Here is a 134796-nt window from a genome sequence, read left to right as displayed (position 1 = left end):
CACCTCCAGCCCCTGCTCACCTCCAGCCCCTGCTCACCTCCAGCCCCTGCTCACCTCCAGCCCCTGCTCACCTCCAGCCTCTGCTCACCTCCAGCCCCTGCTCACCTCCAGCCTCTGCTCACCTCCAGCCCCTGCTCACCTCCAGCCCCTGCTCACCTCCAGCCTCTGCTCACCTCCAGCCCCTGCTCACCTCCAGCCCCTGCTCACCTCCAGCCCCTGCTCACCTCCAGCCCCTGCTCACCTCCAGCTTCTGCTCACCTCCAGCTTCTGCTCACCTCTAACCTCTGCTCACCTCCAGCCTCTGCTCACCTCCAGCCTCTGCTCACCTTCAACCTCTGCTCACCTTCAACCTCTGCTCACCTCTAGCTTCTGCTCACCTCCAGCCTCTGCTCACCTCTCCCTTCTGCTCACCTCTCCCTTCTGCTCACCTCTCCCTTCTGCTCACCTCTCCCTTCTGCTCACCTCTCCCTTCTGCTCACCTCTCCCTTCTGCTCACCTCTCCCTTCTGCTCACCTCTCCCTTCTGCTCACCTCTCCCTTCTGCTCACCTCTCCCTTCTGCTCACCTCTCTCTACAAGCCCCCAGGGTGGTGGTGGTGCTGCTGGTGCTGCTGCTGCTGGGGTGAGCCTGCCTGGGTGGTGCTGCTTAACCCCTGCAGGCTTTTGGCCCTTTGCTGCAGCCATGAGCAAATCTCTCTCTGTTTGGGGGTTGGGATTTTTTTTATCTCTCTCTCTATATTTTCCCCCCTCCCCCTTTTTTTTTTATCATGGAAATGTTGCAACTGCTCAAGTGAAAAGTGGCAATATGATGATAAGCTTGTTTGAGTTGGGTCATGTTGACCTGATTCCCCAGGAATTTTGTAGCCCTCCTCCCTCCCACTCCCCTCTCTGGTTTTGTAGCATCACTTTTCCTCTGTCTCTCCCATGTCTGTGTGTGTATATATATATATATATATATATAAACCAACAAATCACTCCCCTGCCAGGTGCAAAACCCCACAGTGAACTCAGCTCTCTTTTCTTTCTTGCTGGATGATGCCAAACCTGCAGTAGAAACCCTGCAGTGCAGCCCCCCCCCAGCCCCCAGGATGCAGAGGTCAGTGGGGATTGCCTGCAGCAAGCTGCAGTGTGGTGGTAGGCAGTGGGGTAGGCTCCTGGGGGTCTCTTGAGGGGCCTGGGGAGGGGTTGGTAGGTGTTGGATGGCTGCTGGGGGTCTCTTCAGGGGCCTGGGGAGGGGTTGGTAGGTGTTGGATGGCTGCTGGGGGTCTCTTGAGGGGTCTGTGGAAGGGTTGGTAGGTGTTGGATAGCTGCTGGGGGTCTCTGAGTGCCCTGGGGAGAGGTAGGTAGGAGTTGGATGGCTGCTGGGGGTCTCTGAGTGCCCTGGGGAGGGGTTGGTAGGAGTTGGATGGCTGCTGGGGGTCTCTGAGTGCCCTGGGGAGGGGTAGGTAGGAGTTGGATGGCTGCTGGGGGTCTCTGAGTGCCCTGGGGAGGGGTAGGTAGGAGTTGGATGGCTGCTGGGGGTCTCTGAGTGCCCTGGGGAGGGGTAGGTAGGAGTTGGATGGCTGCTGGGGGTCTCTGAGTGCCCTGTGGAGGGGTAGGTAGGTGTTGGATGGCTGCTGGGGGTCTCTTGAGGGGTCTGTGGAGGGGTTGGTAGGTGTTGGATGGCTGCTGGGGGTCTCTGAGTGCCCTGGGGAGGGGTAGGTAGGAGTTGGATGGCTGCTGGGGGTCTCTGAGGGGCCTGTGGTGGTGTGGAGGAGGTGAGGTTGATGCTGTTGGGCAGCTCCTGGCAGCCTCTCACGTTGTAGAGGAGCAGCAAGGTCAGAGCCCAGCCTGAAGTCTCCAGAGGTCCTTTGCCTTCCTTTCTCCATCTCATCACCTTCCTCCCTGTGGTAGACTCTCTAGGGGCTGGTTGAATGCTCTGCTGAAGGTCTCCTCCCCTCTCCCCTTCTCTCCTCCCCTCCCCCCCACCTCTGTACAGGTTTTTGGTTGGTTTTTGGGGGGTTTCTTTGGTTTGTTTTGTGGCTGTTTGGGGGTTTGGTTGTTTTTATTTGGTGTGTCCCTCTCCAGAGCATGGATGGATTTGGTGTACTCTAGGAAGGTCTTCAGGATGTGGTAGTAGTTTGCATTTTTTAAAATAAAAGGAAAAAAAAAAAAAGACCAAAAAAAAATCAAACAAAAAAAAAAAACCCAAACAAAAAAAAAGGAAAAAAAAAGAGGAAAATATTAAAAAAAAAAAAAAAAGGAAGGAAAAAAAAAAAAAGAGAGAACCAAAATTTGACTTCTTCTAACCATGAGGGTTTGGGGTTGGTTTTTTTTAGCTCAGTGACCTGCCCTAAGTGGTCCTGGGTTTGATGAGCCCAGGGGGAGGGGTTCTGCCCATTGGAGGGGTCCTGCCTATGGGAAGGATCCTGCCCATGGGAGTGGTTCTACTCGTGGGAGAGCTTCTGCTCATGGGAGGGGTCCTGCCCATTGGAAGGGTCCTGCCCTTAGGAGGGGTTCTACTCATGGGAAGGGTCCTGCCCGTTGGAAGGGTCCTGCCTGTTGGAGGGGTCCTGCCCATGGGAAGGGTCCTGCCTATGGGAAGGATCCTGCCCACGGGAGGGGTTCTACTCGTGGGAGAGGTCCTGCCCATGGGAGGGGTCCTGCCCATGGGAGGGGTCCTGCCTATGGGAAGGATCCTGCCCATGGGAGGGGTTCTACTCGTGGGAGAGGTTCTGCTCATGGGAGGGGTCCTGCCTGTGGGAAGGGTCCTGCCTGTGGGAGGGATCCTGCCCATTGGAGGGGTCCTGCCCGTTGGAGGGGTCCTGCCCATGGGAGGTATCCTGCCCATGGGAGGGGTCCTGCCCATGAGGGAGGTCTTGCCCATTGGAAGGGTCCTGCCTATGGGAAGGATCTTGTCCATGGGAGGGGTCCTACTCGTGGGAGAGGTTCTACTCATGGGAGGGGTCCTGCCCATTGGAAGGGTCCTGCCTGTGGGAGGGATCCTGCCCATTGGAGGGGTCCTGCCCGTTGGAGGGGTCCTGCCCATGGGAGGTATCCTGCCCATGGGAGGGGTCCTGCCCATGAGGGAGGTCTTGCCCATTGGAAGGGTCCTGCCTATGGGAAGGATCTTGTCCATGGGAGGGGTCCTACTCGTGGGAGAGGTTCTAGTCATGGGAGGGGTCCTGCCCATTGGAAGGGTCCTGCCTGTTGGAGGGGTCCTGCCCGTTGGAGGGGTCCTGCCTGTTGGAGGGGTCCTGCCCATTGGAAGGGTCCTGCCCATGGGAGAAGTCCTGCCTATGGGAAGGATCCTGCCCATGGGAGGGGTCCTACTCGTGGGAGAAGTTCTGCTCATGGGAGGGGTCCTGCCCATTGGAAGGGTCCTGCCCATTGAAGGGTTTCTGCCCATTGGAAGGGTCCTGCCTGTTGGAGGGATCCTCCTTGTTGGAGGGATCCTGCCCACTGGAGGGATCCTGCCTATGGGAGGGATCCTGCCTATGGGAGGGATCCTGCCCATGGGAGGGATCCTGCCCACTGGAGGGATCCTGCCTATGGGAGGGATCCTGCCCACTGGAGGGATCCTGCCCACTGGAGGGATCCTGCCTATGGGAGGGATCCTGCCCACTGGAGGGATCCTGCCCACTGGAGGGATCCTGCCTATGGGAGGGATCCTGCCCATGGGAGGGATCCTGCCCACTGGAGGGGTCCTGCCCACTGGAGGGATCCTGCCTATGGGAGGGATCCTGCCCATGGGAGGGATCCTGCCCACTGGAGGGGTCCTGCCCGTGGCATCAGGAGGGTCGGAGCTGGTCCTGGAGGTCCCTTCCAACCCTGCCTCTTCTGTGATGCTTTCAGCTCTGTCCCCTGCCAGGCTGAAGGCTCTGGGAGCTGCTCTGGGTGGAGTGCTGGAGCCTGAGCTCTGCAGGCAGCTTTTTGCTTGGGCTGTGCAGTGAAGGGAGGAAGAGGAGGAAGGGGTCACAGGAGGAGGTTGCTGTTGGGCTCAGCCTGCATCTTCAGGCAGCTTTGGGGCTTGGGTGACTGCCAGTAGCTGTTGAATGGAGAAGGAAAAACCAAGCCAGAGCCTGGCTGGCTCCAGGACTGCAGCTGAGGACCACTGCACAGAGAGGGCACCACAGCCTGGCCACGCTGGGGGCTGGTTCACCACGCAGTGGTTGGTGGCCACCAGCTGCTGCTTCTCCTGCTGGTGCTAGCAGCAGTCAGCAAAGGGCTTGAGGCAGCCACCCAGAAGCAGTTGAGGGTTTGGGGTTCTTGTTGTCAGCTCTTGGAATGTCTTTTGATGGTCAGGGAGGTTTGAGGCTCCCTGGCAGCAGAGACCTGAGGCACTTTGGGCTCTGCAGGTTTCAGCCATCTCCTTGGCCAGTGCACTGGAGCAGGGTTGGGATGCTGGCAGGAGGGAGCTCTGCTAGCCCAGGGGTGTCAGAGCTGTGGGCAACCCTTGGGCACTTCAGATGAGAGGAGGAGGTGTGGGGAAGGTTGGAGCTGGATGATCCTTGAGGTCCCTTCTACCCCAACCCATGGGTGAACCTCTGACTGTTCTTCCTCCAGCTGCCTGCTGTGTTGCTTTAGACAACCACTCAGCACCTTGGAGGAGGTCTGCTCTAGTGGGAGGTGGAGAGGGCTTGGAACTGGATGATCTTTGAGGTCCCTTCCACCCCAACTCATTGATGCCTCTCTGAGTGTTCCTCTTCCAGGTACCTGCTGTGTGGATGCTCTGCACACCCCTTGAGCACCTTGGGTGAGAGGAGAGGGTCTGCTCTGGTGGGAGGGGTCCCTGCCCTATGGCAGGAGGGGTGGACTGGATGATCTTTAAGGTCCTTTCCAATCCATCCCAACCCCTTGATGACTTTCTGAGTCATCCTTCTCCAGCTGCTTGCTGTGTTGCTTCAGGCAACCCCTGAGCACCTTGGAGAGGAGGAGGAGGAGGTCTGGGAGTGGAACTGGATGATAAAAGATCCAACCCAAGCCCTTGCTGAACCTGAGTGTCCCTCCTCTGGCTGTCTGCTGTGTTGCTTCAGGCAACCCCTGAGCACCTTGGAGAGGAGGAGGAGATCTGGGGGTGGGAACTGGCTGCTCTTTAAGATCCCTTCTACCCCAAGCCCTTGGTGAACCTCTTGAGTGTTCCTCCTCCAGGTGCCTGCTGTGTTGCTCCTTCAGACAACCCCTGAGCACCTTGCATGAGAGGAGGAGGAGGTCAGAAGTGGCTGCTCTTTAAGATCCCTTCTACCCCAACCCCTCAGTGTCCCTCTAGGTGCCTGCTGTGTTGCTTCAGGCAACCCCTGAGCACCTTGGATAGGAGGAGGAGATGTCTGGAGGGGGCTGGAACTGGCTGCTCTTTAAGATCTCTTCTACCCCAAGCCCTTGGTGAACCTCTTGAGTGTTCCAGCTCCAGGTGCCTGCTGCAGTTGCTGCTTTAGACAAGCCCTCAGCACCTTTCTTTTACTGAGTATTAATCCTTAACAAACCCAAACCTGTTGGTGTTGCTTTCCTGGGGGGAGGAAGAAGAAGGGGTAGGGGAGGAAGAAAAAGAGGAAAGGGGGGGGGGGGGAAGGAAGAAAAAGAGGAAGGGGTAGAGGAAGAAGAAAGGGTAGGGGGGAAGGAAGAAAAAGAGGAAGGGGTAGGGGTGGAGGAAGAAGAAGAAGAAGAAGGGGTAGAGGAAGGAAAAGAAGGGGTAGGGGAAGAAGAAAGGGTAGGGGGGGAAGAAAAAGAGGAAGGGGTAGAGGAAGAAAAAGGAAGGGGTAAGGGGGGGAGGAAGGAAAAGAGGAAGAGGTAAGGGGGGGAGGAAGGAAAAGAAGGGGTAGGGGAAGAAGAAAGAAGAAAGGGTAAGGGGGGGAAGGAAGAAAAAGAGGAAGGGGTAGGAGTGGAGGAAGAAAAAGAGGAAGGGGTAAGAGGGGAGGAAGGAAAAGAAGGGGTAGGGGAAGAAGAAAGGTTAAGGGGGGAAGGAAGGAAAAGAGGAAGGGGTAGGGGTTGAGGAAGGAAAAGAAGGGGTAGGAGAGGAAGAAAGAAGAAAGGGTAGTGGGGGAAGAAAAAGAAGGGGTAGAGGAAGGAAAAGAGGAAGGGGTAGGGGTGGAGGAAGGAAAAGAAGGGGTAGGGGAAGAAGAAAGGGTAGGGGGGGAAGAAAAAGAGGAAGGGGTAGGGGTGGAGGAAGAAGAAGAGGAAGGGCTAAGGGGGGGAGGAAGAAAAAGAAGGACTAGGGGAGGTGTTTAAGGCCAGGTTGGCTGAAGCCTTGAGCAGCCTGCTCTAGTGGGAGCTGTCCTTGCTTACAGCGGGGGGGGGTTTGGAGCTGACTGATCCTTGAGGTCCCTTCCAACCTAAACCATTCTTAGAAGGGGTTAGGGGAGGAAGAGGAGGGAGGGGTTGGGCACAAAAGGAGCCATCAAAGGAAACAAAAACAAACAACAAACTGAACCAAGATGAGTTTGCACTCCTGAAAAGAGGAAGAATTAAGTAAAGTACTTCACTTTCTAACTGCTTTTTTCCCCCCCCCTTCCCTCCCTTCCCCTCTCTTATCTCTCTGTGTGTGTTTGTCTCTCTGCCTAGAGCCTGAGGTATTAAATACCTCCTAGGCTTGAGGATTGTAACAAAGTTGTGTTGGGATCAGGAATGGGTTTTTTTTTCCCCCCCCTTTCCATTCAGCTGTGGTTAAAAGGGGGGGGGGGGGAAAAAAAGAAAACAAACCCAAAAGCTTCCAACTGGTCCCAAGACTTTAAAAACATCCAAGGGGAAAAAAAAATAATGAAAACTACAGCAAAGGAAAAAAAAAATCATCTTTGTAATAGACAAAAAAAATCCAATCCCAGGATTGTTTGTCCTGAATTTTAAAGCCTTTTTTTTTTTTTTTGTGCTGCCTTTTTTTTTTGGGGGGAGGGGAGGGGAGGGGGGGGGGGGGGAAGGGAGTTGAAAATTTGTGGAACTTTGGAGGAAATTTTCTAGGAAAATGAGGAAAAAAAAAAAGTGAAATAAAGATGGAAAAGTAAAAATTTCAAATGGGTTTGGGGTTGGTTTTTTTTTTTGCCTTTTCCTCTTTTCTTTCCTCCTTTTTGAGTTGCTTTGTGTTGCTTCTCCACAGGGAGCAGAAAGGATTTTTCCCCCCCCCCTTCAAGAAGGAGCTTTGGGGTTCTGCCAGGAGCATGCAGGAAGGAAAAGCAAAAGGGTTAAAAAAGGAGTTGGGATTTGGGTTGAGGTTTTTTTTCCCCCCCCCCTCAGGAATTGCTTCACTTTTGCCTTTTAGAGGGCAAGAAAAATTGTGGGGAGGGCTTAGAGCAGCCTCAGAGGGCTGAGAGGTGGAGAGGGACTTGTGACAAGGGTTAGGAGTGACAGGATGAAAAGACAATGGTTTGGATGTGGGAGAGGGGAGATGGAGAGTGGAGGGGAGGAAGAAGTTGTTGCCAGGGAGGGTGGTGAGAGACTGGCACAGGTTGAGGGGGGTGAGAGACTGGCACAGGTTGAGGGGGGTAAGACACTGGCACAGGTTGGAGGTGGTAAGACACTGGCACAGGTTGAGGGTGGTGAGACCCTGGCACAGGTTGAGGGTGGTGAGACCCTGGCACAGGTTGCCCAGGGAGGTTGTGGAGCACAGAAGCACCCAATGTGATCAAAGATCACATTGGGTGCTTCTGTGCTCCACAACCTCCCTGGAGGTGTTCAAGGCTAGGCTAGATGAGGCCCTGAGCAACCTTTCCCTGCCCATGGCAAGGGTTTGGCAGTGAATGATCTTGAAGGTCCCTTCCAACCCAACCCATTCTATGGCTCTGATGCTCACAGAGTTGCCTCCCCCTCTGCTAACAGAAGTGAACCTTTCTGCTTTCCCCTGGCCCCTGGCTTCAGCTCCAAGTCACTCAAGCAGGACTCCTTGAAACATTGGGACACAAACTGCAGAGTTTTATTCAGCATTTCCTGGCCCCTAGAGACCTTCCAGCTCCACACAGCTCAGAGCACAAACATGGGCAGCAGCCCAGCAGCACTTAGCAGGGAGCTTTGGCCTCCCTCCAGGTGCTGAGGCCACTCCTGCAAGAGGAATTTCACTCAGCCCTGGGCAGAAAGGAGGTTTTCAGCTTGAAGCCTCCCCAAAGTGCCCAGCTCCAGGTACTGCTGCTGCCCAGCACTGTGAGGGTTCAACAGCAAACAGTGCTGGAGGGGCAGCACTGCCCTGACCTTGCACTGTTGATGCCTCCACGCCCCCCACCAGCTCTGCTCCTCTTCTTTTGCCTCTGAGAGGCACTGCTCAGAATCAAGGGGTGCAGCTGTTTGTTGCATTGGAGGAAATGACCTCAAGTTGTCCCAGCAGAGGTTTAGGTTGGACATCAGAAGAAACTTCTTCACTGCAAAGGTTCCATAAACCTGGCCCAGGCAGGTGGCTGAATCCCTACCTCTGGAGGAGTTGAAATGCTGCAGAGCTGTGGTGCTGAGGGCCATGGCTTAGCCCCAGCCTTGGCAGAGGCAGAGAATGGTTGGACTGGAGGATCTTGAAGGTCTTCTCCACCCACAGTGGATCTGTGATGCTGACTTTTCACACTCATGGTTCCTAGTTTCAACCAAGCCATTTTTAGAAGCAAAATCCTTCAGGATGAAAGGATCCCTGCAGGCTTTGGACCTTGTAGAACCATTTAGGAGAGACCTTCAAGAGCTCCCAGCACTGGAGAAGGCTGCCCTCTGTGTCCTGCCTTCAGTGCAAAGGAGCTTTGCATCTGCTGGAGGAGTTGATCAGAGACCTCCAGAAGCAGCCTTCGAGCTCCTGAGTTCCTACCACATCTCCTCTCTCTACAAGCACAGCTACAGAGCTTCAATCAAGCCAAACCTCACCACTCTGGAGAGCTCCACAACACTTCCCTGGAGCTCCAGGACACTTCCCTGGAGCTCCAGGACACTCCCCTGGAGCTCCAGGACACTCCCCTGGAGCTCCAGGACACTTCCCAGCCACCATTTCTATGGCTGTTAGACTACAGCCAGACCACAGCCAAATAAAACAATCTCTGTGTGGAAAAACCCTTCTCAGAAGACAGGCCAGGTGGATGCTGGTTGGACACCACCAGTGATGGCTTCAGAGTAACTCCAAAAAGCAGCTAAACCAGACCCAAAAATATTGCACAAAGCCAGCAAGGATGAGGCTCCACACAACCCCCCCCCGAGCCAGGGCGTGCACAGGCACTGAGGAGTTGTCCTCTTGGAGACAGTCTGGGGGTTCCAGAGACTCAGAAGAACTCTGATGTCACCAGCATGCAGCTGAACATGCACTCGAGGGCAGGGTGGGGGTGGAAGAACACCTCTGGAACATGACCTCTGTTCCTCTTCCCTCTGGAGGGAGCTGCAGCTGCTGATTGCTTCTTACATTCGGCTCAGGAGAGTTTTAAATTAAACCAAACCACCAACACCCAACAAACTTTGGTTCAGAACAGAAGAGGTAAAGATGGTATGAGGGAAAAAAAAAAAAAAAGCCACCAAAAACAAACCCTGAAAGGCCAAAAGCCACCAAGGGCAGAGACAGAGAGGAACATCTCAGGACACGGAGAGCACAGACACGGTCACCACGCTGCAGGACGAGGGCCACACTATGGCCAGGTTAGGGGAAGTGGGGAGGGGAGATGCTGCTGCCCAAAGCCTCCATTTATTTCAGGAGAACCCAGAAGACTTCTTCTCCTTCCTGTAGGGAGCCTTGGTGACAGCAGGGACATTGTCCTCCAGGCCACAGGGCTACTGCTGCAGCGGGCTCTGCGCGGCCACCTCCTGCTCGCTGTAGAACTGAGCGATTTGGTCTCTGTACTTGTGAGCCACCACAGCTCTCCTCAGCTTCATGGTGGGGCCTGTGGAGGGGAAGGGCAGCAGAAGGTTTTGTAGCAGCACAGAATGGCAGCTGGGAACAAGCTGCCACTGGAATGAGCTGCCCAGGGAGGTGGTGGAGTCCCCAAGCCTGGAGGTGGTTGAAGGGTGGTTTGGATGTGGTGCTTAGGGAGATGGTTTAAGGGGAACGTTAGAGTAGGGCTCTAGGTTGGACTGCTCATGAGGAGGAAGTTGTTGAGCAGGAGAGTGGTGAGAGCTTGGCAGGGGTTGCCCAGGGAGGTGGTGGAGTCCCCAAGCCTGGAGGTGGTTGAATGGTGGTTTGGATGCGGTGCTTAGGGAGATGGTTTAAGGGGAATGTTAGAGTAAGGCTCTAGGTTGGACTGCTCATAGAATCAATCAGGTTGGAAGAGAGCTCCAAGCTCATCCAGTCCAACCTATCCCCCAGCCCTATCCAGTCAACCAGACCATGGCACTGAGTGCCTCATCCAGGCTTTTCTTGAAGACCCCCAGGGACGGTGCCTCCACCACCTCCCTGGGCAGCCCATTCCAATGCCAATCACTCTCTCTGGGAAGAACTTCTTCCTAACATCCAGCCTAGACCTACCCTGGCACAACTTGAGACTGTGTCCCCTTGTTCTATTGCTGGTTGCCTGGGAGAAGAGGCCACCCCCCACCTGGCTACAATGCCCCTTCAGGTAGTTGTAGACAGTAATAAGATCACCCCTGAGCCTCCTCTTCTCCAGGCTAAACAACCCCAGCTCCCTCAGCCTCTCCTCATAGGGCTGTGCTCCAGGCCCCTCACCAGCTTTGTTGCCCTTCTCTGGACACCTTCCAGCACCTCAACATCTTTCTTGAATTGAGGGGCCCAGAACTGGACACAGCACTCAAGGTGTGGCCTGACCAGTGCTGAGCACAGGGGCAGAATAACCTCCCTTGTCCTACTGGCCACACTGCTCCTGATGCAGGCCAGGATGCCATTGGCTCTCTTGGCCATCTGGAAGTTGAGCATGAGAGTGGTTGAGAGCTTGGCAGGGGTTGCCCAGGGAGGTGGTTGAGGCCCCATGGCTGGAGGTGTTTAAGGCCAGGCTGGCTGAGCCTGCTCTAGGGTAGGGTGTCCCTGGGCATGGCAGGGGGGTTGGAACTGGCTGCTCCTTGTGGTCCCTCCCAACCCTGACTGATTCTATGACTTGGTGATGCCTGAGGGGCTTTGCCAGCCTGCATGTTTCTGGGATTCTCTGAAGGGACCTCGAGGATCATCTGGGTCCAATCTTGAGGTAATAGAATCAGAATGGTCTGGGTTGGGAGGGAGCTCTCTGAAGTCCAACCCCTCCCCCCCTGCAGTCCAGTCATGGCAGAGTTTCAAACCATTGCCCCTCATCCTGTCACCCCAACCCCACCTCACACAGCACCTTCCCTAGCCCCACCTCACATAGGCCTTGCCCCCAGCCCCTCCTGTAGGTTCTCTTCAGATTCTGAATCCTAGACTGGCTCAGGCTGCACTTCAGAGATCTACTCCAACCTCTCCACCAAGGGCAGGGACACCTCTCAACTAGACTCAGCAGCTCAAGGCCTCACTTGCTGCTCTAAAGTCTCCTCAGAGCCTTCTCTCCAGGCTGAACAGCCTCAACTCTCCCAGCCTCTCCCCACAGCAGAGGTGCTGCAGCCCTTGGATCATCTTTGTGGCCTTGGCTGGAGCTCTGGGGCCACCAACACAAGAGGTGCATGGACATGGTGCTGCAGGTGGGGGTCTCACCAGAGCAAAGCCTCTGAGGGCCCTGGTTCAGTATCCAAGGGAGGGGTGCCAAGGCAACCCCCAGTCCCTCCCTACCCAGCACTCACCAAGCTCTCCACCAAAGAGAGAGAAATCCTTCTCCAGCAGGACCCACTTCTGGACCTTCTGGGCATTGGAGACAGCTCTCTCATTGACAGCAGAGATGCCCTTCTGGATGGCTCCATAGATGGCTTTGTCTCTGCTGCTGAGGACCTCAGAGACTTTGGTGGCCTTGCTGCCCAGCTTCTGGCAGTACTCGATGGCTTCTGGGGTGAGGTCATCTCCTGGCTCCCCTGTTTCTGTGTCCACATTGCACTGCAAGGCAAACCCAAACAGGTCACTTCAAGCTGCTTCACTCCAAGGAGCCTCAGCAGCCCCAGGAAGCCACTGCAGCTCCTTCCCACCCCAGTGCCAATTGTCCATGGAACCAACCACTGCAGTGTTCAGCCACTTGGTGCCAGCCACCACTCCACACCTCAGCTTCATGCAGCTGGAAGCTCCTTCAGCTCTCTCAATGCCAAGGAGCAAGCTGGCTCCAGAGCTCATCTCCCAGATCTCTCCTTTGCTATCCCAAGTGGATCCTTTCTTTTTCAATGCCCCTCCCTGGGCAACCTGTGTCAGTCTCTCCCCACCCCCACTAGCAACAACAACCTCCTCCTCTCCACTCTCACTCTCCCCTCTCCCAGCTCACAGCCATTGTCCCTCATCCTGGCACTCCCAGCCCTTGCCACAAGTCCCTCCCCAGCTCTCCTGGAGCCCTTTCAGGTAGTGAAAGACTGCTCTAAGGTCTGCCTGGAGCCCTCTCTTCTCCAGGCTGTCCTCATAGCAGAGGTGCTCCAGGCCTCTGATCATCCTCACGGCCCTTCAGTGCTCCTAGTTCTGTCCAGTTCCAACTCAGCTACAGCAGCTCCTACTCTAAAGTCTTTCTGGAGCCCTTTCTTCCCCAGGCTGAGCAGCCCCAACTCTCCCAGCCTGTCCCCATAGCAGAGGTGCTCCAGGCCTCTGATCATCCTCATGGCCCTTCAATGCTCCTAGTTCTGTCCAGTTCCAACTCAGCTACAGCAGCTCCTACTCCACACTGCCTCTAGGAGACCCTGGAACTGTGTGGAATCCAAACCCTTCAGCACCACAGGTGGACTCCCATCCTCTTTACCTTCAATGTTAGCAGCATAGCAAGGAATTTTGCTTTGTCTCCCACCAGCATGGCATTGCTGATGATGGGCACAGCATCCTTCACAGCATCCTCGATGGGGACAGGGGGAACGTTCTCACCTCCAGCAGTGATGATCAGCTCTGGAATAGAGTCAGATCTTGGTTAACACTTGAGAGCTTTACTCCTGCCCCTTCACAGTCTGAAAGCACTTCAGAGCTCCTTGGTGTCTGCCAGGTCAAATGGTGAATCTGTACCTCAACATCTGGAGTGCCTCTCTGGGGACAGGCTACAAAGGTCAGGGCTGCTCAGCCTGGAGAGAGAAGGCTGAAGGACCTCCAGAGGTCACATCCAACTTCCACCCATGCTGGGACTGGGTGGTTTTGTGAAGGACCAACTTGGCTGAAGCAAAGCCAAGCTCTTAACATCACCCAGCACAGAGAACCTGCCTCTCCCAGCTGGCTTTCAGAGACCTCCTCCAGCAGCTCCTTTGCCTGACCTTTTAATCTCTTTCTGACGGTTGAAGTCTTGCACTAAGCTGGATTTGTTTTGGGGTTGGTCAAAGTGGTGTCCCAAGAACGAGGTTGCTGCAAGCCCTTCCCACAACAGTACTAAGCTGCTCTTTTCTCTCACAGGTTCACCAAAGCAGCTGCCTGAAACTGGAGGGACCTGGGGCAGGATGCCCTGGGCAGGTCCAGCACCATCAAACAGCCAACAAAGCTTTAGGTGCTGCTTCTGAAATCAGAGGCTGCAAACAGAGGTTTCAGAGGTCAGGTCCTATCACACACACAGTGGCAGGACACCCTGCAGCCACATTCACACTGGAATGTTCTTCTGGGTCTGAAGGCAACGTGTCCCAGTGCTGTGCAACCTCAGGACAGCAAACCCAGGAGATTTCATTACTGAATACCTTTAATCCTGCCTGTGATGTAGAGGAATCCATCCTTGTCATGCCTGCCAAGGTCTCCTGAGTGCAGCCAGCCATCTTCATCAATTGCCTCCCTGGTTTTCTCCTCCATGTTCAGGTAGCCCATGAAGATGTGCCTCCCTGAGAAGCAGATCTCCCCAGTGCCATCTCTGTCTGGTTTGTTGATCAGAGTCCTGCAGCCTGTCACTTCCTTTCCACAGCTTCAAGAGAGCAGAAGCACAAGCCCAGGGCACTCAAAAAACCCAAACCTCTCCACAAGCTGAGGAAAAGATGAGGTTCATAGAAGCAAGCAGGGTGGAAGAGAGCTCCCAGCCCTGGCCAGTCACCAGACCATGGCACTCAGTGCCCCAGCCAGGCTTGGCTTCAACACCTCCAGCCACAGCCACTCCACCACCTCCCTGAGCAGCCCATTCCAGTGCCAATCACTCTCTCTGACAGCAACTTCCTCCTCACATCCAGCCCAGACCTCCCCTGGCACAACCTAAGACTGTGTCCCCTTGTTCTGTTACAGCAGAAGCTGCCATGCCCAGGGACACCCTACCCTAGAGCAGGCTGCACACAGCCTCAGCCAGCCTGGCCTCAAAATACCTCCAGCCATGGGGCCTCAACCACCTCCCTGGGCAACCCCTGCCAGGCTCTCACCACTCTCATGCTCAACAACTTCCTCCTCCCCTCCAGCCTCACTCTCCCCACCTCCAGCTCTGCTCCATTCCCCCCACTCCTGCCACTCCCTCACAGCCTCCAAAGTCCCTCCCCAGCTTTTTTGCAGCCCCCTTCAGACCCTGGCAGGCCACCAGAAGGTCACCTGGGAGCCTCCTCTGCTCCAGCCTGCACAGCCCCAACTCTTTCAGGCTGTGCTCACAGCAGAGCTGCTGCAGCCTCTGAGCATCCTCCTGGCCCTGCTCTGGACACTCTCCAGCACCTCCACAGCCCTCTTGGCCCAGGGCTCCAGAGCTGGATGCAGGACTGCAGGTTTACCTGGTTAGCTTGAAGGCGTGAGGCAGGGAGATGGTGTGAGGCCCAGAGCTCTCACTCATGCCATAGAGCTCAAAGAGAGGAATGTTGAGGCTCAGGAAGAACTCCAGGGTCTCTCTGGTGATGGGAGCAGCTCCTGTGTAGCACTTTGTGCACCTCTCCAGCCCCAGAGCCTTCCGCACCTTCCTGTACACCAAGTGCCTGGCCAGGCGGAAGTTCATGGGCACTTCGGACGAGCTGCAGGGCAGGAAGGGTCTCAGTCACTTCTCAGGACTTGCCTCCCTTCTTCCCAGTACTGTTGACCAAGGTTAGGTTATTCCAGAAGCAGAGGGATTGCTGGGATGGGTGGGTGAACCCCCAGTCCCTGGAGGAGTTGAGACGCCACAGAGATGCGGTGCTGAGGGCTATGGTTTAGCATCAGGCTTGAGAGAGGGAGAGAATGGTTGGACTGGGTGGGCACTGCCAGGGCACCACCAAACCGTGGCCCTCAGCACCACATCTCCAGGGCTTTCATAGGATCAAGGAGGTTGGAAGAGAGCTCCAAGCTCAGCCAGTCCAACCTATCCCCCAGCCCTAGCCAATCACCTCAACCATGGCACTAAGTGCCCCATCCAGTCTTCCAGTGCCCCAGGGACAGCAATTCCACCACCTCCCTGGGCAGCCCATTCTGATGCCAATCACTCTCTCTGCCAACAACTCCCTCCTAACATCCAGCCTAGACCTCCCCCAGCACAACTTGAGCCTGTGTCCCCTTGTTCTGGTGCTGGGTTGCCTGGGAGAAGAGATCAACCCCTACCTGGCTACAGCCTCCCTGCAGGTAGTTGTAACCCCTCCAGGAATGGGGACTCCACCACTGCCCTGGGCTGCCTGGGCCAAGGCTTGGCAACCCTTTGGAGGAGGAAATTGTTCCTCATGGCCAACCTGAAAGCTCTGGGGAGCAGCCTTCCAGCACCTGAAGGGAGCTACAGGAGAGCTGGGGAGGGAATTGCCACAAGGGCTGGGAGTGCCAGGATGAGGGACAATGGTTTTGAGCTGGGACAGGGGACACTGAGAATGGAGATGAGGAAGAAACTGTTGACAGTGAGGGGAGGGAGACAGTGGAACAGGCTGCCCAGGGAGGTTGGGGATTCCCCCTCTCTGGAGGTGTTCAAGGCCAGGTTGGATGAGGCCTTGAGCATCCTGGACTGGTGACAGGGGAGTTGGAATCAGGTGAGATAGAATGGTTTAGGTTGGAAGGGACCTCAAGGATTATCCAACTCCAACCCTCCCACTAGAACAGGTCACTCAAGGCCTCACCCAACCTGGACTCTTGGAAGAGATCTTTAAGGTCCCTTCCAACCCAACCCATTCTGGGAACCTTAAAGGTCTTTTCCAAGCCAAACAATTCTGTGGTTCTATTTCCACCACCCCCAGCCCTTGCTGCTCACCCTCTGGTTCAACCCCATCTGGCTTTGACCGTCCATAAGCAGTCAGGAGATGCAACCCCTGAGCTGCCAGTGAAGTTCTGACATCCCTAACACCCCTCACCTTCACACCTACCCATTCATCCACTTCAGGTTTGTCTGCAGCCCAACTCCCTTGGCCCAGGTCGCCACTTTCCTTCGGAGCGTTGAGGACTTTGCCCCTATGGATTTCATCTTCTCCTCCATCTTCTCCCAGACCCGAGGAACTCCCAAGAAAGCAGTTGGCCTCACCTCCCTCAGCGTGTCCACCAAGCTGCCCTGAGTGCAGAAGGAAACAGCTTTCAGGAGTGCTTCACTGGAGGCTTCAGTGAAGACCTAAGGCTTGGGCATCAGTCGTGAGGAGCTGCTCATTGTCAGCTGCAGAGCCAAGCACCACTGCTGCCAAGCTGCAGCAAAGCAGCACTGGATGATACCAGCATCACAGAATCAACCAGGTTGAAAGAGACCTCCAAGCTCATCCAGTCCAACCTAGCACCCAGCCCTATCCAGTCAACCAAGCTAGGAGCAGGGGTTGATCTGTTGGAAAGTAGCAGAGCCCTGCAGAGGGACCTGGCCAGGCTGCATGGGTGGGCAGAGGCCAAGGGATGAGACTGAACAAGGCCAAGGGCAGGTTCTGCACTTTGGCCACAACAACCCCAAGCAGCACTACAGGCTGGGGCCAGAGTGGCTGAGAGCAGCCAGGAGGAAAGGGACCTGGGGGTACTGACAGATAGTAGGCTGAAGAGGAGGCAGCAGTGCCCAGGTGGGCAGCAGAGCCAATGGCATCCTGGGCTGGCTCAGGAGCAGTGTGGGCAGCAGGACAAGGGAGGTTCTTGTGCCCCTGTGCTCAGCACTGCTCAGGCCAGCCCTGGAGTTGTGTGTCCAGTTCTGGGCCCCTCAATTCAAGAGAGATGTTGAGGTGCTGGAAGGTGTTTGGAGAAGGGCAGCAAGGCTGGGGAGGGGCCTGGAGCACAGCCCTGTGAGGAGAGGCTGAGGGAGCTGGGGGGGTGCAGCCTGCAGCAGAGGAGGCTCAGGGCAGAGCTGATTGCTGCCTGCAGCTGCCTGCAGGGAGGCTGTAGCCAGGTGGGGTTGGGCTCTGCTGCCAGGCAGCCAGCAACAGAAGAAGGGGACCCAGGCTGAAGCTGTGGCAGTGCAGGTTGAGGCTGGATGTGAGGAGGAAGTTGTTGGCAGAGAGAGTGATTGGCACTGGAATGGGCTGCCCAGGGAGGTGGTGGAGTGGCTGTGGCTGGAGGTGTTGAAGCCAAGCCTGGCTGGGGCACTGAGTGCCATGGGCTGGTGGCTGGGCAGGGCTGGGTGCTGGGTTGTGCTGTCTGAGCTTGGAGCTCTCTTCCAACCTGCCTGATTCTATGAAACCAGCCCCACCACGGAGGGTGCCGCAGCCAGGTCAGGCCCCACCAGGGGGCGCCGCAGCCCGGCCGGAGCCTTCGAAGCACCCCCAGGCCCCCCAGCAGCCCCCAGCCGGGCGCAGGATCTGCTCCTCCGCGGTACCTTCAGCGCATCCGGCTGAGCGAAGAAGATCTGCGCGCCGAAGGTCATGGCAGACCAAATGTCGCACATCTGCGCGGCGATGTGGCTGAGGGGCAGGTAGCTGACCACAGCCTCCTGCCGCTCCGGCGCCTCCGTCAGCATGAGGAACGCTCCTGCCGCCGCTGCCGTCCAGGTCAGCTGCCGGAGGAAGCCACAGCAGCGCTCAGCGGCAGCGCCCGGGAGCGGCACAGCTCGCACAGAGAGACGGCAGCGTCCCGAGCCCTTCACCCCGGGCACAGAACTGCTTTGGGTGGAAGAGACCTTTAAGATCCTCGAGTCCTCAGCCAGGGCAGCACCAAGCCGCAGCCCTCAGCCAGACAGAGAGGGATCTGGGGGTGCTGATTGATACCTGCCTGAGCATGAGGCAGCAGTGTGCCCAGGTGGCCAAGAGAGCCAGTGGCATCCTGGCCTGCATCAGCAATGGTGTGGCCAGCAGGAGCAGGGAGGTCATTCTGCCCCTGTGCTCTGCACTGGTTAGACCTCACCTTGAGTGCTGTGTTCAGTTCTGGGCCCCCCAGTTTAGGAGGGACATTGAGATGCTTGAGCGTGTCCAGAGAAGGGCAACGAGGCTGGGGAGAGGCCTTGAGCACAGCCCTACGAGGAGAGGCTGAGGGAGCTGGGATTGGTTAGCCTGGAGAAGAGGAGGCTCAGGGGAGACCTCATTGCTGTCTACAACTACCTGAGGGGAGGTTGTGGCCAGGAGGAGGTTGCTCTCTTCTCTCAGGTGGCCAGCACCAGAACGAGAGGACACAGCCTCAGGCTGTGCCAGGGGAGATTTAGGCTGGAGGTGAGGAGAAAGTTCTTCCCTGAGAGAGTCATTGGACACTGGAATGGGCTGCCCGGGGAGGTGGTGGAGTCGCCGTCCCTGGAGCTGTTCAAGGCAGGACTGGACGTGGCACTTGGTGCCATGGTCTGGCCTTGAGCTCTGTGCTAAAGGGTTGGATGATCTGTGAGGTCTCTTCCAACCCTGATGATACTGTGACACTGTGAAATCCACCTCCTGCCACCTCTCCGTGCCCTCCCTCGGCCCCCACCCGATGCCAGCAAGGGGACAGCTGCCCACAGAGGGACTCACATTGTCATGGCTGAGCATCACTCCCTTGGGCTGCCCTGTGGTCCCCGAGGTGTAGATGAGTGTGCAGCACTGGTTCGGCTTCTGCGAGGCGATGACCTCCTGGAGCTGAGCATCTGCAACGTCCTTGCCCAGCTCCATGAACTCACTCCACTGGGCACAGAAGAAGACCTCAGTCACTTTGTGGAGCATCACTCAGGTGTGAAACTCAACCCTTTGCTACAGCTGAAGAGAAGGAAAACTGCATCCTGCACCCAGCCCCCTGGGCAGCATCTAGAAGGGGTTTGCACCATCAGCCTCATGCTCTTCTCACCGTGGCAGCCAGAGGAGAGGAGCAGGATCCAGCCCAAGGAAGGGCTGTTGCAACCACTGGGATTGCCAAACTGGAGCCCAAGGCTGCCCTGCAGAGGTCAGCAATGCTAACACCCTCCCTTGCAACAGGGATTAGCAAGGTCTGAAGAACATCTGCTGCCCCAGTGAGGCAAGGCAAGGACTCAGTAATGCCAACAGGACAGCCCCATGGATGGTCACTTGCAAGCCACCAGCTGACAGAGGTCAGGCAGGCAGGGCAAGGACTCAGTAATGCCAACAGGACAGCCCTGTGGGGGCTGATGGTCACTTGCAAGCCACCAGCTGACAGAGGTCAGGCAGGCAAGGCAAGGACTCAGTAATGCCAACAGGACAGCCCTGTGGGGGCTGATGGTCACTTGCAAGCCACCAGCTGACAGAGGTCAGGCAGGCAAGGCAAGGCCTCAGTAATGCCAACAGGACAGCCCTGTGGGGGCTGATGGTCACTTGCAAGCCACCAGCTGACAGAGGTCAGGCAGGCAAGGCAAGGCCTCAGTAATGCCAACAGGACAGCCCCATGGAGGCTGATGGTCACTTGCAAGCCACCAGAGGTCAGGCCCTTGAGGTGCCCAGGACTTACAGAGTAGAGGTTGGGTCTCCTCTCTTTCAGCTCTTCTCCATACTGGACAATGGCCTTCAGATGAGGTAGCTTGTGCTGAATCTGTGTTGGAAGTGGAGATGTGAGGAGAGGACAACCCTGCTTGGCCCTCTTCAGACTATGAATCCCACCAGTGCCATGTGCTGCTGCTTGCCTGGACAATCCCATTTGCCTTACTGGGAAGGGAGAAGCCTCACCAGGCACAGCAACCATTTGGACTGGGATGCTGCCAGACAACCATGGGGATGCTCAGCTCTTCATCTTGGCTTTCAGGCTGTGCTGGGGAACCACCACTGAGCACCAGTGACTCTCCATAGAATCAGTCAGGGTTGGGGCCACAAGGAGCAGGCAGTGCCAACTCCCCTGCCATGGGCAGGGACACCCTACCCTAGAGCAGGCTGCACACAGCCTCAGCCAGCCTGGCCTTAAACACCTCCAGGAATGAGGCTGCCACCACCCTCTTGGGCAACCCCTGCCAGTCTCTCACCACCCTCATGCTGAACAACTTCTTCCTAACATCCACTTTCAATCTCCCCTCTGCCACTCCAAACCCATTCATCCTCTCCCTCTCATTCCAAGCCCTTGTCAATAGTCCCTCCCCAGCCCTCCTGGAGCCCCCTTCAGATCCTGCAAGGCCACTCCAAGGTCTCCTCCAAGCCTTCTCCAGAGCCCCAACTCTCTCAGCCTGTGCTCAGAGCAGAGCTGCTGCAGCCCTCTCAGCATCTTTGTAGCCCCTCTCTGCACTGGCTCCAACACTTCCATGTCCTGCTTGTGCTGGGGGCTCCAGAACTGCACCCAGGACCCCAGGAGGGGCCTGAGGAGAGCAGAGCCAAGGGGCAGAATCCCCTCCCTGGCCCTGCTGCCCACACTGCTCTGGCTGCAGCCCAGCACAGGGTTGTGTCTGGGCTGCACTCACCCTGCAGGCTCCTGTGGAGCTTTTCCTCACCCCAGACCCCCAGGGCCTGTTCCTCAGGGCTGCTCTCAGCCATTCCCCACCCAGCCTGGAGCTGTGCTTGGGATTGTGCCCAGCCAGCTGCAGGACCTTACACTTGGCCTTGTTGAATGTCATGAGCTTGGCCTTGAAGACCTCTTTGTTCACCCTGAAGCATTACCTTGAGGACTTTCCCTCCCCCAGCTGCCTGTGGGATGCTCTAACCCCAAGCCATTAAGCAATGTATTTACTTCCAAGATCTTCTGCAGCTGTTTATGGTTTTCCACCACCAGGACGTTGGCACTGCAGTTGTCTGCTACATAGTGACAGGCCTCAGGAGAGTTTGTGGTGTAGATGCCAACAGCAAATCCACTGCAAAAGGGACAAAAAAAAAACCCCAAACAACCCAAAACAAAAGCAAAAGTCACAGAATTAGAGGATAAGCAAAGCCACTGGGGAAAAAAAAATCAGGCACTTCAGGTGTTCAACCTGGGGAAGGAACAGATTCACAGGTGGCAATGGCTTGGAAGGGACCCCCAAAGGGCATCTTGGCATTCAGCAAGGACACCTCCAACTAGATCTGGCTGCCCAAGGGCACAGTGAGTCTGAAAACACCCAGGAAATGAGTGGAGGTTCTGTGCTGGGCTTGGGAAGTGCCAGCTTGGTGTGAGGGGACATGGAAGGAAGCTATCAAAATCCAGTGCTGGCAGAGCTAAAGGGTGGGGGGCAAGAAGATGGGACCAGACTCTTCCCAGTGATGCTCAAAGTGATTCCCTGAGAGCATTCTTTGTATCAGCAAGGAAGGACCTTTGGGGCTATGAGAATGATTTAGGGACAAGAACACCTTTGAGGAGCTAAGGCTGAGCCCTGGGGCTGTGGAGCCTACAGAGGAGCAGCCCCAGAAGGGACCTGAGCAATCCCCAGCAAGAGCTAAAGGAGCTGTGGGGGGGCAAGAGGCTGGGGCCAGACTCCTCTCAGTGATGTGCAGGGGCAGGCCAAGGGGCAATGGGCACAAACTGGCACCCAGGAGGTTCCAGCTGAGCAGGAGGAGAAACTCCTTTGGTGTGAGGGTGCTGGAGGCCTGCAGCAGGCTGCCCAGAGAGGTTGTGGAGTCTCCTTCTGTGCAGAGCTTCCAACCCCCCCTGGGCATTGTGCTCCTGGGCAAGCTGCTGTGGGTGCCCTGCTGGAGCAGGGAGGTTGGACTGGAGGAGCTTCAGAACTACACTGCTCTATGATCTGTGTCATTACTCCTGCTCCAACACTCCACAGGTCCCTTCCAACCCCTCTGCTCTATGATCTGTGTCATTACTCCTGCTCCAACACTCCAGAGGTCCCTTCCAACCCCACTGCTCTGTGATCTGTGTCATTACTCCTGCTCCAACACTCCAGAGGTCCCTTCCAACCCCTCTGCTCTATGATCTGTGTCATTACTCCTGCTCCAACACTCCAGAGGTCCCTTCCAACCCCACTGCTCTATGATCTGTGTCATTACTCCTGCTTCAACACTCCACACGTCCCTTCCAACCCCACTGCTCTATGATCTGTGTCATCATTGCTCCTGCTCCAACACTCCAGAGATCCAACCCCTCCACACTGGAATTCTCTGGCATTTCCCATCATATCTTCACAGAATCGAGCAGGTTGGAAGAGACTTCCAAGCTCATCCAGTCCAACCAGCCCTGTCCCATCAACTAGACCATGGCACTAAGTGCCTCACCCAATTGTTTCTTGAGCACCTCAATCAGTGTGGTTTAGTTTGCTTCAGGGACTCACCCACTTGACTTTGCCAGAAGAATGTGGGGTAAAAAAAAAAAAGCCCTAAAATGATGATTTTTTAGCTCATTAACTCCCAATGGAGAGTTCAGGCTCTCATTACCTTCCTTAGATTCAGACACAAGCAGGTTTGAGTTCATTCTGAGCAGCTTTTGAGGTTCAGTTTCTTGTGTGGGTTTGGGTTGGTTTTAAACACTAAACTGCTTCTGCCACGAGGACTGAAATGCTGAGGTGCAAAAAGGCACAGTGAGAGCCAGCAGCCAACTCTTACCCTGCCAGGATAGCTGCAATGTCAGCAATGAACCACTCTGCAGAGTTGAATCCCAAGATGCAGACTCCATGGAAACGCTCCAGGCCCAGCTGTAAACAAGAGAGGAGGTTACAGCAACCTTCAGAGCATCCTGGAATGGGTTAGGTTGGAAGGGAGCTCAAAGCTCAGCCAGTTCCAACCCTCCCCTGCCATAGGCAGGGACAGCTCCCACTAGAACAGGTTGCTCAAAGCCTTATCCAACCTGGTCTTTAACTCCTCCAGGGAGGTTGTGGAGCACAGAAGCACCCAATGGGATCAAAGATCCCATTGGGTGCTTCTGTGCTCCATAACCTCCCTGAGCAACCTGTGTCAGGGTCTCACCACCCTCACTGCAAACAACTTCCTAACATCCACTTTCAGTCTCTCCTCTGCCACTTCAAACCCATTCCTCCTCCTCTCATCCCAAGCCCTTATCAATAGTCCCTTCCCAGCCCTCCTGCAGCCCACTTCAGATCCTGCAAGGCCACTCCAAGGTCTCCTCCAAGCTTTCTCCTCTCCAGGCTGCAGAACCCCAACTCTCTCAGCCTTGTCCTCAGAGCAGAGCTGCTGCAGCCCTCTCAGCATCTTGGTGGCCTCCTCTGGACTGGCTTTTGGCTATAAATCCAGCAGTCAGGAGCAGTGAAGAGCTGGAGTGAGTCACCTCCAGCTTCTTCCTGAGCTACTGCTGCCTTCCTAAGTGGACTTGGAAGTCCTTTCCCAGCTGTGCTGAATTTTGCTCTGCAAACAACCTTCTTTGCCTGCTGGAAGTGAAGCTTCAGACAGTGGAGAGAAGCAAAAGTAAAAAGGGTTTTGCCATCTTGGTGGCCTCCTCTGGACTGGCTCCAACAGTTCCATGCCCTGCTTGTGTTGAGGGCTCCAGAACTGCACACAGGACTCCAGGTGGGGTCTCCTCTGGAGGCTTTCAAGTCCCATCTGGATGTGTTCCTGTGTGACCTGCCCTGGGTGCCCCTACTTTGGACTCCAGAAGGTACTTCCAACCCCTCCCTGGATTCTACCCTTCAGCCACCTCACCTCAACCATTCCCTTATGCACTTGGTTCACTGAATCACAGAAACACCCAGGTTGGAATAAGCCTCTCAGAATCACCAAACCCAACCTGTAACCCTGCTCTAGAAGAACTCAACAAGATCTCACCTTCAGAAAGCTTTTTGCTGCCTTCCAGCACTCCTCATAGTACATCTTGTAGGTGAGTTTTCTCCACTGGCCACCTTTTTTGGAGGCAAGGGCATAGTAGTCCCCATATTTCCTAACAGCTTCCTGCAGCAGCTGATGAACAGTCTTTGGTGCCTCACTGCCTATGCCCTGCTCCTCCATTCTCAGCTTGACTTCTCCATCTCTTTGTGTTGTCCACAGGCTGGAGGTAGGTGGTGAGGAGGCTGGTGGGAAAGAGAGAAGTGTTGAGGAGTTTTAAGAGATGGCTTCCAGCCATCACACAGCTCTGAAGCAAACATCACACCTCAGAGCCAACCTTGATCTGCCTCCTCCCACCTCCCTTTTTGACCTTCTGTTCTTGGCAGCTTTGCCAAATGGCTTCCCAGTCTCTTGGAGCAGCTCTCAGAGATGAAAGCTCTACAAGCACTTTCCAAATGCTGTTGAGCATCTTCCACTTGTCCCAGAATCCCAACAGGGTGAGGGTTGGAAGGGACCTCTGGAAATGATCCAGGGGCACTCATAGCAGCATCACAATGTCCCTCTGAGTTGGCAGCACAGCCTGGCAGGCTGTCAGCCACTCCTGCCAGCTTGGTAGCAGCAGCAAACTGGCTGAGGGTCCACTCTGCCCCTCACCCAGGTCAGCAAAGGTGTTGGATAAGGCCTAGGTTGGAAGGCAGCTCAGAGCTCATCTACTCCAGCCCTACTGCCAGGGGCAGGGACACCTCTCAACTAGACTCAGCTGCTCAAGGTCTCACCCAACCTGCCCTTGAACACCTCTAAGGAGAAGGCAGCCACAGCCTCCCTGGGCAGCCTGGGCCAGACTCTCAGCACCTTCACCTTGAAGAGCTTCCTCAGCTCCACTCTCACCCTGCTCTGCCTCAGCTCCAAACCATTCCCCCTTGGCCTGGCTCAGACCCCCTCAGCAAAAGTCTCTCTGCAACCTTCCAGCAGGATCCCTGGCAGCAGCTCTGAGGTCCCCCTGGAGCCTTCTCCTCTGCAGGCTGCACACCCCCAGCTCCCTCAGCCTGTGCTCCAACCCTTAGACATTTTTGTGGCCTCCTCTGGCCTTCAGCCAGTTCTGGACCCACCTCCAATCTGCTTTGCTGCCTCCCAATTTGTTGCCCAGGTGCCAGCTTCCTTCAACAACCACAACCCCTGAGCTGTGTTTTTCCTTAAGGAGGTCTGAGAGCAGGATGGCACCACCTGGTCCACAGGCATTGGCCAGTGCCACCCCCTTGAAGCTTGTCCATGAAGCACATCTAATGCTGTCAAGTCCAAGTCACCTCTGGTCAGGCCACCCTGCAAGTTGAGTTTCTTCTTCCACTGTTCTGGTTTGGTCAGGTCCTTTCTCTCCCCCTTCAACAATCATTTTCATGTCCACCACTTACCTTTGCAACCAGGTGTGGCCACCTGACACCCCTTGGGCTTTGTATCTTCATCTGCCTCAACGCTGTGGACCTCAGCAGTTCTGCAAGACAAAACCAATTAGCCCTGGATGAGGCTGAAGAACATCCCAGGCTGGCTCCATCACTTGTAGTCATCCTTGGATCTCAAAGTGGATCCTGAAAAAATCAAGGAATTCATTTTCCCACCCTGCATGGTCACAGCAGTGGAGCTGCTCCCCCTCAGAGCCTGCACAGGCTTTGCCTGGGCTGCTTTTAAGCACATATGGAGAGCCATGGAAGCCTTCTGCCTGGAAAAGACCTTCAAGATCCTGGAGTCCAAGCCTTAGCCCAGCACTGCCAGGGCAGCAGCAAGCCATGGCCCTCAGCACCACATCTCCAGGGCTTTGTAACCCCTCCAGGGATGGGGACTCCACCACTGCCCAGGGTAGCCTGGGCCAGGCCTTGGCAACCTTTTTGAGGAAGAAAATTGTTCCTCATGTCCAATCTCAACCTCCCCTGAGGCAATTTGAGGCTGTTTCTCTTGTCTTATCTCTTACTCTTTGGGAGAAGAGCCCAAGCTCCATCTGGCCCCAGCTTCCTCTCAAGGAGCTGCAGGCAGCAATGAGGTCTCCCTCAGCCTCCTCCAGGCTGCACACCCCCAGCCCTGTTCTCCAGACCCTTCCCCAGCTTCATTGCTCTTCTCTGGACCTGCTCCAGCTCCTCAATGTCCTTCTGGAAGTGTGGGACCCAAAACTGAACCCAGCACTCAAAGTTTGGCCTCAGCAGTGCCCTGCTGGCCTCACTGCAGCTACCATTTCAGGAGAGCTGCAGAGGGTCCACAACCATCACCCAGAAAACAACAAGTGAAGTCCAGAGCTCTGCTCCAGCTGCTTGAAACAGAGCCTACAGTGGTGAGGAGGAGGAGGAGGGAGGCAAGAAGGGACACTGGGATCTGGTGCTTATCTCTTCTCTCCAGTACTAATGAAGGGGAAAGGCACAAATCCTACAGCAGTGACCCTGTGGGGACATCTGAAGTGATGTCCTGCAGAACCCCCTGCAGGAGGTCAGGCCAGCTGAGGAGCAGGAAGCTGATTTAACAGGCAATGTTGTCCTTGGAGGTTCCCACAGGAGCCAGCACCTCAGGCTCCCACTGAAGGCTTCTGAGGAGAGGGAGAACCAGGACATAATCTGCTCCAGCCACACTCCTCCCCAGGAGCCTGCCCTGCAGTGCCAGCTGCAAGTTGCCCCTTTTGACCTGGTAGGAAATGGTTAGAGCCACCCACAGCTGTAGAGCAGAGCTCTTCCTCCATCCCTCTCCAAGAGACCCTCTCATAGCCCTGAGTGATGAAGAGGAGGAGGAACACTCAAGCCCACTACAGACCCTGGGAGATTTGGCAGCCAAGCCCCATGCCACCCTGCCCCCTTGCTCTGGGCAATGCCCCACTTGGATCACTGCTCCAGGTTTTAGCCAAGCCAAGGCTTGTATGGCAGAGAACCAAAGAGTTTCCATCTTGCCTTGCCCAGCAGCCCCCCTGGGGCCCTGTGCTGCAGGCCATCACCAAGGGCTTTGCTCTTCAGGCCAGTGCCAGGTCTTGACCCTTCCCCACAGCTGTGTTTGGTGGAAAAACCTGTCCCTAGCACCAACCTCCTGCTCTTCTAGAAGGGCTGCAGGACTCTGACATCACAACAGCCCCAACCCTCTACAGGGGCAGCTCTGGGACAAAGCTCAGCCTCAAGAGCTAAGCCTGTCAGGACCAGACCACTCCTGCACACAGGAGGGAGATCCTGGAGGTCCCACAGATGCCACTCAGCTCCTGGGAGGGGATCATGGAAGCCATTCAGCCTAACCCAGGCAGGGTGCATCCACCCCCAGCCTCATGTTTCCTCCCTTTCCAGCAAAGAGGAGCCAAGGCAGCACATGAAGGGGTTAAGTGGCTTCCTTTTGGTTGATGTTCTCAGTTTCTAGGGACTTTCAACTCTTGCCTCTTTGAGCAGATGAAGGTTTAAAGCACAGAGAAGATCCTGCTTGGGCAGGAAGGTTGCACTCAATGAGGTCAGGGTTGCACTCAATGAGGTCCTTTCCAACCTCTAAGGGTCTGTGATCTGCTGTGACCATTGCCCTGGCACTGTCCAGAAGCAGAAGTGCTGCTCTGACCTGGGCAGAAAGCAGAGGGCAGCTCCAGGCTCCTTTTTCTTGCTTCCTCTCTCCCAGGGATTACAAAATGTTCCCCACCACACATTTCCTCCTGATGATGGAGAACATTTCCCAGCACCAATCAATCCTCAGCTGCAACAGCTCTGCACCATTTCTCCACCTGCTTTTATGATCAAAGCAGGCAAATGGCCCAGGAACAGCAGAAATCATCCCCCCCCCCCCCCCCCCCCCCAGCAACTCCCCTTCCTGTGGCCTGACTCATCTTTTCCTTCCTCTTATGACACAGAATTCAAATGCAGCTTACAAAACAAATGAGGTAAGCAGTTGTGTGGCTGTGCTGCCCCAGCACGAGGTGGTGGCACAAAGACCCTTGGAGCATTGATCTGCTCTTCAGCAAGAGGCTGCTGGGACTAAGAGGGAGAACCCCAGGGGGGTGTGAAGCTGACACACAAAGTGGCCTCCCTGGAGATGTGATTCTCTGACCACAGCAATGCTGCAGAGAGGGTTGGAGCAGGAGCAATGATGACACAGATCATAGAGCAGTGAGGTTGAGAAGGGACCTCTGGAGCTCCCCCAGTCCAACCTCCCTGCTCCAGCAGGGCACCCACAGCAGCTTGCCCAGGGTGGGGTTGGAAGCTCTGCACAGAAGGAGACTCCACAACCTCTCTGGGCAGCCTGCTGCAGGCCTCCAGCACCCTCACACCAAACCAGTTTCTCCTCCTGCTCAGTTGGAACCTTCTGGGTGCCAGTTTGTGCCCACTGCCCCTCAGCCTGTCCCTGGGTATCACTGAGAGGAGTCTGGCCCCAGCCTCTTGCCCCCCCACAGCTCCTTTAGCTCTTGCTGGGGATTGCTCAGGTCCCCTCTGGGGCTGCTCTTCTGCAGGCTCCACAGCCCCAGGGCTCAGCCTTAGCTCCTCTTGTCCCTAAATCATTCTCATAGCCACAAAGGTCCTTCCTTGCTGATACAAAGGATGTTATCAGGGAATCACTTTGGCTGAAAAAGACCTCAAAGATCATCAGGGCCAAGCAGCAACCCAATCCCCCTGAACCATGTCCCAAAGTGCCACATCCACAGGTTTATTGAGCACCTCCAGGGATGGTGACTCCAGCACCTCCCTGAGCAGCCTGTTCCTAAGGCTTTGCATTTAGATCACCCACACAGTCCAAGCTCCATCCACTGTGTGGGAGCAACAACTGGTAGCAGAAACAGGAGCAGCCAATTTCCTTCTGCTCCTCTTCTTTTCAGAGGGTGACAGTGGAGCTTTTGGGTGGGCACAAAGAGTTAACATTTGGTAATGGAGAGCTGGAGAAACTCCCCTGTGAGGACAGGATGGGAGAGTTGGGGCTGGTCAGGCTGGAGAGAAGGCTCCAGGGAGACCTCAGAGCAGCCTTCCAGCACCTGAAAAGGCTCCAGGAGAGCTGGAGAAGGACTTGTTCAAAGGGAATGGCTTTGAGCTGGGAGAGGGGAGATGGAGACTGGGGAAGAGGAAGAAATTGTTACCAGTGAGGGTGGGTAGACACTGGCACAGGTTGCCCAGGGAGGGGCATTAAATAAAAGAAGGGACCCATTTGGGATAGCAAAGGGGAGAGGTTTGGGAGATGAGCTCTGGAGCCAGCTTGCTGTTCATGGAATAGCAGCTGGGAGAGGGCAGATTGAGGCTGGAGAGGAGGAAGGAGCTGTTGACAGTGAGGGTGAGGAGACATGGCACAGGTTGCCCAGGGAGGCTGTGGATGTTTCCTCCCTGGAGGTGTTCAAGGCCAGGCTGGATGAGCCTTGGGCTGCTGGGAGGTGTCCCTGCCCATGGCAGTGGGGTTAGAACTGGATGATCTTGAAGGTCCCTTCCAATCTCGACCCATTTCATGAATCCACGTTAGGAATTTCACCCAAGCCCAAAAGCATCTGAAGTAACCATGGCAACACAACCCACAGCCTGCCTGCAGAGAGGTCAGAGGAGAAAAGCAAAGCTGAAAGCAGACAGACCTGGCTGGAGATCCAAGCAGCACATCCTCCAGTGCCACCTCCCCCTGCTTGCCTTCGGGAGCTGAAGAGAAGTAAGCCGCGGGGACAGGTTCCACCAGCGCCATCCCTGCGTCCTCCTCGCCCAGCCCTGGGAGAAGAGAGGTTCAACATCCAGAGCCAAGCAGACACCAGCAACGAATCCACCTTCCAGCTGCCGATGGAGCTCTGGAGCGAGGCACGACCTCAGGCTGCTGCATTTCGCATCGAACCTGGCCAGTTCCGAGCCGGGCTCAGCCCAAACAGCTCAGCAGCTGCAGCAGCTAAATCCATTCCCACCGCCCAAAAAACAGCCACATCCCTCCCCCCCCCAGACAAAAACCATTTTACCTTCTTTCCCCCTTCCCTCCCCCTCCCAAAATGCTCCCCCTCAGCTCTCAGACCTTCTCCCCCTCCCAAAATGCTCCCCCTCAGCTCTCAGACCTTCTCCCCCTCCCAAAATGCTCCCTCTCAGCTCTCAGACCTTCTCCCCCTCCCCAAATGCTCCCCCTCAGCTCTCAGACCTTCTCCCCCTCCCCAAATGCTCCCCCTCAGCTCTCAGACCTTCTCCCCCTCCTAAAATGCTCCCACTCAGCTCTCAGACCTTCTCCCCCTTCCCAAATGCTCCCCCTCAGCTCTCAGACCTTCTCCCCCTCCCCAAATGCTCCCCCTCAGCTCTCAGACCTTCTCCCCCTTCCCAAATGCTCCCCCTCAGCTCTCAGACCTTCTCCCCCTCCCCAAATGCTCCCCCTCAGCTCTCAGACCTTCTCCCCCTTCCCAAATGCTCCCCCTCAGCTCTCAGACCTTCTCCCCCTCCCCAAATGCTCCCACTCAGCTCTCAGACCTTCTCCCCCTTCCCAAATGCTCCCACTCAGCTCTGACCACCTTCTCCCCCTCCCAAAATGCTCCCACTCATCTCTCAGACCTTCTCCCCCTCCCCAAATGCTCCCAACACAGCTCTCAGACCTTCTCCCCTTCCCAAAATGCTCCCACTCAGCTCTCAGATCACCTTCTCCCCCTCCCCAAATGCTCCCACTCAGCTCTCAGACCTTCTCCCCCTCCCCAAATGCTCCCCCTCAGCTCTCAGACCACCTTCTCCCCCTCCCCAAATGCTCCCAACTCAGCTCTCAGACCTTCTCCCCTTCCCAAAATGCTCCCACTCAGCTCTCAGACCTTCTCCCCTTCCCAAAATGCTCCCACTCAGCTCTCACACCACCTTCTCCCCCTCCCCAAACGCTCCCTCTCAGCTCTCACACCACCTTCTCCCCCTCCCCAAACGCTCCCCCTCAGCTCTCACACCACCTTCTCCCCCTCCCCTGCAACCCACCGCTGAGGGCTGCAGGAGCAGCCTCTGCCCTCATCCCCCGCCGGCTGCAGCGGCTCCAGCTCAGCCCCGATCTCTACAGCCCTTCAGTTTTAAACTAGCGCCCAGGAGGCAGATCTGGAGCATCTTATGTCATGTGCTGCTGCCTCGCAATTGGAAGCAGCTCCTCACCCCACACACCGCCTCTTAAGGAAGCCCTGGCCCCACGCCTGACTCTGACACGTCACAGCTTTGGGGGTAGGCAGCTGGGGAAAGACACAAACGCAGAGAGCCACGAGGGTGGGGGCTGCATCCCCCCTAAGGGATTTTGTCACCTAAGCCAAGAGTGATTGTTTTATCTCGGGTGTTTTGGTACCCGGGACTTGGCCAAGACTGAGCTTTAAATTGCTCCCCAAGGGTCTGGTTGATTGGATAGGGCTGGGGGGGGGGGGAGGGGATTAGGATGGACTGGATGAGCTTGGAGGTCTCTTTCAACCTGCTTGATTCTATGAGGGATGCTGGAAGCTTGGGTGTGAGCCTTTCGGGAGGTGGAGTTTTCAGGGGCTGATTTTTCCACCTGGCATCATCATCATCATCATCATCACAGACGTAACTTGAAGCAGGCAACGCGAAACCCCCGTGGCTGGCTGACGGCAGGCAGGAGCTAAAGAAAGCAGCCCTTTCATCCTGTGACTCCATCCCTGCTGGCTCCGAGGGGTGGGGAAAAGCCACGACCAGCCCCAGCGGACAGCAGCAGCTCAGGAGATCATCATCCCTAACCCCCCCCCGCCACTGACTCATCCACACCTCCTGCTCACCCCACGCAGCAAAGAGTTAACATTGCTCTCCCCACGCAGCAAAGAGTTAACTCTGCTCACCCCACGCAGCAAAGAGTTAACTCTGCTCACCCCACGCAGCAAAGAGTTAACTCTGCTCACCCCACGCAGCAGAGTTAACTCCGCTCACCCCACGCAGCAAAGAGTTAACTCTGCTCTCCCCACGCAGCAAAGAGTTAACTCTGCTCACCCCACGCAGCAAAGAGTTAACTCCGCTCACCCCACGCAGCAAAGAGTTAACTCTGCTCTCCCCACGCAGCAAAGAGTTAACTCTGCTCACCCCACGCAGCAAAGAGTTAACTCTGCTCACCCCACGCAGCAAAGAGTTAACTCTGCTCACCCCACGCAGCAAAGAGTTAACATTGCTCACCCCACGCAGCAAAGAGTTAACTCTGCTCACCCCACGCAGCAAAGAGTTAACTCTGCTCTCCCCACGCAGCAAAGAGTTAACTCTGCTCTCCCCACGCAGCAAAGAGTTAACTCTGCTCTCCCCACGCAGCAAAGAGTTAACTCTGCTCACCCCACGCAGCAAAGAGTTAACTCTGCTCACCCCACGCAGCAAAGAGTTAACTCTGCTCACCCCACGCAGCAAAGAGTTAACTCTGCTCTCCCCACGCAGCAAAGAGTTAACTCTGCTCTCCCCACGCAGCAAAGAGTTAACTCTGCTCTCCCCACGCAGCAAAGAGTTAACTCTGCTCACCCCACGCAGCAAAGAGCTAACTCTGCTCTCCCCACGCAGCAAAGAGTTAGCATTGCTCACCCCACGCAGCAAAGAGTTAACTCTGCTCTCCCCACGCAGCAAAGAGCTAACTCTGCTCTCCCCACGCAGCAAAGAGTTAACATTGCTCACCCCACGCAGCAAAGAGTTAACTCCGCTCACCCCACGCAGCAAAGAGTTAACTCTGCTCTCCCCACGCAGCAAAGAGTTAACTCTGCTCACCCCACGCAGCAAAGAGTTAACATTGCTCACCCCACGCAGCAAAGAGTTAACTCCGCTCACCCCACGCAGCAAAGAGTTAACTCTGCTCTCCCCACGCAGCAAAGAGTTAACTCTGCTCACCCCACGCAGCAAAGAGTTAACTCTGCTCTCCCCACGCAGCAAAGAGTTAACATTGCTCACCCCACGCAGCAAAGAGTTAACTCTGCTCTCCCCACGCAGCAAAGAGTTAACTCTGCTCACCCCACGCAGCAAAGAGCTAACTCTGCTCTCCCCACGCAGCAAAGAGTTAACTCTGCTCTCCCCACGCAGCAAAGAGCTAACTCTGCTCTCCCCACGCAGCAAAGAGCTAACTCTGCTCTCCCCACGCAGCAAAGAGTTAACTCTGCTCTCCCCACGCAGCAAAGAGTTAACTCTGCTCACCCCACGCAGCAAAGAGCTAACTCTGCTCTCCCCACGCAGCAAAGAGTTAACTCTGCTCTCCCCACGCAGCAAAGAGTTAACTCTGCTCTCCCCACGCAGCAAAGAGTTAACTCTGCTCTCCCCACGCAGCAAAGAGTTAACTCGGGAGCAGGTGAGAAAGGGATGGCTGCAGAGTTGCCACCCCTGGAGCTCCGAGGGGACCTGGCAGCCCTTGCCCAGCAGCCCAGGCTGGGCTGCACCACCGCAGGGGTTGGTGCTGGGCTTGGGTTTTGAAGGAGGCAGGGGAGGAAACGGAAGGAGTTCTCCTCCCACTCTGCTCTGCTGAGGTCACCTCTGCAGTGCTGGGTCTGGTGTTGGGCTCCTCAGTTCAGGAGAGAGAAGGAAATGCTGAGGAGAGTCCAGAGGAGGCTGCAAGGCTGCTGAGGAGCCTGGAGCAGCTCTGGGAGGAGCAAAGGCTGAGAGCCTGCAGAAGAGCAGCCCCAGAGGGGAGCTGAGCAATCCCCAGCAAGAGCTAAAGGAGCTGTGGGGGGGGGGCAAGAGGCTGGGGCCAGACTCCTCTCAGTGGTGCCCAGGGACAAGCCAAGGGGGCAGTGGGCACAAACTGGCACCCAGGAGGTTCCATCCGAGCAGGAGGAGAAACTCCTTTGGTGTGAGGGTGCTGGAGGCATGGAGCAGGCTGCCCAGAGAGGCTGTGGAGTCTCCTCCTCTGCAGAGCTTCCAACCCCACCACCCCCCTGGGGCATTGTGCTCCTGGGCAAGCTGCTGTGGGTGCCCTGCTGGAGCTGAGCTCTGTGGTAAAGGGTTGGACTTGATGATCTGTGAGGTCTCTTCCAACCTTGGTGATGCTGTGACACTGTGAATGAGCTCCAGAGGTCCCCTCCCACCCCCACCATGCTGGGAGTCTATGAAAGGGACATTATCGGTGCAGAGAAGCCCAGTGCTAGGAGCAACCCCCCCAGACCTGGGAGCCTTGGGTTCGGTTCCCTCCCCAGCCTGGGGGCACTCGAACCCACATCCAGAGGCACGCACAGGGCACCAGACCGCCTGGTGCCTGCCGGGGGTGGCAGCAGCACCTCTCTTGCTCAAGGACAGTCCAAGGCTCTAGGTGAGGAGGGACTCACTGCAGCAGCTGCCGTCAGGCCTCAGCCCCTTCTGCAATCCTCCACCCTCCATCCTCCCAACAAGGGGCTGAAGGCTCCTCTGAGTCCCTGCTCGACCCTTGCACTAATTAGAGCACTTCTGCTGCCTCCTGCTCTTTAATGCAGCAAGGAAGTCTCCAGACAAAGGCTGGAGGTGGCCTCATGACAGCTCTAAGAAAGATGGGGACAGATTTCGTGGCACACTCAGAGCCAGGCTTACCCTCCTGGTAGATCGCTGGAGACAAAGAGGATCCCTAAAGATCCCCTCCTGCCCTGCACTGTCTCTAGAGGAGTCAGCAGGCTGAGGAGCAGCGCAGACCTTCAGGAGCATCAAGAACACACCCGAACAAAAGCTGCCGAGGGGAACCTCCCTCTAATTAAAGCTGTGGAACAGCTGAAGTCATTTAAATACAAAGTGTCTGCTGCTCTGAGGGAGCAGAACTGGAAGGTGCTGGAACAATTTGACTGAAACAGCTGCAGAGCTTCACCAACAAAGCAAAGGACAAGTCTGAGAAGGGGCAGGCTGCTGACAGCCCACGGGACGTGGGTGGGCTCTGAACACACCTTCACCTGAAGGCCACAGAGAGCTCCACAAGCGTCACAGAATGAAGCAGGCTCCAAACTCAAACAGCCCAACCTAGCACCCAGCCCTGCCCAACCAACCAGACCATGGCACTCAGTGCCCCAGCCAGGCTTGGCTTCAACACCTCCAGCCACAGCCACTCCACCACCTCCCTGGGCAGCCCATTCCAGTGCCAATCACTCTCTCTGCCAACAACTTCCTCCTCACATCCAGCCTCAACCTGCCCTGCCACAGCTTCAGCCTGGGGCCCCTTCTTCTGTCACTGGCTGCCTGGCAGCAGAGCCCAACCCCACCTGGCTACAGCCTCCCTGCAGGCAGCTGCAGGCAGCAATGAGCTCTGCCCTGAGCCTCCTCTGCTGCAGGCTGCACCCCCCCAGCTCCCTCAGCCTCTCCTCACAGGGCTCTGCTCCAGGCCCCTCCCCAGCCTTGCTGCCCTGCTCCAAACACCTTCCAGCACCTCAACAGCTCTCTGCAATGGAGGAGCCCAGAACTGGACACAGCACTGCAGGGGTGTCCTGAGCAGTGCTGAGCACAGGGGCACAAGAACCTCCCTTGTGCTGCTGCCCACACTGCTCCTGAGCCAGCCCAGGATGCCATTGGCTCTGCTGCCCACCTGGACATCTCATGGACCGGAGACCTTGCAGGTGGACATTGGTCTGCACTGCAGTCAGAGCTGAAGCTGGACTGAGCAGAGCTGCCCGCAGGGCATCACTTTGTCATGCAGGCCAAGGGCTTCCACAGCTCCCAGAGCCAGAGGCACCAAGACACTGCGAGCTGAAGGCATCAGCACCCTGAGCCTCCTGCAGATTGCTGTTGCAGGACACAGGGCTGGCTTGGGTGACTTCCCCAGCTCATGACTTCCTCTTCCCAGCTCTGCTTTCACCACACATCTCCACTCTGCGCACGGGTGGGAATCCCTTCCTGCAGGGCACCAGAACTTAGGCTCTCACCAGAGGGAGAGGGCACGGCCAGAGTCTCCCACGGGGGGACACACGGAGTGACACGGCATGGACATAAGTCTCCCACGGGGGACACCCATAGGGACAGGGCACGGACCGAGTCCCCCACGGGAGACACCTGGAGGGACAAGGCACGGACACAGCCTCCCACGGTGGGACACCCGGAGGAACTCAGTACGGACAGAGTGTCCTAAGGGGGTCACCCGCAGGGACAGAGCACGGACGCAGCCTCCCACGGAACGACACCCGAAGGTATAGGCACGGACAGCGCCTCCCACGGGAGACACCGGGAGGGCTGCGCGGCGGACAGAGCCAGGCTGAGGCGCACGGCCTGCTGTGAGCCCCCGGCACGCACGCACGCAGCCCGGGGCCTGTCACGACTCGCGTGGCCAGCGGCGGCTTTCCCGCGCCGCCAGCCGCCGCCGAACCGGAGCCCTACCCCCGTTCCCGCCACCCCCTGCCCCGTTCCCGCCACCCCCGCGGCAGAGGGGCGGGGCCGGGCGCGCGGGACGCGCACGCGCCGTTACCTCGGAGCGCGGCGGGCGCGCGGCAGCCACTCCCCCCCCCCCCACCGGCGGCGCGAGCAGCAGCTGCCGCGCGCGGCCACGCGGCCGCCCTTTAGAGCGCTCCTGGCGGAGGGGGCGGGGCCGCCTCCCTCGGCCCCACCCCACGGGCTCGCGCGGCTACGCCATTGGCCGAGGCGGCCGTCGGAAGGCGGCCAGGCCACGCCCGCCGCTCCGCCCCCGCCACAGCGGAGGGTACCTGCGGTCATTGCCCTGCCGAGCGTGGCCGAGCCGCGGGCAGCGCTGCTGACTCGCAGCCGAGCGAGCCCTCGGCCAAGCCCCGGCCGTGGTTTGCTCATCAGCTAAGGGAGCTGAGCTGTACTTTCCCCACCCTGAGTGGCAGCGAAGAGCTCGGAGTGGGGGGAATTAAAGGAGAGAAGAATTTGCCGGGGGAAAACCCAGCGGCAGGGCCGGGAAGTCGTTGGTGTGCGCAAGGGAGCAGCAGCGCTGCCAGGGGCCGGATGCAGCTGTTCTGCTCAGGGGATAAACACAGCTCTGGGCCTTCCGCAGCTGTGTCTGCTCCAAACAAGTGAGAACAGTGAGGGGCTCGACTTGACTGGGGCCTCCAGAGGTTAAGAAAGACCCAAGGAATCAAAGAATCGAGGAGGTTGGAAGAGAGCTCCAAGCTCAAACAGCCCAACCCAGCCCCCAGCCCTGCCCAGGCACCAGACCATGGCACTCAGTGCCCCAGCCAGGCTTGGCTTCAACACCTCCAGCCACAGCCACTCCACCGCCTCCCTGGGCAGCCCATTCCAGTGCCAATCACTCTCTCTGACAGGAACTTCCTCCTCACATCCAGCCTCAACCTGCCCTGCCACAGCTTCAGCCTGGGTCCCCTTCTTCTGGCCCTGGCTGCCTGGCAGCAGAGCCCAACCCCACCTGGCTACAGCCTCCCTGCAGGCAGCTGCAGGCAGCAATCAGCTCTGCCCTGAGCCTCCTCTGCTGCAGGCTGCACCCCCCCAGCTCCCTCAGCCTCTCCTCACAGGGCTGTGCTCCAGGCCCCTCCCCAGCCTTGCTGCCCTTCTCCAAACACCTTCCAGCACCTCAACAGCTCTCTGCAATTCAGGAGCCCAGAACTGGACACAGCACTCAAGCTGTGGCCTGAGCAGTGCTAAGCACAGGGGCACAAGAACCTCCCTTGTCCTGCTGCCCACACTGCTCCTGAGCCAGCCCAGGCTGCCATTGGCTCTGCTGCCCACCTGGGCACTGCTGCCTCCTCTGCAGCTCCTCTCTGCCAGCACCCCCAGCTCCCTCTCTGCCTGGCTGCTCTCAGCCACTCTGGCCCCAGCCTGCAGTGCTGCTTGGGGTTGTTGTGGCCAGAGTGTAGAACCTGCCCTTGGGCTGAACACAGAATCCCAGACTGGGTTGAAGGCAGCTTTAAAGCTCATCCAGTCCAACCAGCCTGCAGTCAGCAGGGACACCCCCAGCTAGAGCACCTTGCTTAGAGCCCCCAGACAACCTGACATGGAATGGTGCCAGGAATAGGCATCTCCCAGCTCTCTGGGCAACCTGGACCATGCCTCATCATGAAATTTCTTCCTTCTCTCCACTCTGAATCTCATTCTTTTAGTTTCAAACCATCACCTCTTGTCCTGGCCCAACAGGCTTTGCTCAAAAGTCTATCCCCAACTGAGGCTGCTGAGAGAGCTGAGGTTGTTCAGCCTGGAGGAAAGGAGGCTGAAAGGAGACCTGGATCTCTACATGTTCCTGAAAGGAGGCTGCAGTAGGCTGGAGTTTTGGTCTCTTCTCCCCCAGTATCAAGTGATAGAAGGAGAAGAAACAGCCTGAAATTGTGCCAGGGGAGGGTTAAGTCAGAGATGATGAAAGATCTCTTTGCTGCAAGAGTGGTCAGGGATTGGCACAGGCTGCCCAGGGAGGTGGTGGAGTCCCCAGCCCTGGAAGTGTTCTAGAAACCTGTGGCCATGGCACTTGGGGCCATGGTTTGATGGCCATGGTGGGGTTGGGTTGCTGGTTGGGCTGGATGAACTTGGGGGACTTCTCCAACCCAAACAGTTTGGTGGTTCTGTGCCACCAAGAGCAGCCAGGAGGGTGGTGAGCTCTGTAAGCTCAGCAGAGCACTCACCCCTCTCCCTCTGGCCATGCCCTGCTCATTGGCTGGGTCCTGCTCTGCTGACAAGGGAGATTCTCAGAGAACTAAGAAAAGATTCCATGGCTCATCCCAAAGGTTAACTGAAGTCACTCCCCAAGGTTAACTGAAGTGGCAGCAGCCACCAGTTCTATTTCTGGCCATGTTCTGAGCCAACAAATTACTTTGGCCAAGCTGCTTTTTTTCTGTCCTTGTCTATCAAACTCAGGTTGCATCACTACCAAGACAGAAGCCAAAGCTGTTGCTAAACCCCCACCAGCTCTGGGACCAAAGGAGACCACCTGGGTGGTGATGCACCACTTAAGAGCAAAAAGTAAGTGCAAGGTGGTTCTCAGGCAGCTCTGCTCTGGGGATGAGAGGGCCTTTTCTCCCTGCCTGCAGGGCTCAGCTCATACCTTGGTGTACCAGGAACCCTTCTTATTGATTGTGATAGCACAGCCCAGCCCTTGCTAAACAAACTGGAGCTCTTCAGCTTCAGTCAACAAATACACCACAGGGACCAGGCCCTTTGTCAAGGGTTGGCTTTGCTTGTGTTTGTAATCACAGAGTCGTTTTTGGTTGCAAGAGACCTTTAAGCTCATTGAGTCCAACCATTAACCCAGCACTGTCAGGTCACCACTAACCCGTGGCCCTCAGCAACACATCTGACAGCAGGATAGGAGCATCTTGGCTGGCTGTGCCTGGGTTGTTGCAGCTTGTTGATTGCTGGGATATGAATCACCTTTTCCTGGGTATAGGCACACTCCTGGAGAGGTTTTAAAGCTGTGTCTAATCATTAATCACCCCCCAGTCTGTATTGATGATGAGGAGAGGAAAGGTGAGGACGGACATGGAGGTTCTCCACAGCCTGTCCATCAAAACTTGGAAGGACTCAGCTGCACCTTCCTTAAATACAGCTGAAGCTGTTTGCTGCAATCCTTCCTCTAGAAGGCCACTGGCACAGAGACCTTCCAGCCCTTCCCACCTCCCAGGAGTGCCATGAGGTAGCTTTAAGCAGCAGATCCCAGCACTGTCAGGTCCAGCAGATGAAAACTGAAGCTCTCATCCCAAAGCTCTCACATAGAATCATAGAATGAAGCAGGTTGGAAGAGAGCTCCAAGCTCATCCAGCACAACCTAGCACCCAGCCCTGGCCAAGCACCAGACCATGGCACTCAGTGCCCCAGCCAGGCTTGGCTTCAACACCTCCAGGGATGGTGACTCCACCACCTCCCTGGGCAGCCCATTCCAGTGCCAATCACTCTCTCTGCCAACAACTTCCTCCTCACATCCAGCCTCAACCTGCCCTGACACAGCTTCAGCCTGGGTCCCCTTCTCCTGGCCCTGGGAGCCTGGCAGCAGAGCCCAACCCCACCTGGCTACAGCCTCCCTGCAGGCAGCTGCAGGCAGCAATCAGCTCTGCCCTGAGCCTCTTCTGCTGCAGGCTGCACACCCCCAGCTCCCTCAGCCTCTGTCATCCCAAAGCTCTCATCCCAAGCTGCCACCCAAACCTGTTGGTTATCATCCCTGGAGATTTGCTCTTGCACAAATGTTTGCTAGCTCCTTGCAGGCAAGGAGCAGCTGATCTGGCTTCAAATCCTGTCAGTAAGGTGTCCAAATCAGGGTGGCTGATTTTTGCCCAACAGCAATTGCAATTGTCATCATCATCGTCATCAGCTCCCAGAGATCATTTCTCAACCTCACTGCTGGCAGTGTTCATCTTCAACTGCACAGAAGAAGGTGGTGCCAAGTTAGGGCTGTGATCCTGTGATCTTCCACCTCTCTGTGTCTGGGAGGCCAACAGCCCCAGTGTGTCCACTCCAGGTGGTGTGAGCTCCTAACTGGTTGTGCATGGCTGCAGACTGGGCAGTGGGCACACAGGCTGCTGTGCCAGGAGTCAGGTGTCAAGAGGATGGTGTCAGACTCCATATCCTGTGTTCAAAGCTCACCCTGGGTTGGAAAGGACCCTCCAAGGGCATCTTGTCCAACCCCCTTGCACTCAGCAGAGACACCTCCAGCTAGAGCAGGCTGCCCAGGGACACATTGAGGCTGATCTTGAACTGTCTCCAGGGCTGGGCCATCAACCACCTCCCTGGGCAGCCTGTGCCAGTCTCTCCTCAGTCTCATAGTGCAGAACTTCCTCCTGATGTCCAACCTAAACCTGCCCTGCTCCAGTTCCAAACCATTGCTCCTCATCCTAGCCTCACAGGCCCCTCTGAACAGTCCCTCCCTAACCTGCCTGTAGGTCCACTTCAACTATTGAAGTGGAGACTGAACCTGCCCTGCCACAGCTTCAGCCTGGGTCCCCTTCTGCTGTCCCTGGCTGCCTGGCAGCAGAGCCCAACCCCACCTGGCTGCAGCCTCCCTGCAGGCAGCTGCAGGCAGCAATCAGCTCTGCCCTGAGCCTCCTCTGCTGCAGGCTGCACCCCCCCAGCTCCCTCAGCCTCTCCTCACACGGCTGTGCTCCAGGCCCCTCCCCAGCCTTGCTGCCCTTCTCCAAACACCTTCCAGCTCCCTCTCTGCCTGGCTGCTCTCAGCCACTCTGGCCCCAGCCTGCAGTGCTGCTTGGGGTTGTTGTGGCCAAAGTGCAGAACCTGCCCTTGGCCTTGTTCAGTCTCATCCCCTTGGCCTCTGCCCACCCATCCAGCCTGGCCAGGTCCCTCTGCAGGGCTCTCCTCCCCTCCAACAGCTCCACAGCTGCTCCTAGCTTGGTGTCATCTGCAACCTTACTGCTGCTGGACTCAATCCCCTGCTCCAGATCATCAATAAAGATGTTGAACAGGACTGTGCCCAGCACTGATCCTTGGGGCACACCACTGGTGCCAGCTGCCAGCTGGCTGTGGCACCATTCACCACCACTCTCTGGGCTCAGCCTTGTCTCTCTTGCGTTGGGAACTCCAGGACTGGACACAGCACTGCAGGGGAGATCTCACCAGAGCAGAGCAGAGGGGCAGAATGTTCTATGACCTATATCCTATGTCCTACATCCTATATTCTATCCACCACAGCTCACAGCTGGGATCCTTCAGCAGTGAAATGCAGCATGGAGAGGAGGAGGAACCTGCCCCAGAGAGCTTTCAGGTAGGAAGGTGCTGTTGGTACCTCTCTAAAACCAGACTCTCAACACATTAAACCTGGCTGAGCACAAGCAAACCATTATCTTTGAAGCCAAAACCCCCAAAACATCTCCAAACCTCCCCCTCAAACCAACCCAGTTCCAAAGGTTCCAATTTTGTTTGTTTGTGTTTCAATCCTCTGGGAATTTTATCATGTTTCCCAGCAAAGCAATTCAAGGGAAGAGCTTCCTTGGAGGTTTATCTCAGCAGCCATCAACCCAACAGCATTTTCCCTGGCCAAATAGTGACGTTTCAGAGGCTCCCCCCCCCAGCCCTGCTGCCTGTGCAGCTTGTTGGCTTCCATCAATGGACTGGGAGGGCTTCTGGGGGCAGGGGAGGGGTTGTGTGTTTCAAACCCCCCCTCCTTATAATGAATCAAAGCAAAAGGGGATGAGATTGGAGCTGAATTGCAGTTTGTGTGTGGAACCTGCCCTCCTGTGGGTGTCTGCTACAGCTGCAGGAAGCCTGCAGCTTCTCAGCTCCAATCCTGCCTCCAGTGCTGCTGTCCCCAGCATGAGGAGGACAAAAGAGATGTTGGAGTAAGTCCAGAGGAGGCCACAAAGATGCTCCAAGGGTTGGACCAGCTCTGCTGTGAGGAGAGGCTGAGGGAGCTGGGGGGGTGCAGCCTGCAGCAGAGGAGGCTGAGGGCAGAGCTGATTGCTGCCTGCAGCTGCCTGCAGGGAGGCTGTAGCCAGGTGGGGTTGGGCTCTGCTGCCAGGACCCCAGGGACAGAACAAGGGGACACAGCCTCAAGTTGTGGCAGGGCAGGTTGATGCTGGATGTGAGGAGGAAGTTCCTGGCAGAGAGAGTGATTGGCACTGGAATGGGCTGCCCAGGGAGGTGGTGGAGTCACCATCCCTGGAGGTGTTGCAGCCAAGCCTGGCTGGGGCACTGAGTGCCATGGTCTGGTGCTTGGGCAGGGCTGGGTGCTAGGTTGGGCTGTTTGAGCTTGGAGCTCTCTTCCAACCTGCTTCATTCTATGATTCTATAGTTCTAACAACCCTGAGGGAACTTGGGTTGCTCAGTCTGGAGAAGAAGAAGCTGAAGGGAGACCTCATTGCTCTCTACAAGTCCCTGAAAGGAGGTTGGAGTGAGGTGGGGTTGATCTCTTCTCCCAAGGAACAAGCAATAGGACAAGAGGAAACAGCCTCTGGTTGCCCCAGGCGAGGTTTAGATTGGACACGAGGAACAATTTCTTCCCCATAAGGTTTGTCGAGGCCTGGCCCAGGCTGCCCAAGGGCAGTGGTGGAGTCCCAGTCCCTGGAGGGGTTTAAAGCCGTGGAGATGTGGTGCTGAGGGCCATGCTTTGGTGGTGCTGGGCTGACTGCTGGACCCTTAAGCTCTCTCCTAAGCCAAACAATTCTGTGACTCCAGGATTTGTAAGACCTGCACTTAACCAGGACCTTTGGCCCCTGTCTCCACCAGCTGCCATTCATGCCCCACCTTTAGCGGCTAAGCCTTCAGAGCCGGTCTCTATGGAAACCATTTGATGTCACGGCAGAACTGGGAGCTCAGGTAGGGGAGGAACCAGCAGCAGCTGGGACAAACCCCGAGCCCGCCGGTGTCCGGGTCGGATCGGTGCCACTTCTCGGGAGCCGGTGGGGAGTTTCGAAAGGAAAGAAAGGAAAAGAATCCACCCTTTTGGGTGGATTTAAAGCAGGATCCTCGCTCCGCGCCCATCGCTCTCCGTGGCACCTCCGCGGCCCCGCCTCTACCTGTGGCCCCGCCTCTACCCATGGCCCCGCCTCTACCCGTGGCCCCGCCCCTACCCATGCCCCCGCCTCTACCCATGGCCCCGCTTCTACCCATGGCCCCGCCTCTACCCGTGGCCCCGCCTCTACCCATGGCCCCGCCTCCTCCCGCCATGCCCCCGCCCCCTGCAGCAGCCCCTCCCTCTCCGCGCCTGGCTCCTCCCCTCCTATAGACCCCGCCCCCTCCCGGTGCCTCCCCACCCCCACGCTCTTCTCTCCCCCCCCCCCCCCGCCGCTTTCTTCCCCCGCCCCTCGCTAGAGGCGCCAAAGGCCGCGCCAACTCTTCGCCCCGCCCCTTCCCCGCCGCCACTGGTCCCGCCTCGCCTCGTCCCGCCTCCGCGATGACAGACAGCTCTTGAACCAATGGCTGGCGGCGCCGTGCGGGGCACGCCCAACCCGGTGGCGGCGGAGGGGGCGGGCCCGGGCGGTGACGTGAGGGGAGAGGGTAGCAACAGTTGCCTCGAGACCCGGCGCCAGGCGCCATAGTGACCGTAGCCCTGGAGACTGTTACTTGCCAACGGGAGCAACGCGCGGCCCCGGCGGCCGGAGCCCAGCGCAGCCCGCGGTGCCCGGCGGGGAGTGCAGGTGAGCGGAGAAGGGGAGGGCAACGGCTCCAGCCAGTTGAGTGGGGTCCGACACGTTGAGAGGGGGTCTCGTCCGCTGAGACGGGTCCGGGACGGTACCGGGAATCCGGGACGCTGAGGGGAATGCGGGACACCGAGAGGTTCCGGCCCGCCGAGGGGGTCCGGCCAGCTTAGGAGGGAGCGGTCCGCCGAGGGAGGTCCGGTCCTTTTAGGGGGTTCCCGTCCTCCGAGCGGCTCCGGCCCGCTGAGGGGAGTCCCACCTGCTGAGAGAGCCCGCGGCAGGGAGGATGAAGGGAGGGGGTCGGTGGTATGGAGGCGGCAGCGAACACAGCGACCCCCTGTCTCCTCCCGTCCCCGTTGCTCCGCTCCGTCCCGGCCGTAGAAGCGTTTCCCCGGAACCCGTCGGCTTTCGCTACCGCCCGGAGCTAAGGGCACTTCCCCCGCGCTGCCCACGGAAAGTTGGGAGCGGCGTCGGGCCCGGGCGGAGCGGGAGAAGGGACACCCTCCCCCCTCCTCCTGCCCGCCCCGTCCGGTGCCGCTGCCCGAGGGCACCGCCCGGTACGCGCCCGGCCCCGCTCCGCGCCCCGCCCGAGGAAGGGGAACGCAAAGCTCCTGCCCGCCTCCGGCGTGGCCCCGGCGGGGGCCAGCATCCTTCCTCCTGCGGTAACCAACTTCTCCCCGGCTCGCTGCGTTGTTTCCTTTAACTCTGTGCTCCGCGCGTCGGGTTTGGTTCGGAGCAAGGAACCAACCTGCGCTGCCGCGGAGCCCGGCGCGCCCCTGCCTACCCTCCCCCGAGCTTGGTGAGAGTCGGCAGAAGGGCGCCCAGGGCCAGCAGTCCCTCTGCCTTCTCCCGGAGGAGCTGGCATCCCGCTTGCGCTGTCTCCGTCTTCCCCCGGGCACTCCTCCCAGTCGCTCCGGGGGCGGAGGGGAGGTGATTTCAACTCCAGCTCATCCCCGGAGTTTGCCAGAGCTCTGAAATCCCAGCGCTTGCTTACTTGTTAGTCTTAGAGACCAGCAAAAATTGGAGTAAGACCTATTTTTAAGCCTCCGCCGCCTATTCTCGCCTTGGTTTCTCCTGTTTGTTTGGAGTAAAGCACGTTGTGAAACGAGGCTCTTCTCCTGTTAAAGCAGGGTTTTGTCCCGGTGCCTATTTCAAGCGTGAGTTCCTGCAGCCTGATTAAATCTTTCCATTCTTTTTCCTTAGATACGACTCTGAAGTCATTTCTTTTTTGTTTGATTGGTTTGCTGCTTCGAAAGATCTAACTCAAGAGTAAAAGGGGAATAAATAATGTTTGTATTAGATCTACACCGAGGGCTTGGTGTAAGCTTAAAGTGACCATGCTCTCCTTTTAGATCTCTTTGTTACCCAAAAAGCTTTTTTTTTCCCCTGCCTAAACTTTTCAGCTCTTTAACTCTGTTGCAAATCGTTTGAGAAGGGAGACTAACTGCTGGCTTAAAGGGGGAATTAAAATCGGCCTCAAAACATAAACCTGAAGCTCCCAAACTGAGATTTTCTTTTTGCCTCAGCTTAAGGCAAATAAAAAACCCCAATTCAGTCTCAAGACATAAACCTGAAGCTCCCAGACTAAGATTTTCTCTTTGCCTCAATTTAAGGGGAGAAAAAAATCAGTCTCAAGATATAAATCTGAAACTCCCAGACTAAGATTTTTTCTTTGCCTCAATTTAAGGGGGAAAAAATCAGTCTCAAGATATAAATCTGAAGCTCCTAAACTGAGATTTTCTTTTTGCCTCAGCTTAAGGCAAATAAAAAAACCCAATTCAGTCTCAAGATATAAATCTGAAGCTCCCAAACTGAGATCTTCTTTTTGCTTCAGCTTAAGGCAAAATAAAACCCCAACCCAGTCTCAAGTTATAAACCTGAAGCTCCCAAACTGAGATTTTCTTTTTGCCTCAACTTAAGGGAGAAAAAAATCAGTCTCAAGATATAAACCTGAAGCTCCCAGACTAAGATTTTCTCTCTGCCTCAGCTTAAGGCAAAAAAAAAAAACCCCAACCCAGTCTCAAGATGTGAACCTGAAGCTCCCAGACTAAGATTTTCTCTTTGCCTCAATTTAAGGGGACGAAAAATCAGTCTCAAGATATAAACCTGAAGATCCTAAACTGAGATTTTCTTTTTGCCTCATCTTAAGGCAAATAAAAAAACTCAATTCAGTCTCAAGATATAAACCTGAAGCTCCCAGACTGAGATTTTCTCTTTGCCTCAATTTAAGGGGAGAAAAAAATCAGTCTCAAGATATAAATCTGAAGCTCCTAAACTGAGATTTTCTTTTTGCCTCAGCTTGAGGCAAATAAAAAAACCCAATTCAGTCTCAAGATATAAACCTGAAGCTCCCAAACTGAGATTTTCTTTTTGCCTCAACTTAAGGGAGGAAAAAATCAGTCTCAAGATATAAACCTGAAACTCCCAGACTAAGATTTTCTCTTTGCCTCAATTTAAGGGGACAAAAAATCAGTCTCAAGATATAAACCTGAAACTCCCAGACTAAGATTTTCTCTTTGCCTCAGCTTAAGGCAAATAAAAGCATCAGCCTCAAAACATAAACCTGAAGCTCCCAGACTGAGATTCTCTCTTTACCTCTGCTGGGTGACTTTTTGGTGTCAGCTTGCTTCAGTTTCATTTGCATTCAGACTTGTCTCAGGTTTTACAGCTCCACATCTAGTGGGAGGTGGGCATGGAAGGGAAGGTGTCTTGGAAGCCCTTCTCTGTGCTCAGCTACTTCAGGCTGGCTTCAGTGAGCCTCCAAATCGATCCTTTGGTGTTGAGGGAGTCGAGGATGAGCGAAGTTTGACTTCTGCCACAGGTGTAGGACCAAGATGTGTGGCTCTGTGACACCAGCAGGGACGTGGTGGCTCCAGCACCTCATTGTTTCATTTTGCAACTCTTGGTCCCCCTTTCAACCAGTCCAACACATCCAGCTGCTTCTCACCTCTTGGTTTTGCTGTCCCAAGGGATGGGAAATCTCTTTGGAGCGTTAGGAGAAGGTGTTTTGCATTTGCCTTTCGGCGTGTGCAGACTTGGGCATGCTCTGGTTTCCTCTTGTCAGCCTTTAGAGTTCATCTTCTCAAAGCTCTTCCTCTGAGCTTTGGAAATATTCATCTTTTTAAACCGAATCTGAGTTTTCTCAGGTAGCTGCAGGATCTTGGCCTTAAAGGTGGAAGCCAACACAAAAGCAAACGAGGGCTTGACAGGTGGAATTTCTTTGTCCCTGCTTCCTCCCTGCCAAACTGGAACCATCCCCAGTGCCTTCGTGGATGGTGACAACAGCAGCAGCCACCAGAGAGGAATGCAGCAGTCAGGTCCCTCAGACTTCACAGGGGACTCCCACAGACAGTCCCTGCTTTGCATTTCCCTGCTGTGCCATTTACATCTCATGAATTCCTCTCCTAGCACCGTGTCCCTGTCCTGGGGCCCCTCCTGCCAGCTCTGTTTGCTGTGCCAGGGTCCAAGCCAGCGCCAAATCCCAGTGCTGGGCTACAGCAGCTGGAAAGGGTGTAAGGTGCAGGCAAGGGGCCAGGGGCCGTGGAGCAAATTGTCCCTTAGCATCAGATCTGCCCTCTCACAGGGCGTTTTGCAGGCAGAGCTTAGAAGTGTGGGGGCTTTGGTGCAGAGCAGTGTGGGGGCTTTGGTGCAGAGCAGTGTGGGGGCTTTGGTGCAGAGAAGTGTGGGGGCTTTGGTGCAGAGAAGTGTGGGGCTTTGGTGCAGAGCAGTGTGGGGGCTTTGGTGCAGAGAAGTGTGGGACTTTGGTGCAGAGAAGTGTGGGGGCTTTGGTGCAGAGAAGTGTGGGGCTTTGGTGCAGAGCAGTGTGGGGGCTTTGGTGCAGAGAAGTGTGGGACTTTGGTGCAGAGCAGTGTGGGGCTTTGGTGCAGAGCAGTGTGGGGGCTTTGATGCAGAGCAGTGTGGGGCTTTGGTGCAGAGCAGTGTGGGGGCTTTGGTGCAGAGAAGTGTGGGGGCTTTGGTGCAGAGAAGTGTGGGGCTTTGGTGCAGAGAAGTGTGGGGGCTTTGGTGCAGAGCAGTGTGGGGCTTTGGTGCAGAGCAGTGTGGGGCTTTGGTGCAGAGCAGTGTGGGGGCTTTGATGCAGAGAAGTGTGGGGGCTTTGGTGCAGAGCAGTGTGGGGCTTTGGTGCAGAGAAGTGTGGGGCTTTGGTGCAGAGAAGTGTGGGGACTTTGGTGCAGAGCAGTGTTGGGCTTTGGTGCAGAGCAGTGTGGGGCTTTGATGCAGAGAAGTGTGGGGGCTTTGGTGCAGAGCAGTGTGGGGGCTTTGGTGCAGAGCAGTGTGGGGCTTTGGTGCAGAGCAGAAGTCCCATCTTGATCAAGGGACTTGACACTGCATGTCCCTCAGCAGGGGTGGGACGGGAGGATGGGTTGGTCCCTCTCCAGGCTGAACATGCTCTTCGAGTCGCTGTTAGATCACATTCTCTACGTGAAGGTCCATTAAAAATGCACTTTCTGTCTATCCTGGCATGGGTAACCCCCAAATGGCAATTTATGGCCACACTAAAAGCCATGAGCAGCCAAGGCTGTGGGTCAGGGCTATCCATTGGGGTGAACCTCCCGCAGCCGGGAGCCTTCACTGCCACTAAAAGTCACCTCCACACTCACTCCCCTCTCTGTGACAGCTTCTCCAGGGCCCAGCCTGGCTGGCTGCTTGTGCAACTCGGGGGCAGGGAGATTGAGGGGCGCCAGGCATTGTCTTTAAATAGTCTGACGCTTGTAGCACCTCGGAAGCGCTGACAGCTGCTAGGTTCCATCACAACCTGAGGAGGTTTCCTTGCTGGCTTTTTTTTTTGGCTAAAAACATAGCTTTGTTTCAGGGACTGCAGCAGGTTGTTTTCTTTCGTTATTTTTGGTGGTGGTAGTTTTTTTTTTCCCCTCCTCCCCTCCACAGTTTTTAGTACTCCAAAGCTAAAAGCATCCCACGGTGGTGAGGAGTCGAGGCGCGGGCAGGGCACTGCTGCTGCTGCTGCTGCTGCCGATTCAACTCGCAGCTTCTCCTCGCTCAGCCAAAGTTTCTGCTGCAGGCAGCTGAGTTCTATTTAAACCCAAGGTCTGTATTTTTTTTTTTTGCTTCATCTTCTTCTTCCCCTTCTTTCCCTCCCTCTAAACAAATGCCAGCGCAGTTAACTGGCTGGCTGGCAGCCAGCTGGAGAGAAGCTGTGCCCAGCCCAGCGTGCCAGGGCTTGCTGTGGGTGCTGCTGGAACCTCTCAAAGCCTCCCTCTCTGCCCTGGCTCTCCAGCTTGGTCAGCACACAGGGCTGGGTGATCCTGGATTAGGTTTCTGCTATTTGAAACACATGCAAGGTTTCATTCTGTAATCTGGTGCTCTGCTGGTGCTCTGCTGTGGTTTATTTGGGCTGGCAGGTCTTGAGTCCTGTCTTCAAACAGGCACTGCTCATGGAATCATGCTTGGAAAAGAGCTTTAAGATCATTGAGTCCAACTATAGCTCAACTCCTGTGACCATTGGGCTGCATCCTGAACCACCACATCTGCAGCTTCACAGCATCATAGAATCAGGCAGAGTTGGAATGGACCACAAGGAGCAGGCAGTTCCAACCCCCCTGCCATGCCCAGGGACACCCTACCCTAGAGCAGGCTGCCCACAGCCTCAGCCAGCCTGGCCTCAAACACCTCCAACCATGGGACCTCAACCACCTCCCTGAGCAACCCCTGCCAGGCTCTCACCACTCTCCTGCTCAACAACTTGAACACTTCCAGGGATGGGAACTCCACCACCTCCCTGGGTGGCCTGTCCCAATCCCTGACCACTCTTGCAGCAATGAAACTTTTCCTCATCTCCAATCTACACCTCCCCTGGCATAACTTAAGCTCCTTTCCTCTTATCCTATCCCTGGTTTACTTGGGAGAAGATTCAACTTATTGGGGAGGCTCCAAACATGGAAGTGTTAAAACCAGGTTGAATAGGGTTTGGAGCAACCTGATCTAGTTGAAGGTGTCCATGCCCATATCAAGGGTTGGAGCTAAGTGGTTTTTAAGGTCCCTTCCAAGCCAAACCAGGCTGTGATTTTGTATTTTATGGAATCAGACAGGTTGGAAGAGAGCTCCAAGCTCAAATAGCCCAACCTGTCCCCTAGCCCTGGCCAACCAACCAGACCATGGCACTCAGTGCCCCAGCCAGGATTGGCTTCAACACCTCCAGCCACAGCCACTCCACCACCTCCCTGGGCAGCCCATTCCAGTGCCAATCACTCTCTCTGCCAGCAACTTCCTAACAACATCCAGCCAGACCCTGCCCTGCCACAGCTTCAGCCTGGGTCCCCTTCTTCTGTCGCTGGCTGCCTGGCAGCAGAGCCCAACCCCACCTGGCTACAGCCTCCCTGCAGGCAGCTGCAGACCTGTTTGCCTAAGAATGTGCTGGCACTGGGCTGGTCCTGCCTAAGTAGCACATGAGCTAAGCCATAAATGCATAAGTGGATGACAAGGAGCATATGAATGATGTCAGAGCTACATAAACAGATGACCAAACATTTCTTCAGCTTGAGCTTGATACACTGAAGAAAGAGGAATCCTTCCCTATGGGGCTTTACCTATCTCCTCTTGGCACAGAAAGCAGAGAGGGGATTGAGGGCACTGTGCCAGGCAGGGGGCAAAACACAGCCTGGGCTGAGACCCAAGCAGTGTGGGCAGCAGGTGGAGAGAGGGAATTTTGCCCCTCTCTGCTCTGCTGAGACCTCACCTCGAGTACTGTGTCCAGCTATGGGGCCCCTAGCACAAGAAGGACATGGACCTGCTGGAGAGGATCCAGAGGAGGCCACCGAGATGATGAGAAGCTGGAACACCTCTGCTCTGGGACAGGCTGGGACAGTTGGGGACTGTTCAGCCTGGAGAAGTGAAGGTTCCTCAAATGAGATGACCTCAAAGGGCATCTTGTCCAACACTCCTGCAGGCAGCAGGGACACTTCCAGCTAGAGCAGGCTGCCCAAGGCTGATTGTGACTATCTCTAGAGACAGAGCCTCAACCTCCTCCCTGGGCAGCCTGTTCCAGTGTCTCCCCACCCTCACTGTGCAGAACTTACTCCTAATGTCCAGCCAAAACTTACCCTCCCCCAGTTGCAAACCATTGCCTCTTCTGCTATCACCACAGGGCCTTCTAACCAGTCCCTCCCCAGCTCTCCTGTAGGTCTCCTTCAGATACTGAAATGCAGCTCTGAGGTCTCTTCATCATTAAGTGCCCCAGCCAGGCTTTGCTTGGACAGCCACTCCAGCACCTCCCTGGGCAGCCCATTCCAGTGCCAATCACTCTCTCTGACAGCAACTTCCTAACAACATCCAGCCTCAACCTGCCCTGCCACAGCTTCAGCCTGGGTCCCCTTCTTCTGGCCCTGGCTGCCTGGCAGCAGAGCCCAACCCCACCTGGCTACAGCCTCCCTGCAGGCAGCTGCAGGCAGCAATCAGCTCTGCCCTGAGCCTCCTCACATGCAGGCTGCACCCCCCCAGCTCCCTCAGCCTCTCCTCACAGGGCTGTGCTCCAGGCCCCTCCCCAGCCTTGCTGCCCTTCTCCAAACACCTTCCAGCACCTCAACAGCTCTCTGCAATTCAGGAGCCCAGCACAGGACACAGCACTCTTCTCTCCTGAGCTGCCTCGGATGGTAGAGTCAGTAAAAACCAACTAACCCCCCCCAGTTTTGTTGCCCTTCTCTGCACCCACTCCAACCCCTCAAGGTCCTTGGAGTGAGGATTCCAAAACTGAAGCCAGGATTCTACTGTGGCCTCACCACAGCTGAGTACAGAGGGACAATCACTTCATGGGAGAGGCAGAGCAGAGGCTGTCTCATGACAGAGACCAAGGTTAATTTTTTTTGTGCTGGCAACGTTTTGTATCATCACAGAAACCTCCTCTGCAGTCCCCATCCAAGGCATTCCAGTGTGGTGCCTCATCAGCTGGTGCTGCGTCATCCCAGGCTGTTGGGAAGCTGTCTCCACAGCTGTGTGTTACTAGGGAAGAGCTCCTGTGCCTTCCAGCAGGATCTCTGGGGGAGCTGAGATTCATAGGTGCATGGAATGGGTTGGAAGGGACCTTTGATGAAGCTGGGGAGGGGCCTGGAGCAGAGCCCTGTGAGGAGAGGCTGAGGGAGCTGGGGGGGTGCAGCCTGCATGTGAGGAGGCTCAGGGCAGAGCTGATTGCTGCCTGCAGCTGCCTGCAGGGAGGCTGTAGCCAGGTGGGGTTGGGCTCTGCTGCCAGGCAGCCAGGGCCAGAAGAAGGGGACCCAGGCTGAAGCTGTGGCAGGGCAGGTTGAGGCTGGATGTTGTTAGGAAGTTGCTGGCAGAGAGAGTGATTGGCATTGGAATGGGCTGCCCAGGGAGGTGGTGGAGTGGCTGTGGCTGGAGGTGTTGCAGCCAAGCCTGGCTGGGCACTGAGTGCCATGGTCTGGTGCTTGGGCAGGGCTGGGGGCTGAGTTGGGCTGTTTGAGCTTGGAGCTCTCTTCCAACCTGCTTGATTCTATGGTTCAAGATCATCCAGTTCCAACTCCCCTGCCACGGACAGGGACACCTTCACCAGCCCAGGCATGGTCCTGCTTTAGCAGAGGGGTTGGACTGGATGACCTCTGGAGGTCCCTTCCAAGCTCTACCATTCAGTGGTTCCCCTTGACTGATGCTTCTGAAGATGCCAACCAATTTAAGAGCCTCTCCAGCCCTCATTTACCAGCCAAGGCTGCTTGAGATTTTGTTTTCAGGCTCCCATAGGAAGCTGCTTTTAGCTCCCACAGACACAAACTGATTTCAACTGAGTTTCAAAGAGTATCACAGAAGGGTTTGAGTTGGAAGAGACCTTCAAGATCATCCAGTGGCAACCCATGTGCCATGGGCAGGGACACCTCCTGTCAGCCCAGGTTGCTCAAGGCCTCATCCCACCTGGCCTTGAACAGCTGCAGGGAAGGGCCATCCACAACCTCCCTGTGCCAGGGTCTCCCCACCCTCACTGTCCACAATTTCTTCCTCCTCTCCAGTCTCAATCTCCCCTCTCCCAGCTGCTATTCCATGAATGGGAAGCACATTTTGACATCTTCCCCTCACATGGCCTGTAATTGTGCCAGGGGAGGGTTAGGTTGGAGATGAGGAAGAATTTCTTTGCTGCAGGAATGGTCAAGGACTGGCACAGGCTGCCCGGGGAGGTAGTGGAGTCCCCATCCCTGGAGGTGTCCAAGAAGCTTGTGGCCATGGCAGTTCAGGACATGGTTTAGTGGCCACGGTGATGCTGGGTTGATAGTTGGGCTCGATGATCTTGGAGGGGCTTTTTCCATCCCAACCAACGCTCTGATTCCTTCTCTGCCTCTAGAGGTGTGTGGATGCTCCTCTCCTCTCCAGCTCCTGCTCTTCCTGCTGCTGTCGGGTTTACAAGTGGAGCATTCTTAGCATTCCTTCCAGCCTGCACGGCGGCTCCGAGCCCCCTAATTACAGAGCTCCACAACAACTCGCCGGCAAATTAACATCAGAATGGATCTTGAGGTTCTGTAATGACTCAGAAATGTCACTGAGCTGGAAGAGTGCTGGGCTCTGCCTGTCAGCAGCCTTCCCTGCCAGGGCAGCAGCCTGCAGCCCCTGCCGCCTTCTCCTGCCCTTTGGAATCTTCCTGCAGGTGAAACATTTCTTGTCCTGAGCTTCCCCCATCCTTAGCAGCAGCTTCCTCCTCTGCTTGTCCAGGGTTGTTCTGCTTTAGGTTCGGGAGTGTCCCCGAGGTTTTGGGAGCAGGCTCTCGAGGGGGGTCTCAATATGTCACTGAATTTCTGTGCCCAGCTGAAGTTGCCGTTTCTAAATGGCATCCCTGCCACTTCTCACCACCCACAGCTGCTGCTTGCTTTTGTCTTCTCCCTGTTTTGATTTCCCTTTTGTTTCTTCAGGCAAAATTGTCTACTGGAATTGCTGCAAGGGCTGCCCGTGGCAGTGATGGGGATGCTCCTGGCAGAACTGGTTCACAGGAGGGAGGGGAGCAGAGAGCCTTGCACGCTGTGTAGTCTCTCAAAATCTACCTTAGCTTGCCCTTAGCATCCTCTCTGCTGTCCATCTCCACAGCTTTGTGGCTCATCCTGGCAAAATCACCATCCCAGGAGAGCTTTCAGCTCCCTCCCCCTCTGCTCTGCCCTAATGAGGTCACATCTGCAATGCTGGGTCCAGTTCCAGGCTGTCCAGTTCAAGAGAAGCAGGCAACTGCTGGAGAGAGTCTAGTGGAGGCTACAAAGCTGCTGAGGGGCCTGGAGCAGCTCTGTGAGGAGAAAAAGCTGGAGAAGAGCAATCCCAGAGGGGATCTGAGCAATGCTCAGCAAGAGCTAAAGGAGCTGTGGAGGGCAAGAGGATGGGGCCAGGCTCTGGCAATGTTCAGCAAGAGCTAAAGGAGCTGTGGTGGGCAAGAGGATGGGGCCAGGCTCTGGCAATGCTCAGCAAGAGCTAAAGGAGCTGTGGTGGGCAAGAGGATGGGGCCAGGCTTTGGGCAATGCTCAGCAAGAGCTAAAGGAGCTGTGGAGGGCAAGAGGATGGGGCCAGGCTCTGGCAATGCTCAGCAAGAGCTAAAGGAGCTCTGAAGAGCAAGAGGATGGGGCCAGGCTTTGGGCAATGCTCAGCAAGAGCTAAAGGAGCTGTGGAGGGCAAAAGGATGGGGCCAGGCTCTGCTACGTGGTGCCCAGGGACAGGACAAGAGGCAGTGGGCACAGAAGGGAAGCCAGGAGGTTCCACCTGAACAGGAGGAGAAGCTTGTTTGGTGTGAGGGTGCTGAAGGCCTGCAGCAGGCTGCCCAGAGAGGTTGTGGAGTCTCCTTCTCTGCAGAGCTTCCAACCCCCCCTGGCCATTGTGCTCCTGGGCAAGCTGCTGTGGGTGCCCTGCTGGAGCAGGGAGGTTGGAGTGGATGATCTCCAGAGGTCCCTTCCAGCCCCAGCATGCTGGGATTCTGTGAAGGGTCACCTCTCAGCACTGGGAGGGCTGGAGACAGCAGGAGCAGTTCTGATGTTTCAGTTGCTCATTCTGAGCTTTCAACTTCAGTCAGGATTTGAGGCTCCCTGCGCAGGCAGCGCAGAGTCAGTTACCCTCAGAGGTTGGCTCAGAGCAGCTGCAGCTGCTTGGTACAGCCAAAAGGAGATCTTCAGCCCCTAATGAGGACACTTGGGGTAGGTGGCTAATGCTGGAGAGGTCTACACCCCATAACACCTGCATCAAGAGCATCCTGAAGCTGAGCTGGGTCTATTCAAACCCTTTGCAGCTCTCTCACCGTTTCCAGCTGGGTGCAGGCAACGTTGGCTGGAGGGAAGAGAAGAGAAGAGGCTGCTCTGGATTGAGGCTGCTGCCTTTTTGGGGAAGGGGAAGAGAAAGGAGGTGGTGGGGTGGGGGGAAGGAATGAAATAATAGTTAATACTTAATGCATATGAGCAGCAGAGCTGCTCCTTGGGTTGCCTAGCAGCAGTTAGACAAGAGAATCAAAAGAGCTGAGTGAATGTGGCTGGAGCTGGTTTCTTGGTCTGCTGGTGGAATCTGACCCAGTGCAGGCCTTTTTTTTTTGGGGGGGTGGGGATGGTGGTGGGAAAGGAGGGAGAAGATGTTGGAATTTCCCACTCATGGCCATTTTAGCTCCTGTCAAATCCTCTCCCCCCCCCACCCCCCATCTGGTTTTCCCATTCTGTTTTGCAAGTGTAACTTGGAAAGCTGTGGCCAAAGGGAGGTGTTAAAAGGTTTTTTGGGTTTGGTGTTTGTGTGATTCCTGGAGATGGAATGGAGGGGGAAAAAAATGTCTCTGCAAGCAACTTTTTCCTTCCTTTGAGGAGTTTATCTGTCACAGCCTGGAGAGCATTAGCATGGCAGGGCCTCTGCTCTGGAAAAGAGCTGCTCTGGTCACACTTCACTCCTGCCAGAAGTGGATGGGCTTTGGAGTCTTGGGGAAGGGCAGGGGAAGGGAAAGTGAGGGGAGGAAGGGGAGGAAGGGGAGGAAGAGGAGGAAGGAGAAGAAAGGGAGGAAGGGGAGGGAGAAGAGCAGGAGGGAGGGAGAAGAGTGGGATGAAGGGGGAAGAGAGGGAGGGGGAAGAGTGGGATGAAGGGGGAAGAGAGGGAGGAAGAAGAGTGGGATGAAGGGGGAAGAGAGAAAGAGAGGGAGGGGGAAGAGAGGAAGAGGGGAAGAGGGAGGGAGAAGAGTGGGATGAAGGGGGAAGAGAAGGAGGGGGAAGAGAGGAAGAGGGGAAGAGAGGGAGGAAGAAGAGTGGGATGAAGGGGGAAGAGAAGGAGGGGGGAGAGGGGAAGAGAGGGAGGGAGAAGAGTGGGATTAAGGGGGAAGAAAAGGAGGGGGAAGAGAGGAAGAGGGGAAGAGAGGGAGGAAGAAGAGTGGGATGAAGGGGGAAGAGAGGAAGAGTGGGAGGGGAAGGAGAGGGAGGGAGGAGAGGGAAAGAGAGGGAGGGAGAAGAGGGGAAGAGGGAGGAAGGAAGGGCAGAAGGAAGGAAGGAGGGAAGGAGGAAGGAAGAGAGGAGGGAGGAAAAGAAAAGAGGGAGGGAGGAAAGAAGAGAGGAAAAGAGGGAGGGAGGGAGAGAGGGAGGGAGGGAGAGAGGAAAGGAGGGAGGAAGGAAGAGAGGAAGAGAAGGAGGGAGGAAGAGAGGAAGAAAAAGAGAAGAGAAATGAGCAGAAATAAAGAAAAAGGCAAGCCAAGGAAAGGAGGAGGTTGAGCAGCTCTGTGGCTGCATATGAAGCCTTAGCTTGGATGGAAACCCACTGGGAGATAAAAATAAGGGAGCTGAGTGGAACTGGAGACTTTCTGGAATTGGGTTCTTCTCTTCAGTGCTTTGTCAGTAGGTGCTGGGAAGCTGGAAAGCCTTTTTTGCCAGCTCTGTGGCAGCACAGGAGGCAGCAACCCAAGCCCTAAAGCTTCCCCTCCCCCTGCATCCCCACTTGAGAGGTGTCAGCTCTCAATTTTCATCTCTTCTCTCCATCACAGCAGTAACTTTTTAGCATATTAAAGCAGGAATGGGGGCACTTAGCAGGAAGGAATGGAATGAGAAGGATCTTGGATTGAATTTGCCAGTCTTAATAAAGAATAAGCACAGTGGAGCTTTCAGGGCAGCCCTGAAGTGAGTTGTGATAAGGTCTTGGGTCAGTGCCAGCAAAGATGACACTCCAGGAAATTTGGTGGAGTGATCAAGGAGTGAGAGGGCCTGGACAAGTGAATTTGGCTGGGACTAGAGTGAGACCAGAGATAGCAAAATGTTGGTTGTAGACTCATAGGATCAGTCAGAGATGGAAAAGACCACAAGGAGCAGCCAGTTCCAAACTCCCTGCCATGCCCAGGGACACCCTACCCTAGAGCAGGCTGCACACAGCCTCAGCCAGCCTGGCCTCAAACACCTCCAGGCATGGGGCCTCAACCACCTCCCTGGGCAACCCCTGTCAGCCTCTCACCACTCTCCTGCTCAGCAACTTCCTCCTCACCTCCAGTTTGAGTTCTGTTCATCTCTGATTGCCTGGAGAACAGGGCTGGGGAGGAGCAGCTGAAGGATCAGAGGATACTCAGTCTGAAGAAAAGGGGACTGAGGGGAGACCTCATTGCTCTCTGCAGCTCCTTGGAAGGAGGTTGGAGTGAGGTAGGGTTGGTCTCTTCTCCCTAGGATCAGGTGATAGAAGGAGATGAAATGGCCTGAAATTGTGCCAGGGGAGGGTTAGGTTGGAGATGAGGAAAAACTTCTTTGCTGGAAGAGTGGTCAGGGATTGGCAGTGGTGGAGTCCAGGTGGGGTTGGGCTCTTCTCCCAGGCAACCAGCAACAGAACAAGGGGACCCAGCCTCAAGTTGTGCTGGGGTAGGTCTAGGCTGGCTGTGAGGAGGAAGTTGCTGGCAGAGAGAGTGATTGGCACTGGAATGGGCTGCCCAGGGAGGTGGTGGAGTGGCTGTGGCTGGAGGTGTTGCAGCCAAGCCTGGCTGGGGCACTTAGTGCCATGGTCTGGTGGCTGGGCAGGGCTGGGTGCTAGGTTGGACTGGATGAACTTGGAGCTCTCTTCCAACCTGCTTGATTCTCTGATTCTCTGATTCTTGGCACCATTAGTAAATGAACACCAGAAAAGCCCCAAAGGAAGCACTAAAAGCATCTCCCACTTGGAAACCAGCAGCTTCACTGAGCAGCTCTCTCCTTACTCATTGTGAAGGGGAACTGATGGGACCCCAAAGCTTAGATTTCAATGTCAGAAGGTACAAATCCTGCCCAGATTCTGTTCCTATTGAATTGGAGGACCTGTGACAACAGCCTGTGGCCTTAGTGGTGATTAGCAAGCACAGCAGAACCTTTCTGGTTTGGATCACACCACTGTGGCCAGGACAATGATCTGTTCCCAGCAGCCCAACAAAAGCCTCTCTTTAGTCTTTATTTCCCTTCAAACCCTCTGGGTGTTTGTCAATCTTTGCTTCTCATCAGTTGCTTCCAGTTTTAATGTGGGGAAAAAAGTGCAAAGCAGAGAATTTAGAGCAGTTTCCCCTCTTCATGGAACTAGAAGAAATCATCTTTCTGCTGTGTTTCTCCTCTTGGTGGAATGAGTTGAGTTGGAAGGGACCTTCAAGACCATCCAGTTCCAACTCCCTGCCATAGGCAGGGACACCTCTACCAGCCCAGGTTGCTCAAGGCCTCATCCAGCCTGGCTTGGAAGACCTCCAGGGATGGGGCATGAGCAGGGACACCTCTCAGCTAGACTTGGTTGCTCAACACCTCTGGGGTTGTTCAGCTTGGGGGAAGAGAAGACTCCAGGGAGACCTCAGAGCTGCCTGCCAGTGCCTGAAGGGATCCTGCAGGGAGGCTGCAGAGAGACTTTTGCTGAGGGGCTCTGAGCCAGGCCAAGGGGGAATGGTTTGGAGCTGAGGTAGAGCAGAGGGAGAGTGGAGCCGAGGAAGGAGTTGTGCAGTGTGAGGGTGCTGAGAGTCTGGCCCAGGCTGCCCAGGGAGGCTGTGGCTGCCTCCTGCCTGGGGGTTTGATGGTGCCTGGAGCAACCTGGGTTAGTGGAGGTGTCCCTGCCCCTGGCAGGGGGTTAGAAATGGATGATCTTAGAATAGGATCCTCCAGTCAGTCAGGGTTGGAAGGGAGCACAAGGAGCAGGCAGTGCCAACCCCTGCCATGCCCAGGGGCATCCTACCCTAGAGCAGGCTGCACACAGCCTCAGCCAGCCTGGCCTCAAACACCTCCAGCCATGGGGCCTCAACCACCTCCCTGGGCAACCCCTGCCAGGCTCTCACCACTCTCCTGCTCAGCAACTTCCTCCTCACCTCCAGCCTCACTCTCCCCACCTCCAGCTCTGCTCCATTCCCCCCACTCCTGCCACTCCCTCACAGCCTCCAAAGTCCCTCCCCAGCTTTTCTGTAGCCCCCTTCAGATGCTGGCAGGCCACAAGAAGGTCACCTGGGAGCCTCCTCTGCTCCAGCCTGCACAGCCCCAACTCTTTCAGGCTGTGCTCACAGCAGAGCTGCTGCAGCCTCTCAGCATCCTCCTGGCCCTGCTCTGGACACTCTCCAGCATCTCCACAGCCCTCTTGGCCCAGGGGCTCCAGAGCTGGATGCAGGACTCCAGGTGGGGTCTGAGCAGAGCAGAGCAGAGGGGCAGAATCCCCTCCCTGGCCCTGCTGGCCACACTGCTGCTGCTGCAGCCCAGGCTCTGCTTGGCTCTCTGGGCTGCAAGTGCTCACTGCTGGCTCCTGCTGAGCTTCTCCTCCAGCAGCACCCCCAAGTGCCTCTGCTCAGGGCTGCTCTCCAGCCTGGCACTGCCCAGCCTGGATTGGTGCTTGGCATTGCCTCACCCCAGCTGCAGGACCTTGCCCTTGATCTCTTTGAACCTCCTGAGCTTGGCTTGTGCCCACCTCTGCAGCCTGCCCAGCTCCCTCTGGCTGGATCCTGCCCTCCAGCCTGGCTGCTGCTCTCAAATGATCTTCCAAGCCAAACCTGCTTTGTGGCTACCTCTGGCCTTGTGGCGTTTCAAACTGGGAAAAGCAGGGACCAGAGAGCTTCACCTCACAACCAGTTCCTGGCATCTCCCAAAAGAGATGAACTCCTTCATTATATACAGAGAAAGATCCATTTTAACCCCCAACCTCCAGCACCACCACACAACAACAGGAGGGCTTCTTTCCCGGGCATCTGCTTTGAAGGCAACCCCTTTATTCTGCAATAACAAACGAACCAAATCAACTCCGAAAGCAAAACAAAAGCCCCAAAGCCTCCCTCCCTCCTCGCCGCGCATCCTCCTCCCTCCGCGCCGCGCATCCTCCCTCCGCTCCCTCTGCTCCCTCCCTCCCCCCGCGGTTACTATAGCAAAGCAATTATTTGTCGGTCCTCCTGGGCTTCTGAAAATACCCGCTGACATATTTAGTGCTGGCTGGCGGCTGGGATGGAGCTGTTTGGTTTGGGAAGCTCTTCCCTCGTCGCCCGGCAACGCTCCGGGAGCCGGGAGGGGACCGAACGGCGTCGCCGCGGCAACGGCTGCGGCTCCCCAAACAGCGCCCGGCGAAGCGCCGCAGCCTGCCCGCGCAGCCCCCCCCCCAGGGCCCAACCCTGCCCTGGCAGCGGCCAAACTCCGCTGGGCTCTTGGGGAGAGAGAAAGAGGAAGGCTGCGAAGGTGTTGGGAGGGTTGGAGAGCTTCTGCTGCCAGCTCCCGGCCCCCTCCGCCCCTGCTGCTCCCGGGCGAGCTGCTGCGGGTGCCCTGCTGGAGCTGGGGGGGGATGGAGTGGGTGAGCTCCAGAGGTCCCTGGGTGAGCTCTAGTGGGCCTGGAATGATCGCCAGGGGTCCTGGAATGATCGCCAGGGGTCTTGGAATGATCGTCAGGGGTCCTCGAATGATTCCAGAGGTCCCTAAGTGATCTCTAGAGGTCCTGGAATGATTCCAGAGGTCCCTAAATGATCTCTGGAGGTCCTCAAATGATTCCAGAGGTCCCTAAGTGATCTCTAGAGGTCCTGGAATGATTCCAGAGGTCCCTAAATGATCTCTAGAGGTCCTGGAATGATTCCAGAGGTCCCTAAGTGATCTCTAGAGGTCCTCGAATGATTCCAGAGGTCCCTAAATGATCTCTGGAGGTCAAATGATTCCAGAGGTCCCTAAATGATCTCTAGAGGTCCTCAAATGATTCCAGAGGTCCCTAAGTGATCTCTAGAGGTCCTGGAATGATTCCAGAGGTCCCTAAATGATCTCTGGAGGTCAAATGATTCCAGAGGTCCCTAAATGATCTCTAGAGGTCCTCGAATGATTCCAGAGGTCCCTAAGTGATCTCTAGAGGTCCTGGAATGATTCCAGAGGTCCCTAAATGATCTCTAGAGATTCCTGGATGATCTGCAGAGGTCCCCAAGTGATCTCCAGAGACTCCTGAGTGATCTCTAGAGGTCTCTGGATGATCTCTAGAGGTCTCTGGATGATCTCTAGAGATTCCTGGATGATCTGCAGAGGTCCCTAAGTGATCTCTAGAGGTCCTGGAATGATTCCAGAGGTCCCTAAATGATCTCTACAGATTCCTGGATGATCTGCATAGGTCCCTAAGTGAGCTCCAGAGACCCCTGAGTGATCTCCAGAGGTCTTTGAATGATCCCTAGAGGTCCCTGGATCATCTCCAGAGGTCCCTGATTGTTTTCAGAGGTCCCTGGATGATCTCTAGAGGTCCCTGAGTGATCTCCAGAGGTCTCTGAATGATTCCAGAGGTTCCTGGATGATTTCCAGAGGTCCCTGGGTGGTCTCTAGAGGTCCATGAATGATCTCTAGAGGTCCCTGGATGATCTCCAGAGATCCCTGGATGATCTCCAGAGGTCCCTGATTGTTTCCAGAGGTCACTGGATGATCTCTAAAGGTTCCTGAGTGATCTCCAGAGGTCTCTGAATGATTCCAGAGATTCCTGGATGATCTCCAGAGGTCCCTAAGTGATCTCCAGAGACCCCTGAATGACCTCTAGAGAGCAGGCAGGAGGAAAGGGCCCTGGGGGTACTGATAGATAGTAGCTGAAGATAAGGCAGCAGTGCCCAGGTGGGCAGCAGAGCCAATGGCATCCTGGTCTGGCTCAGGAGCAGTGTGGGCAGCAGGACAAGGGAGGTTCTTGTGCCCCTGTGCTCAGCACTGCTCAGGACACCCCTGCAGTGCTGTGTCCAGTTCTGGGCTCCTCCATTGCAGAGAGATGCTGAGGTGCTGGAAGGTGTTTGGAGAAGGGCAGCAAGGCTGGGGAGGGGCCTGGAGCAGAGCCCTGTGAGGAGAGGCTGAGGGAGCTGGGGGGGTGCAGCCTGCAGCAGAGGAGGCTCAGGGCAGAGCTGATTGCTGCCTGCAGCTGCCTGCAGGGAGGCTGTAGCCAGGTGGGGTTGGGCTCTGCTGCCAGGCAGCCAGGGCCAGAAGAAGGGGCCCCAGGCTGAAGCTGTGGCAGGGCAGGTTGAGGCTGGATGTTGTTAGGAAGTTGTTGTCAGAGAGAGTGATTGGCACTGGAATGGGCTGCCCAGGGAGGTGGTGAAGTGGCTGTGGCTGGAGGTGTTGCAGCCAAGCCTGGCTGGGGCACTGAGTGCCATGCTCTGGTTGACTGGACAGGGCTGGGTGCTAGGTTGGGCTGTTTGAGCTTGGAGCTCTCTTCCAACCTGCTTGATTCTATGATTCTGTGATTCTCAACTGGCTCTTAAGGAGCCTCCAAACTATCCAGCCAGCACAGGGAACATTCCTTGCTCTCTCCTGCCTGTCTCAAAGTTACCACTCAAGACCCAGCAGTGAGCTGCTGTTACCCAACAATTCCTTGTCTCCCTCTATATATAACTGGACTTGATTCCATGAAATCTAACCCAAGGCTGGGCTGTGTATTTGTATTTTGGTGTATTATTAACTTGCTAATAAAAGCCACTTCCAAATTGGTATTTTTCCATGAGGAACAGGTTTCTTTGGGGGGGGGTGGAAGGGAAAGGGGGGGGGGAAATAAACAAGTTAAATAAATAAATCAGCATCCAACCAACTTCATTCCCCCCCCCCCCCTCCAGCTCTGCTGCTGCCCTTGAAATGTGTGTTTGGGGTTTATCTGTGTTTCCAGGTAACTGGAGCACTCAGGCAGGCTCCTGCTTCCAATTAATTCAGCCTAATCAGTGGGAGGCTCTGGTGCCTTCTCTGCCTTTGAAATCACAGAGGGTAGAGGTTGGAAAGGGACCTCCAGAGATGATCCAGTCCAAGCCTATCCCCTATGTTGGAAGGGACCTCCAGAGATGATCCAGTCCAATCCTATCCCCTAGGTTGGAAGGGACCTCCAGAGATGATCCAGTCCAATCCTATCCCCTAGGTTGGAAGGGACCTCCAGAGATGATCCAGTCCAATCCTATCCCCTAGGTTGGAAGGGACCTCCAGAGATGATCCAGTCCAATCCTATCCCCTATGTTGGAAGGGACCTCCAGAGATGATCCAGTCCAAGCCTATCCCCTAAGTTGGAAAGGGACCTCCAGAGATCATCCAGTCCAACCCACACCTGAGGTTGGAAGGGACCTCCAAAGATAATCCAGTCCAACCCACACCTGAGGTTGGAAGGGACCTCCAGAGACCCCATTCAGTCCAACTCCTCCCTGCCAGAGCAGGGTGACCCAGGGCAGCTCAGACAGGCACACATCCAGGTGGGTTTGAAAGCCTCCAGAGAAGGAGACTCCACAGCCTGCCCCAGGGCTCTGCCACTCTCACCACAAGGAAGTGTTTGCTCAGCTTTACTCCTCAGGTCCCTCTGGTTGACAGCATCCAAGGCTAATGATGGATTGAAAGGGCTCCAGGGACACTTTAGAGCAGCTTTCCACTGCCTGCAAGGAGCTAGAGGAGAGCTAGGGAGGAACTTTTGGCAAGGGCTGGGAGTGCCAGGACAAGGGGAAAGGCTTTGAGCTGAAAGAGGGGAAACTGAGACTGGAGATGAGGAAGAAATTCAGGACAGGGAGGGTGGCAGAGGCTGCCCAGGGAGGTTGTGGCTGTCCCCTCCCTGGAGGTGTTCAAGGCCAGGCTGGATGAGACCTTGAGCCACCTGGGCTGGTGGGAGGTGTCCCTGGGCATGGCAGGAGGTTGGCACTGGATGATCTTGAAGATCCCAACCCATTCTGTGAATGAAACACTCCTGATCCAAGCCCTGCTGAGGGCAAGATGTCAAACAAAGCCAAAGCTAAAACTGCTGAGTGCAAGAGAGACTATTTCAGGAGGTCTCCTTCAGTCCAGCAAACGCAGCCTGGAGTGTGGTGGGTGAAGCTGATGCAGAGTGAGCCAAGCAAGTCCAAATCCACTCTTCCCTGCATGCCTGTTGTGACTTTCAGTCACTTCTGAGAGTGTTGGAGTCTCAGTGGTGAATCTATTCAGTGTCCAACCCCCTCCAGCTCCTTTTGCTGTAGTCAGGGCAGCAAAGAGCACTCAGAGCCCATAGAAAATGTGCTGCTGAAACTGCATTTTCCTTCCTCCTGAATTCACTTTCTGCTGCTCTGCTTTTGCTATTTATCTAAGCTCCAAGCCAACTAAACCTGAAGAAAAGTTCCAGGAACCAAATAACTGTTTTCATATGGAAGCCTTCCTCTTAAAGGCATGCAAGAAATGCACCCAAGCAAACACACAAAGGCAGGAAAGACAAAGCTTGGGGTTGAAGTCTGAGCCTGGAGAGAGAAGTTGTGGGTCAGAAATGAGTCATTTTATCAATTCAACTCCAAAGCTTCCCTTGAATTTCAGGGAATAATCAGGAGGGCAGGAGGTTTCTGTGGCTGTTGCATGAAACTGTAGATGGAAATGAGTCCTGCTCGGAATGGTTTGCATTGGGAGGGTCACCCAGGAACACATCCAGGTGGGTGTTGAAAGCCTTCAGAGATGGAGACTCCACAACCTCTCTGGGCAGCCTGCTCCAGGCCTCCAGCACCCTCACAGCAAACAAGTTGCTCCTCATGCTGAGGTGACACTTTCTGGCTTCCAGCTTGTACCTCTTGTTCCTTGTCCTGTTGCTGAGCACCACCAAGAGCCTGGCACCTTCACCCTGGCACCTTCACCCTGGCACCCAGCCCTCAGATATTGATAGACATTGATAAGGTCTCCTCTCAGCCTTCTCTCCTCCAGGCTAACCAGCCCCAGGGCTCTCAGTCTCTCTTCACAGCAGAGATGTTCCAGTCCCTTCAGCATCCTCATAGCCTCCATTGGTTTCTCTCCAGCAGGTCCTTGTCTCTCTCCAGCTGGGGAGCCCAAACCTGGACACAGTACTCATGGAATAGTAGCATAGAATCAGTCAGGGCTGGAAGGGACTACAAGGATCACAGAATCACACAACCAAGCAGGCTGGAAGAGAGCTCCAAGCTCAAACAGCCCAACCTAGCTCCCAGCCCTGGCCAAGCACCAGACCATGGCACTCGGTGCCCCATCCAGGCTTGGCTTCAGCACCTCCAGGGACAGCCACTCCACCACCTCCCTGGGCAGCCCATTCCAGTGCCAATCACTCTCTCTGACAACAACTTCTGCTGCCTCCTCTTCAGCTTCTCTCTCCCAGCACTCCCAGGGCCCTCTCTGCCTGGCTGCTCTCAGCCACTCTGGCCCCAGCCTGCAGTGCTGCTTGGGGTTGTTGTGGCCGAAGTGCAGAACCTGCCCTTGGCCTTGTTCAGTCTCATCCCCTTGGCCTCTGCCCACCCATGCAGCCTGGCCAGGTCCCTCTGCAGGGCTCTGCTCCCCTCCAACAGCTCCACAGCTGCTCCTAGCTTGGTGCCATCTGCAAACTTACTGATGATCGATGCCAACCCCCCTGCCATGGGCAGGGACACCGCCCACTGGATCAGGCTGCCCACAGCCTCAGCCAGCCTGGCCTCAAACACCTCCAGGGATGAGGCTTCCAACACCTTCCAGGCAACCCCTGCCAGGCTCTCACCACTCTCCTGCTCAACAACTTCCTCCTCCCCTCCAGCCTCACTCTCCCCACCTCCAGCTTTGCTCCATTCCCCCCACTCCTGCCACTCCCTCACAGCCTCAAAAGTCCCTCCCCAGCTTTCTTGTAGCCCCCTTAAGGTACTGCAAGGCCACAATAAGGTCACCTCAGAGCCTTCTCCATGGTGTGGCAGGAGTCTTCTCCACGCTGTTGCAGGTGTGGCCTCACCAGGGCAGGATGGAGAGGCAGGAGAAGCTCTGGGAAGAACCCAGGGTAAATCCAGCAGGATCCTTGCTGTGGCTGGGATCAGCTGCACTTAGCAGCCGTTGGAGGGCTGAGTGTTTAGCTCCCAAACGTTTGCATTGAGTGCTCAGGAGCTGAGAAAGTTTCCACTGAAACACTCTGTGGGATAAATCCTTGCAGCTCCTTCTGCTCTGCGTGGCAGAGCTCCGTGGGCACAGCACCTGGGGGCACCCCTCTGACTGCCAGGGGCTCTCTTGCATCCCTCCTGCTCTTTCTGGCAGCTCAGGGACCGCTTGCAGAGGATGCTGCTGACTGACAAAGTCTCTGTGCGGTGTTCTCATGCTGCCCTCCTCCTTTTCTCCCCCCTCCCTCTCTCTCTCCCTGCAAACCTGAATCCGGAGGATGTTTTCAAACCCTCTCTTATCTCTCTTTCCCCAGCATTTTGGAGCTGGTTTGAGCAGGAGAGATGAACAAAGCCCAGGCTATTGACATGGTAGGCAAGGTGGCTGCTGAATGGAAGGGTGACAAGTGGAGTTTTTATCAGCCCTGCAGGCTTGTAAGATTACCTCTGCTCTTTCTCAGATGCATTCAGACTTTGACAGCCCTCTGAGATCAGGCAGAAAGTTCTTTACCTAAGGGACAATTGTGGCTTGTTTTGAGGAGGGGGAAAGGGAAGCATCCTGGTCAAGGTCACGGAGCAAGCTGGTGGCAGGAGCAGAAATAACCTCCAGAAGTTATTAAGGTTTGGGTTTTATTTTCCCTATTTCCTTTCCTGGCACCACTGTTTGCTTGGATACCGAGAGAGCTGTGTGTAAACAGAAGGTTTCCAGAGGCAGCAGCCTCCTTTATCTGCCTGGTTCATTCACTTGCTGATGCAAAAGCTGCAAGCCAGATCCCTGCCGTGCCTGGCAGGGAGGCGATGCTCCATGTGACATCACTCAGCACCTTGTGCAAGCAGAGGCTCTGAAACTTGTCTCTGTCTCAAACATCAGCTCCATGGGACATCACTCAGCACCTTGTGCAAGCAGAGGCTCTGAAACTTGTCTCTGTCTCAAACATCAGCTCCATGGGACATCACTCAGCACCTTGTGCAAGCAGAGGCTCTGAAACTTGTCTCTGTCTCAAACATCAGCTCCATCACAGTATCACAGTATCACAGTGTCACCAAGGTTGGAAGAGACCTCAGAGCTCATCAAGTCCAACCCTTTAGCACAGAGCTCAAGGCCAGACCATGGCACCAAGTGCCACGTCCAGTCCTGCCTTGAACAGCTCCAGGGACGGCGACTCCACCACCTCCCCGGGCAGCCCATTCCAGTGTCCAATGACTCTCTCAGGGAAGAACTTTCTCCTCACCTCCAGCCTAAATTTCCCCTGGCACAGCCTGAGGCTGTGTCCTCTTGTTCTGGTGCTGGCCACCTGAGAGAAGAGAGCATGCAGCATGGCAGTGTGGAGCTCTGCTCCTTCCTCCCACAGCAAGGAGTTCTTGTCCAACTTGGTTTCTGATAGGAACCTTGAGTAAAATGCTTCATCTGCTGTGATTTCTCATCCTCCTTTCTATGAGTCATTTGCTGTACTTGGGAGAATCATAGAATCAACCAGGTTGGAAGAGAGCTCCAAGCTCATCCAGTCTAACCTAGCACCCAGCCCTATCCAGTCAGCCAGACCATGGCACCAAGTGCCTCATCCAGGCTTTTTTCCATGGGACATCACTCAGCACCTTGTGCAAGCAGAGGCTCTGAAACTTGTCTCTGTCTCAAACATCAGCTCCATGGGACATCACTCAGCACCTTGTGCAAGCAGAGGCTCTGAAACTTGTCTCTGTCTCAAACATCAGCTCCATGGGACATCACTCAGCACCTTGTGCAAGCAGAGGCTCTGGAACTTGTCTCTGTCTCAAACATTAGCTGCTGGAGCAGAGTCCTTCTCACCAGGGACCAGGTTGCCCAGGGAGGCTCTGGATGCCTCCTCCCTGGAGGTGTTCAAGGGCTGGGCTGGTTGAGAGGTGTCCTTGCCCACGGTGGGGAGGTTGGAGTAGATCATCTCTGAGGTTTCTTCCAACCTGAGCCCTTCCATGGTGCTATGATAAGGCAAAGGGGGGGTGAAAAAATGCCATCTAAACCCTGCTCTTACCCTCCCAAGCTCCGGAGTTGTCCTCCCTCTGCCACCATCGTTTTCCAGCTCTACTTTTTGGTTATATTTAGAAGTGCATTTTCTGTTCCTTCCCTCTCCTTTCTGTGGAACAATTGTGCAACTTTCTTTTTTTATTAATATAATCCTTGTCTTAAAATTAGCTCTGAGCCTAAAAGGAGCCCTGGGTGCAGGAAGGCAGCTACCTTCCTTCCTCCCCTTGCACCTTCCACTGGGATTCTGTTCCCGTCAAACTCCGCTTCCTGGGGCGTCCTCTGGGGTGTGTGGCTCTGCTTTCCCTGCTGATCTCCCTCTCTCTCTCCCCTCTGCTCTCTCCCTTCCAGCAGTGAGCATGCAGAGTTCAGAGGGAGGATCAGAATCAGCAGCTTCTGTGGCACTTCACACTTCAGCAGCAGTCCAAGCCCCGGTGGTGCAGCCGGTGCCAGCCTCGCAGCAGGTAAGGTACCAGCAGCTGGGGATGCTGTTTCCATGGAGAAGGGATCTGTTTTCCTGCCAGAGGGATTTTCATCCAGGGGCTTGATGTGAGGAAAAGGATTGTTGATGAGCTTGTTGAGGTAGTGAGGGGAACCTTTGTCCAGCTGTGGGATCCTCAATGCAGGAGGGATATTGACCTGCTGGAGGGGGGAATCCATAGAGATGAGCAGAGGGCTGGAGAACCTCTGCTATGGGGACAGGCTGAGAGAGTTCAGGCTGGAGAAGAAAAGGCTCCAGGGGGACCTTAGAGTTGCATTTCAGTATCTGAAGGGACCTGCAGAAAGGCCTGTGGGGCTAGGATGAGGAGCAATGGTTTGAGACTGGAGCAGGGCAGGGTTGGGTTGGACTTCAGGAGGAGGTTCTGCACAACAAGGAGGAGGAGACTGGCACAGGCTGCCCAGGGAGGTGGTTGAGACCCCATCCCTGGAGGCACTCAGGATCAGCCTTGCTGTGGCCCTGGGTCCTGGAGATGTCCCTGCTGAGTGCAGGGGGATTGAACAAGCTGCCCTTGGAGGGTCCTTCCCAACCTGCTGCAATCTGTGAAGCTGTGACTTTGTGTTGCTGAAGGCCAAGGGTTAAGCCTGAAGACACATGACTGAGTGACCCATGGAAGTGCCTTCCTGTCACTTTGGTGACTCTTGCTGTCATTCTTTGATGTGCCAGTAAAAAAAACAGGAGACAAGGAAAGAGTCCTCTGCAAATCAGGTGCTGAGCTGCAGAGGGAAGAGGTGGAGGGAGAACTGAAGCAGAGAGAAGGTGGAGGAGCCATGTGCTGGTCTCTTCCTTTGGTAGGTGGCTCCTGACATTTGCAATCGAGGAGGAGGATTCACAATTCCTACCCATCAACATGAAGCACTTGGGAGCTCTTCTGATAGGAGAGGAGTGATAACTTCAGCTGATGAATGGAAACTGCCTGGTGCAAACCAGGAAGGGTTAAGTCCAGCTGGTTCCTTTTTATCCCTTTTGAGGAACCAGCAGAAGAAGTTTCTGTTGCAGGAAGTTGGAGGGATGGGTGGGGAGGAAAGGGACCTGGGGGTACTGATAGATAGTAGCTGCAGATGAGCCAGCAGTGTGCCCAGGTGGCCAAGAGAGCCAATGTGCTTACTCTACAAGTTGTGTGTCCAACCTCAGACTGAGATTGCTGAGTGCTGCACCAAGAGCAGAGGGTGCTGAGCTCAGGCTGCTGTCCTGTGCAGATCCTATTGGAAGGATGGAGACTGCAGGATGGCTCAGGGGTGCAGCTGCTGCTGGAGGAGGAGGAGGCAAATTCCCATGGGAGTGTTTGAGAGAGAAACCCTCCTGTGCTGTGCTGGAGCCTGGAAGTGAGTGTGTGTCACTGTCTCTTCTTCTTTCAGAGGGTTCTGGTCCAAGCAGCAGGCTCTGCTCCCAAAGGAGCTCAGATGCAGCAGATCTCTGTCCCCAGAGTTCATCAGGTTCCACAACAGGTAATATCTCCAGGGTGAGACACCACATGGAGACTCCCACCCTGTCTACACGACCCCAGAGCCCACATGGCTTTTGACACTGGGCCAGAGAGAGCTGCTTAGGGAAGCTGAGGCCTTTGAAGGCTTCTGTGCAGTTAGAGAAGTGGAGATGGCTGCAAGCAGCTTCCTTCAGCTCATTCTCCCTTTCTTAGCCTGATGGCAAATGAGCCTCTCAAGAGGGAAAAAACCTTTTGTGGCTTTCCTCCTTCTCTGAAGGAGATTTCATGAGACTTGTTCAGTATCTTCACTGATGATCTGGAGCAGGGGATTGAGTCCAGCAGCAGTAAGGTTGTAGATGGCACCAAGCTAGGAGCAGCTGTGGAGCTGTTGGAGGGTAGCAAAGCCCTGCAGAGGGACCTGGCCAGGCTGGATGGGTGGGCAGAGGCCAAGGGGATGAGACTGAACAAGGCCAAGGGCAGGTTCTGCACTTTGGCCACAACAACCCCAAGCAGCACTGCAGGCTGGGGCCAGAGTGGCTGAGAGCAGCCAGGCAGAGAGGGAGCTGGGGGTGCTGGGAGAGAGGAGCTGCAGAGGAGGCAGCAGTGCCCAGGTGGGCAGCAGAGCCAATGGCATCCTGGGCTGGCTCAGGAGCAGTGTGGGCAGCAGGACAAGGGAGGTTCTTGTGCCCCTGTACTCAGCACTGCTCAGGACACCCCTGCAGTGCTGTGTCCAGCTCTGGGCTCCTGAATTGCAGAGAGCTGTTGAGGTGCTGGAAGGTGTTTGGAGAAGGGCAGCAAGGCTGGGGAGGGGCCTGGAGCACAGCCCTGTGAGGAGAGGCTGAGGGAGCTGGGGGGGTGCAGCCTGCAGCAGAGGAGGCTCAGGGCAGAGCTGATTGCTGCCTGCAGCTGCCTGCAGGGAGGCTGTAGCCAGGTGGGGTTGGGCTCTGCTGCCAGGCAGCCAGGGCCAGAAGAAGGGGCCCCAGGCTGAAGCTGTGGCAGTGCAGGTTGAGGCTGGATGTTGTTAGGAAGTTGCTGGCAGAGAGAGTGATTGGCACTGGAATGGGCTGCCCAGGGAGGTGGTGGAGTGGCTGTGGCTGGAGGTGTTGCAGCCAAGCCTGGCTGGGGCACTGAGTGCCATGGTCTGGTGCCTGGGCAGGGCTGGGTGCTAGGTTGGGCTTGGAGGATCTTGGAGCTCTTTTCCACCCTGCCTGATTCTGTAATTCCATGAAACCAGGCCCAGGTGGTGCCATTCAGTGTGGACAGAGTCTGATCCTCTTGGTTTGTTTTTTCCCCCCCTTAACAATATTTAATTTGGTTGAACAGTTGAAAGGAAACCAAAAAGCAACTCCCCTGAACAAACCAATCCTTGCCAGAGCAATTCCATCCATGCCAGAGTGATGCAAGAGGGAGCAGAGGTGCAGGTGGCTACTGCCAACCTCTTGACTGAAGGGAGAAGCTGCAGCATGGCCTCACCTTCATTAGTGAGCAAAGAACCAGCCCTGAGGTGTTGTGTAGAGGAAGCTCAGCTCCACTGTTGGCTCTGCTCATGGAGCAGCTGCTGAGTGTAGTTATTTTAATGTGACCTTTGCAAATAAAGATGTTCTCAGGGCTTCTTTAGCACCTGGGGGGGTTCTTCTTTGGGTTCTTGCTTTCTTTTTCCTTCTAAACCAAAACCTGACTGGCAAGGGAAGGTTGGAAGTCATTGAAGGATGTAATAAGCAAATTCAGACACTGGCACAGGTTCCCCAGGGAGGTTGTGGATGTTTGCTCCCTGAAGGTGTTCAAAGTCAGGTTGGATGATGCCTTGAGCAACCTGGGCTGGTGGGAGGTGTCCCTGGGCATGGCAGGGGGTTGGCACTGGATGATTTTGGACTGGAGAGGAGGAAGAAATTCAAGACAGGGAGGGTGGCAGAGGCTGCCCAGGGAGGTTGTGGCTGTCCCCTCCCTGGAGGTGTTCAAGGCCAGGCTGGATGAGACCCTGAGCCACCTGGGCTGGTGGGAGGTGTCCCTGGGCATGGCAGGGGGTTGGCACTGGATGATTTTGGCACTGCAGATGGCACTGGATGGCTCTGGATGATTTTGGACTGGAGAGAAGGAAGAAATTCAGGACAGGGAGGGTGACAGAGGCTGCCCAGTGAGGTTGTGGCTGTCCCCTCCCTGGAGGCATTCAAGGCCAGGCTGGATGAGACCTTGAGCCACCTGGGCTGGTGGGAGGTGTCCCTGGGCATGGCAGGAGGTTGGCACTGGATGATCTTGAAGGGTCCCTTCTAACCCAACCCATTCTGTGAATGAAACACTCCTGATCCAAGCCCTGCTGAGGGCAAGATGTCAAACAAAGCCAAAGCTAAAACTGCTGAGTGCAAGGGAGACTATTTCAGGAGGTCTCCTTCAGTGCAGCAAACGCAGCCTGGAGTGTGGTGGGTGAAGCTGATGCAGAGTGAGCCAAGCAAGTCCAAATCCACTCTTCCCTGCATGCCTGTTGTGACTTTCAGTGCCATCCTGTGATTGCCTGGGGCAGTAACTGCAGTGTGTGGTGCTCGTTGCAGGTGCAGTCGGTGCAGCACGTTTACCCGGCCCAGGTCCAGTATGTGGAAGGAGGAGAAGCTGTTTATACCAATGGAACCATGTAAGAGGCTCCTGTTGGCTGGAGCAGGGCCCTGTCCCCATCCCCCACACCTTTTGGGCCTCCCATCCTGGCCCAGCAGCTGGCACTGCCCCACTTTGGCAGGAGGAAGAGGAGGAAGAACCTTTGCTTGGGCTGGGTTGTGTGCGTGGGGGGAGGTTCAGCCACACTCCACTCCAGGGAGACCTCAGAGCTGCATTTCAGCATCTGGAGGGGACCTGCAGTGCAGGCTGGGGAGGAACTGTGCAGGAGGGTCTGTGAGGATAGGGCAAGGGCAATGGTTTGGAAGTGGAGCAGGGCAGGGAGGCTGTGCAGAAGCTGTGGACAGAGATCTCTCAGCAGCTCTGCAGCCTCTGCTGGACTCTCCACCTCCTGACAGACATCACAGCTCACTTCAAGGCACCACCATCAGCAGGCAGCAGCAGGCAGAGGAACCAAACTCTTCCTGTCAGGCACCTAAGCACCTCCTCCCAGCAGTCCTAAGCACCAAGCTCAGCTTCCAACCATGCAGACAGAGCTGAAGGAGACCTACAGGCAGGCTGAGGAGGGGCTGTGCAGAAGGGCCTGTGGTGACAGGACAAGGGGCAGTGGCTTGGAACTGGAGCAGGGCAGGGCTAAGTTGGCCATCGGGAGGAAGTTCTGCACAGTGAGGGTTGGGAGACACTGGCAGAGGCTGCCCAGGGAGGTGGTTGAAGCCTTATCCCTGGAGGTATTCAGGATCAGCCTTGGCTGTGGCCCTGGGCAGCCTGCTCTAGCTGGAGGTGTCCCTGCTGCCTGCAGAGGGGTGGCCAAGATGCCCTTGGAGGGTCCCTTCCAGCCTGATGCATTCTGTGAGCCTTCAGAGATCTTGGAAATGGCCTCAAGGGCTGCCAGGGGAAGGTTAGGTTGGAGATGAGGAAAAATCTCTTTGCTGCAAGAGTGGTCAGGGACTGGAAGAGGCTGCCCAGGGTGGAGTCCTCATCCCTGGAGGGGGTTGAGAAGCTGAGCTTTGAAGGTCCCTTCCAGCCAAGGCAGTCAGTGAATCTGTGTTAACCCCATGGAGGATCTCTCCTCCAGGGAGCCTCCCCAGCCCCTCCTGTGCTTGGATGGGGCAGCTTTAGGCAGCAGCTGCTGGAGGGAGGAGGAGGAGGAGGTTATCCTGCATTGGGTGGGAGAGAATCACAGGCTTGGTTTTCCAATCAGCAAAGCTGCATTTCTGAGGAGGCTGCAGCAGCAGATTGGGTGAGAACAGAGCTGATAAGACACTTCTGTTTGGGTTGCTGGGCCGTGTGGGGGCTCCAGACTGATCAAGGTCGAGTTTGGAGTTAGCCAGGTGCTGAAGGAGGAGCCCAAAGCCAGGCCAGCTGACCCAGGCTGCCCAACAGAACTATTCCACAGCATAAACCTCTCCCTCCCTGTCACCTGGCAGCCTTGGCTGGGCACAGCTCCTGCTCTCCAATGGCCACCACCCCTGGAGCCTGTCCCCAGAGCCTGCTGCTCTGCTTTGGCAACGTTTGGTATCTTGCATTCACTGCTGGCAGCTCACAGCTCCAACCATCACCACCACCACTGGCTGAGTATAACTTTGGGCATTTATTAATTGGTGTTAATGCCAGAGGGGGGTTAATTAGTGCTGTAGCTAATCCCTTTCCATGCCACACCCTTGGGGCTCTTTTCGTCTTCCCCATCCCTCTTCTCAGTGGGATTGGGTTGGGTGACAGAAGAGCTAAGTCAATCCTATTGTGGCTTTTGTGAGGTCTCCTCCTTCTTCTCTTCTTTTCTGTGCCTCTCATTTGAGTCTTGGAGCCTTCAGGATGCTCTCAGCCTTCTGCACCAAGGTTGGCCACAGTGGCTGCAGAGCATCTCCTGGGCCCTGGGCTCTCACTGTGGCTGTGGTTGGACTTTGCTCCAAGGCTCTCATAGGACTGATTGATGTTGCCAGGATTGGACCTGAGGCTCTTCAGCCTGGAGAAGAGAAGGCTGAGAAGGGATCTTATCACTGCATGCAAACAGATAAAGGATGGTGGGCATGAGGGTGGGGCCAGGCTCTTCTCAGTGCTGCCCAGTGATGGGACAAAGGGCACTGGGCACAAACTGGCACCCAGGAGGCTCCATCTGAACAGGAGGAGAATCTCCTTGGGTGTGAGGGTGCTGGGGGCCTGCAGCAGGCTGCCCAGAGAGGTTGTGGAGTCTCCTGTGCAGAGCTTCCAACCCCCCCTGGGCATTGTGCTGCTGGGCAAGCTGCTGTGGGTGCCCTGCTGGGGTAGGGGGGGTTTGACTGGATGAGCTCCAGAGGTCCCTGAATGATCTCCAGAGGCCTCTAGATGATCTCTAGAGGGCCCTGGATGATCTCCAGAGGTCCCTGGATGATCTCCAGAGGCCTCTAGATGATCTCTAGAGGTCCCTGAATGATCTCCAGAGGTCCCTTCCAAGCCCACCCTGCTGGGACTTACAGCCCAGGGTTCAGTGCAGCAAATCTCACTGCCACTGAGAGTTTGGGGTTTGCTTTTATGGAAAGCTGGACCAAAGATGCTGAGAGGGCTGCAGCAGCTCTGCTCTGAGGACAGGCTGAGACAGTTGGGGCTGTGCAGCCTGGAGAAGGCTTGGAGGAGACCTTGGAGTGGCCTTGCAGTGTCTGAAGGGGGCAACAGGGGGGCTGGGGAGGGACTATTGACAAGGGCTTGGAATGAGAGGAGGAGGAGGAATGGGTATAAAGTGGCTGAGAGGAGATTGAAAGTGGATGTTGGGAAGAAGTTGTTTGCAGTGAGGGTGGGGAGAGACTGGCACAGGTTGAGGGTGGGGAGAGACTGGCACAGGTTGAGGGTGGGGAGAGACTGGCACAGGTTGAGGGTGATGAGAGACTGGCACAGGTTGCCCAGGGAGGTTGTGGAGCACAGAAGCACCCAATGTGATCAAAGATCACATTGGGTGCTTCTGTGCTCCACAACCTCCCTGGAGGTGTTCAAAGCCAGCTTAGAGATGAGGATCCACAACCTCCCTGGAGGTGTTCAAAGCCAGCTTAGAGATGAGGATCCACAACCTCCCTGGAGGTGTTCAGGGCCAGCTTGGATGAGTCCTTGAGCGACCTGTTCTAGCGGGAGGTGTCCCAGCCTATGGCAGGGGGGTTGGAACTGGCTGAGCTTTGAGCTCCCTTCCATCCTCTGATTCTCTGATTTCAGTCTCTGTTGCTCAAGTGCTTTGCTCCCCAAGCTCCTCTCTCCCTCCTGACCCCTGCTGTTCTTCCTTTGCCAGCCGAGCCACCTACTCCTACAACACCGAGGCTCAGATTTACGCCCCCAGCAGCGCCGCCTCCTACTTCGAAGCTCAAGGAGGAGGAGGAGGAGGAGGAGGAGGAGCTCAGGTGACTACAGCGACATCCTCTCCTTCAGCCATTCCCTCTCACAACATGGTGGGCATCACCATGGACATTGGGGGAAGTCAGATCCTCTCCAGCTCGGGAGCCTATCTCATTCATGGGGGGCTGGAAAACACTAGACATTCTCTGTCACATACTTCACGCTCCTCTCCAGCAACGGTATGTAGCCCTCCAGATGTTGTAGCCCTCCAGATGTTGTAACCTTCCAAATGTTGTAGCCTTCCAGATGTTCTAGCCCTCCAGATGTAGCCCTCAAGGTCTTATAGCCCTCCAAATGTCGTAGCCTCCAGATGTTGTAGCCTTCCAGATGCTGTAGCCCTCAAGGTGTTGTAGCCCTCCAAATGTCATAGCCCTCCAAATGTCATAGCCTCCAGATGCCATAGCCCTCCAGATGTTGTAGCCCTCCAGATGTTACAGCCCTCCAGATGTTGTAGCCTTCCAGATATTGTAGTCCTCCAGATGTTGGAGCCATCCAAATGTCATAGCCTCCAGATGTTGGAGCCTTCCAGATGTTGTAGCCCTCCAAATGTCATAGCCTCCAGATGCCATAGCCTTCCAGATGTAGCCCTCCAGATGTTGGAGCCTTCCAGATGTTGTAGCCCTCCAAATGTTATAGCCTCCAGATGTTGTAGCCCTCCAGATGTCATAACCTCAAGATGTTGTAGTCCTCAAGATGTTGTAGCCCTCCAGATGTTGTAGCCCTCCAGATACTGTAGCCCTCAAGATGTTGTAGCTTTCCAGATGTTTTAGCCCTCCAGATGTTGTAGCCTTGCAGCTGTTGTAGCCCTCCAGATGTTGCAGCAGCCCAGGGAGCCAGGCATGTTCAATTCCAAAGGAGCTGAGAAGCCTTCCCTGCCTTTCTCTCTGTGTGCTCTGTGTCTGTGGGGCAGAGCAGACACTGGAGTCCCCCAGGGCTGGTGTTATTCCAGGGGGGGGAGTTGTGCTCTTCTGCCTTGCTGCTGGGCAGAGGTTTCTCCATCATTTCAGTTCTTCACCATCAGAGGGTGGTGGAATGCCAGGACAGGTTGCCCAGGGAGGTTGCTGAGGTTTGATCACTGCTGGTCTTCAGGGTGAGGCTCAACAAGGTCTCTGAGCAACCTGCTCTAGTGGAAGATGTCCCTGCTGGCTGCAGGGCAGGGAGGGGTTGGACTGGATGACTTTTGGAGATCTCTTTGAGCCTCACTGAAATTTCACAGCCTGGAGAGAAGAACATTCCCAAGCTGCTTTTTTTTGGGGGGGGTTTATTCCCCCAAGAGCCACATTTTAGCTTTGCCAGTTCCAACCAAGTGTCTCTCTTTGCATCTTCTACTAAGTGCAGGCTCTGGAGCCTGGGCTTGGGTTTAACCCAAACTAAAGAGACCTGGGAAGAGATTTGTCATTCCCAAGAGCCCTGCAAAATCCACTGCTAACACAGTGATTAATTAACACCTGTTAACACAGTGATTAATTAGCACCTCAGGTATGGCAGGGGGATTGGAAGGAGCTGATCTTTAAGCTCCCTTCCAACCCAAAGCTTTCCATGGATCTCTGAATCTATGTCAGGATGAGGATGCCAAGTGAAGAGCAAGCAAGAAGCCTTTGTCTCCATCTCCTACACCATTGTCTCCTCTGTCCAGCTCACAGAAAATGGATTTTAGGGCTGAGATTGACCCAACAGAAATGTTTCCAAGCTCTCCATTGTTTTAATCCTGTCAATCAAGCTGAGAGGTTGACAGAAACACAGAGTGGGGGAGGGTAGAGGGGTCCAAGTCTTAACCCCCCCAAAAAAAACCCCAACCTAGAAGCTACCAAAGCTTGGATCTGAGAACCTGGCAGGCTTTTGGAGCAGCTGCTGCCTGGAGCTCAGGCTCTGGGGCTGCTGCTCCCCTCCCCTTTCCTGGCTGTGTGCAGAGATGTTTGTGGCTGTAGTGCAGGATGTGTGGCTGGCTGGGCAAATGGATGGGAACAGCAGCACCCAGGGAGAAAAGCAGGAGCAGTTCCTTGCTCAGCACTCTTGGAGATGAGATCTTCTGCTGAGACCTCCACCAGAGTGTTGTGTCCAGCTCTGTCTGGGGCCTCAAACACAAGAGAGACAAGGACCTGCTGGAGGGGGGTCTAGAGGAGACCACAAAGATGGGCAGAGGGATGGAGAAGCTCATTATGGGGACAGGCTGGGGGAAGTGAAGCTGTTCAGGCTGGAGAAGAGGAGAATCCAGGGAGACCTTAGAGCTGTATTTCAGTGTCTGAAAGGGACCTACAGGCAGGCTGGGGAGAGGCTGTGCAGAAGCTGTGAACAGAGATCTCTCAGCAGCTCTGCAGCCTCTGCTGGACTCTCCACCTCCTGACAGACATCACAGCTCACTTCAAGGCACCACCATCAGCAGGCAGCAGCAGGCAGAGGAGCCAAACTCTTCCTCTCAGGCACCTTCTAAGCTCCCAGCAGTCCTAAGCATCAAGCTCAGCTTCCAACCATGCAGCCAGGGAGACCTTAGAGCTGAAGGAGACCTACAGGCAGGCTGGGGAGGGGCTGTGCAGAAGGGCCTGTGAGGACAGGACAAGGAGCAATGGCTTGGAACTGGAGCAGGGCAGGGTTAAGTTGGCCATCAGGAGGAAGTTCTGCACAGTGAGGGTTGGGAGACACTGGCAGAGGCTGCCCAGGGAGGTGGTTGAAGCCTTATCCCTGGAGGTATTCAGGATCTTCTTCAAGAAAAGCCTGGATGAGGCACTTAGTGCCATGGTCTGGTTGATTGGATAGGACTGGGTGCTAGGTTGGACTGGATGAGCTTGGAGGTCTCTTCCAACCTGGTTGATTCTATGATTCTATGATTCTGTCAGTCTTGGCTGTGGCCCTGGGCAGCCTGCTCTAGCTGGAGGTATCCCTGCTGCCTGCAGAGGGGTGGCCAAGATGCCCTTGGAGGGTCCCTTCCAGCCTGATGCATTCTGTGAGCCTTCAGAGATCTTGGAAATGGCCTCAAGGGCTGCCAGGAGGAAGTTCTGCACAGTGAGGGAGGTGCACAGGTTGCCCAGGGATGTGCTTGAGGCCCCATCCCTGCAGCCACTCAAGGTCAGACTCACTGTGTCCCTGGGCAGCCTGCTCTAGCTGGAGGTGTCCCTGCTGAGTGGACAAAGATGAGCTTTGAGGGTCCCTTCCAGCCCGTTGCAGTCTGTGAAGCTGTGAGCTCTGACTGCTGAGGTTCTGCTTTCTTACCCCACAGGCTTTTAGGAAGTTGACTTGATGGATTTTTGCCTCTTGGTGCCTTGAGGTTGCCTTTGATCCTGGAGCCAGTGTCCTCTGCCTTAGGTGGAAAGTAGCTTGAGGTGGAAAAGCAAACTCCAGATGGACCTGGCTTAGCTGAGGTTCATTTCTGGTGTGAGAGTTTTGTGTGTGTGTGTGAATGTTTGAGCTCTTCAGAGCTACCAACCAGCATCAGACCATCTGATGTTGGCTCCTGCTGGCTCTGTTGAAGGAAGTAGCTGCTGATCTTGTCAGCTCTGTGGGACTGCACCTTGCACAGCTGCACAGCTTTACTCTGGGCTTTGGGTTGCTTCTGTTGGTTTTGGGGGGTTTTATTTCCATGGTGATGGGCACAAGGGAAAAAGCTTGAGCAGAGTTTGTGTCCTGTTGTGTGGGACAGAGTTAGTTTGGAGCTGTCTACAGAAGATAAAGCAAGAAAAGACCTCAGGGTGAGACCTTTAGGAAAAGGCCTCTGAACTTAATGTGCTGCTTTGCCTGCAGGAAGGGGCTTTGAGAGGGTATTTTAACACAGAATGTCTGTGGCTCTTGTGGAGAGGCTCAAGAAGGTGAAGCAGGACATGAAGACAGTCCAGGGATGTGTCTATTCCAGTGTCTCACCACCCTCCTGCTGAAGAACTTCTTCCTCAGCTCCAGCCTAACCCTGCTCTCCCTCAGCTTCCATCCATCCATTCCCCTTTGGCCTGTCTCTAGCCCAGCCTGATGGATGCTTGAGGCAGAGCTGCCACTGAGACCTTGAGAGCAAGCAAAGTGTCTTCAGAGGGCACTGGAAGCAAGGCAGAGCTGCCTCAGGCTCCCCTTGGACTGTCTCTAGCCCACCCTGATGGATGCTTGAGGCAGAGCTGCCACTGAGACCTTGAGAGCAAGCAGAGTGTCTTCAGAGGGCACTGGAAGCAAGGCAGAGCTGCCTCAGGAGGTTGAAGGTGTTTGGTAAAGCCTAAACTCAACTCTGTCAGTATTTAGGGGACCTCACAATCCAACTCTGCTGCAGAGGTCCTGCTCCATCCAGGAGCAGCTGGAGCAGGCCCATGCAGTGGCTGTGCCAACACAGCTCTCTTAGTCTTCATTTCAATTAGGCTCAGCCTTCTGGAGACCTTCCACGAGGGAGTGCTCAGGAGGCTGCTGAAGAGCTTTGAAGCTTTCCCCTGCAGTGTCTGTGCAGGCAGGTGTGAGGCTGCCTGCTTGCTCTGTCCCCTGCACATGAGGCACTGCTGCAAGTGCCCAGGCAGTGCTGCTGAGCTGAAGAGGCATTGCTCAAGGGGCAGGCTGCTGCTGCTGCTGCTGCCTGAACACAGGAAGGAAGCTGTTGTCTGCCCCCCCCCTCCACTGACTCATTTCCTGCAGGCTGCAGCAGTAAGCAGCCTTTGGTTCCTCATGCTGCAGCAGCCTGTGCTGGAGCAGTGTCCTCAACCCAACGAGACCTCACCTCCAACCCTGCCTCCAGTCCTGCTGTCCCCAGCACAAGGACACAGAGCTGCTGGAGAGAGGCCAGGGGAGGCCACAGAGATGATCCTGTGAGCACAGGCTGAGGGAACTGGAGGTGTTTAGAAGGCTCCAGGGGGACCTCAGAGCTGCCTGCCAGGGCCTGAAGGGATCCTGCAGGGAGGCTGCAGAGAGAGCTTTGCTGAGGGGCTCTGAGGCAGGCCCAGGGGGAATGGTTTGGAGCTGAGGCAGAGCAGGGAGAGAGTGGAGCTGAGGAAGGAGTTGTGCAGTCTGAGGGTGCTGAGAGTCTGGCCCAGGCTGCCCAGGGAGTCTGTGGCTGCCTCCTTGCTGGAGGTACTCAAGCCCAGCTTGGCTGATGCCTTGAGCAGCCAAGTCTAGCTGAGAGCTGTCCCTGCCCCTGGCAGCAGGGTTGGAGTAGATCAGCTCTGAGCTCCCTTCCCACCTAAGCCCTTCTGCAACGCTACGAAGCTGAGCACTGCACTCAGTGCAAGCCCAAAAGCTCCCTGGCCAGGCTCTTTCCCCTTGGCAGTGCCCCTTGCTGTGATGTTTGCATGCCAGCCAATAACCCCTCTGCAGCTTCACCCCATCAGGGCTCAGCTCTCTGCCTCTCTCCCCTGCCTGTTGTCAGGAAGCATTAATCATTCAACTATTAATAAAGGGAATAGATAATCCTGGCTTGTTGCTAACTGTCTGATTTTCCTTCCTTTTTTCTCCCCCTCCCCTCCTCACTCCTCCTTTTTGTTTGGTCTTTAATTTATGTTGTTGTTTTCCCTCCCTTTTTTTTTTTTTTGTTCTTTCCCACTCCCTCCTCCTCCTCCTCCTCTTTCCTTCCCCTCCCTTCCCTCTGCACATTTCTCTGTAGCTTGAAATGGCGATTGAAAACCTCCAAAAAAATGAAGGGATCACATCACACAAAAGCAGTTTGCTCAACAGCCATGTAAGTGACCATCAAGAGTTTACAACCTTGCCTTTGGGGTTTGCTTTTTGGGGCTCTTTTTCTTTCCTTTTCCCCTGCTTTCCTCTATCCAGTCACAGAATCATAGAATCAAGCAGGTTGGAAGAGAGCTCCAAGCTCAGCCAGCCCAACCCAGCCCCCAGCCCTGTCCAGGCACCAGACCATGGCACTCAGTGCCCCAGCCAGGCTTGGCTTCAACACCTCCAGCCACAGCCACTCCACCACCTCCCTGGGCAGCCCATTCCAGTGCCAATCACTCTCTCTGTCAGCAACCTCCTCCTAACATCCAGCCTAGACCTCCCCTGCCACTACTTGAGACTGTGTCCCCTTCTGTTGCTGGCTGCCTGGGAGAAGAGCCCAACCCCACCTGGCTACAGCCTCCCTTCAGGTAGTTGTAGACAGCAATGAGGTCCCCCCTGAGCCTCCTCTGCTGCAGGCTGCACCCCCCCAGCTCCCTCAGCCTCTCCTCATAGGGTTTGTTTTCCAGGCCCCTCCCCAGCTTTGCTGCCCTTCTCCAAACACCTTCCAGCACCTCAACATCTCTCTTGAATTGAGGAGCCCAGAACTGGACACAGCACTGCAGGGGTGGCCTGAGCAGTGCTGAGCACAGGGGCACAAGAACCTCCCTTGTCCTGCTGCCCACACTGCTCCTGAGCCAGCCCAGGCTGCCATTGGCTCTGCTGCCCACCTGGGCACTGCTGCCTCATCTTCAGCCTACTGTCTATCAGTACCCCCAGGTCCCTTTCCTCCTGGCTGCTCTCAGACACTCTGGCCCCAGCCTGTAGAGAGATGTTGAGGTGCTGGAAGGTGTTTGGAGAAGGGCAGCAAGGCTGGGGAGGGGCCTGGAGCACAGCCCTGTGAGGAGAGGCTGAGGGAGCTGGGGGGGTGCAGCCTGCAGCAGAGGAGGCTCAGGGCAGAGCTGATTGCTGCCTGCAGCTGCCTGCAGGGAGGCTGTAGCCAGGTGGGGTTGGGCTCTGCTGCCAGGCAGCCAGGGCCAGAGCAAGGAGACCCAGGCTGAAGCTGTGGCAGGGCAGGTTGAGGCTGGATGTTGTTAGGAAGTTGCTGGCAGAGAGAGTGATTGGCACTGGAATGGGCTGCCCAGGGAGGTGGTGGAGTGGCTGTGGCTGGAGGTGTTGCAGCCAAGCCTGGCTGGGGCACTGAGTGCCATGGTCTGGTGGCTGGGCAGGGCTGGGGGCTGGGTTGTGCTGTTTGAGCTTGGAGCTCTCTCCCAACCTGCTTGGTTCTGTGATTCTTTAAATGCTGGAGCTGTGGGGGGCAAGAGGCTGGGGCCAGATTCTTCTCAGTGATGCCCAGGGACAGACCAAGGAGTCAGAGGGCACACACTGGAAGCCAGGAGTTTCCACTTGAACAGGAGGAGAAACCTCTTTGCTGTGAGGCTGCTGGAGGCCTGCAGCAGGCTGCCCAGAGAGATTGTGGAGCCTCCTTCTCTGGAGAGATTCCAACCCCACTTGGATGCCTTCCTGGGTAACTGCTTTGGCAGGAGGTTGCACTGAATGATCTCCAGAGGTCCCTTCCAACCCCACCATGCTGTGATGCTGTGACACAGATCCCATAGGCAGCACATCCCAACAGCCTGCTCCTCTGAAAGCCTTTCCTGTGCTTTTGCCATGCCTCAAGGAAAGCCACAGCTGCTGCAGTGCTCTGCTGAATCCCATTTGCTCCCCCTCTGGCTTCTCACCCTGCCCAGGATTTCCCTGCCCTCTGTGGAGTTCCCACTCTTCTGCTGAGCCTTCTGCACTCTGGTTTCTGGCTCCCATGCAGTAACCTTTAACAGTGAGCACCTTGCTTGGGGGGGAGGTTTGAAGGCTTCTCATTCAAGTCCTGTTGGAAGCTGTAGGAGGTTGGATTGAGGCTGATGTTGGCTTGGTCCTAGAGAGAAGAAATCCCTCAACTGAAAAGAGAGAGGTGTCAGAGGAGTCACTGCAGGGGACAGGAGGTGTTTGGTGTCACTGCACATCTCAGGAGGTGTTTTCACAGCTGTTGATACCCAGATCAAGTCATGAAGTGGAGGATTTGAGACCCCAAAAGTTCTCCACGTGAAAATGGTGAAGCTTTGGGGTTGAATGAATGAGGACTGTGCAGCCTGGAGAAGAGAAGGCTCCAGGGAAGCCTTAGAGCTGAAGAGGACCTACAGGAAGGCTGGGGAGGGGTTGCTTAGAAGGGCTTAAGGTGATAGGGTGAGAGGCAAAGGTTTGAAACTGAAGCAGGGCAGATTTAGGTTGGACATCAGGAGGGTGAGAGAGTGATGGATCACTGGAACAGGCTGCCCAGCTCTGTGCTTGAGGCCCCATCCTTGGAGCCATTCAAGCTCAGCCTTGCTGTGGCCCTGTGCAGCCTGCTCTGGTTGGAGGTGTCCCTGCTGCCTGCAGGGGTTGGCCAAGATGCCCTTGGGGGGACCCTTCCAACCCAGTGCAAGCTGTGACTCTGTGGATAGAGCTGCTCTGCTCTGAGGAGAGGCTGAGTGTCTTGGGTTCAAATGCAAGTTCCCAGAGACTCTTATAAATTTGGTAGACCCAATGACAATTTATAGAATTTATAGAGTTTATAGAGTGCCCTCCCCTCCTCCCCCTCCTTTCCCCAAAAGACAGGGAGAGAGATAAAAGGTAGGGACACCCCAATAAATCAATCTCACTCGATTTGGAAGTAAAAAAGGAAAAGTTTAACAATAACTTAGAAAAAGGGATTGGAGGTAGGGGAGTTTACAAAGGATAAGGAAGGGAAAACAGCAAAATACAAAACAGGGATGGATACAACCCGAGTAGTGTGATGGTGTCTCTGCCTCGTGGCTGGTATGCAGTATCAGTGTGTGTGTGATCATGAACGCAGGTAGAGGAGGAACGAGCAAGAGAGCGAGGAGCAGGAAGTGCTCCTCTTTTATACCGCAGGAAGTGGGGGGAGTGGGCTAACCATCACCTGGAGTGTGGCCCACCCCTGAGGAGGGGCCAAGACCCCTAGGGTCAGGTTCAGGGTCACTCCCCCAGGAGTGTTAACCCTATACACTGAGGCAGTTCAGTCTGGAGAGGAGAAGGCTCCCAGGTGACCTTCTTGTGGCCTGCCAGGGTCTGAAGGGGGCTACAAGAAAGCTGGGGAGGGACTTTTGGGGCTGTCAGGGAGTGGCAGGAGTGGGGGGGATGGAGCAGAGCTGAAAATGGGGAGAGTGAGGCTGGATGTTAGGAAGAAGTTGTTGAGCAGGAGAGTGGTGAGAGCCTGGCAGGGGTTGCCCAGGGAGGTGGTTGAGGCCCCATGGCTGGAGGTGTTTGAGGCCAGGCTGGCTGAGGCTGTGTGCAGCCTGCTCTAGGGTAGGGTGTCCCTGGGCATGGCAGGGGTTGGCACTGCCTGCTCCTTGTGCTCCCTTCCAACCCTGCCTGATTCTATCATGCTGTGCACTGCACAGTGCAAGCTGTGACTGGGAAAAGAGCCAGATACTGGAGCAGGACTGGAGGGCACTGGAGCATGGACCAGATTCCACCTTGAGCCTGCTTAAATCCCAGTGATTTCCAGGCCAGGTTTGTGCTTGGATTCTGTGTTGCTGGGAGCTGCTGTGGCTGAGGGAGGTTGGGATCCACAACCCCAATCTGCCTTGCTGCTGACCTGGGCTTGACTGCAGCTGTGGCTGAGGGAGGTTGGGATCCAGAACCCAAATCTGCCTTGCTGCTGACCTGGGCTTGACTGCAGCTGTGGCTGAGGGAGGTTGGGATCCAGAACCCAAATCTGCCTTGCTGCTGACCTGGGTTTGACTGCAGCTGTGGCTGAGGGAGGTTGGGATCCAGAACCCAAATCTGCCTTGCTGCTGACCTGGGCTTGACTGCAGCTGTGGCTGAGGGAGGTTGGGATCCAGAACCCAAATCTGCCTTGCTGCTGACCTGGGCTTGACTGCAGCTGTGGCTGAGGGAGGTTGGGATCCACAACCCCAATCTGCCTTGCTGCTGACCTGGGCTTGACTGCAGCTGTGGCTGAGGGAGGTTGGGATCCACAACCCCAATCTGCCTTGCTGCTGACCTGGACTTAACTGCAGCTGCTGCTGCTGCTGGAGTTGTTCCTCCTGTGCAGACAAGGTTGGAGGTCTGGATAGAGAAGGAGGCCTTCAAAATGTTCATCCCAAACACCCCTAAGGACAACAGAAGTGCTGTTCCCAAAGCCATTGGCTGGAGTCCCTTGGTCCATCTCCCTCCTTCCAAGATTCACTGAGCTCTCATTTTATTGATGCTGAAGTGACTGAACCAACCAAAGGAGCCTTTTTTGGGGGGGAGGAAGTTGCTCTTTTTGCTTGTCAGTCCCTGTGCTGATGTTGTCTGCTGGGCCTGCCCTTTCTGGGATAAATAATTGATGTTAATTGCCAACTTGCATCAACAGAAATGTCAGAAGCAGCTCAGGCACCAACTCCACCTGCTAGAAGGACCCCACTGAGTGTGCAGGTTGCATTTGCTTGTGAAGGGAAAGCTTTTAACCATGCCAATCCTCACCTCCAGAAAGGCTTTGCAACCTGGTTGGTTTCCTTGCCTCTTTAGGCAGTGCCTCAACATCTTTATCCATTGGATAAAACAAACCCAACAACAACAACTTCTTGCAGCTTGGATTTTGGCTCTGCCTGAGTCGAACCCAACCCACCGTGGCCTGGGAGCTGGCAGGTGGACTCTGCTTGAATGCTCTTGCAAGAACCTGAGTGTGGTTGTGTTTTGGGGGCTGAGGGGTGAGGAGGAAGGGGGTCCACCAATTAACTCCTGTCAATTAATTACTCAGCCTCCAGTCCTCATTGTCTGATGAGGCTTTCCCACCGTGGAAGCGCCGACAGCTGTTTGCCAAAGCTCCTTCCAGCCTCTTTAGACTTCTTGTTTCTTTGTGTTTTCCACCCATAAAGCTCCAGTGGTTGTTGGACAACTATGAGACAGCTGAAGGTGTCAGCTTGCCCAGGAGCTCTCTCTACAACCACTACCTGAGGCACTGCCAGGAGCACAAACTGGACCCAGTGAACGCTGCCTCCTTCGGCAAGCTGATCCGGTCGGTGTTCATGGGGCTGAGGACTCGGCGCCTGGGAACCAGGTGGGGATGGAAAAACTCCTCCTGCACCTCCTGCCACATCTGCTGAGGGTCTGAGAGGGGCCTACAAAGATGCTCAAAGGGCTGTTGTTATGAGGACAGGCTGAGAGAGTTGGGGCTCTGCAGGCTGGAGAAGAGAAGGCTTGGAGGAGACCTTGGAGTGGACTTCCAGGAGCTGAAAAGGGCTACAGAAGGGCTGGGGAGGGACTATTGATAAGGGCTTGGAAGGAGAGGAAGAGGAGGAGGAGAAGGAATGGGTTTAAGTGGCAGAGGGGAGATTGAAAGTGGATGTTAGGAAGAAGTTGTTGGCAGGGAGGGTGGTGAGAGAGTTGCACAGGTTGAGGGTGATGAGACACTGGCACAGGTTGAGAGTGATGAGAGACTGGCACAGGTTACTCAGGGAGGTTGTGGAGCACAGAAGCTCCAAAAAAGCTGGGGAGGGACTTTTGAGGCTGTGAGGGAGTGGCAGGAGTGGGGGGGATGGAGCAGAGCTGGAGGTGGGGAGAGTGAGGCTGGAGGTGAGGAGGAAGTTGTTGAGCAGGAGAGTGGTGAGAGCCTGGCAGGGGTTGCCCAGGGAGGTGGTTGAGGCCCCATGGCTGGAGGTGTTTGAGGCCAGGCTGGCTGAGGCTGTGTGCAGCCTGCTCTAGGGTAGGGTGTCCCTGGGCATGGCAGGGGTTGGCACTGGCTGCTCCTTGTGGTCCCTTCCAACCCTGACTGCCTCTCTGATTCTCTGCACTGCCCAAGCAAGCCCAGAGTCAGTTGCAGAGCTGCACATCCCAGCCCTTGCCCTGGTGAGCTTCCACTGAGCACTTTCCCTGCTGCTGCTTCCAGGGGGAACTCCAAATACCATTACTATGGGATCCGCCTCAAGCCTGAGTCGCCTCTGAACCGCCTGCAGGAGGACACCCAGTACATGGCCATGAGGCAGCAGCCCATCCACCAGAAGCAGAGGTAGGTGCTCCCAGCAGCCAGGAGCTCACTGGTGCTGCCCCCAGTGCTGCCATGGGCCAGGATCCTTGCCCAATAAATGCTGCAGAAGGAGAAACTTTGTGACTGTGAGGCTGGCAGAGCCCTGGACCAGGCTGCCTGGGGAGCTTGTGGAGTCTCCTTCTCTGGAGTGATTCCAAACCCACCTGAACGTGTTCCTGTGGGGGAAGAAGCAATAAGGGAGACCTCATTGCTCTCTCCAACTACCTGCAGGGAGGCTGTAGCCAGGTGGAGTTGGGCACTGCTGCCAGGCACCCAGGGACAGAACAAGAGGACACAGTCCCGAGCTGTGCCAGGGCAGGTTCAGGCTGGATGTTAGGAAGAAATTTCTTCATGGAAAGAGTGCTTGGCATGGGGATGGGCTGCCTGGGGAGGGGGTGGAGTGCCTATCCCTGGAGGTGTTTAAGAGGAGGCTGCATGAGGCACTTAGTGCCAGGGGTTAGTTAATTAGAAGGCTTAGGTGCTAGGTTGGACTCGCTGATCCCAGAGGTCTCTTCCAACCTGGTTCATTCTGGGGCTCAATGACCTCCAGAGGTCCCTTCCCATCTCTACCATTCTGGGATTCTCTGATTCTCACTTTCTAGTTGCTGGTGGCACCTTGAGCAGGCTTCTTAACCCCTTCAGCTCCATCCTGGAGAGTGCTTTGCAAAAGGAGCTTCTCATTTCCCCCCATTCCTTGAGTCAGTGACAGAATCAAGCCCTCAAAATGCTCTCCCTGAGTGTCACCTCCTGTCCTCCATGCTGCCAGCCATGCTGTGCTTGGGCCTGTCTAAACCCCAACCATGCTCTCCATGCAGGTACAGACCAGTTCAGAAGATGGATGGGATGGCAGAGAGTGGCTCCAACAGCAACCTGCACACCACCCCTGAGCAATCAGTAGCTGCTCAAAGTCAGCACCACCAGCAGTTCATAGGTGAGGAGGCTGCTTTGGTGGCTTGGGGAGCTCATGTCTAGGCTTGGAGCTTTAAGTCCTGCATTTCTTTGCTCTTCTGATAGCTCTCCAGTGTGATCCTTAGCTGCTGGAGTGGTGCTGTGGATCTGCTGTCTGTCTTCTCAGCAGCTTTGGAAATGTGAGGCCACATCTGCAGTGTTGCCTCCAGTTCTGGGCTGCTCACTTCAAGCTGCTGGAGAGAGGCCAACAGAGGCCTCAAAGCTGCTCTGGGAGGTGCAAAGTCTGAGAGCCCTGGGGCTGAGAGCCTGCAGAAGAGCAGCCCCAGAGGGGAGCTGAGCAATGCTCAGCAAGAGCAAAAGGAGCAAGAGGATGGGGCCAGACTCTGCTCAGTGGTGCCCAGGGACAGGACAAAGGGCAGTGGGCACAAACTGGCACCCAGGAGGTTCCATCTGAACAGGAGGAGAATCTCCTTTGGTGTGAGGGTGCTGGAGGCCTGCAGCAGGCTGCCCAAAGAGGCTGTGGAGTCTCCTTCTCTGCAGAGCTTCCAACCCCCCCCGGGCATTGTGCTCCTGGGCAAGCTGCTGTGGGTGCCCTGCTGGAGCAGGGGAGTTGGACTGGATGCTCTCCAGAGATCCCTTCCCACCCCTCCATGCTGGGATCTCCATTCCAAAGGCTGCAGTACCTGTCCAGCTGCTGCAGGTGATCCACATCGACCACAAGTCCTGCCTGAGTGCTCCAAACTCTCACCATCCTTCCCCATCTTTTTGTTTCCCAGACGTGACCCATGTCTTCCCTGAGTTCCCAGCCCCTGATCTGGGGAACGTCCTGGTGCAAGAGGAGGTCACCCTGAACGATGTGAAGACTCTGCAGCTCCTCTACAGGCGGCACTGCGAGGTGATGACCTTTAACTGCTTTGTTAATTGCTGGGGGCCTGTGTCAGGAGCAGTGTGGGCAGCAGGACAAGGGAGGTTCTTCTGTCCCTGTGCTCAGCACTGCTCAGGCCACACCTGCAGTGCTGTGTCCAGTTCTGGGCTCCTGAATTGCAGAGAGATGCTGAGGTGCTGGAAGGTGTTTGGAGAAGGGCAGCAAGGCTGGGGAGGGGCCTGGAGCACAGCCCTGTGAGGAGAGGCTGAGGGAGCTGGGGGGGTGCAGCCTGCATGTGAGGAGGCTCAGGGCAGAGCTGATTGCTGCCTGCAGCTGCCTGCAGGGAGGCTGTAGCCAGGTGGGGTTGGGCTCTGCTGCCAGGCAGCCAGGGCCAGAAGAAGGGGACCCAGGCTGAAGCTGTGTCAGGGCAGGTTGAGGCTGGATGTGAGGAGGAAGTTGCTGGCAGAGAGTGATTGGCATTGGAATGGGCTGCCCAGGGAGGTGGTGGAGTGGCTGTGGCTGGAGGTGTTGAAGCCAAGCCTGGCTGGGGCACTGAGTGCCATGGTCTGGTGGCTGGGCAGGGCTGGGGGCTGGGTTGTGCTGTTTGAGCTTGGAGCTCTCTTCCAACCTGCCTGATTCTGTGATTCTCTGATCACCACAATGAGCTGCCTGTTACAGCTCAGATGCTGCCCTCAAAGGCAGTTGGCATCCTATGACCTGCTTTTATGCCTCATTGATTAGCAGGGGGCTGGAGTGAGCTGGGCCTTGGTGTCTTGTCCCTAGAGTCAGGTGACAGGAGAGGAAACGTCCTGAAATTGCACTAGGGGAAGGTTAGGTTGGAGATGAGGAAGAATTTCTTTGCTGCAAGAGTGGTCAGGGACTGGCAGAGGCTGCTCAGGGAGGTGGTGGAGTCCCCATCCCTGGTGGTGTTCAAGAAACCTGTGGCCATGGCACTTGGGGCCGTGGTTTGGTGGCCATGGAGGTGTTGGGTTGAAGATTGAACTGGATGACCTTAGAGGTCTTTCCAGCTGAAACCTTTTGATGATTCTCTGCTAAGACAAGGCCCTTTCTGCTCCTTTTCTTGTCCATGGTTTGCTCACAGTGGCAGCAGAGGGCATTTCTGCTGAGCCCAGGTGGCAGGGTGGCAGCAGAGGGCATTTCTGCTGAGCCCAGGTGGCAGGGTGGCAGCAGAGGGCATTTCTGCTGAGCCCAGGTGGCAGGGTGGCAGCAGAGGGCATTTCTGCTCAGCCCAGGTGGCAGGGTGGCAGCAGAGGGCATTTCTGCTGAGCCCAGGTGGCAGGGTGGCAGCAGAGGGCATTTCTGCTGAGCCCAGGTGGCAGGGTGGCAGCAGAGGACGTTTCTGCTCAGCCCAGGTGGCAGGGTGGCAGCAGAGGACGTTTCTGCTCAGCCCAGGTGGCAGGGTGGCAGCAGAGGGCATTTCTGCTCAGCCCAGGTGGCAGGGTGGCAGCAGAGGGCATTTCTGCTCAGCGCAGGTGGCAGGGTGGCAGCAGAGGGCATTTCTGCTGAGCCCAGGTGGCAGGGTGACAGCAGAGGACATTTCTGCTCAGCCCAGGTGGCAGGGTGGCAGCAGAGGACATTTCTGCTCAGCCCAGGTGGCAGGGTGGCAGCAGAGGGCATTTCTGCTCAGCGCAGGTGGCAGGGTGGCAGCAGAGGGCATTTCTGCTGAGCCCAGGTGGCAGGGTGGCAGCAGAGGACGTTTCTGCTCAGCCCAGGTGGCAGGGTGGCAGCAGAGGACATTTCTGCTCAGCCCAGGTGGCAGGGTGACAGCAGAGCAGCTAACCAGCCCTTGCTCTTTCTTGGCAGGCTACTTTGGATGTTGTCATGAACCTCCAGTTCCATTACATTGAGAAACTCTGGCAATCCTTCTGGAACCCTAAACCACCATCCAGTGAGGCCTCTGCAGCTCTGCCTTCCAGGTATGCTGCTGTGCTCTCCAAAGGCTTCACTTTTGGGATGGGATTCTAAAGCTCCAGGAAGGATTTTCAGCTCCAGGAGTTATATTGAGGCTTTGGAAGACCTTAGAGGATTTAACTCCTGCAGAATCATTACAGAGAGGGTCAGGAGTGTTTTAAGAGCAGGATGACCACACAAAGTTCAGACCTCTGAGGAAGTCTGCTCTGATTATCTGCAGCTCTCTGAAAGGAGGTTGGAGCAAGGCAGTGCTTGGTCTCTTCTCCCTAAGACAGTAAGGAGCCTCAGGTTCCACCAGGGAAGGTTTAGGTTGGGCATTAAAAGAAGCTCCTTCACTTCAAAGGCTCTCAAGCACTGGCCCAGGCTGCCCTGGGAGGTTGAATCCCTGTCCCTGGAGGTGTTTAAGGCCAGGTTGTGGGCAGCCTGCTCCAGGATAGGGTGTCCCTGCCCATGGCAGGGGGATTGGAACTGTCTGATCCTTGTGGTCCCTTCCAACCCTGACTGATTCTCTGTGTTTCAAAGCTGCAGAGCTGTGGTGCTGAGGGCCAGAGGTCAGAGAATGGTTGGGGTGGATGCTCTGAAAGGTCTTATCCAACCCAATCCATTCCATGATTCCCTGATGTAATGCATGGAAAAATCCCTTCCAAATTCCCAGTTGCCAGAGCAGTGTCTGAGCAGTGTCTTCTCTGGCAGTGCATTAGGACTTTGCTTCTCTTGGGACCAGCCAAGCTTTTGCTTGCTGAAGTGACTTTACTGCAGCTCAGCACCCACCTACACATGACCACGAGTGTGTGGAGGGCACCCAAGGCCAGTGGCAGGCAGGAGAGGTGAAGGCAGGGAGAGCAAGCACCAGGAGGTGGGAGAATGGTAGTCAGAAAGGTCAAACATCCTCTCCATGCATGGAGAGGTGCTTGCAGAGTCAGGACATGCCCAAAGGATCAGATGTTCCCTTCTGAAGGAAGCTTTCAGGTCCCTTTCAAACGTGAATGAAAGAAGCTTCTGCTGACAAGTGAGGTTAGGAAAGAGTGAAAGCACTGAGGGCAAAGCTGCTGCTGACACTGCCTCCTTCCTCCTCCTCCTGCAGTGAAGAAGAACACGAAGGCAGCCTCCCAAAAGACAAGCTGATTGCTCTGTGCAAGTATGAACCTGTCCTGAAATGGATGAGAAGCTGTGACCACATCTTGTACCAGGCTCTGGTGGAGATCCTCATCCCAGACGTGCTCAGGCCAGTGCCCAGTGAGTGTCCTGCAGCTAAAGGGGCTGTGGGGGGGGCAAGGGGATGGGGTCAGACTCTGCTCACTAGGCCCCAGTGATGGGACAAGGGTGCCCAGGAGGTTGCACCTCAACAGGAGGAGAAACTCCTTTGATGTGAGGGTGCTGGAGGCCTGCAGCAGGCTGCCCAGAGAGGTTGTGGAGTCTCCTTCTCTGCACAACCCCCCCTGGGCATTGTGCTGCTGGGCAAGCTGCTGTGGGTGCCCTGCTGGGGTAGGGGGGGTTTGACTGGATGAGCTCCAGAGGTCCCTGAATGATCTCCAGAGGTCTCTAGATGATCTCTAGAGGTCCCTGGATGATCTCCAGAGGTCTCTAGATGATCTCTAGAGGTCCCTGGATGATCTCCAGAGGCCTCTAGATGATCTCCAGAGGTCCCTGGATGATCTCCAGAGGTTTCTAGATGATCTCTAGAGGGCCCTGAATGATCTCCAGAGGTCCCTTCCAAGCCCACCCTGCTGGGACTTACAGCCCAGGGTTCAGTGCAGCAAATCTCACTGCCACTGAGGGTTTGGGTTTTGCTTTTATGGAAAGCTGGACCAAAGATGCTGAGAGGGCTGCAGCAGCTGGGGCAGGGGTGAGCTCCAGAGGTCCCTTCCCACCCCTCCACCATGCTGGGATTGTGAGATTCTGTAACCAGAAGAGAAGCAAGGAAAGTTCAAGTTAGAACATTAGAGAAGAAGGAACATTTGAGCACATCTCTGGGCCCAGCTGATTTCTCCATGCTCAGTCATGCCCAGAGCTAACCAGAACAGACCCCAAGCTAGACAGTGCTGTCCCTGGGTGCCTTTCTAACGCTGCAGCCTCTTTGCAGGCACTCTGACACAAGCCATCAGGAACTTTGCCAAGAGCCTGGAAGGGTGGCTGATGAATGCCATGAGTGAATTCCCTCCCCAGGTTGTGCAGATCAAGGTAAGCAGCAGCAGCAGACTCTGGGCTGGGTTCTGGAGGCTCTTGTGTGTGCATGGAGCAGCTCTCCAGAGGAACTGGAGATCACTGCTGGGCTTTGGCCACCTTAGCCTGGACTTGAGTGGTGTCATCAAGCCAGATCAGAAGGGAAGGTCATGATGTCAGAGGGGTGGAGTTGGGAATGTGTAGGCTGAAGAAGCAGCTCTGAAAGCAGCTTAGGAGGCTGAAGGATGGAAGGACCTTTAGCTCATGCAGTGCTCCAGGCTTGGGGCAGAGTGGCTGGAAAGCTGCCCAGCAGAAGAGGACCTGGGGGTGCTGAGTGACAGCAGCTGAGGGTGATCCAGGTGGCCAAGAAGGCCACCAGCAGCCTGGGCTGGATCAGCAATGGTGCAGGCAGCAGGAGCAGGGAAGTGATCCTGCCCCTGTCCTCAGCACTGGCGAGGCCACAGCTGGAATCCTGGGGTCAGTGCAAGGACATCGAGGGGCTGGAGCATGGCAACAAAGCTGGGAAGGGTCTGGAGAACAGGGCTGGGGAGGAGCAGCTGAGGGTGTGCAGCCTGGGGAAGAGGAGGCTGAAGGCAGATCTCATAGCTCCCTGCAGCTCCCTGAGAGCCAGCTGGGGGTTGAGCTCTTCTCACTAGTACCAGGTGATGGAACAAGAGGAAATGACCTCAGGTTGCACCAGGGGAGGTTTGGGTTGGAGATGAGAAGAAACTTCTTCACTGAAAGAGTCCTCAAAGGCTCCTGAGGGAGGTGATTAAATCCCCATCCCTGGAGGGGGTTTCAGAGAGGCAGAGAGCTGTGGTGCTGAGGGCCACAACTCAGCCCCAGCCTGGGCAGAGGTAGAGAATGGTTGGAGTGGATGCTCTGAAAGTGGTTTTTGTTTCCCCAGCCAGAGCTGTGCCCTGAGCGCTTGAGCTCAGCTTGGAGGAGCATTCCCAGCTGGCTGAGCTGCTGCTGATGGTGTGTCCTGTGTTGCAGGTGGGAGTGGTGAGTGCCTTTGCACAGACCCTGAGGAGATACACTTCCCTCAACCACCTGGCCCAGGCTGCCAGGGCAGTGCTGCAGAACACCTCCCAGATCAACCAGATGCTGAGCGACCTCAACCGCGTCGACTTCGCCAACGTCCAGGTAGCTCCTGGGCTCTTCTCCCAGCTCCCCTCACAGCTGCATTACACAGAAGCAGAGAATGGGTTAGGATGGAAGGGAGCTCAAAGCTCAGCCAGTTCCAACCTCCTCTGCCATGGGCAAAAACACCTCCAACTAGAACAGGTCGCTCAAAGCTTCATCCAACCTGGTGCTGAACACCTCCAGGGAGGTTGTGGAGCACAGAAGCACCCAATGGGATCTTTGATCCCATTGGGTGCTTCTGTGCTCCACAACCTCCCTGGGCAACCTGTGCCAGGGTCTCACCACCCTCAACCTGTGCCAGTCTCTCACCATGCCCAGGGACACCTCACACTAGAGCAGGCTGCCCACAGCTTCAGCCAGCCTGGCTTTAAACACCTCCAGGGATGAGGCTTCTACCACCTCCCTGGGCAACCCCTGCCAGGCTCTCACCACCCTCATGCTCAACAACTCCTTCCTAACATCCAGTCTAAATCTAGGTCAAACTTGATCACAGGCTCACAGGATGTCAGGGGTTGGAAGGGACCCAAAGAGATCATCCAGTCCAACCCCCCTGCCAGAGCAGGACCATCCAATGTAGCTCAGGTCACACAGGAACACATCCAGACAGGCCTGGAAAGGCTCCACACAAGGAGACTCCACAACCTCTCTGGGCAGCCTGTGCCAGGGCTCTGGGACCCTTCCAGCCAAGAAGTTCTTCCTCATGTAGAGGTGGAGCTTCCTGTGCTGTAGTTTATGCTCATTACCCCTTGTCCTATCCCAGAGTGTGACTGAGCAGAGTGTGTCCCCCCCATCCTGACCCCAGCCCTCAGATCTTAACATGGATTGATCAGATCCTCTCTAAGTCTCCTCTTCACCAGACCAAAAAGCCCCAGGTCCCTCAGCCTCTCCTCACAGGAGTCACATTAATGTGTCCTTGAGCATCCTGCTCTTGTTGAAGGTGTCCCTGCTGACTGCAGGGGGCTTGGACAAGAAGCCCTTGGAGAGTCCCTTCCAACCTGATGCATTCTGTGATTCAGAGCTGGTCTGGAGCCCTTCTGCTAGACTCCAACTTCAGTCAAATTCCTGGGTTGGGATGCAAGAGGCTTGGCAGGAGTCACTGTCAACCCTTCCTCCTGAGCAGGAGCAAGCCTCGTGGGTGTGCCAGTGTGAGGAAGGCATGGTGCAGAAGCTGGAGCAGGATTTCAAGCTCACCCTGCAGCAGCAGAGCTCTCTGGACCAGTGGGCCAGCTGGCTGGACAACGTCGTGACTCAAGTCCTGAAGCAGCACGAGGGCAGCCCCAGCTTCCCCAAGGCAGCCAGGCAGTTCCTCTTGAAGTGGTCATTCTACAGGTACATCATCTTCCTCACCTGCAGGTGCTTCTGCACTAGGGCAGATGTGGCTGGGTTGGAGGGCAGAAGGGCTCTGCAGCAGGACCTTGACCGCCTGCACAGATGGGCAGAGCCCAAGGGGATGGAGTTCAATAGCTCCAAGTGCAGGGTGCTGCACTTTGGCCACAGCAACCCCATGCAGAGATACAGGCTGGGGTCAGAGTGGCTGAGAGCAGCCAGACAGAGAGGGATCTGGGGGTGCTGATTGATACCTGCCTGAACATGAGCCAGCAGTGTGCCCAGGTGGCCAAGAGAGCCAGTGGCATCCTGGCCTGCATCAGGAATGGTGTGGCCAGCAGGAGCAGGGAGGTCATTCTGCCCCTGTACTCTGCACTGGTTAGACCACACCTTGAGTGCTGTGTTCAGTTCTGGGCCCTCCAGTTTAGGAGGGACATTGAGATGCTTGAGCGTGTCCAGAGAAGGGCAACGAGGCTGGGGAGAGGCCTTGAGCACAGCCCTACGAGGAGAGGCTGAGGGAGCTGGGATTGGTTAGCCTGGAGAAGAGGAGGCTCAGGGCAGACCTCATTGCTGTCTGCAACTACCTGAGGGGAGGTTGTGGCCAGGGGGAGGTTGCTCTCTTCTCTCAGGTGGCCAGCACCAGAACAAGAGGACACAGCCTCAGGCTGCACCAGGGGAGATTTAGGCTGGAGGTGAGGAGAAAGTTCTTCCCTGAGAGAGTCATTGGCCACTGGAATGGGCTGCCCGGGGAGGTGGTGGAGTCGCCGTCCCTGGAGCTGTTCAAGGCAGGATTGGACGTGGCACTTGGTGCCATGGTCTGGCCTTGAGCTCTGTGCTAAAGGGTTGGACTTGATGAGCTGTGAGGTCTCTTCCAACCTTGGTGATACTGTGACACTGTGACACTGTGTGCTTAGGGCTTGCTGGAGGAGCCAAGGCCAAGGTGTTCCCTCCCCCATGCAGCTTTGGTGAGCTGCTGCTCTGCCCTGGTAGAGGAGGCAACATTGTGTCTGCTGTATCCTTTCGTACTCCATCACTTCTTGAAGTGCTTTGGTAGTCAGGGGTTAGAGGCAGGAGCAGAGCACTGAGTTCCACAGCATCTTCACAACATCCCATCAGAACCCTAGACTGGCTCAGGGTGGAATTGATCCTCAGAGATCATTTACTCCCAGCCCCTGCCAAGGGCAGGGATGACTCTCAGCTAGACTCAGCTGCTCAAGGTCACAGGGTCACAGGCTCACGGGATGTCAGGGGTTAGAAGGGACCCAAAGAGCTCATTGAGTCCAACCCCTCTGCCAGAGCAGGGCCATGCAGTCTAGCTCAGGGCACACAGGAACACATCCAGACAGGCCTGGAAAGGCTCCACACAAGGAGACCTCACAACCTCTCTGGGCAGCCTGTGCCAGGGCTCTGGGACCCTTCCAGGCAAGAAATTCTGAGCTTCTGTGCTCCACAACCTCCCTGGGCAACCTGTGCCAGTGTCTCACCACCCTCAACCTGTGCCAGTCTCTCACCACCCTCACTGCAAACAACTTCTTCCCAACATCCACTTTCAATCTCCCCTCTGCCACTTCAAACCCATTCCTCCTCCTCCTCCTCTCATTCCAAGCCCTTGTCAATAGTCCCTCCCCAGCCCTCCTGTAGCCCCCTTCAGACACTGGAAGGCCACTCCAAGGTCTCCTCCAAGCCTTCTCCAGGCTGCAGAGCCCCAACTCTCTCAGCCTGTCCTCAGAGCAGAGCTGCTGCAGCCCTCTGAGCATCTTTGATCCAACTTTCCATGAAAGCAAAACCCAAACCCTCAGTAGCAGTGAGATTTGCTGCACTGAACCCTGGGCTGCAAAAGTCCCAGCAGGGTGGGGTTGGAAGGGATCAAACTCTCTCAGCCTGTCCTCAGAGCAGAGCTGCTTCAGCCCTCTCAGCATCTTGGTGGCCTCCTCTGGACTGGCTCCAACATTTCCATGTCCTGCATGTGTTGAGGGCTCCAGAACTGCACCCAGGACTCCAGGTGAGGTCTCCTCCTCTGGAGGATTTCAAAGCCCCATCTGGATGTGTTCCTGTGTGACCTGCTCTGGTCGCCCTTGCTTTGGGCTCTGCTCTCAGCCTGCCCTCATAGCAGAGCTCCTCCAACCCTTTGAGCATCTTTGAACCAACTTACCCAAAAAAACACAACCCAAATCCTCATTTTGCTTCCTTTGCCCTTCCCAGCTCCATGGTGATTCGTGACCTGACCCTGCGCAGCGCTGCCAGCTTTGGCTCCTTCCACCTGATCCGGCTGCTCTACGACGAGTACATGTTCTACCTGGTGGAGCACCGCGTGGCACAGGCCATCGGGGAGACCCCTATCGCCGTCATGGGAGAGGTGAGGCTGCCCCACACCCTTTGTCTGCCAGTTTGAGGCCCTGAGCTAGGCAGGACTGGAGGACAGAAATGATTACTGAATCACCGAACGAACCAGGCTGGGAAAGCCCTCTGAGGTCATCACAGAGTCAGAGAGTCACAGAGCCACAGAGTCAGACAGTCAGAATCAGGTCACAGAGTCAGAGTCACAGAATCACAGAGTCAGAATCAGGTCACAGAGTCAGAGTCACAGAATCACAGAGTCAGAATCACAGTCACAGAGCCACAGAGTCAGAGTCAGAGAATCACAGAGTCAGAATCAGGTCACAGAGCCACAGAGTCAGAATCAGAGAATCACAGAGTCAGAATCAGTCACAGAGCCACAGAGTCAGAATCAGGTCACAGAGTCAGAATCAGAGTCACAGAGTCAGAATCAGAGTCACAGAATCACAGAGTCAGAATCAGGTCACAGAGTCAGAATCAGAGTCACAGAATCACAGAGTCACAAAATCACAGAGTCAGAATCACAGTCACAGAGTCACAGTCAAAGAATCAGTCACAGAGCCACAGAGTCACAGAATCACAGAGTCAGAGTCATAGAGTGACAGTCACAGAGCCACAGAGTGACAGTCACAGAGCTACAGAGTCACAGAATCAGAGTCACAGAGTCACAGAATCACAGAATCACAAAGTCAGTCACAGAGTCACAGAATTACAGTCACAGTCACAGAGCTACAGAGTCACAGAATCAGTCAGAGTCACAGAGTGACAGTCACAGAGTCACAGAGTCACAAAATCACAGAGTCACAAAATCACAGAGTCACAGAATCAGAGTCACAGAATCAGTGCCTACTCTGGGGATGCATGGAGGGGTGGGAAGGGAGTTCTGGAGGTGCATGGAGAGGTGGAAAGGGAGCTCTGGGGATGCGTGGAGGGGTGGGAAGGGAGTTCTGGAGGTGCATGGAGGGGTGGGAAGGGAGCTCTGGGGATGTATGGAGGGGTAGAAAGGGAGCTCTGGGGATGCATGGAGGAGTGGGAAGGGAGCTCTGGAGCTCACCCAGTCCACCCCCCCTGCCCCAGCAGGGCACCCACAGCAGCTTGCCCAGGAGCACCATGGCCAGGGTGGGGTTGGAAGCTCTGCACAACCTCTCTGGGCAGCCTGCTCCAAGCCTCCAGCACCTTCACACCAAAGGAGTTTCTCCTCCCCTTCGGGTGGCACCTCCTGGCTTCCACTTTGTGCCCATTGCCCCTTGTCCTGTCCCTGGGCTCCACTGAGCAGAACCTGGCAGCTTCTTTCGAGCAGATGCCAACTTGCTGGCCTGCAGTGAGCCTCCCTGACTCTCTCACTCCTTTCTCTTCCAGTTCGGTGACCTCACATCGCTGTCCCCAGCGCTGCTGGACAAAGGTACCTCCTCTGCCGCCACTCTGGGTGGGTGCCGTGGGAGGGGGGGGAACAGCTGGGGGCGAGCAGCTCTTGCCCTGCACTCAGCACTGCTGCCTCGTCCCTTGCAGGTGACATCGGTACCCTGGGCAGCGAGGTGGAGGAGCCGCGGGGGGAGCCGCTGGTGAAGCGAGAGCGCCTGGAGCCTGGGCACTCCCTGCAGGAGATCTGACGCTGGGACTCTGCTCCTCCGGGGCTGGCTGGGGACATCCAGGGCCAGGCTGGATGGTGCCAAGCCTCAGCCTTCCTGGCTCTGCGTCGTTAGTGCCTCTTAGCTTCTCTTTCTGTTTACTCGTGGTCGAGGATGGGCTCCGGGGGTGAGCCCAGGCAGGCGGCGAGCCAGGGGCAGTTCGGTCACCTGCTGGCCCCCGGCTGGAGGGAGAAGGTTCAGCAGCTGCTGCCCAGCGAGGGAAGCCTCCTCCCTGCCCGGCGAGGCGTGGGTGTGCCTGCCTGGCAGGGCTGGGCTCCTCTCCTGCCTCGGCCAGGTGGGCAAAGGAGGCTTCTGCTTTATTTTTTTGGCCAGGGAAGGTGGTTTGGGTCCCTTCCCCACCTGTCAGACTTCACTGTGATACAAACCTGAACCAAGCAGTGCCCAAGAAGGAAGCAAAACAGCTGCTCCCCACCACCCCCCCCCGACCCAGCCCCTCCAGACAGCCTGTCCTGGCTTGGACCCTGCCAGGTCACTCCTGTCAGGGAGCACAGGGCAGGCTCTTGTACCCAGCTGGGGAGAGGGCTCCAGGCTGCACATCCACCTGCTCCCAGCAGAGTGGGGCAGCTGTGAGTCTGGGAGTGACCTGTGTGTGCCCCAGGTGACACCTGTGTGTGTGACATGTGTGTGCCCCAGGTGACACCTGTGAGGCTGGGAGTGACACCTCTGTGTCTGGGAGTGACATCTGTGTGCTCCAGGTGACACCTGTGAGGCTGGGAGTGACACTTCTGTGTCTGGGAGTGACATGTGTGTGCCCCAGGTGACACCTGTGAGTCTGGGAGTGACACTTCTGTGTCTGGGAGTGACATGTGTGTGCCCCAGGTGACACCTGTGAGGCTGGGAGTGACACTTCTGTGTCTGGGAGTGACATGTGTGTGCCCCAGGTGACACCTGTGAGTCTGAGAGTGACACTTCTGTGTCTGGGAGTGACATGTGTGTGCCCCAGGTGACACCTGTGAGTCTGGGAGTGACACTGTGTGTGTGGGTGTGTGACATGTGTGTGCCCCAGGTGACACCTGTGAGTCTGGGAGTGACACTGTGTGTGTGGGTGTGTGACATGTGTGTGCCCCAGGTGACACCTGTGTGTGTGACATGTGTGTGCCCCAGGTGACACCTGTGAGGCTGGGAGTGACACCTCCGTGCTCTAGGGCTCCCTGAGCACAGCTCCCACCCTCCCCAGTGCCTCCCCTGCTGCCCCATCGCTGCCCCCCAGCAGCTGCTGGGCCACTCTCAGGCCAGCTGAAGATACCAAAGGACCCTGGGGAAGCAGCAGCTGCTGGCAGTGCCCCCTGATGCCCATGGCCAGCCCCGTCCTCAGCAGAGTGCCCAGGCGGAGGGGAGCTGGTCCTGTGCCCTGGGATCTGTCCAGCCCTGGCTCGGTGTCCTGCTGAAAGGCTGCAGGTGGCAGCAGCTGCCCGCGGGGCTGCGCCCGGTGCCAGGCTGTGACTGCAGTGCCTTAGGGTGGGCGAGGTGCCCGCTCCCCCCCAGCACGGCCCAGGCTCTGAGCAGGCAGCAGGGGGAGGCTGTCCCAGGCCAGGCTGTGCTCAGGGCTATGTCCTCACCTTCTCCCACAGCCTCCTGACAGTGGTGGTGGCTGCTGTGAGGCTGAGCTGGCAGAGTTCTGCCCTGGCTGCGAGTTTGCTCTCCATGCCCTGCGGGGTCTGAGGCAGAGGAAGGAGGGGTGGAAGGTGCAGAAGCAAAGGGCCTGGGCAGAGATGTCTCTGTGAATAAAGGCTGGGGCAGAAAGAGCTTTTCTTGTCCTTCTGCTGTCTAATGATGCAGTATTTGGGGTGAGTTTCTCTGGGGGTCTCCAGGGCAGATCGGGCATGAGAGACCCCTGCAAATGGTACTGAGGTAGCTGGGACACTTCCATGTAGCTAATGGCAAGGTAAAGACAGTTGTGTGTGTGTGTGTAGTGGCACCTCCTGCCCCCTCCCTGCCCGTGCTGTTGTCTGTCAGGGTTGATGTCTGTCTGTCGGTGTCTCCTATCCAAGCAGCAGGAGCCAAGGGAGGAAGCTGGAGCTGGAGTTCCCTGTAAATAACCACCGTGAGTCGTGTGTGTGTGTGTGTGTGTGTGTCCCACCCCCGGGTCAGAGCTCACCCTACACATCCAGCTGACCCCAACCGAGTCTGAACCTCCCCTGCCCCCCACCCAGTGCCATCTGAACTTCAGCTGCTGCCTTGGCTCCTCTGTGCAGCTGCTGCCAAGCCAACCTGGCCACCTGCTGCCCGCCGCGGATGCGGCAGCCGAGATGCTCTGGAGCTCTGCAGCAGCCTGGATAAGCACCGACCCCTTCCGAGCCTCCCTCCTCACCACCTCAAATGTGCACACAGCTCTGAGCTACACCTGAACAGCAATAAACGTGTCCCCAGTGCTCAGGCCTGTAGCCCAGTCGTTGTGGTCCCTTTTCTTCTCCCCAGGAGCTCAGGTGGAGGCTGCAGCCTCGGGGGCAGAGGCAGGATCTGCCCAAGGACACTCCAGTTCAAGAAGTGTTGGCTAAGGAGCTGCAGGAAGGCAGAAGCAGCACAAGAGAGTGCAATAAGCCACATCCCTGGAGAGGTTTAAGAGGAGGCTGCATCAGGCACTGAGTGCCAGGGGTTAGTTAATGAGGTTTAGGTGATAGGTTGGACTCGAGGAGCTCAAAGGTCTCTTCCAAGGTGGATTCTGTGAGTTTGATAGGGGTCAAAATACTCCTCCTCAGGCTGTGAGTTTGTTAGGGGTTAAAATGCTCCTCCCCAGGCTGAGTTTGTTAGGGGTCAAAATGCTCCTCCCCAGGCTGTGAGTTTCTTAGGGGTCAAAATGCTCCTCCCCAGGCTGAGTTTGTTAGGGGTCAAAATACTCCTCCCCAGGCTGTGAGTTTGTTAGGGGTTAAAATACTCCTCCCCAGGCTGTGAGTTTGTTAGGGGTCAAAATGCTCCTCCCCAGGCTGTGAGTTTGTTAGGGGTCAAAATGCTCCTCCCCAGGCTGTGAGTTTGTTAGGGGTCAAAATGCTCCTCCCCAGGCTGTGAGCTTCTTAGGGGTCAAAATACTCCTCCCCAGGCTGTGAGTTTGTTAGGGGTCAAAATGCTCCTCCCCAGGCTGTGAGTTTGTTAGGGGTCAAAATACTCCTCCCCAGGCTGTGAGTTTGTTAGGGGTCAAAATGCTCCTCCCCAGGCTGTGAGTTTGTTAGGGGTCAAAATACTCCTCCCCAGGCTCTCAGCCCCAGGGCTCTCGACATTTCCACCTCCCAAAGCTGCTCCATGCCCCTCAGCAGCTTTGGAGCCTCTGTAGGACTCTCTCCAGTAGTTCCCTGTCTGCTGAACTGGTGAGGCCAGGACTGGAGCCAGTGCTAGGCAGAGCCCAGTCTTGTTCAACATCTCTGTGGGTGCCATGGGCAGAGGCACTGAGTGCAGCCTCAGCAGGTTTGCTGCCCACACCAAGCTGTGTGCTGCAGCAGCCAGGCTGGAGGGCAGGATCCAGCCAGAGGGAGCTGGGCAGGCTGCAGAGGTGGGCACAAGCCAAGCTCAGAAGGTTCAACAAGACCAAGGTCAAGGTCCTGCAGCTGAGTCAGGGCAATGCCAAGCACCAATCCAGGCTGGGCAGAGCAGAGGAGTTTCAGCCTCCTGACCCCCTGGGCCTCCCCTGGCCTGCTGCCCACACTCTTCCTCATGCACCCCAGGAGCCCAGTGGTGGTGTTGCCCATGAGGGCAGATTGTTGGCTCCTGGGCAGCTTTGTCCCCCAGCACTCCATGGAGCTGCTTCCCCCAGGGCAGACACATCCAAGCTTTGGCTCACCTCTGGCTTCCTCTAGATGAGCAACCCCCTGATAGCTGCTGGCACAAGGGTCCTGTGGGGCTGAGGTGGCAGCACCAGGAGCTGCCAGGCTTGGGCCATGGGACCTCAGTGGAGGACAGCAAGAGCCAGGCTGCCTGCATGGCCCTGGGCTGCCTGCCAGGGGCAGGAGCACCCAGAGGTGGGGCAGGAGCACCCAGGGGTGGGCCAGAAGTGGTTTCTATGGGATTCCACTTGAGAGACAACTGGAATGGGAGTGTTGGGTGAGGGTTAAGCCCTGCAGGGTCCTGGCTGGCAGTGGATCTGTCTCCCACTGTGGATTCAGGTGAGATGTCCTCATTGTCACCTGCCACCAAGTGCCACCACCCCTCAGGGACCATGGCTGTTCCCTCTTCATCTGCTGAGCCACTCTTGGCCGCTGCTCTCATCCCAGGACTTTCCTTCCCTCCCATCACACAGTTCCCAAGCAGCAAAGAAAGATGGGAGGTGCCAGGGGGTGGGGGTGGCACCAAGGGCACCAACCCCAGGGAAACCAGGAGTGTGAGCCCTGCAGAGGCAGTTTGGCACAGACTCTGTGACCCATGCCAAAAGGATGAGCCAGAGCTGGGCAGTGTGGTCCAGCCTGGGCATTCACCAGGACCAGTGCTGCATGGCTGGGGTAGAAGCTTTGGGGCAGGGGACACCTGCAGAGCTGCCACCAGGGACCAGCCTGCCCACACAGGAGATGCTGCCACATCTTAAAGGTCTTCCCCAATGATTCTGTGGCTCAAGCAGTGGGGCTGAGTTTCACCCCAACCCTCCTTCCTCATCTCCCACTGCTGCTGTGAGCCTCCTGCCCCACAGCCTCAGCCCCTCTCGAGGGGCTCATGCCCTGCTCTGGGCTTCACTCCACTCTTGGGGTTCTTCTGCTGCTTCTCATAGGGGTGCAGGATCCTTCTGCAGGAAGAACAACCTTTGCCTGTCACTCTGGCAGCTCCAGGAGCCCAAACAGTGCCCTGGGCTGAAGCCTCCATCCCCGTGTGACTGTGACTGTCCCTGTGCAAGACAGAGAAGCTGAGGCACAGACCAAGATGCCTCATGGCAGTAGTTCACTGTCCCATGGGGTACCACAGGGTACTGGTACTGCTGCCCCTGTCTGCTGGCTGCTCCCAGGGCTCAGCTGGGACCATTTAACCCCCAGATTGGTTTCACCTGGTGGGCCTGGGTGGGGCATAAGCACCCACAGGAGCTCTTCCTGGGTGGCTGCTCTTATAAAGCAGCAGCCTGCAGAGCCCCAGGGACCTTTCCCCTCTTTCTTTCTTTTTCTTTTCCCTCCCCTTTTTCTTTCTCCTTTTTGTCCTCCCCACCTCACTTTGTCTTCTAGGAGCCTTAGTTTGGAGGTGAGGAAGTTTGGAGCCTCCTCCCGTAGGTCTCCAGGATGTAGAGTCAGAGTTTTTCCACCCCCCTGGCAGGTAAGGACACAGCCACAAGCTGCATCCACTCCTTCACCCCCTGGGCTGGAGCTGGGGATCGCAGCCCAGAGCAGGGCTCTGCCCCGGAGCTGACTGTGGTCAGAAAGTGTCCCAGCAACCTCCTTCCCCTCCTGTGTCGTGCAGGATGATGGCATCGCAAAGCTCTCAGGTGGCCTTAGGGCTTCCTTCCCAGCCCGGCTGCGGCAGCAGACCTGTGCCCTCCGTCCCGGCGCTGCATCTCCTCCCAGCACGGAGCCGCCTGCTCGCCCTGCTCAGCCAGGAGAGCTTCCAGAGCTTCAGCGGGTACGTGGCTGCAGGCACGGGAGTGGGAGCTGAGCCTCGGCCTTTGGCCCTTGCCTGGGACGGGTTCCGATCCGTGGGCTGGCGCTGGCACTGCCACGCTCGCAGGGCGCAGGCTGCTGCCTCCCTGCAGGCAGGGCGAAGCTGACGGCTCCCGGGAAGCCTGCACCGCTGGCTCTGCCCTCAGGCAGTGCTGCACGTCCCGGGAGCCACCAACTCACTCCTGTGCCCCTGCTGCCCTGCCAGGAGCTTCGGGGACGTGAGCTGTGCGGCGGGAGCTGAGGCTGGGGACGGCAAATACTCCTCCACCGACCCGCAGCTGGTGCGGAAGATTGTGTCCCAGGTGGAGTTCTACCTCTCCGACGAAAACCTGGCCAAGGATGCTTTCCTCCTGAAACACATCCAGAAGAACAAGATGGGATTCGTCAGCATCAAGCTGCTGACCTCCTTCAAGAAGGTAGGGAGCCAGCGGGGGTGGGGAGCGAGCCTCGCTCCGCTGGGGTGCGTGGGGAGGTCCAGGCTCTGCTCAGGCTGTCTGAGTGCTGGTGAGGAGCTGGCAGTGAGGAGTTGGGCTCTGCTCAGGCTGTCTGTGTGCTGGTGAGGAGCTGGCAGTGCGGAGTTGGGCTCTGGGTGCTGGTGAGGAGCTGGCAGTGAGGAGTTGGGCTCTGCTCAGGCTGTCTGTGCTGGTGAGGAGCTGGCAGTGAGGAGTTGGGCTCTGCTCAGGCTGTCTGTGCTGGTGAGGAGCTGGCAGTGCTGAGTTGGGCTCTGCTCAGGCTGTCTGTGCTGGTGAGGAGCTGGCAGTGCAGAGTTGGGCTCTGGGTGCTGGTGAGGAGCTGGCAGTGCAGAGCTGGGCTCTGGGTGCTGGTGAGGAGCTGGCAGTGCAGAGCTGGGCTCTGGGTGCTGGTGAGGAGCTGGCAGTGCAGAGTTGGGCTCTGGGTGCTGGTGAGGAGCTGGCAGTGCAGAGTTGGGCTCTGGGTGCTGGTGAGGAGCTGGCAGTGCAGAGCTGGGCTCTGGGTGCTGGTGAGGAGCTGGCAGTGCAGAGCTGGGCTCTGGGTGCTGGTGAGGAGCTGGCAGTGCAGAGTTGGGCTCTGGGTGCTGGTGAGGAGCTGGCAGTGCAGAGTTGGGCTCTGGGTGCTGGTGAGGAGCTGGCAGTGAGGAGCTGGGCTCTGGGTGCTGGTGAGGAGCTGGCAGTGCAGAGTTGGGCTCTGGGTGCTGGTGAGGAGCTGGCGGTGCAGAGTTGGGCTCTGGGTGCTGGTGAGGAGCTGGCAGTGAGGAGTTGGGCTCTGCTCAGGCTGTCTGTGTGCTGGTGAGGAGCTGGCAGTGCAGAGCTGGGCTGTGGGTGCTGGTGAGGAGCTGGCAGTGCAGAGCTGGGCTCTGGGTGCTGGTGAGGAGCTGGCAGTGCAGAGTTGGGCTCTGGGTGCTGGTGAGGAGCTGGCAGTGCAGAGTTGGGCTCTGGGTGCTGGTGAGGAGCTGGCAGTGCAGAGCTGGGCTCTGGGTGCTGGTGAGGAGCTGGCAGTGCAGAGTTGGGCTCTGGGTGCTGGTGAGGAGCTGGCAGTGCAGAGCTGGGCTCTGGGTGCTGGTGAGGAGCTGGCAGTGCAGAGCTGGGCTCTGGGTGCTGGTGAGGAGCTGGCAGTGCAGAGTTGGGCTCTGGGTGCTGGTGAGGAGCTGGCAGTGCAGAGCTGGGCTCTGGGTGCTGGTGAGGAGCTGGCAGTGCAGAGTTGGGCTCTGGGTGCTGGTGAGGAGCTGGCAGTGCAGAGTTGGGCTCTGGGTGCTGGTGAGGAGCTGGCAGTGCAGAGCTGGGCTCTGGGTGCTGGTGAGGAGCTGGCAGTGCAGAGCTGGGCTCTGGGTGCTGGTGAGGAGCTGGCAGTGCAGAGTTGGGCTCTGGGTGCTGGTGAGGAGCTGGCAGTGCAGAGTTGGGCTCTGGGTGCTGGTGAGGAGCTGGCAGTGAGGAGCTGGGCTCTGGGTGCTGGTGAGGAGCTGGCAGTGCAGAGTTGGGCTCTGGGTGCTGGTGAGGAGCTGGCGGTGCAGAGTTGGGCTCTGGGTGCTGGTGAGGAGCTGGCAGTGAGGAGCTGGGCTCTGCTCAGGCTGTCTGTGTGCTGGTGAGGAGCTGGCAGTGCGGAGTTGGGCTCTGGGTGCTGGTGAGGAGCTGGCAGTGTCGAGTTTGGCTCTGCTCAGGCTGTCTGTGTGCTGGTGAGGAGCTGGCAGTGAGGAGTTGGGCTCTGCTCAGGCTGTCTGTGTGCTGGTGAGGAGCTGGCAGTGCAGAGCTGGGCTCTGGGTGCTGGTGAGGAGCTGGCAGTGAGGAGTTGGGCTCTGCTCAGGCTGTCTGTGCTGGTGAGGAGCTGGCAGTGAGGAGTTGGGCTCTGCTCAGGCTGTCTGTGCTGGTGAGGAGCTGGCAGTGCTGAGTTGGGCTCTGCTCAGGCTGTCTGTGCTGGTGAGGAGCTGGCAGTGCAGAGTTGGGCTCTGTGTGCTGGCGAGGAGCTGGCAGTGCAGAGTTGGGCTCTGGGTGCTGGTGAGGAGCTGGCAGTGCAGAGCTGGGCTCTGGGTGCTGGCGAGGAGCTGGCAGTGCAGAGTTGGGCTCTGGGTGCTGGTGAGGAGCTGGCAGTGCGGAGCTGGGCTCTGGGTGCTGGTGAGGAGCTGGCAGTGCGGAGCTGGGCTCTGGGTGCTGGTGAGGAGCTGGCAGTGCGGAGCTGGGCTCTGTGTGCTGGCGAGGAGCTGGCGGTGCGGAGCAGGGCTCTGCTCAGGCTGTCTGTGTGGTGGTGAGGAGCTGGCGGTGCAGAGCTGGGCTCTGGGTGTTGGCGAGGAGCTGGCAGTGAGGAGTTGGGCTCTGGGTGCTGGTGAGGAGCTGGCAGTGAGGAGCTGGGCTCTGGGTGCTGGTGAGGAGCTGGCAGTGAGGAGCTGGGCTCTGCTCAGGCTGTCTGTGTGCTGGTGAGGAGCTGGCAGTGCAGAGCTGGGCTCTGGGTGCTGGTGAGGAGCTGGCAGTGAGGAGCTGGGCTCTGCTCAGGCTGTCTGGGTGCTGGTGAGGAGCTGGCAGTGCGGAGCTGGGCTCTGGGTGCTGGTGAGGAGCTGGCAGTGAGGAGTTGGGCTCTGCTCAGGCTGTCTGTGTGCGGGTGAGGAGCTGGCAGTGCAGAGCTGGGCTCTGGGTGCTGGTGAGGAGCTGGCAGTGCAGAGCTGGGCTCTGGGTGCTGGTGAGGAGCTGGCAGTGCAGAGTTGGGCTCTGGGTGCTGGTGAGGAGCTGGCAGTGCAGAGTTGGGCTCTGGGTGCTGGTGAGGAGCTGGCAGTGCAGAGCTGGGCTCTGGGTGCTGGTGAGGAGCTGGCAGTGCAGAGCTGGGCTCTGGGTGCTGGTGAGGAGCTGGCAGTGCAGAGTTGGGCTCTGGGTGCTGGTGAGGAGCTGGCAGTGCAGAGCTGGGCTCTGGGTGCTGGTGAGGAGCTGGCAGTGCAGAGTTGGGCTCTGGGTGCTGGTGAGGAGCTGGCAGTGCAGAGTTGGGCTCTGGGTGCTGGTGAGGAGCTGGCAGTGCAGAGCTGGGCTCTGGGTGCTGGTGAGGAGCTGGCAGTGCAGAGCTGGGCTCTGGGTGCTGGTGAGGAGCTGGCAGTGCAGAGTTGGGCTCTGGGTGCTGGTGAGGAGCTGGCAGTGCAGAGTTGGGCTCTGGGTGCTGGTGAGGAGCGGGCAGTGAGGAGCTGGGCTCTGGGTGCTGGTGAGGAGCTGGCAGTGCAGAGTTGGGCTCTGGGTGCTGGTGAGGAGCTGGCGGTGCGGAGTTGGGCTCTGGGTGCTGGTGAGGAGCTGGCAGTGAGGAGCTGGGCTCTGCTCAGGCTGTCTGTGTGCTGGTGAGGAGCTGGCAGTGCGGAGTTGGGCTCTGGGTGCTGGTGAGGAGCTGGCAGTGTCGAGTTTGGCTCTGCTCAGGCTGTCTGTGTGCTGGTGAGGAGCTGGCAGTGAGGAGTTGGGCTCTGCTCAGGCTGTCTGTGTGCTGGTGAGGAGCTGGCAGTGCGGAGTTGGGCTCTGGGTGCTGGTGAGGAGCTGGCAGTGTCGAGTTTGGCTCTGCTCAGGCTGTCTGTGTGCTGGTGAGGAGCTGGCAGTGCGGAGTTGGGCTCTGGGTGCTGGTGAGGAGCTGGCAGTGAGGAGTTGGGCTCTGCTCAGGCTGTCTGTGCTGGTGAGGAGCTGGCAGTGAGGAGTTGGGCTCTGCTCAGGCTGTCTGTGCTGGTGAGGAGCTGGCAGTGAGGAGTTGGGCTCTGCTCAGGCTGTCTGTGCTGGTGAGGAGCTGGCAGTGCTGAGTTGGGCTCTGCTCAGGCTGTCTGTGCTGGTGAGGAGCTGGCAGTGCAGAGTTGGGCTCTGTGTGCTGGCGAGGAGCTGGCAGTGCAGAGTTGGGCTCTGGGTGCTGGTGAGGAGCTGGCAGTGCAGAGCTGGGCTCTGGGTGCTGGCGAGGAGCTGGCAGTGCAGAGTTGGGCTCTGGGTGCTGGTGAGGAGCTGGCAGTGCAGAGTTGGGCTCTGGGTGCTGGTGAGGAGCTGGCAGTGCAGAGTTGGGCTCTGGGTGCTGGTGAGGAGCTGGCAGTGCGGAGCTGGGCTCTGGGTGCTGGTGAGGAGCTGGCAGTGCGGAGCTGGGCTCTGGGTGCTGGTGAGGAGCTGGCAGTGCGGAGCTGGGCTCTGTGTGCTGGCGAGGAGCTGGCGGTGCGGAGCAGGGCTCTGCTCAGGCTGTCTGTGTGGTGGTGAGGAGCTGGCGGTGCAGAGCTGGGCTCTGGGTGTTGGCGAGGAGCTGGCAGTGCGGAGTTGGGCTCTGGGTGCTGGTGAGGAGCTGGCAGTGAGGAGCTGGGCTCTGGGTGCTGGTGAGGAGCTGGCAGTGAGGAGCTGGGCTCTGCTCAGGCTGTCTGTGTGCTGGTGAGGAGCTGGCAGTGCAGAGCTGGGCTCTGGGTGCTGGTGAGGAGCTGGCAGTGAGGAGCTGGGCTCTGCTCAGGCTGTCTGGGTGCTGGTGAGGAGCTGGCAGTGCGGAGCTGGGCTCTGGGTGCTGGTGAGGAGCTGGCAGTGAGGAGTTGGGCTCTGCTCAGGCTGTCTGTGTGCTGGTGAGGAGCTGGCAGTGCAGAGTTGGGCTCTGGGTGCTGGTGAGGAGCTGGCAGTGCAGAGCTGGGCTCTGGGTGCTGGTGAGGAGCTGGCAGTGCAGAGCTGGGCTCTGGGTGCTGGTGAGGAGCTGGCAGTGCAGAGTTGGGCTCTGGGTGCTGGTGAGGAGCTGGCAGTGCAGAGCTGGGCTCTGGGTGCTGGTGAGGAGCTGGCAGTGCAGAGCTGGGCTCTGGGTGCTGGTGAGGAGCTGGCAGTGCAGAGCTGGGCTCTGGGTGCTGGTGAGGAGCTGGCAGTGCAGAGTTGGGCTCTGGGTGCTGGTGAGGAGCTGGCAGTGAGGAGCTGGGCTCTGGGTGCTGGTGAGGAGCTGGCAGTGCAGAGTTGGGCTCTGGGTGCTGGTGAGGAGCTGGCGGTGCAGAGTTGGGCTCTGGGTGCTGGTGAGGAGCTGGCAGTGAGGAGCTGGGCTCTGCTCAGGCTGTCTGTGTGCTGGTGAGGAGCTGGCAGTGCGGAGTTGGGCTCTGGGTGCTGGTGAGGAGCTGGCTGTGTCGAGTTTGGCTCTGCTCAGGCTGTCTGTGTGCTGGTGAGGAGCTGGCAGTGAGGAGTTGGGCTCTGCTCAGGCTGTCTGTGTGCTGGTGAGGAGCTGGCAGTGCGGAGTTGGGCTCTGGGTGCTGGTGAGGAGCTGGCAGTGTCGAGTTTGGCTCTGCTCAGGCTGTCTGTGTGCTGGTGAGGAGCTGGCAGTGAGGAGTTGGGCTCTGCTCAGGCTGTCTGTGTGCTGGTGAGGAGCTGGCAGTGCGGAGTTGGGCTCTGGGTGCTGGTGAGGAGCTGGCAGTGTCGAGTTTGGCTCTGCTCAGGCTGTCTGTGTGCTGGTGAGGAGCTGGCAGTGAGGAGTTGGGCTCTGCTCAGGCTGTCTGTGTGCTGGTGAGGAGCTGGCAGTGCAGAGTTGGGCTCTGGGTGCTGGTGAGGAGCTGGCAGTGTCGAGTTTGGCTCTGCTCAGGCTGTCTGTGTGCTGGTGAGGAGCTGGCAGTGAGGAGTTGGGCTCTGCTCAGGCTGTCTGTGTGCTGGTGAGGAGCTGGCAGTGCAGAGCTGGGCTCTAGGTGCTGGTGAGGAGCTGGCAGTGAGGAGTTGGGCTCTGGGTGCTGGTGAGGAGCTGGCAGTGTCGAGTTTGGCTCTGCTCAGGCTGTCTGTGTGCTGGTGAGGAGCTGGCAGTGCAGAGCTGGGCTCTAGGTGCTGGTGAGGAGCTGGCGGTGCGGAGCTGGACTCTGGGTGCTGGTGAGGAGCTGGCAGTGAGGAGTTGGGCTCTGCTCAGGCTGTCTGTGTGCTGGTGAGGAGCTGGCAGTGAGGAGTTGGGCTCTGCTCAGGCTGTCTGTGTGCTGGTGAGGAGCTGGCAGTGCAGAGCTGGGCTCTAGGTGCTGGTGAGGAGCTGGCGGTGCGGAGCTGGGCTCTGTGTGCTGGTGAGGAGCTGGCGGTGCGGAGCTGGACTCTGGGTGCTGGTGAGGAACTGGCGGTGCAGAGTTGGGCTCTGCTCGGGCTGTCTGTGTGCTGGTGAGGAGCTGGCAGTGCAGAGCTGGGCTCTGCTCGGGCTGTCTGTGCTGGCGAGGAGCTGGCGGTGCAGAGCTGGGCTCTGTGTGCTGGTGAGGAGCTGGCAGTGCCGAGTTGGGCTCTGCTCAGGCTGTCTGTGTGCTGGTGAGGAGCTGGCAGTGCCGAGTTGGGCTCTGCTCAGGCTGTCTGTGTGGTGGTGAGGAGCTGGCAGTGCTGAGTTGGGCTCTGCTCGGGCTGTCTGTGCTGGCGAGGAGCTGGCGGTGCAGAGTTGGGCTCTGCTCGGGCTGTCTGTGTGCTGGTGAGGAGCTGGCAGTGAGGAGTTGGGCTCTGCTCAGGCTGTCTGTGCTGGCGAGGAGCTGGCGGTGCAGAGCTGGGCTCTGTGTGCTGCGACCTACAGGGAAGCTCCACAGTGCCCAAGGGGCACTGGGGACCCTCTCCTGCAAAGCCCAGAGATGCTGACAAGGAAGGAGGATGTTGCTTTGCTATGACTTCAACTTACTGGATTGCAGCCTGGATGGTGGATTTAGGGTGGTCCCTGCCTGGGGAGACTCAAGGGCGACTCTGTGGCCCCTCTCTCTCCCGCAGGTGAAGTACCTGACCCGGGACTGGCGGCTCAGGCTCTATGCCCTCCGCTTCTCGGAGCTGCTGGAGGTGAACGAGGCAGGCACCAAAGTCAGGCGCCGGATCCCCGTCCCGGAGTCCCTGCTGAGCATCCCCCCTAGCAAACTGCTGCTGGCCTGGGATCTGCTGCCCCAGGAGCAGGGCATGCTGCCGCTGTTCCAGAGGAGGTTCCTGGAGACCATCACCAGGGTGTTCACCCCCTTCGGCCCCATCGCCTCCATCCGCATCCTGCGGCCGGGCCGCAAGCCGCCCTCCGACGTGCGGAAGCTCTCCCAGCGCTTCCCCGAGCTGCTGAGCAAGTGCTGCGCCCTGGTGGAGTACGAGAGCCTGGAGAGCGCCCGCAGAGCCTTCCAGGACCTCGCCCCCCGCAGCTACCCGGGCGGGCAGAGCATCAGAGTGGTCCAGCTCTGCGGGAAAGGCTTCAAGAAGAAACCTGGAGCCGAGAGGGAGACGTCAGAGGAGGAGCAGCTGGGCTGGAAGATGCCAGCAGCGGACGCGACCTCCGCCTATGGCAGCAGCGGCTCCCTGGAGTCAGACAGCACCCTGCAGCTGTCACCCCCCGTCCTGAGCAAGGACCCCCCAGCACCCACCTGGCCTGGGGATGATTTCAAGCCCAGCAGCTTCGGCAGCGGCTTCACCGGATCGCTCTTCAGCAGCGAAGTCTTCCCTCCGCTCTGGACGGGGTTGGGCACCGGCAGCGGCTCCGGCTGCGGCTGGGGCAATGGGGGCAGCGTTTGGGCACCTTGGAGCAGCCACTCCCTTCCCGAGGCCAAACCTGCTCCTGGCAAACCCCCGGCAGTCAAGTAGGCACCCGAGCACATCGGCTCCGACGGCACCGAGGGCTTCTAAGGCAGCTTCGGGAGCGGAGGGCTCGGCCGGCGGCGCTGAGGCTCCTTTGCGGCTGGGTTTGGCGATTTGGGTTTCTTTCTTTCTTGGTTTCCTTTTTGCTTTCCTCCTCGAGCAGAATAATTCTCTGTGGCCCTGAATGCTGTGGGTGGTGGTGGCGATGATGCAGCTGCTCCGGGGACAGGACTGTTTTGGGGGCAAGGCAGCGAGCAGGGGGCGCTGAGCAGCATCAGGCACCGGGAGCTGCACCGCGTCCTGGCGAGCGAGCCGCAGCCTTGCCCCGGGGGGAGCCAGAGAGGTTCCCACCGCCTCAGCAGTGGCACTGGGACTGTCCTAAGGAAGGGGCTCGGCCCCACAAGCCCTGGCACTGGGGCACTGCCCCGACGCTCACCCTGCAGCTGCTGCTTCCCCAAGGATCCGGGGGCTGCATCGACCCCAGGTTGTGGAGCTGGGCTGGGAAATGGCCAATAAAGAGATGAAGCTCTCAGGCACCTTCTGGCCAGGGCAGGCTTTTGTTTCTTCTTCCACTCCTGCTGCTGGTGCTGAGGCTGCCCAAGGTGCAGGCTAAGGAGGAGGGTCCCTGCCTGGCCTGCAGCTCCCTCCCTGGCCATTGCCCGGGGGGCTTTGGGGCTCTTTGGCTGCTGCGAGAAGGCAAAGCTAGGCTGTGGAGCTGAGTGTGGTGAGAGCTGAGGACGGGTGGGGCTGTCTGGAGGCTTGGAAGGGTTTGCAGCCTGCCCTGTCCCTGCTGGAGAGGATGGGGGGGGGGGGGGGTCAAAGGAGGGGGGGTTGGGTCCACCATGTCTCCACTGCCTGCCTTGATGGCTAGCAATGATCTGGCCCTGATGGGGCTCGGTGCCTTCTGTGGCTCCCCAGCTCTGCTGTGAGGTTCAGCAGGGCTTTGGCAGCTCTGGGGAGCCCTTTGCTGGTGCCCTCCATGCTCCCTCCCGTCCCACCAGACACGGAGCAGTGCTGCAGAAACCACTTTTAATGGAAAGAAGAGGCAAGGTACAAACCAAACTGCCCAGCCCCTACCCCTGCGAAGCCCCCCTTGACTTCCCCCTCCTCTCTCCTGCCATTCCTGTGCCTCTAATCCCTGCTTTCTGTCCCCCTGGTGGTGGTCCTCAGGGTCCTGCGCTTCCGGGGGGGCTGTAGTGAAGCTCTCTGCCCCTTCCTCTTCCTCCTCCTCCTCCCCTTCCTCTTCTTTTTTGACTCCTCAGGTTGGGGTGGTGGCAGCTCCCTCTCCACATCCCCCCTCAGCACTTGGGGCTCCTGCTCGAGGGGTTTCACCTCAGCTTCAAGGCTGAGGATGTCCTCGAGGAGCCAGTCAGGGGTGTCCAGCACTGAGGTGAAGCCACGGTCAGGGGTGGCTGCGGTGTTGCCCCCAGGGTCCCCAGGTATGTGGTGGGGGAGAGCCAGGGTGGTACCAACCCCATCCAGCAGCAAGAGGGAGGTGGAGTCGCAGTCAGGGGTGGCTGAACTGCTGTCACCAGGAATGTGGTTGTCATTGAGACCATCCTGGCTCTCCCCTACCCCATCCAGCAGCAAGAGGGAGGTGGAGTTGCAGTCAGGGGTGGTTGCACTGTTGTCACCAAGGTCCTCAGGCAGGTAGCTGTCATTGAGACCATCCTGGCTCTCCCCTACCCCATCTAGCAGCAAGAGGGAGGTGGAGCTGCAGTCAGGGGCGGTTGCACTGCTGTCACCAGGGTCCCCAGGCATGTGATTGTCATTGAGACCATCCTGGCTCTCCTCTACCCCATCCAGCAGCAACAATGATGTGAAGTCACAGTCAGGGATGGCTGCACTGCTGTCACCAAGGTCCTCAGGCAGGTAGTTGTCACTGGGACCATTCTGGCTCTCCCCTACCCCATCCAGCAGCAAGAGAGAGGTGAAGTCATAATCAGGGATGGTTGCACTGCTGTCACCAGGCATGTGGTTGTCCTTGGGGCCATCCTGGCTCTCCCCTACTCCATCCAGCAGCAAGAGGGAGGTGAAGTCACAGTCAGGGATGGCTGCACTGCTGTCACCAGGGTCCTCAGGCAGGTAGTTGTCATTGGGACCATTCTGGCTCTCCCCTACCCCATCCAGCAGCAAGAGGGAGGTGAAGTCGCAGTCAGGGGTGGCTGAACTGCTGTCACCAAGGTCCTCAGGCAGGTAGTTGTCATTGAGACCATCCTGGCTCTCCCCTACCCCATCCAGCAGCAACAATGATGTGAAGTCACAGTCAGGGATGGCTGCACTGCTGTCACCAGGGTCCTCAGGCAGGTAGTTGTCATTGGGACCATCCTGGCTCTCCCCTACCCCATCCAGCAGCAAGAGGGAGGTGAAGTCGCAGTCAGGGATGGCTGCACTGCTGTCACCAGGGTCCTCAGGCAGGTAGTTGTCATTGGGACCATCCTGGCTCTCCCCTACCCCATCCAGCAGCAAGAGGGAGGTGGAGTTGCAGTCAGGGGTGGTTGCACTGCTGTCACCAGGGTCCTCAGGCAGGTAGTTGTCATTGGGACCATTCTGGCTCACCCCTACCCCATCCAGCAGCAACAGTGATGTGAAGTCACAGTCAGGGGTGGCTGCACTGCTGTCACCAGGGTCCTCAGGCAGGTAGTTGTCATTGGGACCATTCTGGCTCTCCCCTACCCCATCCAGCAGCAACAGTGATGTGAAGTCACAGTCAGGGATGGCTGCACTGCTGTCACCAAGGTCCTCAGGCAGGTAGTTGTCATTGAGACCATCCTGGCTCTCCCCTACCCCATCCAGCAGCAACAATGATGTGAAGTCACAGTCAGGGATGGCTGCACTGCTGTCACCAGGGTCCTCAGGCATGTGGTCCTTGTTGGGGCCATCCTGGCTGTCCCCCACCTGGTCCAGCAACCAGTCAAAAAACTTGAATGCCTCTTCATCAAGTAACATCTCCTGAAGTCCAAGGTAGCTGTCCAGGTCCCCAGGGCTTTGATGAGAGGGGGCAGGGGATGGGCTTGGGGGCACATCACAGCCTGGAGAGATGTTGCTGCTGCAAGGTGTCCCCAGGGAGATGTCAGAGTTCACCTGAGCAGGGTCCTCCTCCACAGCCTCAGAACCAGGGATGGAGGTTGGCAGCCCTGGGGGGGTTGGGACCACCACTGGCTCTTCTCTTTTTGTGCCACCACCGTTGCCAGGCATGGAGCTGCTAGGGAGGTTGTCAGGACTGATCCCTGTCTTGTCCAGGAAGTCGCTAAGGAGCATGAAGACTTCCTCGGGAAGCATCACCTCAGGCATCTCAGCCATGCTGCTGTGTCCCCAAGGAGTTGGTGGTGAGGTGCAGCAGAGGGACAGGAGCTGACTGTCCACATGGTCTGTCTGTCAGGACTCTGGGGCCTCCTAGGTCATAGAGGGGTTGCCTGTGTCCCTCCCTGCTCCATGCCATTGTGATGTGGATGTTGTCACAAAGTCTTGGAATCACAGAATCCCTGAGAGATGGCACCAAGCTAGGAGCAGCTGTGGAGATGTTGGAGGGTAGCAGAGCCCTGCAGAGGGACCTGGCCAGGCTGCATGGGTGGGCAGAGGCCAAGGGGATGAGACTGAACAAGGCCAAGGGCAGGTTCTGCACTTTGGCCACAACAACCCCAGGCAGCACTACAGGCTGGGGACAGAGTGACTGAGAGCAGCCAGGCAGAGAGGGAGCTGGGGGTGGTGGCAGAGAGGAGCTGCAGAGGAGGCAGCAGTGCCCAGGTGGGCAGCAGAGCCAATGGCATCCTGGGCTGGCTCAGGAGCAGTGTGGGCAGCAGGACAAGGGAGGTTCTTGTGCCCCTGTGCTCAGCACTGCTCAGGCCACCCCTGGAGTGCTGTGTCCAGCTCTGGGCTCCTCCATTGCAGAGAGCTGTTGAGGTGCTGGAAGGTGTTTGGAGCAGGGCAGCAAGGCTGGGGAGGGGCCTGGAGCACAGCCCTGTGAGGAGAGGCTGAGGGAGCTGGGGGGGTGCAGCCTGCAGCAGAGGAGGCTGAGGGCAGAGCTGATTGCTGCCTGCAGCTAGGCTGTAGCCAGGTGGGGTTGGGCTCTGCTGCCAGGCAGCCAGGGACAGAAGAAGGGGACCCAGGCTGAAGCTGTGGCAGGGCAGGTTGAGGCTGGATGTGAGGAGGAAGTTCCTGGCAGAGAGAGTGATTGGCATTGGAATGGGCTGCCCAGGGAGGTGGTGGAGTGGCTGTGGCTGGAGGTGTTGCAGCCAAGCCTGGCTGGGGCACTGAGTGCCATGGTCTGGTGCCTGGGCAGGGCTGGGGGCTGGGTTGGGCTGCTTGAGCTTGGAGCTCTCTTCCAACCTGCTTGATTGTATGAGCAGCTCCAGTCTCTGCCAGTGGCATCTCTGGCTGTAAGACTGCAACCATCTGCTGTGGAACTTGGGGCAGGGATGATGATGATGAGGAGGGTGTGAAGGCAACCAACCACAGCCTTAAAAACATAAAACTTTATTTCAGCTGGGGTGCTGCTGAGCAGCTCCTTGACACATCCCATCCTAAAGCCTCCTCTTGCCTTGCTGCCACAGAGCAGGGCCTCAGCAGCCCTATCTGTAGGAGTTGGCCTTGTGTTTGGGCAGGAAGGTGAAGTTGGTAGGAACTGGTCCCAGTAGGAGTTCACTGGAGAAAGGAAAAGAACAAAATCAAAAGCAAGGGGAAGGAGAGGTTTGTGTTCAGTACACTTGCACTGGATGACCTCCAGAGGTCCCTTCCAACCCCCTACCACGCTGGGATGCTGTGAAATTGATGGGAAGGTGTCATGAAGAACAGGGCTGGGGAGAAGCAGCTGAGGAGCTGGGGTTGTGCAGTCTGGAGGAAGAGGCTGAGGGGAGACCTCAGTGCTCTCTACAGCTCCTTAAAAGGAGGTTGGGCTCTTCTCCCTAGGGGCAGGTGCCAGAAGGAGAGGAAGTCTGGAGAAAGGAAGACTTAGAGGGGAGCTGAGAAATGTTTATCAGTAGCTGAGGGCTGCCAGGAGGGAGGGGACAGGCTCTGCTCACTGCTCCCTGGCACAGGACAAGCAGCAGTGAGTGTAAGTTGCAGCAAAAGAGGTTCTGCCTCAACACAAGGGGCAACTTCTTGGCTGGAAGGGTCCCAGAGCCCTGGCACAGGCTGCCCAGAGAGGTTGTGGAGTCTCCTTCTGTGGAGACTTTCCAGGCCTATCTGGATGTGTTCCTCTGTGTTAGATAAGATGCTCCTGCTCTGGCAGGGGGGGTTGGACTTGGATGATCTCCTTGGGTCCCTTCCAACCCCTAACATCCTGTGAAATGGCCTGAAATTGTGCCAGGGGAGGCTTAGGTTGGAGATGAGGAAAAAGTTCTTTGCTGCAAGAGTGGTCAGGGACTGGAACAGGCTGCCCAGGGAGGTGGTGGAATGCCCATCCCTGGAGGTGCTCAAGAAAGCTGTGGCTAAGGCACTTGGGGACATGACTTTGTTGTTTCCAACAGTTAGAGTTGGGTGGCCATGGTGGGGCTGGGTTGAAGGTTGGACTGGATGACCTTAAGAGGTCTTCCCAACCAATTCATAGGATCTAAGGTCATCCAGGCTCTGCTTCTGTCAGCCCTTCTTAGGAGGCTGCATGCAGGCAGCACACTGAGTGCAGGAGGGCTCTGCCCTGTCCCTTCCTGGCAATTTCAATCCATTTCCAAGGCTTTATTACCTGATTTTGATCCAATCCTCCACGTTCTGGCTGGCCATCAGTGTCTCCAGATAGTCCCTCCCCAGGTAGTAAGGTGGCCTCTCATTAATCTTCTGAGGTAGGTGCTCCAACAGCCCCACTGGGATGTACCTGCAAGGAGATGCAGGAGCAGAGCTGTGCTGCTGCTCCAGCACTGCAGCCCTGCCCTGTCACAGCTCCTTTCAGGCAGCAGCAATCACCTGCAGAGGAATGAGAGCCATTCCAGCAGGAACTTCCTGGTCTTCTCCACTCCCTGAGTGTCTGACCCCCAGTGCTCCAGGCCATAGTTGGTGAAGTCTTTGAGGATATCAAACCTCTCTCTGGAGGAGATGTCCCAGTGCCTCTGCTCCTTGATCTCAGTGAACAGCCAGGGTTTGATGAGTGCTCCTCTGTAACCACACAACATCTGCACTGTTAGTCCAGAGGCTCCTTTTAACAGGTACAAAGGCAATGGAAACAAACTGGACCCCAGGGAGCTCCACGTAAGGAGAAACCTCTCTGCTGTGAGGTGGCAGAGCCCTGGAGCAGGCTGCCCAGAGAGGTTGTGGAGTCTCCTTCCCTGCAGACTTTCAAGGATCCATCTGGATGTGTTCCTGTGTGACCTGCCCTAAGTGGTCCTGCTTTAGCAGAGGGGTTGGACTGGATGACCTCTGGAGGTCCCTTCCAAGCTCTACCATTCAGTGGTTCCCCTTGAGTGATGCTTCTAAAGATGCCAACCAATTTAAGAGCCTCTCCAGCCCTCATTTACCAGCCAAGGCTGCTTGAGATTTCATTTTCAGGCTCTCATAGAAAGCTGCTTTTAGCTCCCACAGACACAAACTGATTTCAACTGAGTTTCAAAGACTACCATAGGAAGGGTTTGGATTGTAAGGGACCTCAAAGATCATCCAGTGCCAACCTCCTGCCATGGGCAAAAACATCTACCACCAGCCCAGGTGGCAAAAGGACTCATCCAACCTGTCCTTGAACACCTCCAGGGAGGTTGTGGAGCACAGAAGCACCCAATGGGATCTTTGATCCCATTGGGTGCTTCTGTGCTCCACAACCTCCCTGGGCAACCTGTGCCAGTGTCTCACCACCCTCAACCTGTGCCAGTGTCTCATCAAGATGAAACTTCTCATGGTTTGGGTTTATTTAAGAGATGTTTTTCTTCAATCTCTTTTTTTTCCCCCCCCTCTCTTGCACTGCCAGAGGTCAGAAAAGAAAGGGAAACTCAATCACTTGCCTTGCAATCATAATTCCTGAGACACCCATCTGCATGGCTTGGTTAGCATCTTCATAAGACAAAATATCTCCATTTCCTGGCCAGGAAGAAGGGAGAAGCCAAAGGTCAAAGTGATACATGAGGGCAAGTCAAAATGAGACAAAAACCAGGCATGGGATAGAACTCCAAAGTGCACAGAGTGTCCAAGAGGCTCTGGAGCTCCTGTTTAGAGTCTCCCAGGGATGGTTCTGAAGGCTGCTCCAGCAAAAGGGAAGTGAAGCTTTTTTTTCCCTCTCTTCTCCATCCCCTCCCAGCTCCTACCCTGAAGGTTGAGCTGGGACTGTCTGTGCCATGGTGCCCAAGGGCTGGCACTGCCAGCACAACCTGCCTGCTGCAAACCAAGTTGTCTGTGCCCAGCCTGCACCTTCCCCTGCTGTGCTCATTGCACCCAAGCACAGAGGCAGATGTGGGCTGCAGTAGGGATACTGCAGGGCAGGGGGGCTGCAAAGGGGATGCTGTGGGTGGGGTCATGCAAAGGGGATGCTGGGGGGGTTGGCTGCAGAAGGGATGGCTGCTGGGGAGGATGCAAAGGGGAGCCTGTGAGGGGGTGGCTGCAGGGGAGATGCTGCAGAGAGGATGCTGCAGAGGGGCTGTGGGGTGGGGAGATGGCTGCAGGGGAGATGCTGCAGAGGGGATGGCTGCTGGGGGGGATGCAAAGGGGAGCCTGTGAGGGGGCGGCTGCAGGAGAGATGCTGCAGAGGGGCTGCGGAGGGGCGGGGTCACTGCAAAGGGGGTGGTGTGGGGAGATGGCTGCAGAGGGGATGCTGTGGGTGGGGGAAATGCAAAGGGGATGCTGGGAGGGTGGCTGCAAGGGAGATGCTGCAGAGGGGTGGCTGCAGAGGGGATGCTTTTTGGGGGGATGCAGGGGAGATGCTGCAGAGGGGGTGGCTGCAAAGGGGGTGCTGTGAGGAGATGGCTGCAAGGGAGATGCTGCAGAGAGGATGCTGCAGGAGGGTGGCTGCAGAGGGGATGCTGTTGCGGGGGATGCAGGGGAGATGCTGCAGAGAGGCTCCTGAAGGGGGAGAGCTGCAGAGCGGTGGCTATAGGAGGGTGGCTGCAAAGGGGAGACGCTGCAGGGGGGAGGCTGCCTCCTTGCTCCGTCTGGCCACAAGCAGCAGCAGGTTGAATGCTCTCAGGAGCCTGAGCTCTGCTCTTTTTCAGAGGTGGCTGGAGGCCCAGAGGAGCCACTTTCAGCCCACAGGGCAAAGCAAGAGGAACACCTACCAAAGAGAGGCATGGGGCTGGCTGCCCTGGCACACTCGGCGATGTAGTCCCAGTCGGCGCTGCGGGTGTAGCGCTGCTCCCTGGAGCGGCCGTGCAGCTGGGCAAGGGAAGGCCCAGTCAGGAGCCAGAAGCAGAACAGGATTGCTGCAGCCAGGTCCTAACAGCATCCTGGCCTGGATTAGCAATAGTGTGACCAGCAGGAGCAGGGCAGGGATTGTTCCCCTCCCTGGACTCAGCGCTGGTGAGGCTGCGTTTTGAGGTCTAGGTTCGGTTTTGGGGCAGCAGGGTGAGGGAAGTGAATCTTCCCTCTCTGCTCTGCACTGCTGAGACCCCACCTGGAGTACTGCAACCAGTTTTGGAGTCCCTGGGACAAGAGGGATATGGAGGTGCTGGAAGGTGACCAGAGAAGGGCCACAAGGATGAGCAGAGGGCTGGAGCTGCTCTGCTGCGGGGACAGACTGAGGCAGTTGGGGCTGTGCAGGCTGGAGAAGGCTCCAAGGTGACCTTATTGTGGCCTTGCATTACTTGAAGGGGGCTACAGGAAAGCTGGGGAGGGACTTTTTAAGCTGTCAGGGAGTGATAGGACTGGGGGGGAATGAAGCAAAGCTGGAAATGGGTAGGGGAGGGACTTTGAGGCTATCAGGGAGTGACAGGACTGGGGAGAAAGGAGCAAAGCTGGAAATGGGCAGAGTCAGCCTGGATGTCAGGAAGAAGTTGTTCAGCATGAGGGTGGTGAGAGCCTGGCAGGGGTTGCCCAAGGAGGTGGTGGAAGCCTCATCCCTGGAGGTGTTTAAGGCCAGGCTGGCTGAGGCTGTGGGCAGCCTGCTCTAGTGTGAGGTGTCCCTGGGCATGGCAGGGGAGTTGGAACTGGCTGCTCCTTGAGGTCCCTTCCAACCCTGACTGATTCTAGGATTCTAAGAAGGACATTGAGGGGTTGGAGTGAGGACAGAGAAAGGCAACAGAGGTGGGAAAGAGTCTGGGCAGGAACTGGGGGTGTTCAGGTCAGAGAGAAGGAGGCTGAGCAGTGGCTCACGAGCACCTAGGAAAATGCTCTCTGCACCTGATTTTTTGCCTCTGTTTGTAGCAGAAAGCATTAAAACACAGAACAGAGCTGGTTAAAGTATCTCAGAGAGGTGCTGAGCTGTGGGGGGAGGGGGAGGGGGAGGTGAGCATGCCCTGGGCTGAGAGGCAAAGCAGAGCTCCCCAGATGCCAGCAGCCCTGTACCGTGACCATGGCTGCTCCCCACTCCCGGATCTTGGGGATGATTTTGTGAGCCACATTCATCTTCTCCTGCACCCCTGTCCGGATCTTCACAGTCAGTGGCACATCCAGCACCTGCAGGAAGGGGAGAGTGAGGCCAGGCTGAGGCAGGAGGTGGCTCCCTCAGCTCCCCTCCCTGCCTGGCAGGTTCTGTGACTCACCGAGTTCATCCCTCGGACGATCTGCTCAAACTTGTTGGCTCTGCTCATCAGGGCACAGCCTCCTCCCTGCCAGACAGAAAGTGGCACAGTCAAGACTTTTGGCTTCCTTGCAGAGCAAAGAGCTTCCTTGGAGCTGCTCAGCAGCAGCCAGGAGATGCAGGTAAGGCTTGAAGAAAGGTTTCAGGCCTCAGGCTGGAGAAAAAGAGCTTCAACAATAAAAAAACCTCAAGAGAACTTTTCCCTCCCAACTTCTGCCTGCTCTTTGGACTGAGAGCTCTGGATCAGACTGGCAGGAGTTGATCAGGTAGTAGGGGCTGAAGCAAAGGAGAAACATCTACTGCAAGAAGCAAACCAGGCTGTAGAACCCAGAATCACAGCCCCACGCAGGCAGGCAAAGCCCCTCAGGATCACCAAGGTCAACCCAGAACCCTGCTCTGTAAGAGTCACCTTAAAGCATCTCCCCAAGCACCACATCCAAACCACCCTGAAACACAGCCAGGCTGGGGGATTCCAGCACCTCCCTGGGCAGCTCCTTACACACATCCAGGCTGGGGGATTCCAGCACCTCCCTGGGCAGCTCCTTACACACATCCAGGCTGGGGGACTCCAGAACCTCCCTGGGCAGCTCCTTACACACATCCAGGCTGGGGGACTCCAGCACCTCCCTGGGCAGCTTCTTACATCCAGGCTGGGTTGCTCCACCACCTCCCTGGGCAGCTCATTCCACTCCCTCACCACTCTCTCCATGAAAAACCTTTTCCTAATGTCCAGTCTAAACCTCCCCAGCCTCAGCTTGAGGCTATTCCCCCTTCTTCTGTCTCCAGTTACCTGTGAGCAGAGCCCAGCAGCAGCCTCTCCACAATGTCCCTCCATAGAATCAGGCAGGTTGGAAGAGAGCTCCAAGCTCATCCAGCCCAACCTAGCACTCAGCTCTGCCCAATCAACCAGACCATGGCACTAAGTGTACAGGTAGCAATGAGATCTGTCCTCAGTCTCCTCTTCCTCACACTACCCATCCTCAGCTCCCTCAGTTGCTCCTCATAGGATTTACTCTCTTGAGCCTTCCCCAGCTCCTCTGAACCTGCTCCAGCACCTCCACAGCTCTCTTGGATTGCAGAATCACAGAATTTCTTAGATTGGAAAAGAACTTCAAGATCAGAGTCCAATCATGAGTTTGGGCACTGCAGTGCCCCAAACTGAACCCAACACTCGACCTGTGGCCTCCCTAAAGCTGAGTCCAAGAGGACAATCCCCTCCCTGCTCCTGTTGGCCACCTCCTCACCTTCTTGTAGACCAGGTCAATAGGACACCTGGGCACTGCAGTGCCCCAAACTGAACCCAACACTCGACCTGTGGCCTCACTAAAGCTGAGTCCAAGAGGACAATCCCCTCCCTACTCCTGCTGGCCACCTCCTTACCTTCTTGTAGACCAGGTCAATAGGACACCCAACATTGATGTCTACAAAGTCCACTTCGATCGTTTGGTTCAGGAGCTCTGCACACTTGGTCATGGTGTCTGGAAATGCTCCCTCCAGCTGCCAGAGAGGGAGAAGCTGCCTGAGCTGAAGCAGCAGCAGCAGCAGCCAGCAGCTGCTGCCCCTCAGGAGCACTCACTGGTTGGGCTGTCAAGATGCCAGCACTCACCTGCACCCCGAAAATGTCTTCAGTGTGATGGCGTTTGAGGAGGGCCCACTCAGAGGATTGGCCCTGCAGCAGGTTGGTGCACACAGCCATCTCCCCACAGGTGACATCAGCTCCAAAGCCTTTGCAGATCCTTCGGAAAGGGAGGTTCCCACACTTGGAAAGGGGAAGGGAAGCACAGAGATGCTTTGTCAGGAGCTTTGCTTCCTTCCCAAGGCAGCGACGGCAAAGCGCGGGCAAAAGGGAGAGGTTGAGCTACCCACCGTGGTCAGTGGAGCCAAGTAGAGCTTGCCTTGGATTTCCAGCTGGAAAAGAGGGATGGAGGAGGATGTCAGAAGAGCTGACCCAGCAGTGGTTAAGCAGGAAGTTAAATCCAGTTGGCAGTTTTAGGCTTTGAATTGGGGTAAAAGTCACGAGAGGAAGCCAGGAAATCACTAACTAAGCCTGAGAACTTCAACTACCCCAAGAGGAGCAGCAGCTGGAGCAGAGAACCAGAAACTCATCTCTACCTACTTTGAGTTTTCTCCAAGCTATCAAGGGCTGGAGCTGGCTAATGGATGCAAGGATGGAGGTGATGAGGAAGAGGGGAAGGAAGCAATGCTCTCAACCCAGGAGAGCAGTGTGGTCCACTTGGCTCTGCTTCCAGGTCATCCCCACACTCAGAGCTCAGCTCCAACCCTCTCTCATGTGCAAGTGGTTGCAGCTCCTCTTGGTTCTCATCCCCACCTCTAGCTCACTTTCTGCATCCCTTCCCTCATGTCCCCCAGGGCAGTTCTGTCCTCTGCCTGCCTCCCACCCAGCCGAAGCCTCTCCTGTTTTCCCCAGCACAATCTCAACCACTCAACAGGCACAGAGGGGAGAGCAGCAACCACACTGCCACAGAATGGTTTAGGTTGGAAGGGAGCTCAAAGCTCAGCCACTTCCAAGTCCTCTGACATTTGCAGGGACACCTTCCACTAGAACAAGTCACTCAAGGCCTCATCCAACCTGGTCCTCAACATCTCCAGGGAGGTTGTGGAGCACAGAAGCACCCAATGTGATCGAAGATCACATTGGGTGCTTCTGTGCTCCACAACCTCCCTGGGCAACCTGTGCCAGTCTCTCCCCACCCTCAATCTGTGCCAGTCTCTCACCATCCTCCCTGCCAACTTCTCCTTCCTAACATCCACTTTCAATCTCCCCTCTGCCACTCCAAACCCATTCCTCCTCCTCCTCCTCCTCCTCTCATTCCAAGCCCTTGCCAATACCCCCTCCCCAGCCCTCCCGTAGCCCCCTTCAGATCCTGCAAGGCCACTCCAAGTTCTCCTCGAAGCCTTCTCTTCCCCAGGTTGCAGAGCACCTCCCCTCACCTTCCTCTTCTCACATGACCTCAGCTTTATCATGTCTTCATCTGTCACTGGGCCTATAGTTTTGATGGAGGAGACCTCTTCACTGCCTGTGGGGTCAGGCCTCTGCAAGCCATCTGCGTTGGGATCCTCTCCCTGCTCCGCTAGCGCAGGAGGCTGGAGGTCATCTCCCAGGCTCTCCTGGGGTGCTGCGCAGTTGGACACTTCTTGCTCTTCCACAGAGCTCTCTGTGGCTTTGCCTCCCTTCCTGCCACCACCCTGGGGCTTGCTCAGCCCACGCAGGTACTCCTCAGCCTTCCTGAAGCTAAACTTCCTCTTGCGCAGCCGATGCTGGAGATCCTTGGACAGGTTGTTCCTCACCAGCGACCTCCCTTCCCACTGCTTGGCCAGCTCGGTGTTGACAAGGTTCTGGTAGCCCTCACCAAGGTGAGCCTGGGCAAAGCGACAGGTGGCCCCATAAATGCACTTGCCAAAGGTCTGGAAGAGCACACAGCTGCTGCCCAGGTCCGCTGGCTTGGTGGCCATGTAGGCGCCGACGTCGTGGAGGAAGCGGCACCGCGAGCCGAAGTAGCACTTCTCTGCGCAGCCCTGGCAGGGAGAAAGGAGGAGTTAACTCCTCTGCCCGCTCCTCCCAGGCTTAACTGGCACACTCCAAGTGCCAGGTGCTGCACTTTGGCCACAGCAACCCCATGCAGGGCTACAGGCTGGGGTCAGAGTGGCTGAGAGCAGCCAGACAGAAAGGGATCTGGGGGTGCTGATTGATACCCGCCTGAACGTGAGCCAGCAGTGTGCCCAGGTGGCCAAGAGAGCCAGTGGCATCCTGGCCTGCATCAGCAATGGTGTGGCCAGCAGGAGCAGGGAGGTCATTCTGCCCCTGGACTCTGCACTGGTTAGACCTCACCTCGAGTACTGTGTTCAGTTCTGGGCCCCCCACTTTAGGAGGGACATTGAGATGCTTGAGCGTGTCCAGAGAAGGGCGACGAGGCTGGGGAGAGGCCTTGAGCACAGCCCTACGAGGAGAGGCTGAGGGAGCTGGGATTGGTTAGCCTGGAGAAGAGGAGGCTCAGGGCAGACCTTATTGCTGTCTACAACTACCTGAGGGGTGGTTGTGGCCAGGAGGAGGTTGCCCTCTTCTCTCAGGTGGCCAGCACCAGAACGAGAGGACACAGCCTCAGGCTGTGCCAGGGGAAATTTAGGCTCTGAGAGAGTCATTGGACACTGGAATGGGCTGCCCGGGGAGGTGGTGGAGTCGCCGTCCCTGGAGCTGTTCAAGGCAGGACTGGACGTGGCACTTGGTGCCATGGTCTGGCCTTGAGCTCTGTGCTAAAGGGGTGGACTTGATGAGCTGTGAGGTCTCTTCCAACCTTGGTGACACTGTGACACTGTGACACTGTGACAGATTATCAGCTGTGAAAAGCCCTGAGTAGTTTTGACCCTGGCAGGCCCTCCCCCTGCTGCGAGCTCGTCCAGGCGAGGCTCCACCTTCCATGTGCTCTCCTGGACTTAAAAGCCAACGCAGCCCTGGGGCAGGAATTGCTCCAACTGCCCCCTGAAAGAGAGCAGAGCCCCCCGAATGCTGCCCCACCTGCGTCACCGACGGGCACAGCCTGCTCTGCTCGTAGTGGTTGGGTTTCATGCAGGGCCTGCTCTTGTTCTGCCCCCGGGCACGCCTGCGCTCCCCAGGCTCCTTCTGCTCAGCTCCAGCATCCTCTCGGCGCTCCCCAGGCTCCTTCTCCTCGGCTCCAGCATCCTCTCGGCTCTCCCCAGGCTCCTTCTCCTCGGCTCCAGCATCCTCTCGGCGCTCCCCAGGCTCCTTCTCCTCAGCTCCAGCATCCTCTCGGCTCTCCCCAGGCTCCTTCTGCTCAGCTCCAGCATCCTCTCGGCTCTCCCCAGGCTCCTTCTGCTCAGCTCCAGCATCCTCTCGGCTCTCCCCAGGCTCCTTCTCCTCGGCTCCAGCATCCTCTCGGCTCTCCCCAGGCTCCTTCTGCTCAGCTCCAGCATCCTCTCGGCTCTCCCCAGGCTCCTTCTCCTCGGCTCCAGCATCCTCTCGGCTCCCCCCAGGCTCCTTCTCCTCGGCTCCAGCATCCTCTTGGCTCTCCCCATCCCGACCGAGGTCCTCCAATTTCACCCGCTTGGCTGGGGGCTCGCCCTGGCAGCTGCCAGCCTCCTCTTCTATCTTCTCCTCCTCCTCCTCCTCCTGCTCCTTCTCCTCTTCACCCTCAGCACCCCCCCGGCCCTCAGGCTCGCCCCTGGCTCGCAGGTAGGCGTGGAACTGCTCCTTGGTGGCGAGGAACCTGCGGAGACACAGCAGCTGCGTGAGCGCCCTGACGGCGGCGGCAGGTGCCAGCGGGGAGGGGGCTGCTGGGGGCACGGCAGGGCTGGGCAGAGGAGCAATGACGCAACCGGGCACAAACCGGGAGGGAGGTCGTGGAGAGGCCTGGCACATGCCTGAAGTGGTTAGCGAGGCCCCGGGGACGTACCGGAGGCAGTTACAGAGAGCTGGGCACATACCGGAGGGGATTATGGAGGAGCTGGGCATATACCGGAGGGGATTATGGAGGAGCTGGGCATGTACCGGAGGGGATTATGGAGGAGCTGGGCATGTACCGGAGGAGGTTACGGAGGAGCTGAGACCATACCGGAGGCAGTTACGGAGGAACCGGGACCATACCGGAGACAGCTCTAGAAGGTCCAGGCACAATCCAAAGGGGCATGGCGGGGCCAGACTCGTACCGTGGGGGTTAAGGAGGCCCCAGACATGTACCGGAGGACGAGAGAAGGGGCAGACACGCACCCCAGGCGGGGACCTTCCCGGAGGCCCCGGGCACAGGGATGGCTACGGAGGGCCTGGCAGGTACTAGCGGGTTACGGCGCGGCCGAGCACGCAGCGCGGGGGTTACGGAGCGTCCGAGCAGGTACCGGAGGGGTTAAAGCGAGGTTTACGGAGACCCTGGGCACGTACCGGGGGTGACGGAGGGGCGGGGGGGGGGCCGGGCAGCCTTGGCCCGCACTCACCGGGCGCGGACCGGCGCTACCCCTGCGGCCGCCATGCTGCCGCGCGCGGCGATGACGTACGGGCGGGGCGGGAGCACGTGACGGGGGGAGCGGTATAAAGGGCCCGGGCGCGGCTCGGCCGCCTCACAGCGGCGGGCGGTAGGGCTGCGGGTGGGGTCCGCGCTGGGTGCTCTACTGGGGTCGCGTCCATGCGGTTGCGAGACCTTAGGCTCCCTGGGCTTGCGTGGGGAGGACGAGAGCTCTGTCCCGGGGAGTGCCCGAGCTCAGGGGTGTTTGAGAATCCCACACGCGTGTTGGGGAGAAGGTACAGACTGAAAGAGTTGGGGCTGTGCAGGCTGGAGCAGAGGAGGCTCCCAGGGGACCTTCTTGTGGCCTGCCAGGACCTGAAGGGGGCTACAGAAAAGCTGGGGAGGGACTTTGGAGGCTGTGAGGGAGTGGCAGGAGTGGAAGGGATGGAGCAGAGCTGGAGGTGGGGAGAGTGAGGCTGGAGGTGAGGAGGAAGTTGTTGAGCAGGAGAGTGGTGAGAACCTGGCAGGGGCTGCCCAGGGAGGGGGTTGAGGTCCCATGGCTGGAGGTGTTTGAGGCCAGGCTGGCTGAGGCTGTGTGCAGCCTGCTCTAGGGTAGGGTGTCCCTGGGTATGGCAGGGGTTGGCACTGCCTGATCCTTGTGCTCCCTTCCAACCCTGCCTGCTTCTATGACCCTGCAGCTACTCCCTCGGGAAGGTCTCTGGGGAGGGTCTGGGCTTTTGTTTTGCCATTGCCAAGAGTGGGCAGGTGGCAGGATGGAGCCAGGCTGCTGTGAGGACAGCTCTTGGCTGGTTGGGTGGTAATTAGGTTTTGGAGTGAAATAGGAGGAATGCAAGATACTATTTTAAGCTTCAGCTTGGCTGAGGGAAGGAAGGAAGGAAGGAAAGGAGGCCCTGGGGCTTAATGAAATGATTTCAGTGGTGGATTTTTGTGGGGCAGTAAGCCTGGAGTCAGAGTGCTTTGGACTGGCTGTGCTCAGCTCCAGGCATAGGCTTTTGCACCTAATCCCTGCTCAGGGCACTGCCTCAGCAGCTTTAGGAGCCTGTGCCTCAGGCAAACATCCCAAAGAGCCCAGCAAAGGGAATGGGAGTGGAGCAGGAAGCTCATCGTGGCTCAGACCTCTGCTGGGAGCTGAGGAGTCCCTCATGGCTGAGACCTTTGCTAGGACCTGAGGGCAGCTGAGGAGTCCTTCATGGCTCAGACCTCTGCTGGGAGCTGAGGAGTCCCTCATGGCTCAGACTTCTGCTAGGACCTGAAGGGAGCTGAGGAGTCCTTCATGGCTCAGATCACTGCTAGGACCTGAGCGAAGCTGAGGAGCCCTTCATGGCTCACTGCTCTGCTGGCAGCTGAGGAGTCCCTCATGGCTGAGACCTTTGCTAGGACCTGAGGGCAGCTGAGGAGTCTCTCATGGCTCAGTGCTCTGCTGGGAGCTGAGGACAGCTGAGGAATCCTTCATGGCTGAGACCTCTGCTAGGACCTGAGGACAGCTGAGGAGTCCTTCACGGCTGAGTGCTCCTCTAGGACCTGAGGGGAGCTAAGGAGTCCCTCATGGCTGAGTGCTCCTCTAGGACCTGAGGGGATCTGAGGAGTCCCTCATGGCTCTGACCTCTGCTAGAACCAGAGGAGGGGGCCCCTGGGTGCCTCTTGGGCACTGAATGGGAGCCAGCTGCAGGCTGTGTGTCCTGGCCAAGGTGTTGGAGCTTCTCTGCATGCAGTTGAGCAGCTTAACCTTCACCTGTGGGTGCTGAGGGATGGATGTGAGGGAAGTCAGGGACCCTGAGATGGAGACTGGAGGTTAGGAGGAAATTCTTAACAGTGAGGGTGGGGAGGCACTGGCACAGGTTGCCCAGGGAGGTTATGGAGCACAGAAGCACCCAATGGGATCAAAGATCCCATTGGGTGCTTCTGTGCTCCACAACCTCCCTGGAGGTGTTCAAGGCCAGGCTGGAGGAGCCCTTGAGCAACCTGGGCTGGTGGGAGACTCATCTATGGATCTGTGCTAGGGACAGAGAGGTGCTGCTCTTGGCTGCTTTAGCTTCTTCACCCCTTGCTGTAGCCAGGTTGTGCTGGGGTTGGAATTGGGGCCAGGGGAGCCTGAGCTGGGAGCCTTCCATGGGCAAGTGCAGAGCTTGGCTCAGCAGAGCTGTCACTTCCACATCCTCCAGCAGCACTAAAGCAGCTTTGAAGGAAGCTGATAGCCAAGAACTGACTGGGAAAGGCCAAGTTAGGGAAGGAGGAAAGGTTGGTTACAGGAAAAGTGTGGAAGAGGGAGAGCAAAGTCAGATAAAGTTCAGCTGCTCCCAGGTCCAAGTTAAACAAGGCAAAGGCACCAATGGAACTGCCCCTTCCAAAGGCTCCCTTTCAAAGTCAGATGTGTCAAGCCCCTGGTTCTGGCTACTACACCCAGGTGTTAGCTGAGAAATGAGGTTCTGCAGCAGCCCTCCCCAAAGGTCACCTGCAGGGCTGTGGCAGGAGAGCACTCTGGGCTGGTGGCCTTTGCTTGGATGCCTTTCACAGCAGCAGGCTGAAAACCTTCCCTGCTCTATGCCACGGGAAAGCAGGTGTGAGGTTTGCCACTGATGTATGGGGCAGGGGAGCTGGGGCTGGAAGTGAACCATCAGGTCCCATCCATCTTCTGGGCAAGGCAAAAATCCATTCCTCATGTCTTGTTGTCTGCTCTTTTATCCTGTCTTGTTTTTAAAGCCTCATGCAAGAGCACTTCCAGCCCTCTGCAAAGGAGACAATTCCCACTGCTCATAAATCTACTATCAGGAAGCTGTTTCCAAGATGAAAGCTTAAATGTTTCCCCTCTCTGGTTTCATGCCTCAGCTCCCAATTCCCTCCCTGCTCTAACCACCAGGTCTCAGTCTCTTCCCAGCAGCTGATGGTTCATGTGGATATAGGCTGTGGAGTCTCTGTACCCCACACCAAGACCTTGAGATAGCCTCTGTGCCATGGCTACCTGAAGAAGACCAGAGGTGGGACACTCTGGAAGTGGTTTGTGCTCACAGGAGGTTAGGGGTTGGAAGGGATCCTCAAGGATCATCTACTCCCAACCCCCTGCCAAGGGCAGGGATAACTCTCAACTAGACTCAGCTGCTCAAGGTCACAGGGATCACAGGATATCAGGGGATGGAAAGGACCCAAAGAGATCATCCAGTCCAAGCCCCCTGCCAGAGCAGGAGCACACAATCCAGCTCAGGGCACACAGGGACACATCCAGACAGGCCTGGAAAGGCTCCACACAAGGAGACTCCACAACCTCTCTGGGCAGCCTGTGCCAGGGCACTGGGACCCTTCCAGACAAGAAGTTGCCCTTGTGCTGAGCTGGAACCTCCTGTGCTGCAGCTTCCATCCACTGCTGCTTGTCCTGTGCCAGGGAGCAGTGAGCAGAGCCTGTCCCCCCCTCCTGACCTCCAGCCCTCAGAGATATTTAAATCTCCTCTCAGTCTTCTCTTCTGCAGCCTAAGCAGCCCCAGGGCCTTCAGCCTCTCCTGCTCAGGCAGTGCTGCAGTCCCCCCCTCATCCTCATGCTCCCCAGATGCTTGGGAATGGCTGAGCCAGGCTCTGTGGTGGTGTTTAGAGACTCATCTCTTGCTCTGGTTCCCTCCTGGCTGGTTCAGGAGCTGTGCAGAGCTGACTTAGCCTTTGGAGCACTTAAAGGTCATTATCTGGGTAAGGCACCTGTGGTGTTGGGACAAGCTCTGCAGTGCACTGGAAGCAGACAGAGGTTCAGGGTCTGCTGTGGGCACTGTGTCACCAGGAGTGACCACAGTTCCTACTAAACTCTGCTGGTGAAGCCTTTGCACCTGCAAGGTCTATGTGGTGTGTGGGGAGGGGTTTCTAATGGAGGAGGGAAGGAAGCCTCTAGGACACCTGGGCACACCTGGGGGTGAGGCAGCAGCATGGGACCCTGAGGGTCTTGGCTGTGGCACTCAAGCCTTTGTTAGTAAAGCTTGGAGAAGACCTCAGGACCTTTCATAGAGCCATAGAACCAAGCAGGTTGGAAGAGAGCTCCAAGCTCATCCAGCCCAATCTATTGCCCAGCCCTGTCCAGTCACCAGACCATGGCACTAAGTGCCCCAGCCAGGCTTGGCTTTGATGCCTTCAGGGACTCCACCACCTCCCTGGGCAGCCCATTCCAGTGCCAATCACTCTCTCTCCCAACAACTTGCTTCTCATGGCTCAGATCTCTACTAGGACCTGAAGGGATCTGAGGAGTCCCTCATGGCTCAGACCTCTGTTAGGACCTGAGGGGGGATGGGGAGTCCCTCATGGCTCTGTTTTCTGCAAGGACCTGAGGGGTCCCTCATGGCTCAGTGCTCTACTAGGACCTGAAGGGATCTGAGGTGTCCCTCACGGCTCTGCTTTATTAGGACCTGAATGGGGCTGAGGAGTCCCTCATGGCTTAGACCCCTGTTAGGAGCTGAGGACTCCCTCATGGCTCAGTGCTCTACTAGGACCTGAATGGGGCTGAGGAGTCCCTCCTGGCTCAGACCCCTGTTAGGACCTGAGAGCTCCCTCCTGGCTCAGACCCCTGTTAGGAGCTGAGGACTCCCTCATGGCTCAGACCCCTGTTAGGAGCTGAGGAGTCCCTCCTGACTCAGACCCCTGTTAGGACCTGAGGAGTCCCTCCTGGCTCAGACCCCTGTTAGGAGCTGAGAGCTCCCTCATGGCTCAGACCCCTGTTAGGAGCTGAGGACTCCCTCATGGCTCAGACCCCTGTTAGGAGCTGAGGGCTCCCTCCTGGCTCAGACCCCTGTTAGGAGCTGAGGACTCCCTCATGGCTCAGACCCCTGTTAGGAGCTGAGGACTCCCTCATGGCTCAGACCCCTGTTAGGAGCTGAGGAGTCCCTCCTGGCTCAGACCCCTGTTAGGACCTGAGGAGTCCCTCCTGGCTCAGACCCCTGTTAGGACCTGAGGAGTCCCACCTGGCTCAGACCCTGTTAGGACCTGAGGGGAGCTGTGGAGTCCCTCCTGGCTCAGTGCTCTGCTAGGACTGCTGTGGAGCTGAGGCTCTGGACCAGAAAGGTGCTTGCCTTTTCCTCCAGCTTCTTCTTTACCATCAGATTCTTTTCATTTAATCCTTTGCAAGTCTTTGGTTTTATTTTTACATGGGGGGGGGGGGGGGGGGGGGAACCCAACCCACTAAAAAAAGGACAACTCTGAGGTTTCCTTTTGACATTTAAACTCAGTCAGTAAAGTGACAAACCAAATAAACATTCCTGCTTCTCAGGGACAAAGGCTCCAAGATCCTGCTGTGACTCCAATGTTTCATCATTTCCGAAGTGAAATGTTTCAGTGTGTGTGAGAGGGAGAGAGAAGGGGGGAAAAAAACAACCCAAACCTTAAGGAAATAAAAAAAAAAAGGCACTAAAAATGACACATTTCAATGTTTTTCTAATTATTCCTTCTCTCTTTTGGCTCAAGCCATTAGTCAAATTTGGCTCTGTTTGACAAACACTTCTGAAACCTTCCAAAACTTCTATTTTGGTGCCTTTTTTTTTCCCCCCTCCCTGTCATTGATGGATTAAAAAGTTCAGCTCTGCCCCTCTTGCCAGCATGTTCACCACCATCCTTCCCCCCAAGGGGTTTTTTTCCTCTCAGCTTTGCTGCTGGCATCTCCTTTGGCACCCCAGCACTATGCCTCCCACAGCATCTTCCTTCTCCCAGGCAGTCTAGGGCTGCCTCTGTGCTCAGCACTGCTCAGGACACCCCTGGAGTGCTGTGTCCAGTTCTGAGCTCCTCCATTGCAGAGAGCTGCTGAGGTGCTGGAAGGTGTTTGGAGAAGGGCAGCAAGGCTGGGGAGGGGCCTGGAGCACAGCCCTGTGAGGAGAGGCTGAGGGAGCTGGGGGGGTGCAGCCTGCAGCAGAGGAGGCTCAGGGCAGAGCTGATTGCTGCCTGCAGCTGCATGCAGAGAGGCTGTAGCCAGGTGGGGTTGGGCTCTGCTGCCAGGCAGCCAGGGCCAGAAGAAAGGGAC

General features: G+C 56.8%; 5 protein-coding genes across 13 annotated transcripts in view; 3 read left to right on the top strand and 2 right to left on the bottom strand.

The window, feature by feature from the left end:
• Positions 1-2974, top strand: part of LOC135192044 (uncharacterized) — a 3614-nt gene extending 640 nt beyond the window's left edge. The window contains exons 2-3 of the mRNA XM_064174863.1: positions 1-326; positions 378-2974. The exon at positions 1-326 is cut by the window's left edge and continues 441 nt beyond it. Of these exons, the coding sequence (XP_064030933.1) occupies positions 1-326; positions 378-624 (573 nt within the window). The 3' untranslated portion in view covers positions 625-2974. The remainder of the gene's footprint in view (positions 327-377) is intronic.
• Positions 2975-7847: 4873 nt separating this feature from the next.
• Positions 7848-36045, bottom strand: ACSBG2 (acyl-CoA synthetase bubblegum family member 2). 3 transcript variants are annotated; one of them, XM_064175125.1, is made up of 15 exons: positions 36014-36045; positions 29292-29418; positions 25159-25238; positions 23753-23994; positions 22580-22668; positions 20787-20907; positions 19587-19667; positions 18662-18811; positions 17548-17724; positions 16136-16317; positions 14600-14833; positions 13604-13821; positions 12697-12836; positions 11612-11858; positions 7848-9795 (listed from the first exon to the last, which is right to left on the bottom strand). In XM_064175125.1, the coding sequence occupies exons 2-15, from the start codon at positions 29393-29395 to the stop codon at positions 9686-9688; spliced, it is 2175 nt and encodes a 724-aa protein (XP_064031195.1). In that variant the 5' UTR covers positions 29396-29418; positions 36014-36045; the 3' UTR covers positions 7848-9685. The 3 variants fall into 3 exon arrangements, with proteins under 3 accessions (XP_064031195.1, XP_064031194.1, XP_064031196.1); XM_064175124.1 differs by lacking the exon at positions 36014-36045 and adding an exon at positions 30634-30920; XM_064175126.1 differs by lacking the exons at positions 17548-17724; positions 36014-36045 and adding an exon at positions 30634-31018.
• A 7388-nt stretch (positions 36046-43433) lies between these two features.
• RFX2 (regulatory factor X2) lies at positions 43434-100489 on the top strand. 7 transcript variants are annotated; one of them, XM_064175129.1, is made up of 18 exons: positions 43434-43586; positions 68126-68235; positions 69629-69718; positions 72243-72322; positions 75551-75833; positions 81212-81286; positions 86184-86365; positions 87194-87313; positions 88147-88262; positions 89017-89135; positions 90930-91042; positions 92122-92273; positions 93121-93218; positions 94197-94346; positions 95467-95675; positions 97875-98028; positions 99369-99411; positions 99519-100489. In XM_064175129.1, the coding sequence occupies exons 2-18, from the start codon at positions 68131-68133 to the stop codon at positions 99617-99619; spliced, it is 2190 nt and encodes a 729-aa protein (XP_064031199.1). In that variant the 5' UTR covers positions 43434-43586; positions 68126-68130; the 3' UTR covers positions 99620-100489. The 7 variants fall into 7 exon arrangements, with proteins under 7 accessions (XP_064031199.1, XP_064031197.1, XP_064031200.1 ...); XM_064175127.1 differs by having other exon boundaries at positions 68123-68235; XM_064175131.1 differs by having other exon boundaries at positions 43435-43586; positions 68123-68235; positions 75551-75659.
• A 4205-nt stretch (positions 100490-104694) lies between these two features.
• Positions 104695-113716, top strand: LOC135192207 (la-related protein 6-like). The gene is made up of 4 exons (XM_064175179.1): positions 104695-104878; positions 105023-105181; positions 105425-105635; positions 112344-113716. The coding sequence occupies exons 2-4, from the start codon at positions 105024-105026 to the stop codon at positions 113184-113186; spliced, it is 1212 nt and encodes a 403-aa protein (XP_064031249.1). The 5' UTR covers positions 104695-104878; position 105023; the 3' UTR covers positions 113187-113716.
• A 3924-nt stretch (positions 113717-117640) lies between these two features.
• Positions 117641-128846, bottom strand: DUS3L (dihydrouridine synthase 3 like). Its single transcript, XM_064175123.1, has 13 exons — positions 128791-128846; positions 127361-128069; positions 125779-126363; positions 124693-124734; positions 124433-124585; positions 124207-124323; positions 122789-122854; positions 122592-122702; positions 121367-121463; positions 120104-120179; positions 119079-119267; positions 118861-118989; positions 117641-117824 (listed from the first exon to the last, which is right to left on the bottom strand). The coding sequence occupies exons 1-13, from the start codon at positions 128823-128825 to the stop codon at positions 117752-117754; spliced, it is 2382 nt and encodes a 793-aa protein (XP_064031193.1). The 5' UTR covers positions 128826-128846; the 3' UTR covers positions 117641-117751.
• Between the last annotated feature and the right edge of the window lie 5950 nt (positions 128847-134796).

The sequence above is a fragment of the Pogoniulus pusillus genome, chromosome 41, assembly GCF_015220805.1.
Source record: "Pogoniulus pusillus isolate bPogPus1 chromosome 41, bPogPus1.pri, whole genome shotgun sequence".
Classification (NCBI taxonomy): Eukaryota; Metazoa; Chordata; class Aves; order Piciformes; family Lybiidae; genus Pogoniulus; species Pogoniulus pusillus.
This window is presented reverse-complemented; position numbering and strand designations above follow the sequence as displayed.

Bases quoted from the DNA above. Each gene is read 5' to 3' on its own strand.
- RFX2 (XM_064175129.1), top strand. From the start codon at position 68,131: ATGCAGAGTTCAGAGGGAGGATCAGAATCAGCAGCTTCTGTGGCACTT. The intron at 86,366-87,193 runs GTGGGGATGGAA...TGCTGCTTCCAG, and splicing joins ACTCGGCGCCTGGGAACCAG to GGGGAACTCCAAATACCATT. The intron at 93,219-94,196 runs GTAAGCAGCAGC...CCTGTGTTGCAG, and splicing joins CCCAGGTTGTGCAGATCAAG to GTGGGAGTGGTGAGTGCCTT.
- LOC135192207 (XM_064175179.1), top strand. From the start codon at position 105,024: ATGATGGCATCGCAAAGCTCTCAGGTGGCCTTAGGGCTTCCTTCCCAG. The intron at 105,182-105,424 runs GTACGTGGCTGC...CTGCCCTGCCAG, and splicing joins AGCTTCCAGAGCTTCAGCGG to GAGCTTCGGGGACGTGAGCT. The intron at 105,636-112,343 runs GTAGGGAGCCAG...TCTCTCCCGCAG, and splicing joins TGCTGACCTCCTTCAAGAAG to GTGAAGTACCTGACCCGGGA.
- ACSBG2 (XM_064175124.1), bottom strand. From the start codon at position 30,667: ATGAGGGCAGAGGCTGCTCCTGCAGCCCTCAGCG. The intron at 17,725-18,661 runs GTGAGTCCCTCT...TTCCTCCGGCAG, and splicing joins TGATGCTCAGCCATGACAAT to CTGACCTGGACGGCAGCGGC. The intron at 14,834-16,135 runs GTAGGTGTGAAG...CCTGCCCTGCAG, and splicing joins AACCTGAAGTGGATGAATGG to CTCGTCCGAAGTGCCCATGA.
- DUS3L (XM_064175123.1), bottom strand. From the start codon at position 128,825: ATGGCGGCCGCAGGGGTAGCGCCGGTCCGCGCCCG. The intron at 122,703-122,788 runs GTGAGTCACAGA...CCCTTCCTGCAG, and splicing joins TCGTCCGAGGGATGAACTCG to GTGCTGGATGTGCCACTGAC. The intron at 117,825-118,860 runs GTAATAAAGCCT...TCCTTTCTCCAG, and splicing joins GAGGATTGGATCAAAATCAG to TGAACTCCTACTGGGACCAG.